Source organism: Hippocampus bargibanti, linkage group LG13, assembly GCF_051943395.1.
Source record: "Hippocampus bargibanti isolate YZ-2025 linkage group LG13, ASM5194339v1, whole genome shotgun sequence".
NCBI classification, from domain to species: domain Eukaryota; kingdom Metazoa; phylum Chordata; class Actinopteri; order Syngnathiformes; family Syngnathidae; genus Hippocampus; species Hippocampus bargibanti.
In genome coordinates this window covers 14951642-15073194 of record NC_142746.1, presented here as the reverse complement: position 1 = coordinate 15073194, position 121553 = coordinate 14951642, and the positions used below count along the sequence as shown (strand labels likewise).

The 121553-nt window shown below is 40.0% G+C and overlaps 8 protein-coding genes across 17 annotated transcripts; 3 read left to right on the top strand and 5 right to left on the bottom strand.

The window, feature by feature from the left end:
* Positions 1 to 1581: 1581 nt before the first annotated feature.
* On the bottom strand, positions 1582 to 9450 carry slc29a3 (solute carrier family 29 member 3). 2 transcript variants are annotated; one of them, XM_089012517.1, is made up of 7 exons: positions 9308 to 9450; positions 7931 to 8053; positions 7072 to 7393; positions 6237 to 6319; positions 4861 to 5087; positions 4382 to 4544; positions 1582 to 4085 (listed from the first exon to the last, which is right to left on the bottom strand). In XM_089012517.1, the coding sequence occupies exons 3-7, from the start codon at positions 7357 to 7359 to the stop codon at positions 3470 to 3472; spliced, it is 1377 nt and encodes a 458-aa protein (XP_088868643.1). In that variant the 5' UTR covers positions 7360 to 7393; positions 7931 to 8053; positions 9308 to 9450; the 3' UTR covers positions 1582 to 3469. The 2 variants fall into 2 exon arrangements, with proteins under 2 accessions (XP_088868643.1, XP_088868644.1); XM_089012518.1 differs by having other exon boundaries at positions 7931 to 8047; positions 9308 to 9409.
* Positions 9451 to 11110: 1660 nt separating this feature from the next.
* psap (prosaposin) lies at positions 11111 to 19147 on the bottom strand. The gene is made up of 14 exons (XM_089012492.1): positions 18976 to 19147; positions 17123 to 17256; positions 16883 to 16957; positions 16681 to 16806; positions 16168 to 16362; positions 15950 to 16093; positions 14941 to 14997; positions 14245 to 14406; positions 14058 to 14150; positions 13796 to 13979; positions 12913 to 13076; positions 12758 to 12838; positions 12563 to 12670; positions 11111 to 11755 (listed from the first exon to the last, which is right to left on the bottom strand). The coding sequence occupies exons 1-14, from the start codon at positions 19007 to 19009 to the stop codon at positions 11720 to 11722; spliced, it is 1593 nt and encodes a 530-aa protein (XP_088868618.1). The 5' UTR covers positions 19010 to 19147; the 3' UTR covers positions 11111 to 11719.
* nolc1 (nucleolar and coiled-body phosphoprotein 1) lies at positions 19058 to 32547 on the top strand. 5 transcript variants are annotated; one of them, XM_089012490.1, is made up of 16 exons: positions 19058 to 19197; positions 20437 to 20505; positions 20711 to 20758; positions 23072 to 23127; positions 23396 to 23556; positions 23632 to 23756; positions 23823 to 23931; positions 24014 to 24126; positions 25091 to 25199; positions 25732 to 25854; positions 25935 to 26024; positions 26093 to 26203; positions 26365 to 29079; positions 29159 to 29241; positions 30307 to 30390; positions 30485 to 32547. In XM_089012490.1, the coding sequence occupies exons 3-16, from the start codon at positions 20717 to 20719 to the stop codon at positions 30641 to 30643; spliced, it is 4080 nt and encodes a 1359-aa protein (XP_088868616.1). In that variant the 5' UTR covers positions 19058 to 19197; positions 20437 to 20505; positions 20711 to 20716; the 3' UTR covers positions 30644 to 32547. The 5 variants fall into 5 exon arrangements, with proteins under 5 accessions (XP_088868616.1, XP_088868614.1, XP_088868617.1 ...); XM_089012488.1 differs by having other exon boundaries at positions 20437 to 20758; XM_089012491.1 differs by lacking the exon at positions 19058 to 19197 and having other exon boundaries at positions 19225 to 20505.
* Positions 21209 to 22408, bottom strand: mrps6 (mitochondrial ribosomal protein S6). Its single transcript, XM_089012494.1, has 2 exons — positions 21972 to 22408; positions 21209 to 21334 (listed from the first exon to the last, which is right to left on the bottom strand). The coding sequence occupies exon 1, from the start codon at positions 22308 to 22310 to the stop codon at positions 21978 to 21980; it is 333 nt and encodes a 110-aa protein (XP_088868620.1). The 5' UTR covers positions 22311 to 22408; the 3' UTR covers positions 21209 to 21334; positions 21972 to 21977.
* A 142-nt stretch (positions 32548 to 32689) lies between the features above and the next one.
* micu1 (mitochondrial calcium uptake 1) lies at positions 32690 to 53366 on the bottom strand. Its single transcript, XM_089012493.1, has 12 exons — positions 53209 to 53366; positions 50725 to 50889; positions 48579 to 48753; positions 47243 to 47405; positions 46648 to 46691; positions 40860 to 40974; positions 40310 to 40392; positions 39811 to 40011; positions 38285 to 38422; positions 36716 to 36824; positions 33302 to 33391; positions 32690 to 33216 (listed from the first exon to the last, which is right to left on the bottom strand). The coding sequence occupies exons 2-12, from the start codon at positions 50886 to 50888 to the stop codon at positions 33056 to 33058; spliced, it is 1443 nt and encodes a 480-aa protein (XP_088868619.1). The 5' UTR covers position 50889; positions 53209 to 53366; the 3' UTR covers positions 32690 to 33055.
* A 1882-nt stretch (positions 53367 to 55248) lies between these two features.
* mcu (mitochondrial calcium uniporter) lies at positions 55249 to 99945 on the top strand. 4 transcript variants are annotated; one of them, XM_089012068.1, is made up of 10 exons: positions 77266 to 77379; positions 78352 to 78472; positions 79724 to 79745; positions 90253 to 90316; positions 92039 to 92209; positions 92608 to 92712; positions 92882 to 93042; positions 94045 to 94248; positions 96426 to 96542; positions 96844 to 99945. In XM_089012068.1, the coding sequence occupies exons 3-10, from the start codon at positions 79740 to 79742 to the stop codon at positions 96922 to 96924; spliced, it is 909 nt and encodes a 302-aa protein (XP_088868194.1). In that variant the 5' UTR covers positions 77266 to 77379; positions 78352 to 78472; positions 79724 to 79739; the 3' UTR covers positions 96925 to 99945. The 4 variants fall into 4 exon arrangements, with proteins under 4 accessions (XP_088868193.1, XP_088868192.1, XP_088868194.1 ...); XM_089012067.1 differs by lacking the exons at positions 78352 to 78472; positions 79724 to 79745 and adding an exon at positions 55249 to 55434 and having other exon boundaries at positions 77269 to 77379; XM_089012066.1 differs by lacking the exons at positions 78352 to 78472; positions 79724 to 79745 and adding an exon at positions 55250 to 55434.
* A 2510-nt stretch (positions 99946 to 102455) lies between these two features.
* oit3 (oncoprotein induced transcript 3) lies at positions 102456 to 109835 on the top strand. Its single transcript, XM_089012609.1, is given in 10 exon segments — positions 102456 to 102567; positions 104507 to 104881; positions 104953 to 105063; positions 105518 to 105692; positions 105694 to 105719; positions 106241 to 106401; positions 106467 to 106879; positions 107342 to 107345; positions 109672 to 109795; positions 109798 to 109835. Coding segments are annotated over 10 exon segments (1539 nt in total).
* Positions 109836 to 110337: 502 nt separating this feature from the next.
* pla2g12b (phospholipase A2, group XIIB) lies at positions 110338 to 114542 on the bottom strand. 2 transcript variants are annotated; one of them, XM_089012423.1, is made up of 4 exons: positions 113574 to 114542; positions 112455 to 112519; positions 112207 to 112372; positions 110338 to 112112 (listed from the first exon to the last, which is right to left on the bottom strand). In XM_089012423.1, the coding sequence occupies exons 1-4, from the start codon at positions 114022 to 114024 to the stop codon at positions 111994 to 111996; spliced, it is 801 nt and encodes a 266-aa protein (XP_088868549.1). In that variant the 5' UTR covers positions 114025 to 114542; the 3' UTR covers positions 110338 to 111993. The 2 variants fall into 2 exon arrangements, with proteins under 2 accessions (XP_088868549.1, XP_088868547.1); XM_089012421.1 differs by having other exon boundaries at positions 110342 to 112112; positions 112443 to 112519; positions 113574 to 114533.
* Between the last annotated feature and the right edge of the window lie 7011 nt (positions 114543 to 121553).

Genomic DNA, 121553 nt, shown 5'->3' with positions numbered 1-121553 from the left:
CATTGTTTTGATTCACTAGCAGTGCAAGACGTCTTGGCGTGATGTCACGAACTGGGGGCGGGACTTTCTGAAAATGCCCAATTCGCAGCTCATTTTTATTGGTGTTTTGCATTTGACTAAAAATATACTGCGTGTTTTGGGTATTTTAGATGCTATAAAACGTTTTTCTGATGTCAGTTAAAAAACAAAAAAGTAACGTCGGTTGTCCTTTAAGATTAGTCAATTACAAATACAACAAAAAGTTCAACAAAACCATACGAAAGAAACAGCTACTTGTTTAGCGCACACGGAGTGGCATAGAACAATACCGATGATGGCATATATGTTTTCTCTTTTCTGTGGCTACAAGCTCTGTAATGAACCGACATAATTGGGGACCTTTTCTGCCTCTTTTTCTTCTTAATTATGCTTCTTAATGTGACGTTCATTTGCAAATGTCTATGGTCATTTTAATGCTATTCATTTGCCATTTTAACTTTGAGCTTGCAACCTGCCTCGTCCCGTTTTCTAAACTGTCCGTTTTATGGTCAGGGCCCTCAAGCTATTTTTATCATCAGTGTTAACGCCCATCCAGGTTTTCAGCAATCACAAGTAGGGAAAACCCGATGATGTCTGTTACATCTGGAATTGTAACAATGTTCGCAAAAAAAGTGTTTATATCTTTGAAATTTCAAAACCAAAACACCGGAAGTATCCCTTCTGCAGTGAATCATGTCAATGATTGAATGATTTGGTGTGCGTACGTTTGTATGCTGTTTTATTTGTGCGCAAAAACCCTTCACACCTCATCTTTGCTATGAATACATTTATTTGTGTGGACATTTCATCTGGCCTGTCAAATGCTCAAATGCTAGCGCGCGCACGTGTGTGTGTGTGTGTGTGTGTGTGTGTGTGTGTGTGTGTGTGTGTGTGTGTGTGTGTGTGTGTGTGTGTGTGTGTGTGTGTGTGTGTGTGTGTGTGTGTGTGTGTGTGTGTGTGTGCGCGCAGCGGTTAGGCGGGGTGTACATTTTTAAGTGCTATGCAGGCGCAAAAGAAATGCATCTTGACTTCTCTTGCCTCCTGACAGAATATATCTATTTTTTCAAAAATGAGAATAACACAAGACAGGGTTTTGATTTTGTATTAAACAAAAGTGGTGCAGGAATGTGTGTGCAACTTTCTGGATTGGTTAATTAGATCATGGTCATGGATGCCATTACTGGCTTTGTTGTTCCAAGACTTTCTGATGAAGACCAGTACAGTGTTTGTTTTCCGATTTTTTTGGATTGTTCAATGTAGCTCTGATAAATATTGCTGCAAATGGACTAAACACCTTTTTGTTTCTGTTCAAAAGTACTTTATTTAAAAAAAAAGAATAAAAATGTTTTTTTTTTTACAAAAACAAATGTTTAAAAAAATGTATTTCCGTGACATTTTATCGCTGTAAAGTACCAATTGTAAATGAACATCTAGCCTTCTTACCTGTAACTAAAGATAATTTTTATGCAATAAATTATATTTCTTAGCTTAAAAGAAGCCTGTGTGGTTTGATATTATTGTGAAACCTGATATGGCATCACATGTGTCAAAAGTCATCAAGGGTTACTATCTTGCATTGTTTACTGAAAATGTTTTCCTCTTCCAACGCACATGATTCAAATGATTACAATCATTACTGGGCTCTTGCAGACTTTGCTGATGAGGATACATCATAGTTTGAGTGTGTATACACACAAACGCACACTCGAGTGGTTTTCACGAAAAGCACTGCTAATTTTACAATGCCAAAGGCAGTGACTGTCTGAAATGCTGTTAAACAATCACATCAAATCAGCCTACTTGTCTTCCCCAAACAGGCACCGCCACGGATGTTATGATGAAGTTCACATTACAACAATTAAGTGCAGCAATATTGAGGAAAACTCGTAGAGGTGTAGCCACGTCTATTTGTTGATTCACATTTTAAACTCCAATTTCCACCGAGGCAGTTGCTTGTTGACGTGCGAATTAATAATCAGATACACACTAACGATGTTGCTGTTGTACGGCTGAAATAGTCATTAGTATCGATCATTTTGTTGACAAAAGTACTTTTTTATAAATAATACACAACGATTGTCAGGAGTTGCGTAAGTATGTGTTTCAGTATTTTCTTGGAGGGGAAGTTTACATACCGTATTTTGAATGGTTCCCTGACATGTGCTCCCAATGTTGCCCTTTGCTGCCTTCCTTTGGCAATTGCCGGAAGTGAACGCCACTTTTCAAAAGCACTCAAACTTTAGGCGTACTGGATAATTTATACGAAGCAAAGTAATAAAATAAAGACAATCAGCAACGTGAAAAATAATATAAATGGGAATATTAAATACAAACAACGAAAACATGGCAGGTTAATCTAAATTTGAAAATTGTAAATGTTGATTTCACCAGTTCAATTAAAAATATATACGTATACGTGTATATAACATCGGACCAAGCCATTTAAGTTGATTGTTTCTTACGTATTATTCATTAATTTTATTTTTTAATCACTGAAATTTTTTGGTTAAACTCATTTTTTCTCAAAAGAATCTAATATTTTTAGCCCCACTATTATATACGCATTTAGAAATGTAGCACAATGGCAAAATGGCACAAAACCCCACCAATTGCTCTCAATCAGTTCAGTGTGTAAAAAAAAAAAATAAAGAAAACATCATTTGTCACAGTATGTAGCCATGTTGGATTCATACCAGTTTTCCAAATTGAAAACACCTTTAACAGCGTGCCACCCCCAACATTATATAAATGCAGCAAACAACATGACCTGACATCCATAATGAGAACGCAATCAAATCCTGTGCTGTTCTTTTTTTCCAACTGATAATTTGAGGTACACGTTTGTCTTTAGTATTATTGTGGTTTTGGCTTAGGTTTGTGCATAACTAACTGTACGGCATCATAATGAGGCCTGCGTCTGCTCATGAGGTTACTTCATCTGGTTGCATGAAAGAGTCAAACATGCGATAAGCAACTGTCAGCATGACATGGTACCCTCGTGCATTAATGTACATTACAACCCACGATGCTAGAGATAGTTTAATTTCTTCAATGTCGTCCCTTAAAAAAAGATACAGCAAAAATGAGAGCGGTGGGCAGTTAACTATTTGTGTGTTGCCGTTCACAAATATTTTAAACTTATCCCAAGACATTTGCTGATCTATTTGCTGTTTTTGCTCTCAGGCGAAAGCAATGTGTATTGCTTTGCCACCACCTTTTGGCATTTGGGTCCCAGTGAACTATGCGAAAAGCCCTTCATTTGGTGTTAGCATGATATATTTTGACATTTAAAGGCAACTGTAACTCTTTCTTTGGCCGGGGTCAATTATTAATGTAATTTAATTATTTAAAGCAGGGCCTGGTCCCATAAAGGGTTTATGGTGTTCACTTTTGTGACATAGTGTATATTGCAACGTCCTTTCAGAGCTGTAATGATGCATAATGTACATAATCAGATAATATACACAAGAATGAGAGAAAGAGCAGATCCAATAGTGAGTCCCAAAGCTAGGAAGAAGGACATAATCACTCCAGTGGCCTCTGCCAGCTCCCGGGGCACAACCTTGGGTCCGTAGATCATCGGTAGTGTTCCTAGATAGCCGTTGGAGAAGCCCAACAGGGAATTGAAGACAATGGGATACACGTCATGAGTGAAGAGCACAACGCGGAGGTGGTCCCTGGGCTGGTAGTTGCAGAAGATGATGAGTGGTACCAAGACAGAACGGCATACAACGAGCGCCGGAAGAAGTCGGCTGGTGGGGCCCGGTACCTGCAGCCAGGCGGTGGACTGCCTGCCGCAGAAGTCTGCAACGTTATATAGGAGGAAGCCGGCAAGGGGAACAAAGTAGGTGTTGGTCCATGGGCTGCCGCTATCTTTGTCGACGGACTGGATGCCGGACAACACCGCGGGGAACACCATGATAGTCACACAAAACACGCAAAAGACACTCATTCCCAGAACCCACATCTTCTGGAGAATGGGCTTCAGTGGAGGTGTTTGGGAGGGTGTTTCTTCTTCAGTGCTGCTCTCTCCCAGAATGGCGATTGAGCCAGCCATCATGTAGTATCTACATGAAGAAGGAAGGAAAAAAATATTGGTTCTCTTCCCAACGTCAAATCCCATGTCAAGACCCACCTATTTAAAATCACATTCTGAGTTTAAATGAATATCCTGTTTTTATTGTTTATCTGTGGTTTTATTGCTCATTTTTGACTGTAAAGTGTCCTTGAGTATCTTGAACGGCGCTTGTAAATAAAATATATTATTCTTTTTATTATTATTCATACCCACATTTCCTCTTCATAAAATATATGTTTATTTAAGGAAACGGGAGATTAAGCTAGTGTATGAACCTTTGTGTACCTTGAGAAGGCCAGCTTGGGCAGCATGAGGTAAGCAAAGATGCTGAGCAGGATGAAGATGTCTGCAGTGAGGAAGTAAGCCAGGGCGCTTTCGGTCATGTCCTTTGCCAGTGCAATGTCTGCAATTGATGCAACAGCACTTAGTGTTCCTCCCATCGCCTGACCTATGTGACAAAATGATTACATGGTCAGCCACTGAAACCATTTTGCAAATTAAACAGACAATGAAATAAGACAATCAATTGAAAAGTGTGCATTAAATGGTATTAACCAGTAGAAGAAGGTCTCAGTTTAAAACATTTCCAAAATCATATTGCCCATTTGATACATACAATCCTGGGCGCACAGGCTTCCACATCTGTAAGTGAGAAATCGTCTTTGTGCCTGTTTTTACATGCATAATTTCCCCATTGTGGGACTATGAAAGGCTTTCTTATCTTATCTTATCAAAGATTTGTAAATCAGGCCTCAAGTCTGTACCTGATATGAGAGCTTGAGAAATCCTCATAGGGAAGTGCCCACTAATGCCAAACAAACTACCACAGAAGATGTTAGAAGCCCCACTAACAACAGCCACGCTGGCCAGTGTGCCAGCAAAGAATTCCTCCCTCCAGCCGGACACGTCCACCTTGACCAGTATGGTGGTCACGACAAACACTACCAGTATGATGGAAAGAGATGACAGGATGCGCACATTTGAAGACAGCCTGCAGAGCACAAGGGAGCACAACATTATGAGTTGCCAGCACCACAAATATATAGGGCACAACATGTCATCAGATATTTGACAGAAACAAAGCTGTTTGGAGCCACAAAAAAATGTAATTCATAATGAAGGCAATGTAACTATATTAGCTATATTGGCCTACTATCAAAATGAAAATTACTAAATTGTTAATAATGAGATGCTGCCTCAATATTAACTCATTCATTGCCATTCACAAATTTATTTGGGAATTGAAAACATGACGTAGAGCGCCATACCCGAACCTGTTCAGGTTTTGTTTTTTCTAGGTTTTTTGCTGATGAAGCACTGGCCATGGCCTCTAGCAATGTTTTTTTCTTTTCCACAAGGGACCAAATTTCCCTTTTTTCCACGTTAGCACTTTGTTGCAGCTTCAGCTGTTGTTAAAGCGCGATACAAACCATTATGTATGTATTGCATTGCATTTGGGAAAGCCACCCCGATTTCAAGCTTATATAATATATATATATAGTCTAAGGTTTATAACACTGTATTGAATGTTTATGTAGTCCTAAAACTCAATATTCTGTGGGTCCTGGAATTCGAGTGACAATCACAAAACCCCTGGCACTGGAGTGGGCATACTTTTGCACATCTGGCTGTGAATGAGTTAACTTCATTACGATATGAATGAATTACATTATGTTTCATTGATTTGATGCCATTACAGAAATGCTATCAAGAAATCTAATTTTTAATGTCATTTTTATTTTGAGGATTTGAGAAAAAAAAATGCAACATGCATAATGTGCCCCTTACCTGGGCAACAAACAGCGTGCAATAAAATACAGCATGCATTTATAAAAGTAAAACATGCAAATGCTTTGGTCCAAGAAACATTGAATCCTCTGTTCTCCTCATTGGAAAACCTTTAGAATTTTTGTGTTGCGTCTGTCCTACTACAGATACCATATAAAACGAAAAATATATTTTCCTCCCCGATCTCCCACTTGCAACTCAAGAGCTGCATCTTACTGACCACTGAGTTAATACATACAGTGTGATCTTGAGTGAGTCCCCAGAAGTGCAGTTATGGCTTATATATGCTTATATGTTTTATCAAAAGATTTTATTTGTTGCTAATTCATGTAATGATGTAGAAGCAAGTGACCTGTTCACAAGAAAGTAGTTGAGAATCAAGCACAGGACTGAAGGCACCGTAGAAGCAAATGTCAGGTAACTTTCAAAGTAGTCCTGTGAATAAGTGGAGAATAACAACACATAAGTACGAGGAGTTGTTGGCAGTATGCACACAGAAATAAAGATAGCACATTGGAAAACATTACCGTGCAAAAAATGGTGGTTGATGGACAAAGGAGAAATTATCCAGTTTTTAAGAGGCTGTTATTTTATGTCGGACATGCCCATATATGATATCATGCTAATTTTAACTTTTATTAAGGGAAAATCTGAAAGGAAAAGAAGAAGCCAATAGGCAATAGATAACTTTCTCAGGAAAGGTTTCATAGCTGCAAATATTTATTTCACAGACATTCACGACACAGAACACCAATAACTGAATCTCATCGCAGAGATGATGGACATGCCAAACATATGTACCAATGCTCATGTGGACCTTGGTGCAGCCATTTTTGTCACTTTTTGCCGTGTACATAATGGATGCTTTCAGGATCTTCTGTTGAAGATTGTGTAAGTTTCTTGTAAAACTGAACAATTAACTAATCGAATGAGCAATTATTTAGTTCATCAGCATTTATTACATCGGGACTCTTGTCACTTTTTGAACTCTTGTCACTTTGAACAAACTATTCTGAGTAAATTTCTGAGGTTCCTCTAGTGACATTAATGTGTTACCAGCCACCAATCCACAAGTCACATGCTTCAATGTGACACAAACACACATGTGCACACACACACACACCAGTTCTATTGTGCATATGTCAGTACATAGACTAAATGTAGAATCCCTCATATGTCATACTCACACCGAGGCCGGACCGCTGCTCCTCCTCTGTTCTGTTGCTCAATTTGTAAAGCCAGTAGCCTTTGGCCGTAACGAAAAAGTTCCATGGTAGCATAGAGCCGGTGCCCATGAGAAAGAAGATGATGTAAACCAAAGAGTAGCGGTCGTCGGGGGTGTAACATACAGCCAGAGACGCTGATGAAGGAGTCTGATCCTCACGCTCCTCATCCTCTGATGAAAGAGAGTTGTCAAAGGCAACAGGCATATACGAAGAATTGACGCTCGGGTGCGCAGGTGCTCTTCTGGCCATTTGCAAGTTGTAGTGTGCAGCGGTACATAGAAATCTGAGAATTAAATGAAAGGTGTGTTGAAGACAAAAAGATCTTTGTAAGTGAGCAATCTTACATTAAATAATTATTTCCCTGAAACAGTATTTCAAAATTTTATGACATGTTTTTATTCATTTCAAACCTTTTTTATTTAACAGCAGAACAAATGTAGAACAGTATGAAATAACAGAGTGACTGAAAATGTAATAATTTATTCATCGTCATTAGAATTTACAGGGAAAAAAAGACATGATGGCTTGGTGCTTTTGTCTCGTGGCTGCTGACTAGTTACAACTGCGAGCCTGCGAACGGGTATGTGGGCAGGCTGTGTGCACCCTACAGAATCAGAATCCGAAAGCCTTTAATCGTCCCACAATGGGAAAATTTTCAGTCCACAGCTGCAATTTGAAAGGGTGGGGGGGGGGGGGTGAAAAGATAAAAAAACAAGATATTCTAAGCATAATAAATAAATTATCCATGGTTTCCACTTCATAACTTAGTTGCTACATCTTCAAATAATTCAACACATTTGTTGCATTGCCTCGTTTTTACCTTGCACAACGGTTTCCACCACGTCTCTCTGGAGATACCGCAGGAACGTCTGTGTCAAGATAGCTTCATCTTCAGGAATTGGTGCCAAGTCATGCTGCCCGTCAGCTGCTCAATTAGCTGCACCTTTGCAAATTGATACTATTAGTTTCATTTTCTCTTGATTGTTTGTAGTCGCTCACATTTCCTCCATATCTTATTTTCCTTTCGGCTTTTCCCTTCAAGGGGTCGCCACAGCAAATCAGTGTCCTCCATCTTGAGAGGTTTGATCCGCATGTTTGTTTTGGCCAAGCTTTTACATCGGATGCCCTTCCTGACACAACCCTCTGTATTTATTCGGGCTTGGAGTAAATATATATGCTCACAGCGGTAAATGTAATATCACAAATTTCAATCACATAATCGCCCAGCCCTACTTATGTGGCACCTCATAATGTAATCGACATATTTTATTTTATTTTTTTCATTTTAACTCAATGAATCATGGTGGGTTCCTATGTCTAGGAAATGCATTACATACAAAGGGTGGTGCCACCACAGAGGGGTATAAATATGATCACAATTGAGCCACAAAATGAAAGGGTTGGCCAAGTTGCTCAATGTGATGTGCACAATGACATAATCAAGGATACACAATTTTCACCAGAGTGGTGCTAACATGATTTTTTTAAAATTGTAGCCCAAATGGTACACAATTGTTGTCACTCTCGGACCCGCAGCTTCATGTTGTTGCAAGGTTCTGATCCACTTTTATGGAAGAAAAATACGTCTTTGTGTGTGTTTGTTTGTTTGTTTGCTTGTTTATATGTTTGTCTAAAACACAGCTTTTGAGCATACGTGTATAGTTTGTTTCAGCCCTAACATTAACCAGTAACCAAGAAGAAGCTCACAATTCCAAAAACGTTTGTTACCCCTGATGTACAGTGTATGGCCAACACGTCTGCAAGGGCGCTGGAAACACTACAGAAAGGATAGAAGAAGCTTTCTACGTTCGTACTATACTGTACGCCAATACTCAATGGAAAGCAGAAAGTCAGCACAGATGAAGCCCTTTGTCTTATTTGGCATATGGAAAGCTATGAGGAACCGTTCACATGTCACTACCCTAGGAAATGCAGTGACACGCTTAACCCGAGACTGCAGACTCGGCACATTCAAGTTTGGAAGTAACATAACCGCGTATACGTTTCAGGCAACAAAAAAGTCATTCCCTTTTCTAAATAATGACAGAATGTCAACACAGTACTAGTTGTTAAAATTAACCAGCCATTCAACTGTTTGTTTGACGCAATCCACTAAAGATTCTGTGTACAGTACACAAATTGGCAATAAGTATCACAAAATGACTCTCACGGTGATAATACAAATATGACACCATACCTCACTGTTGTTAGGTCACAATCTGTTTCTCGGCTATTTTCCTGTTACAGGTAAACAGCAACATATCGTTCGCCTCACGTCTCCTCTGGTCTCGAGTGCGTTATACATCATGAACATACTAACATATTGACTAGGAATAACGACAACATTTCCGCTTTATCCGGTACTATTTTTTCAAAAGAATGGATTTTCCGAAAAACACATTATGCTATACAGTCATTTATAAAACGCAAGAATTGTGAAATCACTAACATAAGCTTATATGTAGTTAAAATAATTACTTTAGAGGCGTGGAAAGTAAAATGCATGTTTTTTTCATGAATAAATGACTGTAATTCTGAAAACATGCTGGATATCGCGTTTGTGAATGAGATCCGGTGGTGATTTACAAAATAAAGTTACCTGCTGAAAAGGGAGTTCGCGTCAAAATTATGAAACAATTTATATTGGTCTTCCCACTCTGTACCTGGTAATGATTTCAGTTCCGTGGTGGAGGTTCCAGACAAACTGTTTTGGATTGGATTGGATTGGATTTGCCTTTATTAGTCTCGCAGTAGAGAAATTTACATTTCACAGCAGCAAAGTGATAAAAGGAATGAAAGTAGAAAAACAAAATACATGAGCTGCTGGAAAGGCAGCCACTCTCGCGGCGCCGTCTTGAAGTCAAAAGAACAAAAAAAAAAAAACAAATATGACAACACAAAGACAATATAACACACAAAGACACAGAGTCATTCATTCTTTAGCACTTTCTGTACCCTCTTTGTTACATAAAGCAGTTCTAGATGAAAGAGGAGAGGATCATGCATCTTTTCATCAGTGGATCAGGGACATCATGGTGGAATACGCACGTCGACTACAAGCTAAATGTTGAAAGCAAACATGCAGCTGTAGCATCCATTGACAAAAAGAGATTGTCTTATATTTCCTGTCCCACATAAATCTGCTTCAACTCCAAGCCGCGACAGTTCCACATCCGCATCGGCGCTCTGCGCTGACGCTCCTTTCTTCTTATCGCGGGCTCCTCAAGCCATGCATCCATCCAGCCGCAGACTGTCCAACAGCACCGACCTTTCCATTGAACAAAGCGGGGCTGTGAAGATGCTGCCCATTACAGGCGCAAAAAAAAAGCACAGTGGCCCCAGAGCTGTCCAGCGAAGCCAGTCGAATAGCACCAACATTCCTCCCATTCAAAAACAGTACTGGCATATTCATGCTGCCGAAAAGGCGCAACCGCTCAGCACAGTCTCCTCCTTGATGAATGTCGTGGCCAAAAATGCTGAAAAACAATCCATATCCATTCCACACAACGCACAACAGCACAAGGTGACCAAAAAAAAAAAAAACACAAAAAGACAAAAACAACAACAAAAAAAGCAAGGCTCATCAGAGCACCTGCTGACGGCTGCCTACTCGGGCGCCATCTTGGACTTCATTCATGTACTTTTGTGTTTTGTTTTTTGTGGTTAAAAATGACGCACTATGGCGTCTCACGCGACACACAACGTCCAGTTTTCACTGGACTTATGTAATTGTTTCCGAGTGTATGTGCGTGTCGAAGCCGCCGCACTTTATAGTGGTACTGCTGGTGCTTATTTGTCAATTCACCCTCTTCGTTTATGGGGGATTCTGTTCTTGCAAATCCAAGGTAATAGGGAACTCTTTCACTGGCTATCTAAACCTGGTGGAGTATTAGGGCAAGGGCTGACATTTGTAGGACAGTTTGAAACATACTGATTTCAAAATAAAAGTAAAGGTTTTCCTCAAAGTTGGATACATTTATGTAACAAATGACAAATTCAGTTCCAGGGATTTGGATCATTTTAATAGTTAAAATTATCTGATCAATTTACAGCTGGCACATGGTATTAATGCAGAAGAAAAGATGCTTGGTGTAAAAACTACCTGTTACAAACAACTGTGAAAGTGCTACTGATGAAAGAAACACGGTGGGCCACATTTTCTAAAAAAAACATCACAATAAAACATGACTGACTCAACACAGATTTTCTTTCGAATTTGACATGCTGCTAAAAGTTTAGTCATTTTCCTACCTACTGGTAATCTGTTTGCTCTTGCAAGAATAAAAAGCCATAATGACCTCTTCCTCTTGACAGGCTACCAAATGTGAAACCTTCATTACTACATATCAGATTCAGCAGGCACACAAATAGAACTCAATTATGTCAAAAAAAAATATTATGATAATTCAGCTGTGTACATGTAATTCACTGTAATTCACCCACACCAGACCCCAAAGGGGGAAAATACAAAGTCCTGTCCCTTTCCATAAATCATATCAAATTATACAGTCAACTTATACAATCGAGTAGAGAAACTAATAAACAGTTGAAGTAGGAAGCAGCAATGCAGTTATTTCCCGAAAACATGCCAGTAGGCGCTCATCCGCTTCTATGCCCACATGTGCCGCTTGCAGTGAGCCACCGCCTGAAAGACAACAAATGAGACCCCCGAAAATTAGGATCAGTGCAGTTTGTAATTCAAATGCATTGAAAGAGTAACACTAATTATAACAAATCTATTCACAAAAAGTTATGTACATTTGTCTCTCAGGTGAGATTTTTGAATCCCATAAAAATTCACAATTAATTTTACAGGTGAACTTAATTTGTTCATTGCAAAACATGTCCAAATGTTGCATGCTTCAATAATGTTTTGAAAAAAATGATGTTTCCCAACAAACTATACGGAAAAATTAAACAACAGGTGTTTGATCCATGAATTGACCAACACATTTTCAAATACAGTAAAGTCTCGTTATATCGATATTCAAGGGAGTCCGAAAAAATATCGATATAACCGGGACTATCGATATATCCGACCCTGTTTGCATGTAATTTTCTCCGTGCGTGCATAGAAATAGTATCGATATAACCGGGACTATCGATATATCGAGACTTTACTGTATGTCCATTTCACTGACGTCCATATCCCTAAGATAGTTGCCGCTTTCCTCAAGAGAAGATCCTTTATAGATCCAACTTAAACTCGTCCTATCAATCCTGCTGGAAGCCTCACAGTAGTAGCAAGACATTGTTCTTCAGTTGTAGGAAGCACTCTCATGATGCAATCACAGTGAAATGCTAATTCTAACTCAACCAGAAAATGTATTGTTCAATGCACCAATCAAACACCTGTTAGAATGTTGCCATTGACCTCCTTACTATAAAACTGAAAGTTGTGAAACAATAACTGAGAGAAAAATAAATTCTACTCTATGTGCAAATGACGTACATCACATTGGATAGCTGTCACCATGTTCTTGCACCAGAATGAAGGTCCCAAGGTGCACTGCTCTCTTCCCATTTGTCTGCGGAGAGTCTCCGGACATGCGCCAATTTTCTTTGAACACATGCAACACATACAAAAGCACTATTTCACACCAATCTTTCCCGACCGAGATAACAGTGAAAATGACAATATACTCACCAGGCACACAAAGTCTGGGTCGAGCACCTGAAGAAGTATCTGCACAAGCATGGGCTCGTACTGTTCGACCAGCTGGTCACACTGTTGGCAAACAAGACTTAACATGACAGTCAGAATAAGAGATGTTTCACATAGTTTGATTCAAATCTTGTCACCTCTGTCTGGATGGAAGCGGGCAAGAAATTGCAAACTTTCCTCACTGCCTCTTCAATTTCTTCCCCAGTGGCATTCTTTTCAAGTATTTCACCTAGGTAGGTGACAGTCAGCTTGCACACCTTGCAGTAGCCACCGTTTTTGAAGGTCGTCCTCTCAAGGGGAGCTGGAATGTTTGATTCTTGGCTTTAGATCACGAGTACAGTACAAATGGGTGCATTTTCAAGTTTTAATTCCAAGTAGTTCATAAAATATAATCACAAACATAGCTAAATTAGGGGTGTACGGATTAAAGCCTTTTTGTCTACATGAGCAACGGTTAAGAATGTAAAACTTCTGAAAGCATTTTTTTCGGATGTGCAACATCAAAAGGTTTAGGGGTTGGTCTGACATTTTTAAATCAGTAAGTAAAATATGTATATTTCCACTTAATGTACATTTGCTTGTGGACATATGTTTTACCCTCTAATATATATTACAAAAACATAACCAGAAAATGAAACATTTACAACTAATTAAAAATAAACGTCATGGTATGTTCTAAGTAAGAAAACACATTGCAACTCGACATTTAAACAATGGATATCTAATTATGAACATTTGAAAATGTTCATTAAACCCAATTTAAGATTAACCAACATCATGGAGAAGATTGTAGTGTTGGATGGGATTTTTGAATTCATTTTATAGAATGACGGTTGCCGACGGTGCAGTGGTAGATGCAGCCAACTAGTACAGGCAGTGTGGAATCAGTTCCCACTCAGTGACTGTGTGAATGTGAATGTTCATCTGCCTGGAGTCTGCCGGGATTTTCCCTGTGACCATGTACAGAATAATCTGTGTTGAAAATGGATTGGCGGATGGATGGACAGAACGAACACTTACAAATATATACACTTCTGCCGTTATTGCAGAGTGCCAGGATGGTGCAAACAGTTTTTGGGTCAGCCTGCTGCACCAATAGCTCAATGATGGCCTTGCCATAGGTGCTGATCAGATCCTTGCACTGAGCACTCAAGGAGCTGGGCAAATAAACACAAACCTTCTCCAAGGCTTCAACCACCTCTTCCTGGAACAAACATAGAGGATTAATGTGTAAAATAAACTTCATAAATAACCATTTTAGCTCTATGTGCACACATCCTACCTCAGTTGACTGATTTTTCAAAATATTTTCCAACTGCTCCATCACAGCCTCACAGATAACACACAAAGGGGGATCCCGAATTCGCACCATAGGCTGGAACACAGAACACGAACATTTTTGAATTGTATTGTACAACTGAGTTTTCTTTCAGCAAATTAAAAATTGAACATCTAGCCTGAGTACCTACTTGAGTCAACTTGGCAGATTCCACCTTGGTGGCAGGAACAAGATTCAGAGCAGGCACAGTCTTGGAGGCAGGTAAAATTTCAGCAGCCTGTAGCTTCAACATAGGAGTGGAATCTTTGCCTGCACTACAGAAGCCAGCACCAGAACAGACAAGCTTGGGATCCTGTGGACAGAAAAACCAATTTGCAAATTGCCATGGATAGCCCTTATGCTACATGAGAGAGTGAGCGAGTTTTGGCTCTTTGCAACACAGTAAAAAGAATTGGCCACCTTTGCTCTCGCGAGTCACAAGACTTTAGAACCCATCACACACTTACTTAATGTGGGCAAACAAGCAATCCTGGTGAAGTTTGTTAAAAGCAGCAAAAGGTTATGGTCTGTTAAGACAGTGCAACTAGATGCTTGATATTAACCGCAACAGTGTTGGATAAGTCACACTAGCACAGGTCACTCTGTGCAGCAAAAGCTAAGAGGTAAAAATTCTCCGATTTGATCGTACCTGTTCCTGAAGAGCAGGACAAAGCCAAAAGAGAAAATAAAGGACATGAATGAACGTATGAATGCGTATGGAAGGGTGGAAAACATATCTGAGCAGCTCAACCAAGCCACAACAATTTGAAAATACTCATCTTATTTTTTATGGGTAGACATATTTTCTATGTCACTTTTTGGTATGTCATGAGACAGAGGGACTCACCACAGAAAAGATCTTCTGAAGAACATCGCCACCATACATGCTAATATACTGCTTGCACTACAAGAGGAACAGCGACAAGTCAAGTCAGTAAAACCTGTGCTTCCAAGGTCATATTTGTTAAAAAAAAAAAGTTACAAACATTGACATTGGCATAATGCATAAGACTTCGGCGTAAACGTTTTCAAATCACAGCAGTGAAGTGATTTTTTTTTTAACACTTCTGGGCTAAGAATAGATGTGAACAATTCGATGATACTTTCACTCCAAGACAACCAGAACAATCCAAGTGCCTACTATTCAATGCCCTGAGAATGAAATGAGGTGGATGAAGGAGACTCTTCACAAGCACCTTTCATTAGCCTGGTGGGTTATTGCATAGAAGTACTGTTTCTGTTAAAACTTATGTTGACTTCAGTTGCCAGTTTGATCACAGTACGTTGATACTTCCTGATTTCTTGTTCCTCTTCCCGTTTACTTGTTAAGACTGCTATTCACCACTTGGGAACAAATAACTGATTTCCTCTTCCAGGTATCATTTGAGTGACCAGTTTTGTCCCAAAAGGAAAAAAATGCACATGTTGACGTATGCAAGCTCTCCACGCTAGCTGACAAATAGCTTGTGCCCATCTGCTGGTCACTTGTGATGATAGTTTGGTGTGTTGCATCATAACACCAGTGGTTGAATTCATGCTCTGCTTGCTACATAGGGTTTGATTTGTATGACGACCATTATTGTTGAAATGTGTTTTAAGACATTGCATTGAGTGATTTTTTTTCATAATTGCACAGATATTACATGTGTATTCTTACTGGAAAATTTTCAACAAATCAGAGGTTGAGTATCATTAAAATGAACCTCGATAAAGCTAAGAGGTTTCACTATAATATCCTGTTATGATGACTGTTCTAAAATAAAATAAAAAAGATTTTGTCCTGTAACCCCATACTGTTGTATCAATATTTTATGTAGGTGGTCAGACACAGAAAACTACAAGTGTGTTGCGCTCACCATATCTGACAAACCAGGTCCCATCTGGTCGCAATTCTCTTCAAATTTCGCAATAAGAGAGTTTACAAATGAGGGATTGTCCTTTTGCTCCAATTGTGCATCAGTCATGAACTTGATGCAGTCCTGGCATACATTGCTACTTCCCTAAGGAGTGAAAGGAGGCATTTTTTAATGTACAGTCCTGAACGTACTAATTGATATCACTGCAGAGAGCATACTTTGACTGGAGTTTCTGGTTTGGGAGTTTTCTGTGGGTACAACAGCCCAGGCACATTCAGGAGGAAAGGTGAGGCTGACTTGGAGAGGTCAACCTGTGGGATCTCATTGGACATCAACTGGTCATGAAATTCAGCCAGGGACATCTGCTGGGATAAACACAAGCCAATGGCTCCACAAGCCACACCGGGATTCTCCTAAAAACAAAACAATCAAACAAAAATTAATAACATTAAAAAAATTACAATAGTTAAACACATCCTCTGTGAAACAATAAAGGATGTGTGGAAACAATGTTGCGCCTGTTCCGAGATTATGTCTTGCATAATAGCTTCTCCATTTCCACTTCAGGTTAAACTTCAACTTGAAATCACTTCCCTATCAAGAGCATCGGGTCAGCTCTTGGCACTTTGTTGACAAGACATTTTTTTAACAGTCATACTGGCAGAGGCATCATTTATCTCTGGTTACAGACAAAGCAATATGCACTCAAAAAGCGAGAGAAGTCCATTCACCAGTTCTCCAATGATGATTGACACGATGATGGGATAGTAATTGTCAACCAACTCCTTGCACTCGGCACTCAAACCTTGGTCAGGAATGAGCTGGCAGGCTTTCTCCAGGTAACCAAGAACCTCAGCCTGCAATCACAACAGGAACTCAACATTTTGGGAGAATATATGAATAAAGCCATAGAAATTTTATTTAAATTAATACCTCTGTGGCATTGTCCTTCAAAATCTGCAAAACTACCATGATCACTTCCTTACACAAGTCACATGGCACGCTTTTCTGGAACAAGATAACAAAATAAATAAAAAATAAGTGTCATTTAAATAATAATAATCATTCAAGGATGTCAGAAATGTGTTATTTTCATAGGAAAAATACAAAATACAATCAGTGGTTGAGATAAAACGAAAACAGAAGTAATTATGCACAGAAGAGGAGTCTCACCATCTGGGGTTTGTTCCAGACATTTTGCTGGCAGTGAGTCACAGCTCCACACAGAGAAGCGGTCTTCACATTCTGACACCAGTAGGAGGATCCACGAGCACACTGCTCTGTGCCCAGCAGAGGGGTGGCTGCAACTGCAAAATAGTCAAAGAATAACCAATTATAGACTACCACATCCATTGAAGCACAAGAAAACCCATTCCAACTTGTTTGGCTTTTATTTATCACACATTTGTAATGAAGCAGTTATCTGTGTTTCCACATTTTGCTAAAATTAATCGCTAAAAGTACCACCAAACGGATATTTCAGAAGAGGCTCCGAACAGAGCCGTTTAAGATGGTTCCGGCTCAATTTGCATGTGTGGAATTGGGCACTTTACTCCATTTTGCAATTGCTAGCACTTACATTTACATAGCACCGCCCAGCCCATCTTGACGCCGCTTTTTGCAACAGCCACGAGTATTCTCAGCAACAATATTTATATTATATCTTGAAAGACTCCTTGTTGAGTCAGTCGACGGCGCAGCCTTTTTGGATGTGACAAAGTGGAGCAAATTGTGAATATGCTTCCTTCTTGGAAATGTATCAAACAAAAAAATTCTGAAAACATTTTGACATTGTCAAAGAAAAGAAACCACAGTTGTTCACTCAGAGAAGGCACTGTGTTCGGTCAATGTGTTTTACAAGAAAATGGAAAGAAAATGTATACAGGACCAGAAAGGTATCAGCAAGCGGCTGCATAGTGACTTAGCAAAACATGAAAGCGCACTCCACCTTTACTTCAGTCATTTGACCATACAGCAAAAACAACTGATTTTATTCTGGGAAGAGCCTCACTAAATAATGATGAAAGAGTTATAAAAATAACCCAGGTAGATCCTCATGAGATAACCCTGAAAGAATTATTTTTGTAAAAAAATGAAGTGAAAAGTGGGGTGGTAGGTGGGGTGCGACTGTCCAAAAACAAAATAAGCCTGTTCTCTTTATAAGGTTTATGATTAAGCCAATAATCAGGATTTTGTACAATGTGGGTATAGGCTTCTAGACTAAGCCATGTGCGAATATCCTTACAGAAAATGCAAAAAGGAACGTTCAAAGTCTACAGAAGAAATACAATAAGTGTTCACTCTCAGACAGAATGGGGAGAAGGGATAAGCACTTAACAAATTAACCAACATATCCGTGTATATCTGGATAAGCAATAAAAGTGAATTTTTCATGGACGGTTTGTCAAAGGGCAACAGTACAACAGTGTATGTCAAAATGTGTGTCATATGACATCTTTATTTCGTAGTGTGCTGCAAGTCTTATCTTGATGGCCCGCTGAAAATGTACTCATAACGGTGCAGCATACATCAGGAACAAGCAAAATGAAAACACAACAGGGGTTCAGCCCATTTAAATGTGGAATTAAAAGTTTGTGGCAGGTAACCTTTCAGCACCGTGAGAGTATGATATATAAATCAACAAATGATCTAAACGAGTAGTAACCGTCTTAATGTCTTATTTCTGCGGTGGAAAAACAATTACAAAATACGATTTAACCGCTAGCTTCGACGCTAACAACGCTCGTTGAACAGGAAGCAACAATGCATATTTAACATCGATAAATAATACTCATACAATTCACACAGTTGGAGTATTATACGACGACAAGGTTATTATACGAAAATGATCCCAGTAGCTGCTGCAGTCGATCGTTTGTGTTCTATTTGTGTTTATTATTTTTCAAAGCTCGTGCCGTGTCGCTTCCGCTTTTCAATAAATAGCTACACAACCAAAGGTTCTTCACGACTACTTCCGTATATGATTAATATCAAGGTTCTTTTTTTCTTCAGAGTTTGGACATTACCTGAGGACACGAAAAGGAGAGTGAGAAGAAGCATGACTCCGCTGTTTTCTTGCTAGTCAGAATGACCCCGTTCGTGGTAGAAGAGCAGTGCAAAACGCGACTTCCTTTTCAAGCCTTTATGGCTGCCAGTCAGCTGACGACTCAGCATAAACATGTGACTGATCAATGTCACACTCGTGACCTCCGCCAAGCAAGCGCGCTGTCTGCGAGCAAGAAGGCTACGTAAGTACAAACTACAAAGTACCGTTTTCGATTCCTTCATTTCGGATGGGCGTGCACTTTCAATCTTGCGTTTTGAAAGTTGTATTTTACTTTTTTCTTCATTTTTCTTTTAACTGATTACACATTGCCCAAGCATTCATTAATTAGAGTTTTTCCACATTTGTTCGCATTGCGTTTTAAATTATTTTGATATTTTCAGTAATCCTTCATTGAAAGAGCATTAACGAATATAGCTGCTGAAAAAATAACTGGCAACGCCTTGATGTAGTCGCTAGCACGTCGACATAACAGCTCTGATGTTTGGGCTTTGAAAATCTTTGCTTTGTGAAACTGGTATCGCGGGTTTCACTTCATGTGGAAAATTGCACAAGATTTATATAACAAACACAGGTTTAATTGTTATTAATATTTTTATTATTTTCAAGGCAACAATTGTTTTGGTTTATTTTTTGTCAAGACAATGTTTAGAAATTAAATATTAAAATTCTGGAAATTAAATACAGTAAAATGGGCGGCCCTGTAGTCAAGTGGTTCAAGCCTTGACTTCACAGTACAAAGGTACCGGGTTCTATCTCAGCCCTGACCTTCTTGTTTATTTTGCATGTTCTCTCTGTACTACTTGTAGGGTTTCACTTGGTCCTCCAGTTTCATGTCACACCCCCGCCCCCTCACCTCCCAAAAAAAAACAACAACATGCACCAACACGATGAGTAATAGGGTACGAGTCACGGTATAACGAAAAGGTTTGGGGTTACATAAGCCAAAATGTTGCGAACCACAAGTTAGTTAATTTGCTGAGATCATATGAGTAGAACAATCAGCTGTGGCATTTACAGATTGACCTTTAATTTATCCATCATCCGTTATTTCTTTGCAAGTGCTTGACAAACTTTGCTGTTTGTTAAAACCACAGCAAATATGGCTTGGTGAATTCTTAAATATCACTATACAGTATATTGCAAATTTCCCCATTGTAGGACGATTAAAGGCTTTCTGATTCTGATATAGCATTTAAACAGTGGCTCACAGTATTTTGTTTTCCCACTTGGAGCACTGTGCATCGAAGCCTGTCCTCTCCAGCCCATCTCAATTGCAGAGTGCTCCAAGGCTTAATGGTTGAACTTGCTCCCTCTGCCAATTTGATCAAACATGGCATTCCCTTCCAATTTTTGTGATGTTATTAGTTACATTTACAAATTTACATGTGCTTAAAGCGAAATAAGTTTGGTCCTTATTCAGGATGAAGCTGGGGAAAGACAAGGTTTTCACAGTAGCACCTCGAAAGCTGTGAAACAAACTATCTCTGAGGTAAGTCCTGACTGCAGGTTATAAAATCACATCTTTACTCTTTGGCCTTGAAACCTGAAGGAGTGATTGTCCGTCTTCCCATTCAACACCATGTATGTTTCATGTGTATTTTTTACATGCTATTAGACGTTTTGTGTTTTTGAGAAGGAGAGATGAAGTCCAGCCTCGATTACTACTCATCTTCAAAATAATTGGTATTTTACAGCCTTCAATGAACACGTGGAAGGATGCTGGAGCGCACAAACAAAACCTTGTAAGCATGAGAGAACATCCAAACTCCATGAAGAACTGCATGTTCCTTCACAATGATAAGATAAAAATGCTGATACATATAATATTGAAATTAATTAGAACAAACCTAGTCTTTGGAAATGTAATTGTTTTCCAAGGGTTAACCTGCTGAGCTCGTGTACAATTAAACAGATTGACCTTTTTCTTTGTCCTTCTGAGATTTGTCAAGGAGGCTGGCCAACTTTGCTGTATTTGCTTTTAAACATACAGCTAATGGAGCTTGATGATAGATTGAAACAGTATTTAATGTGACTATATGCACACGCAACTTTAATGAGAGTCAGTCAATTATTACAGTTGTCAATTCACACACCTATTGTAGCAACATGGACAACGGCGCTACAATAGAAGTATTGCGTTTTGGAAAAAAATATATTTTGGAATGCCTGATGGTAAAAAGTTGCACAAATAATAAGAATGACAGATGTTTATTATAGTTGTTTTCATTATTACCACATCACAGCTAAGTTCAGTTCAACAGCAATGGAAGAGGTCAAAGCGGTACCCAGAACATCCTCTGGATCTGAACTGCAAATACCTGTTTAAAAAAGCAAGTATAATGTTAAGTTGCATACCTAATCATCATAAAACAATCCCCATAAGAATGGATATCGACCTAAACTCTCCCTCCAATTTACACACTACAAAACGTGAAAACTTTATTCAATTATGTCTCGCGACCCAGTGAGGAATAAGCTGTCTGAATGAATGAATGAATGAATGAATAATAAACGTTTTCATTTGTGTAATTTAAAAATAAGCAATAATTGTACGACAACATAAAAACATGGACATGTTACATTGTTAATTTTGTGAAAACGCAATTACCGTCCAGCCACAACAAAATTGAGTCAATTGGAAAAAAATAACCAGGTGGATCTTGATTTTCATGATATTAATTATGATGGAACAAAACAAAATCTAAATATGCAATGTTATATTATGCCATTACCGTAATCAAGTTTAATTGAAATCAAAATCAGTTTGGTTAAACCCAATGGTGATTTGGCATCACCAATGATAAGCTACAATAAAAAAAAAACAAGACATTCAACTTTTGCCCATCAGACACACCTCTCAGGACATACCATTGTGTATATGGTCCATAATCTTAAGTATAATTAAATACAATAATTTCAATCGCACCGTGAGCATATTATTATAATTGTACGTACGTCCCATCACTCCTGAGAACCACAACATGTTTGTTTCGAACTCTGCGGTTCCTTCTTCAGCACAGTGGGCCTCACCACGTCGACGTCACGATGTAAGTGATCGACAAGGTCCGTGAGAATGCTGGGAGCCGCGTAGAAGTCAATCAAAAAGTATGATCCTCGGCGGTGTCTCTGGTTGTGTTTAGTCATCACATAAGGCAAGAGTCTCTCTCCAAGATTTTCCATGTCTCTCACCACAGCACCCCGCGCCATTAGAGTCTCCACTGTCCGCCGGACAGCCGCGACCGTCTCCGGCCGTTGCATCGCCTTGAGGATAAGAGCCAGTTCGTAGCGTGGCATTGTTTCAGGGGACAAGATGTAAAGATTTAACGCGAATGGGTGGACTGAGAGTCAACCGGTAGCTGGCATTTCCAGAATCCTTTCAAAGTCAACCATGATAGGACAAGAGGCGGGCGGAGACGTTCATTGTGACGTATAATTCGTGCGCCTGAATGTGGAGTTTCAGTCAAAATTTAAGACGTCCATGCACATATCTGCTATATATTATTTTGGGGGATAAAATATCATCAAATAACTATTTTAATGCCTTTTATTAGAACCAAAGAGTGCTGGTTATGCGCGGGATCACACAGACTGGTCGTTTGCGCATGCGCAAGTCAAATTCTCTCCTAGCCATCTAAAACGTCTTCACATCGCGTGAGCGCATGTGCTGAAGCGTCTGAGGTCACTTCCCTCCATTTCCAGCGTGGTAAAGATGGCGACGCACAAGTCGGTTCCGAGCGATTTGTACAAATGTGTTTATTCGTTTCTATTGGAAAACAAGTTCACCAAGGCGGCCCAACAGTTTGTCAAACAGATCAAAGTAGTAAGTATATCACGGTGTCAGATAGGCGAGCTGTGGCATATTATGCGAAACTAGGCAGATCCGATTGCTGATGTGGGAAGTTAGCACGTGGATTACCGGGTCCCAACCCACCATTTAGACGTCGCTCGTGTAGTCGAGATTGTTCAACTAATCTGATGCAAAACTTAATTTGTCCAGCGTGCTCAGTTCAGGAAACTAACTTTGTTTGTGTTTGTGCGTGTGTTTGTATTACTAGAGTCCACAAGATCCAAATGAAGAGCGTCTTCTCAACATTTACGATTTTTGGGTGAAGTGAGTTGTTCATTTTTGGTTCATTTTTGGAATCTTGCTATTTTAAATGTGATGTGATGTACATTTTAGTTTTCAAACATTTCTAGCGTGCACGATTTAACATCCAAACTTGACTGAAGTAAGGCACATAGTTTACATCTAAAGTTGAAATAGCTACATTTCGATCAATTCCTCAGCCCCATAATATATTGTGTATATTTTGTGGAATTATATCTCTGGCATAAACCTGTGAAATTTTGTTTGAAACTTTATAATTTTATGGATTTAGATCTCCCCAAACTCGGAAACGCAAAGTAATTACTGACAAGACTGACGCCGCTAGCTCAGTAGCCAAGAAGGCAAAAACTAGTAAAGAAAGTTCCAGCAGTGAGGCATCAAGCACTGAGGAGGATGAAGCCAGTGCAAAAGTAAAGAAGACCGCGCCTGCTGGTAATATAGCGGTACTATTTGAATTGTTAATTGATTTATTTTGGAACCATGATAAGACTGTTTCCCTCTCAAAAGCCAAGGCAGTACCCGGGAAGGCAGTGGCTACGAAAGCAGCGCCCACTAAACCAGTGCCCTCAAAAGCTGACTCCAGCAGCAGTGAAGAATCAAGTGACCCTGAAGATGAGAAGGCTCCAGCAAAGGCAGGAGCCATTTATTGCAGAACTAATCGTTTAAAAAAATAATAACTATTTTTTTTCTTCACCTAGGCTCCTGTAAAGCCCGCAACAACTGTAAATGGAACAAGGAAAAAAGACAGTAGTTCGAGCAGTGAGGAATCAGACTCTGAAGTGGAGCAACCTACAAAAACTCCATCAAGTGAGTGCCATTGTCACATTTTCATGCAATATTACGTGTTCTTATGAATGCATAACATACCATATTTCATTCTGAATGACAGAGACAGTGACCACCCCCAAGGCCAAAGGGCCCATTCCCGCTACTGGTGCATCTAAGAAAAAACAAGAGAGCAGCAGTGAAGATAGTTCCTCGGAGGATGAAGAACCTGCCAAGGTAAACAAGCGGGCCTTTATTAACCAGCACTCATGCTGCAGCTCAAAGTTATGGTAGATTCATTAGCTATATCATATCTGGTATCAGAGATGTAAGTCCTCTGGGTTTTCCCAGAATTGCAGATTTTTAAAATTTTCATGAAAGTTCCTCTGGGAAATTGAGATATTGGTTGATAACATTGAAGAAACACGCGTTTGGTTTCGTTGTTTTGCTTGTAGGGATTCCACTTGAGCAAAGCGTGTCTCAGCTCGATAGTCTGGCTGTGCCTATATCAGCGTGAACATGTACACATGGGCCTTTTGTTTTCAATAAATCAGTGCCAATGCTAACTGTGTCAAAGATCGAATAAGCGTTGAAGTATGACAACAGCTAAGCTACGGGAGACGACACGACGCTTGAGGTTGGACGGGCACGTTTTTTCTGCTAATCTGTGTTTCACGCTAGCACATACAACTCAAGTGCTGGTAAATAAAACCTGGAGGACGTGCCATGACCACAATTGATGTGGACCACTGCAAAGTAATTAGGTCATGAGCTCCTGTATTTTGTTTTTCTACTTTCATTCCTTTCACCTTCCTTTCAAAACTTTGCTGCTGTGAAATATAAATTTCTCCACCGCGAGACTAATAAAGGTAAATCCAATCCAATTAAATATACCGGGTGTGTTTAGTTTTCTAATAAACTCCCAATGAGTGTCATGAAACAATTGAAAGCACACACAGGGAGGGCAGCATCAGTTAGATATATGACACACACTTGTTGCACAAATAACACCAAGAGTTTACCATTCAGGGTACTGTCACGATGCTGGAAGACGGTCACTGCTGTTAACGCATCTATAGTGACACGTGGGAAAGGCCACCCCTTCTTCCCCCACGCCCATTTGAAGCCTTTTGTGCAAATCCAGCCTTTATGTTGTCAGGGATCAAGATCATTTATCTTTTATGATGCATTTCCACACTAGGTTCAGGTCAAACCTGCCCAAGGGAAAGCTGTTGCTGCAGCTGCTGATTCGAGCAGCGAGGACTCATCCTCAGAAGATGAGGCGCCACCCGTCAAGAAACCCAAATCAGGTTTGTTTTCATTGTTAAAATAATGTCACGTTCACAACTAAACGGTGTAGATTTTTTTACTAAAACCCAATCTGCCCTCAGCAAATGCAACAGACCTACCACCATTACGAATGCCAAGTCCAAATAAATGGCAGAAGTTGTAAAATTATGGCAACAAGAGCCCAGCAATACTTGTTAACAGTTAGTCCGAGGACTTAACTAAAATTACCTTTGATTTCACAAGTGGTTTTTTTTAATTTGCTACTGATTCTTACAAATACTGGAACCACATCAGGGAGAAAAGACAACTGGTTAATCATAAAGTAGAGATGATGTGGAAATCACTGATGTGATAACTTGATTCTTTGTTTAATGTATTAGACTTAAGATACCTAGTGTTTGGTGGACAAAATGTTATATCGTGATTATTTCTGTTGGTCGCTATGGGGTTAGTGAAAACACTTAACACTCAACACCACATTTTCCTCCCCGTCTTTGCCTGGTTTCTATGTCAGTGTTGTTTTCGTAATTCTTTTAACTTTTATCTCTGTAGGAATGTACACTGCAGTCCCACCTCCTGCTGCAGTCCAGAAAGCGGCTGCTCCTGCAGCAGCCAATAAGGCCAAGGCTGACAATTCAGACAGCAGTGATGAGGATGAAGGGAAGAAAGCAGCTGGTAAGACATTTCCATTTTACATTAACTTGGCATTTAAAGTTTTGTTACCTCGTGTCCCAACAACATCATGTCTCATGCAGCTAAACCAGTACCACTAAAGAAGACTGCACATCCAAAACCTGGTTTGAAGAAACCTGCTGCCAAGAAAGAATCCAGTTCCGACAGCTCAGGTAGCAAACATTGTCCTTCATCCTCTCAAGAAAACAAATTATTTGTGTTTAACTGTGTGTCTTTCTAGATTCAAGTTCAGATGAAGAGGAGACCAAAAAGCCTGCAGCTAAGGTCAAGCCAGGAAAAGCGGCTCCAGCCAAACAGGCGCCAGCAAAAAAAGATGATTCTTCAAGCTCAGGCAAGTGACAGCTGATTTTGGCTTTCTTTTTTTCTTTGTGAAACCCCTTGGATCTCACCATGGACTTGATGTGATAGAATGAGTAGTTTTACCAGTCACTGGTGAAAGTGTGTTTGTCCATGCAGTATTTGTAATAATATTGTTTGTCATCATACATTTAGACAGCAGCTCAGACGATGAAGCTCCCGCAAAGTCTGCCACTAAAACTGCTGCACCATCAAAACCAGCTGCTACTTCAAAAGCGAAAGCTGAAGCAGCCAAGCCCGTTGCAGCGAAGGCAGAAAGCAGCTCGGACAAACCATTGAAAGCAAAGTCAGCACCGGCTAAACCTGCCACCCCAGCTTCCAAGCCCACAACTTCAGCCAAAAAGTCGACTGTAGCAGCTAAAAGCAGTTCAGACTCTGACTCCTCATCTGAAGAGGAGAAACCCGTAAAAACAAAGCCGACAACCACAAAACCTGCAGTGCCCGCTTCAAAAGCTGCTACTCCTGTTGCAAAAGGTGCAAAAGGAAAAACGGCACCAAAAAGCAGTTCTGAGTCAGACTCCTCATCTGAAGAGGAAAAACCTGCAAAAGCCAAGGCACCTACAAGTAAACCATCCACCCCTGCCGCCAAGGCCGCAACCCCCTCAAAGGCTGCAGCGGCAGAAAGCAGCTCTGATTCAGACTCCTCATCAGAAGACGAAGAGCCTGCAAAATCTAAGGCACCAAAAAGTAAACCTTCCACCCCTGCCGCCAAGGCAGCAACCCCCTCAAAGGCTGCAGCGGCAGAAAGCAGCTCTGATTCAGACTCCTCATCAGAAGACGAAGAGCCTGCAAAATCTAAGGTACCAAAAAGTAAGCCTTCCACCCCTGCCGCCAAGGCAGCAACCCCCTCAAAGGCAGCAACCCCCTCAAAGGCTGCAGCGGCAGAAAGCAGCTCTGATTCAGACTCCTCATCAGAAGACGAAGAGCCTGCAAAATCTAAGGCACCAAAAAGTAAACCTTCCACCCCTGCCGCCAAGGCAGCAACCCCCTCAAAGGCTGCAGCGGCAGAAAGCAGCTCTGATTCAGACTCCTCATCAGAAGACGAAGAGCCTGCAAAATCTAAGGTGCCAAAAAGTAAACCTTCCACCCCTGCCGCCAAGGCAGCAACCCCCGCAAAGGCAGTAACCCCCTCAAAGGCAGCAACCCCCTCAAAGGCTGCAGCGGCAGAAAGCAGCTCTGATTCAGACTCCTCATCAGAAGATGAAGAGCCTGCAAAATCTAAGGTGCCAAAAAGTAAACCTTCCACCCCTGCCGCCAAGGCAGCAACCCCCGCAAAGGCAGTAACCCCCTCAAAGGCAGCAACCCCCTCAAAGGCTGCAGCGGCAGAAAGCAGCTCTGATTCAGACTCCTCATCAGAAGATGAAGAGCCTACAAAATCTAAGGTGCCAAAAAGTAAACCTTCCACCCCTGCCGCCAAGGCAGCAACCCCCTCAAAGGCAGCAACCCCCTCAAAGGCTGCAGCGGCAGTAAGCAGCTCTGATTCAGACTCCTCATCAGAAGACGAAGAGCCTGCAAAATCTAAGGCACCAAAAAGTAAACCTTCCACCCCTGCCGCCAAGGCAGCAACCCCCTCAAAGGTAGCAACCCCCTCAAAGGCTGCAGCGGCAGAAAGCAGCTCTGATTCAGACTCCTCATCAGAAGACGAAGAGCCTGCAAAATCTAAGGTGCCAAAAAGTAAACCTTCCACCCCTGCCGCCAAGGCAGCAACCCCCTCAAAGGCTGCAGCGGCAGAAAGCAGCTCTGAATCAGACTCCTCATCTGATGACAAAGAGCCTGCAAAAGCCAAGGCACCAAAAAGTAAACCTTCCACCCCTGCTGCGAAGGCTGCAACCCCCTCAAAGGCGGCAGAAAGCAGCTCTGATTCAGACTCCTCGTCAGAAGACGAAGAGCCTGCAAAAGCCAAGGCACCAAAAAGTAAACCTTCCACCCCTGCCGCAAAAGCTGCAACCCCCTCAAAGGCTGCAGCGGCAGAAAGCAGCTCCGATTCCTCAACTGAAGATGAAGAACCAGTCAAAGCAAAGTCAACACCCGCAAAAGTTGCCACCCCAGCTTCAAAGGCTGCCACCTCTGTAAGAAAAGCTGTCCCTCCACCGAAGGGCAGCTCTGAGTCAGACTCTTCGTCTGAGGAGGAAGAACCTGCTAAAGCTAAGCCAGCTACAAGTAAACCTGCCGTTCCTACCTCGAAGGCCGCTCTTGCTGCTGCAAAGGCTGCAGAAAGTAGTTCAGACTCTGGTTCCTCATCCGAAGATGAGACAGAGAAAGCGAAGCCAGCGAAGGGTAAACCTGCCACCCCTGCTTCAAAGGCTCCTGCCACTCCAGCTTCTAAGGCTGCCACCCCTGCAGCAGAAAGCAGCTCAGAGTCAGACTCTTCGTCCGAGGAAGAGGATGAACCTCCTAAAGCCAAGTCCGCTGCAACTAAAGCAGCTGCTCCAGCAAAGGCTGCAGCAGCCAAAGCAGAGAGCAGTTCAGATGATGACTCTTCTGAAGAGGAAGCCCAAGCAAAGGCAAAACCTGTGGCCAAGAAAGCAGCCGCGGTCGCGAAATCCGCTCCTTCGAAAAAAGCTCCAGCAAAGGCCGAGGAGAGTAGCTCCGACTCGGATGACAGCTCAGACTCTGAGATGGAGACCAAGAACCCCCCTGCCAAGGCTGCTGTCACCAACGGCAAAGCTCCCAAAGCCGCATCGACGAAACCCGCAAAGTCATCATCCAGTGATAGCAGTTCGAAGGAGGAGAAGGCCACTTCTACCCCTGCTCGATCAAACAAGGTGATTAAGGTTAAAAACAGCAGCAGTTCCTCGGACAGCTCAGATGATGAAGATGAGGCGCCGGCAGAAGCCGCCAAGGCCAACGGTAAGTGAGGATAGATCTTATATAACTGTTGGAGAAGTTGTGAAATGACACGAAACGGTTTCCTTTTGAATTGACGCAGGCACCAACGGCAAGCAAGAGACAAAGACTCCAAAATCTAAAAAAGCAACTACGACACCACAAACCTTTCCCAAAGCCAACAAGGTAAAGAACCAACCCACACACGCACATACATTTAGACATGCACAGATCATTAGTTTTGCAGAACCTCTGTCTATTATTGACTTTAAGATGGCACAGTTGGAGTTGCTGCCTCTATACTTTTGGTTCTTCTAATTGATTGCTTTCATAACTTTGCCGCTGTCAATTGAGAATTTCTCTATTGTGAGAGGACTAAAAGACTGTCATTCTTAACTAATTTAAAGATCTACTGTTATTCTTAACATTCTTAATTACAGTGATACTTCAGTTTACAAACTTAATTGATTCCCAGAAAGTGTGTGTAAGGCAAAAAGTGTATTCCAAACATTAATTTCCCATAGGAAACCATTAAAATAAGAATAATCCGTTCCCAGGTCCACATAAAACATAATTTTCTACTAAATAAGCCTTAAAACTACACAAAATATACCCGATTTTATGTATAATAAATGTGCTATTGGATTGTAATTAAAGAAATAAACTGTACTCTATAATGAAGTCGTTTTATTTACCTTTGTGATGGTCGTTGATGTAGTTGCCTCTTGATGATATCTCGTTGAAGTTGCCGTGCTTTCTCTGTGATAATATCCTCACTAACACGGTCCCCTGCTAGCTGCTTTTTGTTAATCCGAATCCACAGAAGTGTTTCAACCTCTTCTATTGGCTTAAGACCGTTGCTTAGACAACACTGAAAGACCCTTAGCCACACGTAGCAATGGTCGACTTAGCATACTGATACTGGGAATTCACACTAATGCACATCGCGTTTGTGTTTCTCGATTATCTACTTCTTCTGCGCAACCATAATTTTGTTTTGTGTCCTCTTTGGCTGAACACTAGCCTGTGGTGGGGTCTTTTTCTGTCCCAAAAATGCATAAGTATCCACTCGATAGAAAATAACGTATGCACTTAGAGAAAGGGTGTGTGGAAAAGTAGTCTGGCAGCCACGGTGGCGTTATTTGCGTCCTCTCACTTTAAAGTGTTGTCATGGACTGTCCAATGAGAACACACATTTTTCACTTTGCACAAAACTGTAATGGAGTCCTAAAATGAGTCATGTGTTTGCAGTCTTCAAACATCCCATTCCGAAGAATAAAGGAGGAAGATGTCGCTGTGGACCCCCGCCTTGCAGACAACTCTTTTGACGCCAAGGTAAGAATAAGAGAAAGGATTAGCCAAAGCTCATTGACATGTGACCCAGTCCTTTGGCGTTTGTTGGTAATACGGCATACATTCTCATTTTCAGAAGGGTTCCAATGGCGACTGGGGGCAGAAAGCTAACGAAACTCTCCGCTTCACCAAAGGCAAATCGTTTCGCCACGAAAAGACAAAGAAGAAGCGAGGAAGCTACCAAGGTGGCATCATCAGCACCTCAGTCAACTCGATCAAGTTTGACAGTGAATGAGGAGTTTTCCCTGCCTCGATCTCATTTGAACTCAACATCACCTGTGTGACTCCATAAACAGTAACTTCTTTGACCGATGAAGTTCTACTTTCAAACTAAACGTTAAGGGGGTTCACTGTGAAAGACACAAGGATACCTAATGACCGCTTATAGCCACAAGGTGGCTTAAGGCCGTCAGTCCATACTCAAAAGGAAACCACATTACCAAATAATGACCTGTAAGTTTTTCCATGTATGCATTGCAGCCACCAGATTAATCATCCGTCAGGCAATGGGAACATCGGCGAGGGGTTTTTCTTATTTTTTTCCTGTGACATGTCACTGAGGACATCAGTATGTTTAATGGTGTGTATTTATTGTGTATTAGTCCATTTCATTAATTAGGACCACGTGTTTTCATTGTCCCTTTTAAGCCATTTTGCATTGCATTGTCGTTTAAATTGATCGTTCCAATTCTCCCGTTAGGTAGAAATGTTGTCAAACGTTTTTTTTTCTGTTGCCATTTACTGCACACATTATTTTACTTTTTTTGTCACGAACCCAACATAAATGACAAGATTAACAAAATTGTCAAGTCCTATCATGTTGTGTATTCGGTTTCCACCATGTGGCATACTAAACCTTTATCTGACAATCCATCAATTTAACAGTTTAAAAATCCTCACAGGGGTTGCAGGCGTGCTGGAGCCTATTTTAGCAGTTGATACAATTATTGCCAACAGGAGTTTCACTTTTCTTGTGATATTTCAAGATTGTCAATTTCCTTCTGTGGACAATAACATTGAGTAAATTCACAACACAAATGGTCATTCTGTTTTGAAGGACGAATTTATACATTAGAATGCTCTGTTATGTCGTTACCTGTGTCATATATTAAATTTCCCCCAAAAAATCGACAGCTGTTTTTGTCTTTTGAAAACAGGACTTCATACTAAGTAGAGATTATTTTTTTTGGGAGGGATTCATTGCAAGCAAACAATGTACATCAACTGCATCTTATGTGAGCATGCAGACACTGGGCAATAATTAACGTTTTTTTAGCAAACTTTTTTTATGAATGAATGGTGAAGCTTCAAAACATGATTCAAGTGACTGAAAAAAGAAAAAAGACTAGGAACTCACTAATGAAAGCACTAAAAAAAGTCAATGTAAATAAGACAACATGAGAGAACTTTTTTCCAGCCTTGTAGGTTAATCTTAAAGGACAACCGACGTCACTTTTTTGTTTCTTAACTGACATCAGAAAAACGTTTTATAGCATCTAAAATACCCAAAACATGCAGTATGATATTTTTATTCAAATGCAAAGCAATAAAATGACTTAAAGTGTCAAATCTGCAAAAAATTGAGCTGCAAATTGGGCATTTTCAGAAAGTCCCGCCCCCAGTGTGTGACGTCGCGCCAAGACGTCTTGCATTGCTTGAGAATAAAAACAATGGCTTCAGATTCGGAGAATATGCTTTCTTGTTACACCTCCAGTGATGAATATGATTCAAATAGTTCTGAAGAGGAAAGCATACATGTTTGCAATCGATTAAAGAATTTATTCCATGCCATTTTGACATTGGGGAGAAACGATCACCAGAAAAGAGGCACAAAATGGCGACCTCCTGTGGTCACCTCCGTTTCCACAGGCTGATAAATTCCTTATATGGAGCTTGGACACCCTCTTCTGGCGGCTTTTGGGTGCAAGACGGTTTTTCAGACCAAACAATACAGCAAAATACATTGACGTAATGGACGGACTGCTACAATGTCTTTCGGTCAGGGGGCGTTCCTTTAGTGACATCACGTACGGACTCGACACCAACTCAAAAACAAGACTTTCTGAATATTCAGCGCCAGTCTTAAAACGTAAAATATAGCTACATGCGGTGGAATCTTTTTCAAATACGCTCAGTAGAAGTCATTTGAAGCCATTTAACAAATTATGGACACAACTTGTCCAGAGACGTCGGTTGTCCTTTAAGTGGTAGTAATAAGTGCAATAACACAGTAAACAAACAACAGTCCCACCCATGTATATGCAAGCATCCAAGTCATCAATATAGTACAAATCTTTAATTTGCATAACAAGTGTTTCAGTAAGCAATATATTAATTGGAAGATGGTATAGATCTTGGAGTGACATGAAGAAAAAAAATTCAAATGGTAAAACGAGCTTGGGACGAAGTCTGTACATCGGGTATTTCTTTTTTAACAAAAGGTCGTATTCCGTCTAATTATGCACTATGTAACCACAATATCTATTTTTGTATATTTCACAATGATACAAAAGTGTGATGCAACCCGAAGTGTCACACTGCATGCTTGGTGACATCCCCTTGAGGCTGCAGTCCTTGAAACTGTTGGAAAAAAAGAATGTCTCTAATGGCATAGTAAATCCCACTCGTACCCTTCTGTCTCCAATTATTATGTCTTTGGCATGGCAAAGTCCCAGGCGGTATCCTGAGCACACTTCCACATGGCGCGCACCAACCGAGTGAAGCCCATGTCTTTTGGTTTTTCCAGTCCACGCATAAGCCGCTGCTTCATAATGGCGATGAACTCCTTATTGCTGAGCTCACCGTTCCCTGAAGAAGAGTGAAGTGGGGGGTGGGCTGACTTGAGAGGAAGAAGAAAAATAACAAGACAACTGCTTACACAAGAGTTACGTACCATCGCAGTCGAACAGGGCGAAGACCACATCGCACACGTGATCTGACAATTCCACCTTGGCAACAGTGCGGGCCACCTGTTTCATGGTAACTGGAAGAGGGAGTTCACAGACCAGGAAACTCATTAGTGGAGAAGCGTAGCAGCGTGTGGTGGACACATAATTTGTATGAGACTACAAGTCTTTGCCTTTGGATCAGTCGCAGTGGAGTGCCAATAGCAGTGAGCACAGTCCAATACATATGGAAATGAGCAAGAAAGGCTGACAGCATCAGCGGGTCGAACTGAGAACCACTCTGAGAGGATGACTGGGGGGGGGGGGCAGAGAAGCCCCAGGCAGAAAAATGTTGAAAATCTTCTTAAACTCCGGAATAGTAGTTTGCTGTCAAATTAATAAAAAAAATATTTTTTCCAATGGCTGTGTCAGGAATCACTGCCAATCCACTCCGATACAGTGCTCCATATAGCGAGTATCCCATTTTTAGGCCAGTTCAAAAGTGTGGTCAGTATCAATTATAGCCGTTGTAACACATCTCAAAAAGTAGTCCATAACTGACAATGCTGACAAAAAAAAGCAATCCTCTATTGAATGATGTACTGTGCCAAAAGAAAAAGTATGCGTTTCTTTATTGTAAGCACAGCAACACATTGCAACGCAGATGGCTTTGTTTGTATTCATTATTTAACTTAACACTCAAATAATGAAATAATGTATTATAATTTCAGTATTAGTTTTATATATATATATATATATATATATATATATATATATATATATATATATATATATATATATATATATATATATATATATATATATATATATACAGTAAAGTCTCGTTATATCGATATTTAAGGGAGTCCGAAAAAATATCGATATAACCGGGACTATCGATATATCCGACCCTGTTTGCATGTAATTTTCTCCGTGCCTGCATAGAAATAGTATCGATATAACCGGGACTATCGATATATCCGATATCGATATAACGAGACTTTACTGTGTATATATATATATATATATATATATATATATATATATATATATATATATATATATATATATATATATATATATATATATATATATATATATATAATATTACAAAATTTATTTTTGTTTGTAGTTACCAAAGTGAATGGCAGCCAATAAAAAGAAATGCGTACAAAACTACACGGTGAAGATGTTGACTCATTTATATTCTGTGATAGATTTGTTTTTGGTACACTTTGAAAACAGTAGGTGTATATGTGAATAAAAAGATTAAAGTTTGACTTTTTAACTCATTACTGCCAGACATGTGCAAAAAATGCCTTTCATCTTCCTTTCATAACTTTGTTGCTGTGAAATGTAAATTTCTCCACTGCGAGACTAATAAAGGTAAATCCAATCCAATCCAAAATGTGTCCACTCCAGTGCCAGGGTTTTTGTCATTGTCACTCGAATTCCAGGACCCACAGAATATTGAGTTTTAGGACTACATAAACATTCAATGCAGCGTAAGAAACCTTCGACCCTCTTCTTTCATCAGAAAATAGGGCTAATTCCTAAATTATACGAGTATGGAGTTACAGTAAAGTCTCGTTATATCGATATCGGTTATATCGGTAGTACTGCTTATTACGATACTATTTCTATGAACGCAAGGAGAAAATTTACATGCTGCAGGATCGGATATATCGATAGTCCAGTTATATCGATATTTTTTTCCGACTCCCGAGAATATTGATATAACGAGACTTTACTGTATATGAGCTTGAAATGAGAGTGGCTGTCGAAAATACAGTGTGATACATACATATTGGTTTATATAGCGCTTTAACAACAGCTGAAGCTGGAATAAAGCACTAACATGGAAAAAGGGTAATGCTGCCCCCTGGTGGAATGGGAAAACATTGCCAGAGGCCATGGCCAGCGCTTCATCTGCACCCAAACAAGAAGAAAATAAAACCAGAACAAATTTGGGAATGGCGTTCTCTGTCAAATTCTCAATTTCCGAACAAATTTGTGAATGGCAGTGAATGAGTTAAAGAGTGATTGACCAATCAAAATGTTTAAGCTGATATGTGTTTTTATTTGAGCACATTTGCAAAGGCTAAGATACAGATTTAGCCATTAGCAGGATTGTGATCATTCAGATCTGCTGGAAAAAAAAAAATCACAAATAATGAGGAGAAAGAAGTTGGTAATGACACATTATTAAAAAGAAAAAATAATCACCACCACCCCAAAAACTGTGCCGCAATTACTTGTGTACATGCTCATAGATTACTCTTAACAATTTTGCGCAGAGCGATTTGAAAATGTAGGTGTTAATGATGTTGCACTAATCACAGTTTACAAGAAAAACTGCCAACCCCCCCCCATCCCTGCCAGCCCATTTTAAATTTAATGACCCATTACTGACTTGCCACAGACTTGGGTTTGTGTTTCAGCTGCCATATCAGGTCAGAAGTGTGTAATGAGTTGCCATCAGATATTCCTTTATCAATCCCCAGAAGGGAAATGCAGATGTTTCAAATCCATAAAATAATAATAAAAATTATCGCTGACCAACTAACAGTGCCAAAGTGCATACAGAAAAAAACACCTTGCTTGTGAGGCAAAATAACCCTATTTGTGTGTCTATGCGAGTATACCCCCAGGCCACAATACAATTGAATGAACGGCAACACAAGGCTGTATAAAAATCCTATCTTTGCAATGATAGGAACACTCGGTTATTAGTTTAACGATGTTTAATATGGTGTCACACTGATAGCCCGTTTCCAATATTTTGACACTCTCATCAATGAGCAAACTAAAGTTTTTAACTCATTCACTGGCATTCTCGAATTTATTCAGGAATTGAAAATATGACATACAGCGCCATTCCCTAATTTGTTTTTTTTTTTTTTTTCATGCTTGGATGCCGATAAGGCGCTGGCAAAGGCCTCTGGCAATGTTTTTTTGTTCTCCACAAGAGGGCAGCATTTCCCTTCTTTCAATGTTAGCGCTTTGTTCAAGCTTCAGCGCTATACTGTATAAACCAATATATATGTATTGCATTGAATTTTGGACAGCCGCCCTCATTTCAAGCTCATATAACTCCAGACCAATATAATTTAGGAATTAACCTTTTTTCTGATGAAAGAAGAGAGTCGAATGTTTCTAACACTGCATTGAATGTTTATGTAGTCCTAAAACTCAAGATTCTGTGGGTCCTGGAATTCAAATGACAATGACAAAAACCCTGGCACTGGAGCGGACACATTTTTGCACATCTGGCAGTGAATGAGTTCATGAATAGTTTTCCAAATTGTCAGTTAAAACTGAGCATTGTTTTCACAAAAGCAGATTTTAGAAACAACTCTTATTGAGGAGTCTTGCATTGTGCCGGAGGATATACGGCTCTTTTGGAGGGAAAATGGCATTACCTTTATCTATGGATGCTCCGGCCATGTGGTAGAAACTCAGCGCAGTGTCCACATCATTGACATTCTTGAGAAAGGTAAAGAAATTCTCCACCTCCTCAAACGTGATGCCCTGCACCGAGGACGAAAAACAAAGATGAACAAAAAAAAAAAAACAATTGAAAAACCTAGAGAATGCATAAACGCTCATGAATGGGTCATTCATGAGCTTATCAAGGTTATCCAAATATTGCGGAAATGCTGCGAGCCCGATGCAGTTCAGCAGTGTGACACAAATGGGCAGAGGCATTGGGCATGCATGGATGAACGCAATGCTGTGGAGTGTCAGCAGAACAGGCCCACATGCATAATACAACATGACTGCCATACCGCAGAACTGCCCAGGCTTTTTCAAATAATTTTTTGATTGCTCCTTTGCAATGAAAACCTTTTTTTTAATGGACATAAGACAGGTCAAGCTTATTGACCAATCGCACATTGCTCAGCTTATCTGGAGTACAAAAGCTGAAAGTTAATCACGTGATGTATGCCATCTTGAAAGAGGAGGTGATGGGAAACATTTGATTGCAAAACCAGCGAGGGTGTGAAATCCTTAAGCACAGCCCTCCATAGCCTGACTTACAGAGCTCATTACTGTGAAGTGCAACCAGCATGAAACCACAGTAGCGTACACGGAACATGGTGGGAAAGGGGAGCTGAGTGCGCACGTTCAGAATTTGCTTTCAATGCTTAGAATATTTTCGATCTTGTCCCTCTTCTCTCAGTAAATTCAATTCAGGCATTCTAAACGTCAAAGTCCGAATTGTGTTTTAGAATGGATCATGGAAGTCAAGTTAAATGCCCCTTTTACAGGGTGACCCAAAAAGATGCGGACCCATGAAAATGTCAATTGTCGCTTTGATTAAAACGCTATTTATTTCAAATTACAACCACACATTATTCAGTTTATGGAAGACCATTCACCAGAGTTTCAGCTATTTCTGTCAATTTTTAGTCAATTTATGGCTTTCCCAAGATATGTTCAAAATGTCCACCATTTCGTTGCAAGCAAACCTGTACTCGTCTGACAAAGTTGTCAATCACTTTTACACACTCCTCTTTCGGAAGAAAACATTGCTGCAGTGAGGGACTCGGTAGGACGCATCTTTTTGGGTCACCCTCCCGCAAGATGTGTGTCAAAGTGATTGACAACAGGTTAGCTTGCAAAAAAATGGTGGACATGAATATGGTGAAATAAATAGCTTTTTAATCAAAGCCACAATTGAAATTTTAATGTGCACGCATCTTTTGGGTCACCCTGTATTAAAACCCTCAAGCCAGTCCGACATTCAGGGTGGAATAGAATAAAGACATGGAAAAAATGGGAGTGGGCGACAAAGATGTCAACTAGCTCTTGCACTTTTGCTGAGTACCCATGTTCTGCGTGTGCTCAGAAGACAGAGATGAAGTGGATGACAAAAATGAGGAATGGGAGGGTAAACTGGCCAAATGGATAACCTTGGTGTGTATGAGATCCCCAAAATGATCTCCAGTTCACACACATAACCCCCCCCCCCCCCCACACCGTTCTACCTGTGCATCCTTAAACATCTTCTTCAATCCCTTCTGCATCTGCTTGAGTTTACGGGACTGAACGCCGCTGTAAGCAAGCAGCATACCGCCAAACTGTCTCTCTGAGATTCGGCCATCCACGGGATCATTGCGCTCAAACTGCAAGGGAGAAGTTAATAAACAAATTAATAAACAAGTGCAGAATGATGGGAAGCTGTAAATTCTAGTGTGAGACATCAGATTGACTCGTGCCTGGGATAGGAAAGGATTTAAATCTCGCTGTGGGTTTTTCCTCAGCTTTCCAGCATAGCGTGTCTACACGGAAGCAGACCTTGGCCCTGTCAGGTCACTCCGGGTGATTTATATCTGCGGCAGCTTGACAGCTACACGGCAGCCTTCTTTCTTCGCCTCTAAATATGCCGACCTCTCAAAATGCTAATTCGTACCACAAGGGGCAGCTTGTTACTATGCAAATGATAAACCCGACAGGAGCTCTCGACGATGATCATTGATATCCCAATGAAGCATTTACCTTGACTCCCTGACGAGAAGTAATGAACTAAGATGCCTTATTAGAAAGTAGATTACCCAAGCCCTTATTTTTCATGTTTTCACCAAATGCAAGGCGGTGTGTTTAACTCATTCACTGCCAGACGTGCAAAAATATGTCCACTCCAGTGCCAGAGTTTTTGTCATTGTCACTTGAATTCCAGGACCCACAGAATATTGAGTTTTAGGACTACATAAACATTCAATACAGCATTAGAAACCTTAGCCTCTCTTCTTTCATCGGAAAAAAAGGTAATTCCTAAATTATATGGGTCTGGAGTTATGTGAGCTTGAAATGAGGGTAGCTGTCCAAAATACAATGCAATACATACTACGTATTGGTTTCTACAGCACTTTAACTGTGCGTGCGTGTGCACCCGCATGTGTGCGTGTGTGTGTGTGTGTGTGTGTGTGTGTGTGTGTGTTAGTTATTTTCAGGTTGAGTGAATGCTGGAGCATCTCACTGCTGATGCTCACCCACAGGAAAGCATTTTTGTTCTTATTCTGTGACTGTAAAGTGACCTTGAGAGCTTTAAAAGGCACCTAGAAATTGAATGTATTATTATTATTATTATTATTATTATTATTATTATTATTATTATTATTATTATCATCAATAACAACAGCTGAAGCTGGAACAAAGCGCTAACCTGGAAAAAAGGGAAATGCCGCCCCCTTGTGGAAAAGAAAAACGTTGCCAAAGGGCATGGCCAACGCTTTATCGGCAACAGAGCATGAAAAAACAAAGCCCAAAGAAATTCAGGAATGGCGCTCTATGTCATATTTTCAATTCCCAAATAAATTTGTGAATGGCAGTGAATGAGTTACGATGCAGCGAATGCTTTCATGGCGGATAGTTGAGTTGATCATTTCAACAAAACCCATGCTGATATCACCATACTATGAAAGGTGAAGTATGCCTTTGGCTATATGGCCAACAATCTTTTCCCATGAACCCATTGGCTAAATGACCCCAAGGTATAATCAAGTTATAGTACCTCCAGCTTAAGCACATCATGCTGCAGCTTCCTTTGAAACTCCAAGAAGCTGCTGATGGTAAGCTTTCCCTTCAGATCTGCTCCAAAGAAATAGGTGGTGAGTGCTGAGCTGCAGCCGGCTGTCTTGAGAGTGTTGCCTGTGGTGGAGCGATCGCGGTGTCTCATGCCCATGCTCGTTTGAGAGCGAATAATGCTCTGGACCTAAATGGAGATAGTGGATGAATCATGACAAATCACACACAAATACATCGCTATCAAGAAATGTTATGTAAATATAAGAATGTGTAGACACCTATATTTTGTTCTCTTAAATGCAGAGCAATTTCTGTTGGAAACCATTTCTTCTATGAACAGCTTAAATGAGCTTGTTACTTTTACAGGAGACAAATGTCTAAGTAAGCCTGCGAGGAGATCTTTCCTCTTTGAGTTCTCTTGACTTTGGTGTGCTAGCATGCAACAAGCTTTTTCACTTCATTTATATTGTTGATCCCAGGCAAACCTGCTCGAACTCCTCCAGGTCGACTTCTCCATCACCGTTGAGATCAAACATCTTAAAAGCGATCTCGAAGTTCCTCTGGGGGGCTGGAGACCATAAGCAAGGACACAAAAAATGCATTCTGGAATCAATAAAGAAATATGGAAATGACACATCACACTTGAATGATTCACAAGATGGCTAAAAAGTTCAATATAGGCTCATATCATATTATATACGAACTGCTCCGTTTAATGAACAATGCTGCTCTTATAATGAAATCCTCAAGACTCAACACACAAGCAGAATCACAAGGCTCACTGATTTATTAAAGTGGAATAACAGTGTTTGTTTTCATAGATGATAAAGAATACACGCCTTTGAGTGTTGTTATATTGTCTGTCTATAAGGATTGCTCCACCATTTGTTATACCATCACAACCACCACCACACGGTCAATGCTAATTGTTTGGCGATCAATGGCTTTTTGCATTATATGTTTGATTCAAGACAGCAGGGCCTCTCTATGCAGGGTTTGAGTAATGTCGGGTGGGAAGAACAAATCTGCACTTACTGGACAGCACAGTGGTGAGGAAGATGTAATCGGAGAAGGAGATGAGGCCACATTCCCCCAGAGTGTAAAATATGCTGTCTTCATCTGCAAACTTTTCCCTCTCTTGGGCAATCTTCTGCTCATATCACCCCAGGCAAACAAAAGAAAACACATGAAAAGAGCAGACTTTAATTGTAATAGCCCTCATTAGCTTTTCATCGTGATTCTATGAGTTTTATATCCATAGCAGACTATCCTCAAAGACACCCCCCAACCCAAAATGAAAATAAGAAATGAGAAAATACAAGAGAACCAGTGTGCATTGGAGTGAATAGGTTCCAATGATCGAGTGAAATATTAGTCATGCAAGAGCTGCATACACATGAGTCTCTACAGGAAGGTGAGTTTGCTTGGTGATGACAAATAGTTAGTGGGTGTACAAACATTACATACCAGAGGCTGTACTCACAGTGTGATATTGACACAACAAGAGAGGAAACATCACAAGACCGCAGCACAAACATACACACTATTGATAAAACATCTGGAACACAAACCAAAGGGTATTATTACTTATAATAGGATTTCAGTTTCGCACACACATTATACTGGGGTACAACACACGCGCACACACACGCAAAGAGGTAATATATGTTTTTTTTTCTCTTTTCCATTAGCATGTGTATAATTACAGCCTTGCATGATAGTCTGAACTAATCACATGCACACTTGGTGAAGAAACGTCTAAGTAGACAGTTTCCCATTATTTGACCGCTCCACAATAAGAGTGGACATGCCTTTTTTTGGGTGGGGTGAGGGGTAGGAGTTGCACACTAAGCCTAGGTGGAGTTACCTCCGTCTGTAAGAGGTCCATTTCAGAGGAGAGGATGAGAAAGAACTGTTAGAGAACAGGCATGGATGATGCTGTTTTAAGCAGGGTCTTGAACGATAAACACACACACACACGTATATTTATTCTGGGCTTTCTTACACATAGACAAATGAACACACACCTCAACAAAGAAAATAATTGGATGAAAAATAAAGTGATAATCACGGTAATAAATTACTGCCAAAATCATTTGGTCAAGTCCAGTGCAGCTTGAGAAGCGCGACAGGATAATGACACTGTCCGATGTACAATGGAACCTCAATATCATAATTTGATCTTTGAGATTCCGCTGTCGAGCGTGACATTTCGAATTTCTAACAATTTGACAAAGATGCATGAATAGAAACATTTTGAAGCATCCCCTTTGGATAGGATAACAAAACTAATGTACACATAGACACACACACAGACACTCTGAATTTACGTGTTAGCTAAAATGACTGATCCCAACTGACTATCACGCTCATTACTAGTAATCAAGTAAATTAACAAACTGCGCATTCATTTGACAGTGCGTGCCTACTAATTGGTGTCAACATCACAGCTGTCAGAGTAAATCTGATCTTGCTTCCTGATTAAATAGCTCTCCTGAACCAGCTTGTATTCATATAAATCCGTACACATCAACCTAAGCTTATGGCTGCAGAACAATTAGGAGAGCAACTGACTAGTCAAGGCACAAAATACACTTACAGGAGGAGGTTAAGTGTTTGGTCAAGGCCAATCTTGTTTCCAAGCACCCAGAGCGATATGCTGGACACATTTTAACTTCAAAAGTCAAACAAATAGCATAATCTGAACACATCCAATAAATATGTGCTTGAAAGTCTGCTTCAAAATTTTACTATGCTATATATCAGTGGCGGACCATCAGGGCCTGCGAGGCTTTCTCTTGTGGCCTAAAAATATCTGAATCACAGACTGATGTTAATTATATTTTGTCCATGAATTCTTATTAAATATTTACAAATTGTCTTTCGGCTTCCTTTCATTTTTTTCCCCGGTTGCGCTGCTTCCATACATGTGTTTTCGTATTTAAGTATTTAATCAATCACATTGCAGCCATCATGTTACCAGGGTCAGAAATCTACTTTGGACACCTTCACAATCAGTTCTGCGGGCCCTGGAGCATCAAATGTGTCGCTCAAACTGTTGCACTAACCAACCAGAGTTCTAATTGGCTACCCAAAAAGGGTTCCGAAGCCTTCTTGAAGGCGCTAGTCAATGTCAGAGTTTTCACAAACTGATTGGCTAGCCACTACCCAATCTTAGTTTGCAAAAACTGCTCTGATTACAAGCCGCCAGTGACAAGAGCATACTGGCAAGAGCTAGCACACTGTATCGGTTGTGAGCTGTATAAGCAAATATATTGTGTTGATTTAATAGCAGTTTTGTCAATCCACAATGGCTTAAGGAGGAGAAGAAATTGATTTGGTTGGAGATTTACTGTTAAAGCCATTTTCAACACGAAGTTTTCAAGAAAACATGGACATCATTAAGAAATATCGTTATTTTTCCTGGCTAATGGTACCCTCTGACCGAACAGGTGTGCAGTTAATAGCTGATTATTATTCTGGGAACACAACTGATGGGGGATTCTAATGCAGAACGCTCAAACAACACATTTCGGTTGCTGGGAAATGGCACATGACTCACAGGAGAAAGCCAAACCCTGTGATGACCATGTGACCCAAGACCTTTTGTAGATCGGGACAGCTGATAGCGATGAAGAGAAAAATAGTATGTATCTGTTTTTATGTGCTATTAATTGACAGACATGGCTCACAGGGAGTTAGAAACAGTGAAAAGGTTATGCAACATAGCCATTAAAATTGAGTCCAAACAGAGGCCGGCTGAAACTTCCTGTGAAATCAAAACGAGTGAATAAGATAACAACTTGGATCATAAATTTCATGACACACCCACGCACATACAACCCCAGTAGCAGGTGTCAACTGATAGATGATGTGGCTTTTTATTCCAAAGGCCACAGTGTATCGGGAACAGTTTAAAGCCATTTTAAAACACAATTCCTGCCTTCAGTGACTTTATAACCATGCTCTTCAGGCACCATGCAGGAGTGACATCTGAACAATCCAAAAGATGAATTGGTGAAGGCGACCAAGCACATTCACACAGCCTCCATGCTAGCTAACAGAGCCATTAACTTGCACCCCAAAAGCCCCTGTGTTGCTCCCATGCGGAGAAAGAGGGCGGCCCCACCGGCTACTTTCTGAGGAAGACAGTGGTAAAAGGGCATGCTGAGGAAATGGGCATGGGTGCCAAACCAAAGCATGTAGAAAGCTTGAGCTCATAACTCTTTGAAGAGAAATAAAAGGAGATGAGGGAGAAAATTATTTAGAACGAAGAAGAGAGGGACATTGAGTGCAGGGGAACAGCAACGTTACAAATTGTAAAAGGCTGACAAATTGAAAACATGTTCAGTTGTTTATAGCATCTATCTTAAAAGTAGTCGCCGTGGTTTTTTTTTGAGGGTCACATTTGAGTTGCGCCTCTATTCTGTGGCAGAAGTCTTCAGTAATTCCAAAAGGAATAACATCGAAAGTTTAAGTTTAAATAATTTAGTGAGGTCGGAATAGCAGACAGCTGCAAACAACGGGTTTATACAAAGAGCACTGGGGAGATCTTTAATACAATGGCCAACACAAAGACCTTGAGGTAATATAATACATAAACAGACATGAACAATAGCGGCAATGGCTTGTGTGTCACCATCAGTGACTGACACCTCCCAATCAATGATATACTTTAACGTGACTGACCTGCTCCAGGCCAAACGTTGATATTTACCGCACCCACATTTGGCAATATGAAGCTTAATCTCACACGATTTAGTGATAACCAAAAGCACATTGGTGAAAAAAAAAAACAATTATGTTCTGAACAACAGCCAGTAGCAAATTACAGTAGTAACTTGACACACCATAATAAAAAGAATTTCTGCCAAGTCCAGTGATAGTGTTAGTATTGAAATTGCAAAATTGCTATTAACATGGAAACCAATGCAAAGATTTAGAAATGTTCTTTGAATTTAAAAATGATGGTTTTGAATAGAAGATTTCAATAGCATAGCTTCTTTTTTTCATTTAACAAAGAAATTGTAACGATCCCTAAAAAATGCTGTTATTTTAGCAATCAACCACCATTTGATTAATAGTAATCATTAAGGTTCCTCTAAAACATTTATCTGGGACCCAGCATCTGATTTTCAACACTTCCAATCGAATTTTCACAGGCTATGATTCGTGGGAAATTACTACTTGTGCTGTTTTTATAATAATAATAATAATAATAATAATAATAATACATTTAATTTCTAAGCACCTTTCAAAACTCTCAAGGACACTTTACAGTCACGGGATAAGAACTTTTTTTGTGTGGGTGAGCAGTGGCAGCCATCACCTCTATGCTGTGCGCAAAAGGGAAATGAGGATGTTACTTTTTTAGACTGAACATACACAGTCCTGCCGTGTACAGGAATAAGATTCGTGGATTCACCCTTGCTGAAATTGCAATAGGGAAATATTGAATGTAAATCATGAGGAGAGCTGTTCCACTGCACAAACAACACCGAGTATATAGGAGAGTGAGTAATAAAAAGAGTATAAAAAAGAGGGAGAGGCACATGTGGACTAAAAGAACCAACAGTATCAAGTATTGACTACAATGTGCAGCATTTCATTCAGGTACACACATGCCGCTGAGCACACACCCCATACCTGCCAGAAGTCCTGAAGAGGGGGAGGGGGCGGAAGCGGGGTTGAGGCGGGGCAAGGGCAATAGAAGAAGCAAGGAATGGGGGGTAGGGGGGTTTGAGCAGAGCATCGGGGGCAGCAGATGGAATTATTGGGGGGCGGGATGGGGGGGGGGGGTAAAGACAGACAAGGTGGAAATGTTGGTTTTGAGGAAGATGGTTATTCACAAGGGGAGGAGAGAAAATGGAAGGATTATTTGTTATGAGAAGGAGACAAAAGCATGACTGAATCAACAATCGTTTAAAAAAATGGTTGAATTGTTGTGGGGGAAAAAAAAAAAAAAAAATCACACCCACATCAACACATTGGGTGGAGAAAACTCAATGATGGACACAATGACAAACCACGTTCAGCACAAAAATAAAATCCTGTTAATACTTTTAGAAAGAGGTCTTTACGTTGAGCAGCAAAATAAAACACACAGTGACTCAGATTACAAATGCAAATGAGTTGTTTAGTCACAGTCAAACAGGGTGTGTTGCGTTTGCCTTCAATGTAAAGTGAACCTGCACATCAGCAAAAACCAGAGAGGGACGCATTGACGTACACACAACAGTTGTCAACTCTTCCACATATGGTTGGCAAAATAGTACCTGCAAATCTTGTAATTGTTTTAATGTTTTTTTTTCACTCATCCACTGCCAGACGTGTAAAAATGTGTCCACTCGTGCGCAGGGATTTTTGTCATTTTCACTCAAATTCCAGGACGTACAGAATATTGACTTTAAGGACTACAGTACATAAAGATTCAATGCAGTGTAAGAAACCTTAGACCCTCTTCTTTCATCAGAAAAAAAGAGTTAATTCCTGAGATATATGGGTTTGGAGTAATATGAGGTGCAATTGGGGCCGGCTGTACAAAAGACATTCTGCCCCCTCATGGGAGGATAAATATTGCCAGAGGTCTGACCAGCGCTTTATCGGCACCCCCGCAAGAAAAAAAAAACAAAACCGGAACAAATTCGGGAATGTCACTCACCATTATATTTTCAATTCCAAAATAAATTCGGAAAGGGCAGTGAATGAGTTAATATTGAATGGCAACCGAGACAAAGCTGGTAGTTTTAGCGCAATATTTTATTTATTAGTCAATGACAATAGCCTATTGCTATTCTTTATCACAAAGAAATCTAAATCTTACCTTTCCATCATAGCGTTTCACCGCAAATTGATCAAGCCCAAGATCTGAAGAGTAAACCAAAACAGTCTTGCATGAGAAATTTGAACGATTACACACACACAAAAAAATAACTAAATAAATAAGAGCTCAATCAAATTTCAAATCTGAGCCTGAATGAAACAATAATCAGTTAGGACAATGTTGTCTGGTTTTCATTGGGGTTTTATGATGTAATATTTTTTGCATACGTATGATTTTTTTTTATTCACTTTTTTTTAAGAGAAGAGCAGCTGTTTACCAGACGAATTGCCCCCCAAAAAATATGAGGTACTGACATGACATTTGCATTGCATGTTTTACTTCACAACAAATGACAGGCATTTTCCACTTGCTTTTTTATTCTGATCATGAACTCTGCACTCAACTAGAAACTTTTATAGCCTTTTTTACTGGAAAGGGGGACTAAAAATTACACACCTTCATGACAATCTACAGAGCCAATCCCATTGAGAGGGGAAATGAGCGGGCACAACAGATAATAGGGCATAAAAGGTCATTAAAAGGGCTAATTTCTGTGATAACATTCAGCTGAGTGGATGTCTGAAAAGTAACTCACTCTCTGGCTGCTTCTCATTTGGTGTGATGGAGCGTATGAAGTCCTGGGGCGTCATGTAGACCTCAGTATCTCCATGCTCACCGATAATCTTCAAGGTGGCAAAGTAGCGAAAAATCTTGTCTGGGGTCGAGTAAGCCCGTATTCTATTTTCGTACTCCATCACCTACCAAACACAGGAACTGGTTGTCATTCAATAGAGGAAACACCGTGATACTTATATTTTTTTGTAATTTAAAACAGGTTTGAAAAAGAAATCTCAATAAGAGCCTCTGTAGAGTAAAATTCAGCAAAAATGCTGAAAAAATAGACACAAACAAATCTCAATTACAACAGAATGTAGCAGTTGGTGAAAAACAACAGGTCAGTGTTAAGCGGTCATTAGCTCCGTTAATGTTCGTCTTAAAATAGCCACCCCGTTTCTGCAAAATGCAGCAACTGTTCAGGGCCACAGGCAGTTTATGTATTCTATGTGACCGCATGACTGACTTTCTCAAGTTGCAACACTCTCCCAGCGTAATAATTGATATTCACTAATATACAGTTGGAAAAAATGTATTCATGATTCAGTGTTTGTTCAGACTATTTATCAGGCATTATTACATTGGGAATTAGGAAGATTTCCACTTGTTGAAATGAGATTTGTTCTCTGGAGGGCTGATTCTTTTTGCTTCGCATGCCATTATGTAGCATGGGAGGTCCAAGTCAATTCAGTTATTTCCATGAGGATTTGCACCCTTGAAAAATAGTAAACCAAAAGAAAAATGGTGTGAAAATCCAACATATACAATAAACTCATTCATGAGTTGGTTAAATGTCTTGACAACATGAGCAATGTGTCAATGTTATTTGACATAATTGTAGCTGTTGTGAAAATGCTATTTATTTGTTGTTTTGTATTTTAAGAAGCACTTTGGGACAGGACCATTTGTGCAAGAACTATTTTGCAATCTGCTGGTAAAAGAATATGGCGGAGTGAATCCAAAACTTTCGGATCCTCGACCATTTCAGCACAATATCAGACGTTTTGCATAATTTAACCATTTTACCAATAAATCCATATTCTATTCAGTGATGTGATCAACAATCAACAAGCTGGAAACAGAAGACGGCGACTTAATAATTTTCTGTGTTGTCCCCCGCTCCCTAATTAACAGCCCTGTTGTTTATGACGACAGAAATATAAGCTGATTACCTCTGTAACATATTCTGTCAAAACATCCCAATATCGCATACTGAATATTGATTGCTGCAGGGGCTTTTGATGAACCATTTTGTAAAGGTATCAAACAGGAGAGGGAGAATGGCTGATTGTTGGGAATGGCCGGTTATTGATTACCTTGCGGTCACGGAAGCCAGAGCGTTGCTTCTTTTTTTTCCCTTCGCCACTTTCATTCTTGGCCTCGTCATCACTATTGCTCGCCTCCACCGATTTCTCCGACTCGGAGTCTGAAACCTCTTCTCCATTTTGTGGCTGGGAATTTCGGACCGATGGCCCTGCATCGGCATAAGCTCTAGTTTTCAACAACAGAGATTTGAATCAAATTAGAACTTGTGGGAAATGAATGTGTCAGTGGGTAATTAAATACAATATCTATGTGTATTTTATAAATACAGCTGCATTTGTCGGGTATATGATGGATTATGTACATTCGGATGCATTAGTGTTCAATACAGCAGTAATGAAAACGTGCTACACTGTACTGTATTGTGTTTTGAAATGGTAAACTATTTAACACAGACAACTTCTAGAACACCACCATTTTTTACTTGACAAATAATGCTAAACTGAGACCGTACATGGTGTATTGAATTTGATTGGATTTGCCTTTATTAGTCTCACAGTGGAGAAATTTATATTTCACAGCAGCAAAGTGATGCTTTTCACAACTTAAAACACAAAAATACGTCTAATCGCCAAAAAAAAAACATTGTTGCCAAGTATAAAGGGTTTTTTACAATTAAGGAACTACCTACCACAAATGGTACAAAAATTGACAAACGAACGTTCGTTTGGCAATTTATGTATACGCGCCACCGGCAGCCAATCAGAAGCCTGTTTCGTGCTTCGGACTACACCCTGACTGAAAAGTGTACTTGAAAGTTTTGAAAGCTGCTGAGAAAGAGGAGTCCGCATGACTTGTAGCGTTTTGTTTGAGGCTTTTGCTTTATTGAATAAAACAAACGTTTGATTTGAAAAAAATGCTTCTTTTTTTCTTGAAGAAGTTTGTTGGCCATCCGGGCTGAGACGTTTTGAAAGTTGTCTGCCCGACGTAAAAGTTGTACGCCCCGGGCCACCGGGCAGATGCTATTTCAAACACTGGTTATAAACAGAACAGTGGCTCAGCTGTCAAACATCCCATGGCATCATCCATCACGCTCTTGCAACACAGTTATAGTATTACCATTGGGATCTTGAGTAAGCAATTGAATATCCTTTTGACCATTTTGTCTTGAACACCAGCCTTCTTAGCAAGGGAGAAAAATCTAAATACTGACACCTGCTACATGAGATTAATCAAGGGCACAAGATGCCATATGTCAGTAACTCGTCATTGCTATTCACCTACCTTAGCATAGTCTACCATTTGTAATCATGCGTTCACATACTGACATTATTGTATGCATTTGTCTATTCAATAAGTAAAAAAGTCTCCATTTATTGAAATACATACAAAAACACGACTATTCCATTTGATTGCCAATCGCTAAACTTAATATGTGGGACATAGACAAATGAGTTATGTTGATATAATAGTGAGAGAAAACAGTTTGATCAAGGACCCTCACTTTTAATAAAAAGAGACTGAAGTACCGGTCGACCACCGACTGAAGTACCGGTCGCCCACCATGTGTTGCTAGGTAACAGAGGGAATCCCGCATTGTAAATTCTGTTCAAAATCAAGGTCACGGTGGCAGTCATCTTTCCATAGTTCATTGTAACAAAGGCCCTTTCACTAGTTTGGGAAAAAATCTTGTTCTTAAAATGAAGTTTAGGTGAAGGCTTTTTTTTAATCAAAATCGGCAAATGGAAAATACACTACGTGAAATCGGGATATTGAAATGTCAAAGTTATACAGTTATATAAAGTTATATATTAAGTTCATCCTGTCTACTTGATATCTAATTTAAAACAGATTATTTCCTTACAGACAGTGTATTGTAGGTGTTCAAATACCTGACATGTTTCGCCGTATAGAGTACGCCGAAACATGTCAGGTATTTGAACACCTACAATACACTGTCTGTAAGAAAAGAATCTGTTTTAAATTAAACCTTTATATATATAATCATATATTATATTTGGAAAACTGTTTTCATTCATTGAGGTGCGCCTTATAGTCCGGTGCGCCTTACATATGGAAAAAGTTTGAAAATACACCATTCATTGGGGGTGCGCCTTATACACATCATTTTTTTGTTTTTTGTTTTTAATATTGTGATAGTCTTGACCTTGACATAATTCGGTCTGAACTCAGCTATACCTTTTCCAGAGCAGTCCAGTACTAGCAGAGACACTAGTTACCCCAACCAGAGCTGCCAACATCACCCTCCTTCGACCAGACCCTTTGACCGCACCACTGTGGTAGCGCCGGGACAAGTTTGAAACGCCAACCCACACAGCAGACAGTGCCCGCAAGCGGAACATTCTGCAAAGAAGAAGAGTGTGAAGGTGAAACACTGATTAAAGGAAAATTTCATTCCAACTTGGGATATGTTATCCTAAAAAGTAATTACATGTGCAGAAAAAATGCATTCATTAAAAAAGCATGAATAAACAACACTTACACCAACCTGCTAATTTTCGTCCAAAAAAAGTGTCGAACTTGAGGTCTAATGTTACCATATAAAGCTATATCTGAAGCGGGCTGAATTAATCAACGTCAAAAGATGATTTGACAATTGAAAATTTGAAGACCCCTTGTGGAGACGTTTCCATGTATAAATCAGAGTGGAGTATTGTCATGAAGCATCGTGCCAAATGTCAATATAGCCTCGCAATGACTGTCATACCGAAGATGTGATTTATAAAAGGAATCTGAAAAATGTGCAGACTTTGGATGGAACTGTTCAAGACAAAGTGGAACTGATGAACTGTACATTAGAGTTAAACCATCTAAATAAAAGTTGCTGACCTCAAAGGATTTATTTCACACTGCATGAGCTTAAAATGCTTGAAGCTTAAAATGCTTGAACCTTTTTTGCATCCCTGTACTGAAAAATGCCAACCATGAAGCAAATTGGCAAATTGGTCAGGCGTGTGTAAAATAGTAGAGTTATGGGGGAAATAAATAAATAAATAAATAAATAAATAAACAAACAAACATTTAAAAGAACCATTTTCCTTGAATTGTATCGTTTGACTGAAAAACCAACTTTGCGACTTTGACAAGGGTCTACTGAACTTGAAAGTAATTGATTTCGTAAAGCCATATGAGTTGTGAAATGATTTGTCAGGGTGTGTTTCTATTTTTTTAAGACCTGAGGAAAAAAAATAATTCTCAAGACATTGCCAAACCAGCACCAAGTAAGTCGTCAGCCACACCTACTTTTGGGCAGGCGCAGTGAAGCACAAACAGCTTACGGGCTTGTCTTCTAGCACTGCTAAATACAGCGATTTGATTTTCGAAAAATTGTTTCCAACACTTTTTATTAAATCAAGTTCAAAGCCCATGGCAATAAATGTGCATTTGCAAAGTGTGCAGTTGGCCAATTAATAATATCTTTTTAGGGGGTGTGAATATAATAAAACTTGGCATGGATATTAATAATACTCCAAAGCCTAATAATAATCATCAATTTTACTTCTGGTGTTCTGATGATGGTTTGAACATAATACAGAGGAACCTGCGATGTTAAACATATTCTGTATGGTCAAACCTCTTTCAGACCTGACAGTAAGAAACTGAGTTATAATAATAATAATAATAATAATAATAATACATTTAATTTACAAGCACCTTTCTGAACACCAAAGGACGCTTTACAATAAAAAACAATACATAAAACAATAAAATCATTAATAAAACAATAAATAATAAAACAGCAGATTAAACTAGGCCATGAAAGCAAGTTTAAACAGGTGGGTTTTGAGGTGAGATTTGAAAGTAGGAAGGGAGTCAATGTTACGGATGTTGGGTGGAAGTGAGTTCCAGAGTTTGGGAGCGGAGCGGCTGAAAGCTCTGCATCCCATCATGGTGAGAGGAAGAGGATATGAGGGACGGTGAGGGAACAGAGATTTGAAGTAGGTCAGACAGATACGGGGGGCAAGGTTATGGACGACACGACAACAATATTTCTGAATTGGTGGGTGAGTAATACAAAGGAAAAATAATTTTTAAAAAGGACACTAAGTCTACGTTATTTGGAACATCTGCTTGAGGCTCATGGCTGTAATAAAGACTAGAAATGTTAAACATAAGGATCTGAATAAAAATGGTATTAAATGTATACTGCACATAAATATCCCAAATTCAAATACTCAATCTCAGTTGTGTGAGACAGAATTTATTTTAATTCTTCCAAAGAAATTTGACTTTTGTTGCACACCACACATGCAGTTGTCATGATTCTTATATTGCAGTTATTTTATTTTAGGATTTATAACAAGACAAGTAAGAATCACATTATACAGAAAACTGTCGTGCCGAAAGAATGCAAGTGGACACAATGTTTGACCACAGCATGCCTAAATTAAAACGTATGAGCATCATCGACATGAAAGGATTGCTAACATGTAGGAAATCGAACCCAGCTCGGTCTTCCTGTTATTTGGGCATTCTCGGACATCCGTAGGCATTGCAAAACTTCATTTGATCGTGAGAACTGTGTTTCGATTCTCTCGTAGCACGCACGTATAGCTCGGTAACGCCTGCTCGCTACAGTGCAATGGCGTTATAAATCGAGATGTCGTTTCACTCTCCCCGTTAGCGAGAGACCTCGAGCGAGGAATATCAGAGGGTACTCACGTGATTGGAAACACAAACACCACTTGGGCAGGAATAAAACAATACCCTTAACGTTCCAGATTACGTTGTAAAAATGCAGAAAAAAATAGATGAGCTGCAAAGAAAGTGGCAGACTTCCGTATTCCCATCGATCGCTGAGAGACGGGGCGGGTCTTCATGACGCCACAGACAGAATATAATCTCATCCAGTCATCCATCCAATTTAAAGTATCCATCTATTTTCTGATCCGCAGGCCCATTTAGATTGTTAAATCAGCCATCCGTGTTTTTGGAATGTAGGACAACGGAATACTGAGAGAATACTGAGCAATGGGAGAACTTAAAAACTTCTCACAAGGAGCTGGAATCGAACCCGATACCTCTCCAGTTCGGTCGATGCGTTAACCGCTTGAACAACGGGCTACCAATTTGAGTTTTATTTTCCACACGTTGCAAAATCACTTAAACTCTATGCCTATAAAAAGTAGAGATGTGGGTACTCAGGTAAGATACAAATTAATTCATGAAATTTTATTTTTTTCCCCTTCTTTCGGCTTTTCCCTTTCAGTTTTGCCACAGTGAATCAGTGTCCTCAATCTTCAGAGATTTGATTCACACGTTTGTTTTGGCCAAGCTTTTACGTCCGATGCCCTTCCTGACACAACCCTCTGTATTTATCCGGGTTTAGGACTGGCACAAGAAGACACTAGCTTGTGTCCCCTTGTGGCTACAGAACAAGCAACTCTATGAACTAAATAAAAATGAAGATACTCTGTAAAAGGCTGATCGTCAGCACAGCGGCATTCAAATGCAGACATCTAGTAAATGTAGAATTACATATTAAATTACAAATTAATTCATTTTCGGAACCCCCGGCGGGCCTTGAGTTTCACACCTGTTTTGTTCACAACAGTTTTGTTGTTGCTATCCTTACTGACAGACCTTTTTTTATCTTGAATGCTGCACCCTTCATCTTTTTGGGTGTGTTGGCTTTAGGCAGCAGGAGCTTATCTGTAAAGACTTCAGCTTTCGAACTAAAGTGTCATGTTCCTGCCCTGCTGTAGACAGAGGGGAAAGGCACTTCCAGTAATATTTTTTGAAAGAGATGTCAGCCTGCTTCCCAGCTACCAATGAAGTATATTTTCGTTAGGCACCACAAACACCTTAGCCACCTTAGCTCATGAGGCATAGTATTATTTGGATGCTCTCTGACATCTTTCCTGTGTCCATGACTGTGTATGGACTATTTATCAGAGTTGTGTTCTACAGGAAATATACAGCGGAGCGTAAAGGATTGTAATCACATTGAAGGATTGTAATCGGTATTTTAATACATTTTAATACAAATTAGCACCAAGGATGTTTGGCTGCGACAGGTCTTATCTGGGCTTCCTTTTTGTAGAAACACAACGATGAAACTTGACCCATGCAGTTTCCCTGTGCACTGATGACAGATGGTTTATCTATAAGGCCGCTGCTGAAAAGCAGGTTCCAATTTCAATTGATACATTTCCATGTTATGAGCATCAGTCTGTGTGCACAAGCAGACAAAAAGCAAACATTGCTTTTATGTGGCCAAAACAACATGCATGAAATTTGTGACGTGCAGTGAGGCCATGGGTACAGTATTGAAAATATTTAGAGTCCTCTATGTTAAAAGTACAAGAACAGTTTACATCCTAACTTTTATCACCAAACATTATTTATAGTTTTATCTATCTATCTATCTATCTATCTATCTATCTATCTATCTATCTATCTATCTATCTATCTATCTATCTATCTATCTATCTATCTATCTATCTATCTATCTATCTATCTATCTATCTATCTATCTATCTATCTATCTATCTATCTATCTATCTATCTATCCAAAGACACGTAGATATATAGATTCATATAATTTTCAAAGTATTACAAATTAGAACTGCGTTTCTGCTTTCAAGGTTCATGCAAATCATTTCGCCGTGTTCGTCGACCGGCCCCACAATCCAAGCATACACGCCCACCACTACCACCACCACCCTCCTCTTCCTCCTCCACCCAACCCTCCCTCCCTCCCTCTTCCCCTTTTGCGCGTCTCGGTCCGCCCGCAGCAGTCTCCTTCTCCGGCGAGCTTTCACTTCAGAGATGGCTGCGAAAGTGTGCAGATCAGTCTTGCTGTTGTCCCGGAGCGGCGGAGCAGCGATCGACACCCTCCCAGCACTCGTCGCCCCTTCTCCGCGGCACCAGCAGCACCTCAAACCCGTAAGTCCCAGGACGTGCCTAGAGAGCGAGAATGGAGGGAGGGAGTGGTTGGGTAAGAGGGACGCCTTGGAACTGGCTGTCCGGAGTGGGGCGCACGGTAACGGCCGGTTGGGCTTGCTACGGAAGTAACAGCTAACTAGCCTCAAGGTTTCCCCGCACAGCTCGTTTTGAGATTGCGTAAACGTTGGGGCTCATTGTGAATCAGGAAATGCGTCTCAATCTTGTGTCGCTTTTGAGTTACTGTGTTTCCACGCGGAATGGGACGTGAAGCTTTGACAGGTTGGCACTGCAGTTGTTTGAAGCGCCTGCTGATCAAGACCATCATCTGGCATTGTCCCGGCTGCTCACTCCTAAACTAGCAGACGTTTCTCCTTTTATCTATCATCGTGCACTTTAACTTTGTAGATTTCATTTGCTGGCGTCTCAGTGTTTGTGAACACGTGTCATTTCTTTACGCGTCGGCTATAAATGTTGAGCGTGTGTTCCCGCCTACACCTACAGTATGTCTGATGTTCAGTGGGGCAACCTCGTTCTCTCTTCTGCATGCCGTGAAACTGCAGCGTCTGAGTGGTATGAGAGTGTAGTTTTTGCTGCAGTACCATCAATGCTTGCACACATCTTAAAACGCCGTGGATGTACGTGTGTCCCCAGAATTGACACGAACACAGACTTTAAACATGATACCTCACAGTAACATCCTGACGTGGATGATGTCAGACGGCATGCCTGCTGGCAAGCTCCCCTCCCTGCGGGTGTTTTCCCATTCATGTGGGAGATCCATGTGTTTTCCTGCAGTCGGCTGCAGATTTTTATTTAAGCCGTTGGGCTAAAATGCAGTTGTTGCTCATATTGTTCCTACCCTATATGCCGAAACTCCCCTTGAAGCTTTTACAACTGCAGTAACCCAATGAGAGAGCAGATGTGAAGAATGAGGAAGTGCATGCAGTCCTTACTCTCTTCCACTGGCTGCCTTAGATCTGTTTTCACTTGAATTCCAGGACCCACAGAATATTGAGTTTTAGGACTACATAAACATTCAATACAGTGTTAGAAACTTTAGACTCTCTTCTTTCATCAGAAAAAAAACAAATTCCTAAATGATATGGATATGGATCTGGAGTTATATGAGCTTGAAATAAGGGTGGATGTCCAAAATACAATGCAATACATACATATTGGTTTATATAGTGCTTGAACAACAGCTGAAGCTGGAACAAAGTGCTAACATGGGAAAAAAAAGGCAATGCCGCCCCATTGTGGAAAAGAAAACACATAGCCAGAGGTCATGGCCAGCGCTTTATCGGCACCCATGCATGAAAAAAACAAAACCCGAACAAATTCCCGAATAAATCTGTGAATGGCAGTCCCACTTACAGAATGAGTTAATACTAAATATGTAAGCGGGACCTTCACTTGTAAGTATTGCGTACAATACCTTGATCCGTGACCACAATAAATTTGAATTAACTCTCATATGAAATCAGTTTTACTCGTTGAAATGTACTGACTAGGAATTAATCAGTTTCACTCCCCTGGAAATCTGGAAACCTAAAAAGCATTCTACCGTAAAACTAACATGAAAATATAATGAAACCTAATTCAAGCAAATATAAAGGAATGAGCTATTTGCCAATGTACACACATTGTGGACTACATTTGTGTATTAATGAGCACAACCTCGTCAGTCGGTTTGCTCTTTACGCATGTTTTCATTTCATTTATGTGTTTGACTCTTTGTCAAATGATTTCTGTCATATCCAATTAACATCAGCAACTAAGTGCATTAGCAACTGATTAGATTTTTTTTTACTGAACAAGGGCTCTAGACTGAGACCAATATTGGCGCCTAGGCAAATAAATTTCTCAATGAGGTTGCACCGGTGCAATCAGCCTTTTGAGGGGTGGGGGAGGATGATATTAGTGAATCACTATCTTGTACCTTTGTACCAAATGTTTGCTTGACTGCAGGTTTTGTGAACCGAGCCAAGTCTGTTATACTTTATATTTTTATCTGCAATATTTTATTTGTTTTACTACATTATAATGTCAGTGTGTCTGAAGTTCAGTTGTAATTCATTTAGGCTTTCAACGTAAAGCACAAAATGGACTGAGCAATGACTTGTAACAAAAAAAAACCCTCTAAATTTGCACACCCGTTCACCAAGGTAGTACTGTGTACATTTATTGCTAGGTTTGATGGGTACATGCATGCATGCTTACTGCAAACACTGTGATTTTGAAAGGCAAATAATAATAATAATGATAATAATAATAATAATAATAATTATTATTATTATTATTATTATTATTATTAATTATATAATAATAATAATAAGCGCCTTTCAAAACTCTCACGTCACTATACAGTCACAGGATATTTTTTCTGCGGGTGAGCAGCGGCTGCCACACGACACGCGCCAGCGTTCACTCAACCCGGAAGTAACATAAAGTTGTGTTGTGATCTACTGTTACACATCTAATAGATGCCAAGTCTCTGAACCCAAGACGCTCATGAGTACCCTCCACTAGATTATGATTCAGTCTGCTGTCATATGAAATACATCTCCCCTCAAATGTGTCTTACTCGTTCAATTATTATGTGTTAACCATCAACCTATCCATCCATTTTCAAATCCACTTATCCTCATGAGGGTCGCGGGCATGCTGGAACCTTATTTCAGCTGGCCTGGGACATTAGGCAGGTTATACCCGGAACTGTGTGTACCGAAAACGCTGTAAATTGGGTTTGAAAAGATGTGTGACTGTATTTCTCCTCCAGCATAGTGGTGGAAAGGTTTGCATATCTGGTGGTGCAGGGGTTCGATTATGCTATCAAAGCTTATGTGTTCATCATTAAAGCTCAGCATCTTGTGCTTTGGGCCAGCAGGTCAATTCCCTTCTCCCTTCTAATCCGATAAATGTAGGCGTAAACTCATTTATCCATGCTACCTTCACTGACTTAGTGCTGAAGTTATCAAGATGAGTGTGATAAGCGAGTGGCTGTCATCTGGGAGAAGACAATTCACTTAAATGACTGAATAAGCTGTTTTCAGAAGCTCTCGCTTTATTGTGATCTTGTCCTTGATGGTCAGTGTGGCGTTAAAGGTATGATTCCATGTTCACATCAATGACTGAGTCAATGTATGAGTACCTTGCATTTTTTTAAGATAAACACTGGCCTGAGGTTGTGGGAGGTTACAAAGAATCTAATGGACTGGATTGTTGTTGTGTGTCATTACCCACAGCAAATCCTAATTTATTCGTAATTGTAATTGGATATCTTGGAAGACCAAAGTGCTCCGTGTCATTTGCATGGAATAATTAACGTATCTCGTAATTCCAAAGCCCAAAAAATCCTACAATTTGGAAACCAAGCATCATTAGGAATAATGTATGCCCATGATGGGTGGTTGAATCATGTAAATGTCACAGTTCATTGATCCACGAAAGGAGTAACTGCACAATGTAATTAATTTATTTTGTTTAAAATTTTGAATTTGGTCATACCAGCACACAGTAGGATTTGGGGTTAGGATAACCATGATTGCTAACAAGTCATGCGAAATGATGACTGCAGTCTCAGAAAGAGAATTATATGGCTAATCTGCTTCGCTAATGTCAGGACATCTAGCTGTAAATGCCTGAAACTGCAGGCTTTTACTATGCGTATATGGTATGTCATGACCTATTGCAATGTGGGATTTATTTAGAATAATTGTGGTGATTGAAAATAAATTAGTATGCATGCCGTTTACAGACACTGCATTTAATGATGTTATGACAGTACCAGTCTTATAGTGTAGAATTAATTTGATTTCTGGATTTTTATTATTTATCTATGTTTATTTCAATGTCTCTTTTTTTTTAATTTGATGAAGAATTATTGTCAATCACTGTGAAGTTAAAATGGCATGCAGAGAGTGAGAGTTCCTTCCCTTGATACAGAATTTATCTGAGTCTTCACGGAGACTCATATTAATTCACTAGAGGGTCATGAATGTGGCTTGTGATGTGGCTGACTGACTATACCATATACATCTTTCCAGCTTCTCTCTGAGAGGTTTTCTACATTTCCATACAATGCACTGCTGTTAGCACTCCAGCAGAATCTTGACCAATGTGGGCCAACGTAACTGAAAGATGAAGGAAAACGAATATGGAATATAATGGTGAACATACAAAAAAAAATGAGGACTGATATCTTCAGGTTTATGGAAATGATGGTGATTAATGATAGCCTTTGGAGAGAAGTTTTCACAGTGGGCTGTGATAAGTCAGATGCAGGAAGTAGAGAGGAGACAGCTATTGTGTCTCCAGCCAGCCATGTCAGTTCACTCTGCAGCTGTTAGCCTTGTTTCTCGGCACACAAGCATTTAATTTTAATTGACAGGTTTCTTGAGGATACTGCCGAGCGATAAAATGATACGTTTGTCAAGCGCAATGAGCCCTGTGTGTTTTTTTTGTGCATCATGGCAGCAGCCTTTCATAAATAAGGCATTGTGGCAGCAACTTTGTATACTTCATTTTAACAAGAGCACATGTACTGTTACAGGCTAATGTTTACAATTCAATACTGATCAAAATTGTAGCTGTGCCAATGTAATCTTAAAGTGAGTCACATGTCACCCCAGAGGACTTGCTTCATAATTTTTATGTATTTATTTTTTGCTCTACTACAGCTATGAACTTAATTGCACGACTACTACATGGTAGATGGAAGTGTCACTCTTATTACAAGCACGTGTGCAGGGAAGTAGAGCTCCACATGTGCACGATTGAATTACGACTGATTGACTGTACATTTGTTTACGCAGGCAGGATAGCAGTGGAAGCAGGTGAAGGATTTACAATGTAAAACAGTGATCCATTTTGTATTTTTGAGGCACCATCGCATCCATTTGAATTCAAGTTTCTTTTTGACTAAAATACAATGAGAGTGCAATTTGAACAGATTGGATATTACAACTACAACCACCAGGAGAGGTTGTAACACTTATTGCAATTGCAGATTGGGAGAACTGCAATGGTGAGTCCTTGTGATCATATAAAGGCTTGTTCTAAAGTTATACATTTTCTTATTTGATTTTGTATTCCAGTGTCATCAATACAGCCAATATGTTGCATGTATACCTTTTGTCACGATCATCAGCTGTTTTCCTGTCGTTTGGCAGTCCTGCCCTGGGTGTGTTCATTGATAAGCACTTGAAGAAATGAAGAAAGTGATTTTGCTCCTGCTGCTGCCTCATCGGTATGCACAGTGCAATATTATTCATTCTCCAACTCTTTGTCATGCGGATTCTGCAGTGACTGCATGGCCTCTTGCCACTAAAAACTACTCTTCATAGTGCAGAGGCTGGAGTTGTAATGGATTAGACTACTGTGATTGGCTGGGTCCTCGTTAACTCATTCACTGCCAGACGTGCACAAATGTCTGCACTAGCAGACCTTTTCCCTCCATCCAGTCCACTTCTAAAAGCGTGCAAGTAGGATCTTGTCATAAACGTATTCTCACAGCCTTTTAACTCATTCACTGCCAGACGCTATGCAAATACAGTATGTGTCCACTCCAGTGCCAAGGTGTTTATCATTGTCAGTCAAATTCCAGAGCCCACAGAATATTGAGTTTTAGAGTACATAAACATTCAATGCAGCATAAGAAACCTTAGACACTCTTCATTCATCAGAAAAAAAAGAGTTAATTCCTAAATTATGTGTGTTGGGAGTTATATGAGTATGAAATGAGGGCAGCTGTCTAAAATACATTGCTATACATAAATATTGGCTTATATAGCGCTTTAACAACAGCTGAAACTGGAACAAAGCGCTAACATGAAAAAAAATGGAAATGCCTCCCCCTTGTGGAAGGGAAAAAACAGGCCAAGGCCAGCACTTTATCGGCACCCAAATAAGTAAAAAACAAAACCCGAACAAATTCGGGAATGGCGCTGTATGTCATATTTTCATTTCCCGAATAAATTCATGATTGGCAGTGAATGAGTTAAGATACTACAAGGCATTACTGTACACCCATGAGGTGGGAAAGGACAGGTGAACCTCAGCTCTATTAGGCATAGACTAATTAGTTGCCCCATGTTTCTGGATGGCCCCGTTTTGCCCTACTCAAGTCTGCAAAGGACATTAAATTCAGCCGGTGTGTGTAATGTGGTGATGGATGGAAGCGCCGCTCGGTTACCCCGTATCTCGAGGACAGCAGGGCCGGCCGGTGCTGTGTCTGCTGCCAGGAAGAACGGTGAGGGTGTTGTTTAGAAATAATGGTCATCACCTTCTCTCACCTTCAAGTTGTCACATATTAAGAAGCTCATATTTCAGCAGTCCGCATATCCAGAATGTGATGATCTGCTGTCAGTTTTTACATTTATATCCTCGAAATTGCAGCATATAGCTAAAATCACTTTCTTGTCAAATCATTTTCTTGTTAGCGGTTTTGGAAAACCTTTGCTGTTTCCACTTCACTCTATAAGATATTTCCGTCCCCAAGTAAGTCTAAGTGGAACACACAGCAAACAAATAAAATGTAATTTATTATAAATGGTGACTGGTCAAGCGCACCATTTGTACTTTCTTGTTACCACATTCTTCCACCTTGTTTGCTTCCTATGTGTCGCATTGACAGAGCGTTGCCCTCCAAAAATATAACGAGTTGTCTAATTTATGCAGCTAATTATGGAAAGACAGGGTAGACTTGACCCCTGTTCTGTAGAATATTGATTGTTTGTACCCTTGTTTATGCAAGTTCACCGCCACAAATTAATGCAGGCAAATGGTGTGGAAAAAAACAGACACTGGGAACTACGAGGTTTAACTCTTGTATGATACTAAGCATTATTGCATCTTGAATCAATGACTACAACCACCAGAGACACTTTCTCAATCTGTGAAATCGAGCTAAATTTAACCGAGATCTATCTCCTAGGAGACAATGAGTGCACGATGCAGAACACAGGTCTGTTTAATTTGCCTCGTTTTGTGTGTGTGTGTGCGTGTGTGCGTGCGTGTGTGTGTGTGTGTGTGTGTGTGTGTGTGTGTACATTTTCTGAAAGTACTTTTGATCTCAAGGTGGTCCAAAGTTCAACCTTTAGTTCACTTAAATACTGATATTAGCGCTGACATTGTATTCTTTTAGCTGAAACAAATTGGACAACCAGTTTTACAACAGTGCTTCAGTGTACTTTCTTTTCCACAATCTTATTGCGAAACGAAGCCTATTGTTTCTCTCATAAGTTCCATTAAAACATCTGAGCTGTAATATAAAAATGCATTAACCCAATTTTAGATGTAATATATTCTCAGAAAATCAATTCAATCGTATCATGTTACATTGCTTCAACCCTTTCTGTGAATCTTTTCCTCTCAGTTATCGGCCTTCTCTAATTTCCAACAATTTACTGAATTGAAAACAATATGGTGGCTGTTGAAAAAGGCAGATAAATAATTACCACTCTTTACAAAACATTACAATAGTGAAAAACTCATACAATGCACTGCTGTTAGCACTCCAGCAGAATCTTGACCAATGTGGGCCAACGTAACTGAAAGATGAAGGAAAAAACAGAAAATCATCATCCTGCCAACAGTGAGGCACTCCTTAATTGTTTGCTGCTATTTACGAAAACGTATTTTTAATGAGAGAGGATTCCCTCGCCCTCAAACTCACCTCATTCTCTCTGGAGGAAATAGAAATAGGCTTCCAGCACTACTGCAACATGAATGTAAGATCCAACACGGAAAATCAGTTTTACATAGTACAGCTGGCCAGTGCATGAAACTTTAATGTGAAAGCTTTCTCTGCTTTCAGATGTATACAATGGGACAATAAACCACTACATTGATTGAGTTTCTGTCCGGACATTCTCGCCAATGCCTCTCTTGTGCAGCATGCAATAAAAATGTCCCATAGAAATTTTGGGGTGTAATGACTCTGTTGTTATAGTTTATAAAAATATAACACAGCACATTTGAGACAAAACCTGAAAGGTATTCAAGATATATAAATGACTTTATGATTCACTATCAAATGGGGATCCGTGCCCAAAAAGGTTAACGACACCAATTTTCTCACTATACACTACAGGTTCAGCTCAGCTTTGCTCCACTTGTCTTGGTCTGGTACGGTCAGTTTTTCCACTTGAAAGTGATACTTTGTGAGACGTGACTGGAACGATGTGAATTCTGCCAGCCAGTATTGCGTTTTCATGCTCTCCTCATAGTAAGTTGTCTAGTATCTTTTAATCTGAAAAGTTGGTGTGTCTATTTGTTTGCCTGATGCCCACCCCCCATGAAGTGATTGTCACTGGCTAGAATTAACTTGAACACTCTCTTAATTTTCAATGTTTAATATCTTAAATGTCCACATCTGGGACACATTATGTAATCGTGACATATTGTCCAGCATGCTCCAGATGTACGGGAAAGAAACACAGTAAGACAGTGATGGTCTTTTTATTTAGTCAGTCAGTTAGTTAGTTAGTTAGTTGGTTAGTTAGTTAGTTAGTTAGTTTTCAGAATCAGAAAACCTTTAATCGTCCCACAATGGGGAAATTTGCAGTCCCCAGCAGCAATTTGAAGGGGTATAGGACTTGGGGGTGAAAGGATAAAAAACACGATCTTCTAAGCATCATAAAAAATGTCAGAAGACTGAAGTGTATACTGTGCAAAAATGTTTCGTAAAAATATTTTATGTTTATTTATGTGTGTATTTATTTGTATTTGTTTTTTGTTTATTTATTTGCTAGTTTGTTTCTTTATTCTCCTACTTAACTTCAGATTTTATCTTATTTCATGTGATAAAATGACATCAGGATCACTTTAGTGTCGGCTTTGGACCCTGGCTGACAGAGTGAAACAATCATATGCTTTTGTCAATAAAACAATAAGTATAGACATGTCGTATGAAACGTGGCCCAACTTTGTTGTTGTTTTTTTTTAACCCCCCTTTCCCCTTTTTCGCTGTTATGAACAGCATGCACCATTATTGTAGGATTTTTTTGAACAGAAGATCGGGTGTGTCCTCCAATTCGCATGACACTGTTCAGCATTAAGACTTTCCCTGCTGGGTGAAGCCTACAGTGGTCTGTTGCCATGTAAATGAGAACTTTGCTGGTCCGAGTTAAACTGGATGAATGTGACACCACTCTTGTGTTCAGGGCGTCACGGTTAATGGGAGCGCATGTTTGTTTCCACTTGAGTAGATGCTTTCTCCACAGTGGCTTTGAAATGTAAGTTGCGAGGCAAGCTGCTGTTTGTTCGTTGGTTGCTTCCTTTTAGCATGGCCTTCCCATTCACTGAGTAGTTGGCACATGTTTGGTGGAGCTATCACTTGGGAGCTTTATTGCCACTCTATACTTGTGCCTGGAGCAATTAAATGAGGGTGACCATTAAACCTGGCTATTGAAATAGAATTTAAGCAGACGAATAGTCGTCATGAATCTCTAATCAATGCAAATTAAGCAGCTCAAGATATAGACCCGAGAGAGAACAATATGACAATATTTTATAGTGTTACTTCACTAACTTTTAGAAATGTCATGTCAATGTGCTTTTTATCCCTTCCGTCTATGGTTGAATAAGATTGTTGAGTGTAGACTTTGAACAATGACTGTTTTGGATGAGGCAGCACAATGAGGTTATCATCGCGCTCTCCCACCCCCCCCCTCCCCCCCACCATGTGTACGTTTATGTGCACATGGTGCACATAAACGTATTTTTTTCGTATTTTTTCATGGGTTGTCTTCTAAATTTGTGTGCTCGATTAATAGAAGACTTTAAATTCCCCATAGGTGTGAACTGCGACGAATCTCGCTCTGGCGACATTCGGTGACTCCATGAGCCAAAGAGTACTAGACTTGCATTGCCTGGCTTGTTTACACTGTAATTACAGGTACCGGAGTCTTGCCATGGAAGGCAGACACAGGAGATTCACTTTGCATGTGAATAATATTTTTTTCAACCAATTTATAATAATAATAATAATAATAATAATAATAATAATAATACATTACATTTTAAGCACCTTTCAAAGCTCTCAAGGACACTTTACAGTCACAGACAAGCATAGGTACTATAATAAATAAAATACAATCACAAATAGAATCCAATAAATAAAATACAATTATAAATAGAAACAAGAGAGAGAGCTACATAGAAAATGCAATTTTAAATAGGTGGGTTTTGAGATGGGACTTGAAGGTGGGAAGAGAATCAATGTTACGAATGTTGGGAGGAAGTGAGTTCCAAAGTTTGGGGGCAGAGCAGCTGAAGGCTCTGTCACCCATCGTGCTGAGACGGGCAGGGGGGCACACAGAGGCGGAGGGAGGAAGAGGATCTGAGGGAACAAAAGGGAATAAAAATTTGAAGAGGGTCAGATAGGTATAGGGGGGCAAGGTTATGGATAGCTTTAAATATATAAAGAAGAATTTTAAAGTTGATTCTATATTTGACCGGGAGCCTGTGGAGCTCTTGGAAGACAGGGGTGATGTGGTGAAAGGATGAGGTTCTGGTGATGATCCGGGCTGAAGAATTCTGGACGAGTTGACGTTTCTGGAGACATTTCTGAGGGACACTAAAGAGAAGTGAATTGCAATAGTCAATCCGGGAGGTGACAAGACTATGAACGAGGATAGCAGTTGTGTGAGGAGTGAGAGACGGGCGAAGACGATTGATATTGCGTAGGTGAAAGTACGCAGACCGGATTAAGTTATTTATATGGGAGTGGAAAGATAGTGTGCTGTCAAGAATGAATTTACGGTAGCAGAACGTCAAGGAATTAGCTTCAGCACAACAAGTACAATACTGTGATAACTTGGCAATACAGGATCTGTGAACCTCGATTGCACATGATCAGCGTTATGTAATCACTAACGCGAAATCAAATTTGACACCAACAATATCTGTGGTATTATTTTTCTCTTCAAAATAAAAAACAAGCGGACACTGAATTTCGGTAATTAGTAGAGTCGGGTGAATCCCAATGAAAGTATTTGATAGTTGTCTTATAAGAATTTTGTTTTTTGCCTGTTTAAAATCCATCCATCCATCCATCCATCCATTTTCCGTACCGCTTATTCCTCATTAGGGTTGCGGGGACGGGGGGGTTGCTGGAGCCTATCTCAGCTGTCTTCGGGCACGAGGCCGGGGACACCCTGAACTGGTTGCCAGCCAATCACAGGGCACACAAAGACATACAACTGTCACTCTCACATTCACACCTAGGGACAATTTGGAGTGGTCAATCTGCCTGCTATGCATGTTTTTGGAGCGTGTGAGGAAACCGGAGAGCCTGGAGAAAACCCACGCAGGCCCGGGAGAACGTGCAAACTCCACACAGGGATGCCGGACCGGGACGTGAACCGGCGACCTCTGCACTGTGAAGCCGGTGTGCTAACCACTCGACTACTCGGCGATGAATTTCTCGACTATGGTTGTTCGTCATTAAAAATACCACTAATAGGTCGTGTCTTCTCCCACGACCATGAATGCAGGCCTGTCACGCTTCAGACACAATGAACCTGCTATTTGTACGAAACTTAGATGACTCTTTTCTATGTTGTCTTTTGTTAGAAGGCCAAGATGCAAAGACAAACGGCACGCAGGGTTACAGACACGTTTCCAATTCTCACGACAGTGTTACTCATCCTCTGCCAGATAACCAGTCATCCACTCGTCTATAAATAGGATAGTTGAGAAATTGGAGGACATTTCTGCTACAGAATTACCATGGACACAGTGTTTAGCATTGGATTTAATATTTCATTGTATGCAATATTTTTACAAGATGTAAAATGTAACACAAATTATAATTTGTGTTACTTTTGGTTAAAAAAACACTTTGCAAAGGTATGAGTCACCCTAGTTCTTGGAGTCTAGAATAAATACCACTGTGATTTTGGAGTCTTGCAAATAATACACAAATAAAAACCCTTTGGATTATGTGTTTAAGTTTATTACTCACACTAAAATTAATTTGAGTCTAATTCTTCCTTTTGACTAGTCAGCACATCTCGGTTTTTTGGTTGTGTTATTTTTTTGCTTGGTTTGCGCTATATTCTGTTCGAATTCAGATGTTGTGTTGATGGGGGGTCAGTAGCCTAAATTTCTGTGTCCTTTTTGCTTGCCATTTTTCTCTTCCTGTAACCACTCCTGCTTCTGAGACTATGCAGACGTCCTCATTGTGGGATGAATAAAACATTTTCAATGTAAAATAATTATCATACAATATCCCACTCTTTGTTCCTTACTAGGTTAAGGGGATTCGAGACTGAACGCAATTGGTCTGTCTAGAATCATCAGTTACATTTGCGTTTTTTGTGCCACCCTCGACACATGCTTTAAGAATTTAAAATAGCTTTGGTGGAGTGGGGACTATTTTTGGAGATGGAAAAATTATGCTGATGTATTTGTGGATTATGTGGGCCAATCCTACATTAACAGAGAATACAGGCCCTCTTCATATTCATAAAATCTTTCAGTTTTCTCCATTTATGAGATTTAAACGTTGAACATTTATTGAAAACATAAATAGCAGTTGGTTAGCAGAATGTGCTTTATGTTGGAAACCAATCAAAGAAGTCTAGTGAAGTTGCAGTTTCAAATTGCACTGCTCGAGCGAGCCCTTATCAGCTTTGTTTGTTAGGGGAGTAACCCTGGGGATAACCCAACCTGCAAGTGAACTTGATGAACAAGGCGGGAGGCAATGGGAGGATTAAATAGAAGGGCATGGACTCTAATTCCAACACCAGTTCGTTGCTTTTGCTTTGACAGCCTGAGGCCATATTTGTAATGTAGCCTGCCAAGATTTTCATGAATGGCTTTACTACTGCGCCTTTTTGCCTGACAAAAAAAAGGATTTCTGATTGTCTTAAGCCTTTCAATTTGCTGTGCTGCTGTTCCCACGGAAACTGTCAACACTGCTGTCGCTGTATGAGTGGTTATCCAAGTCACATGCGGATCAAACCTCTAAAGATGGAGGACACTGATTTTCTGTGGCGACCCCTTGAAGGGAAAAGCCGAAAGGAAAAGAAGAAGATCTTCTTTCTCCACAATTTCTACACATATCTTTTTCAATATCCACAGTAGACGTGCAAATGTGAAGTGATTATAGCCACTGTAATTTACAGTATGTCTTTTCACTTCAAGCATTGCGATCTAGGTCGTAATTGTTCGACTATTATCTGTTATCTAAATGTAAAAAGTGCATGCAAGTCTGGTCAAAGTATTGTAATGCGGTGTTGTAGACTGGTTCATTACCATCATACAGTGGTTTTGATTGTACGTTCAGTGAGCGTGAACATTAGTAGATGTCTTCTAAATTGAATCTTGTCCTGAGGCGAGCCATAGAACATAATATGTCAGCTCAGCAGAGAAAAAGCCATAAAAATGAGATTGATGTTGTGAATTTCATTTTGAACGCGGACTCGTTGGTGTCGTATTTACGGCTACTCCACCGGCCCATAGAGCAGATGGCTACCAAATCCAATGATGTAACTAAAGTTTAATTTATAATTTGAGCAGGGGACAAAAGTTGCACAAATAATAACCTGAAAAAATAAAAGACTATTCTTTACAAATGTCCTGTTGTCTGGCTGATTAGTGATAATAACCCCACTTTCTGTGGGGTTATTGTCCTGTTCTCGCATCAATTCAAAAACATGCATGTTACGTTAATTGAATGCTCTCAAATAGGACTGCAAATGAACAATTGTTCTAATCATAAAAGAATAGGGTGATTATTTTATTGATAAATAAATTAAATTATTTAAAAAGTGAAAATGTCCATTCACAATGAGGATTTTTTTTTTCAAGATTGACAGTGCACAAACATAAATTATTATTCACTCACTGGATTGTTTAGTAATACAGTATGTCCGAAAACGTCTGTGTAAGCTCTCAGTCGTACAGGAGTGGTCCATCGATGAGAAGGTTTCTTCAACCGTCATCTGTACAATTTTGAAGGTTTCGGACGTTTCGCCTCCTATCCAAGAGGCTTCGTCAGCGAACTAAAGTCTGACTGGTCGTATCGGCCCTATTTATATATCCCTAATGTCCAGGCATGGCGGCGCCGGACACAGCTATGATAGGTCACTACTCTCAGGTTGGGGGGAGGAGATTGTTCCACTGATTGTTCCTACATTCCTACATTCCTGACTAACGACTGGCCTATTTCCCCCACTCCCACCGGTATCACCTCATCAGCATAACGAATGTTGCCTAACCTGTTTTGCCTAAGCAGGCTATTGTATGAACGATCCAAATTGAACCTCACCCCACCAGACCGGTTTAAAGAAGGATTTTGTTGTTTTATAAGAATAGCTTCTTTTACCCCCCTTTCAAACCATCTATGTTCTTTCGCTAAGATTTTAACCTCATTGTCGTCAAATGAGTGGTTGCTAGCTTTTAGGTGCAAATGTACTGCCGATTGAGGCCCACTTGTATTATCCCTGCAATGTTGATAAAGTCTTTTTTTGAGAATTTGTTGAGTGTCCCCAATGTACTGCTCTTTACAATTTTCATTCTTACAATGTATGGAATAAACTACATTACTTTGTTTTTCATTTGGTACCCTATCTTTTGGATGCACTAATTTTTGCCTTAACGTGTTTATCGGTTTGAAATAAGTTGGAATTTTATGTTGCCAAAGGACTCTTTGTAATTTTTCAGAAACTCCTGCAATGTAAGGGACTGCTACTCCTCTCCTTTTTATCTCCTTATATTATTATTATTAATAATAATAATAATAATAATAATAATAATAATAATAAATCGGCCCGGTAGTTGAGTGGTTAGCACAACGGCTGCACAGTGCAGAGGTCGCCGGTTCGCGTTCCGGTCCGGCCTCCCTGTGTGGAGTTTGCATGTTCTGCCCGGACCCGAGTGGGTTTTCTCCGGGTCCTCCGGTTTCCTCCCACACTCCAAAAACATGCATAGCAGGCAGATTGACCACTCCAAATTGTCCCTAGGTGTGAGTGTGAGAGTGATTGTTTGACATCTTTGTGTGCCCTGCGATTGGCTGGCAACCAATTCAGGGTGTCCCCCGCCTCATGCCCGTAGACAGACTAAAAATATCAGCCTGCCTGATTTGGGTATTTTAGATGCTATAAAACGTTTTTCTGATGTCAGTGGGAAACAAATAAAATGGTGCCGGTTGTCCTTCAAATGTAGTGTGTACAAACCTCATAGCACAGTAAGAATACTACAACTCAATTTAGTAACTGTCTTTCAAATGTGAAAAATATCCCTGATCAGTTAATAAATTTGCCTCAAGGAATATGGCGTTTACATACTATTTCGCAGATACTTGGAGGAGGAAATGGAAATAGATTAAAATAACATATGCACTGTGATTTATCAAGATTGCGTCTGTTTTTAATAAATTTTCATTGAAGGGGCAAAGTTAAAGAAATCAATATTTATTGAAAAATGGAATCACTTTCAACATTCAAAACACATTATTACATAACGAAATATTCAAGCTCAATAATACCTACTTGTGTTAAATTCCGCCAAATCATAGATGGTTTGTCCTGATGCGCGCTCAACAAACTCTCGACTGACGGCTGAGATAGGCTCCAGCACCCCCCTGCGGCCCTAATGAGGAATAATCGGTATGGAAAATGGATGGATGGATGGATGGATAATAATAAATCTGCCTTGTGTTTGCCGATGATTATTGCATGGTGTACCCCGGTAGTCGCCTGGAGGCAATCGGGATGTACTTCAGCATGACTGCCTCCCTGGTGATTATGAGTGGTATAGAAAATAGATTAATGGATGCTTTATTTTTTTTCAACGGGCTAGGAAACTTAATCAGCCGCTTCTCTGTTGGTCTTATACGGATCTCATGCAGTGCAGTTCGGGGACCACTGATTCAAGTATTGAGAGATACTGTAGATATCCGGATTATAAATAGGACATGTCTATATGATTATTGATTTCATGTATGCAGACGCCCATGAAGTATTGCTTACATGTTTGTCACAAGCTAAGTCAACAAGCAAAGGCCTAATTGGATATGTAAAATCAGATCCATTAAGATTGAGGGAGTGTTGAATGCGGATTTTATCCACTGTCCTTTTGTTGTATAAATGACATTGGCGATAAACCGTGACGGCATCAGTGGGTAATTGATGTTCAGGATGAGTGGTTTGTGCAAACATGTACCAAGCTGAAATTTTCTAGTTTACAGACCTCCTTCATCGCTGTGATAGAGTCCCCCCCCAGCCCAATCCCTCCTATTTTCCTCATTTGTGTGCCTCTCCCCCAAAGCCACACTTCTGCTTTTATTACTGCTGATCGTCATCTTTAATCAGTTGGCCAGAGGGGTTGTTGTTTGTGCCTTTTTTGTATGAAGTTAAACAAACTCCAGATTCCATGCAATGCTTTGAGATGTCCCGAGGTCTTTTCTAAATGGTTGCTGTCTTACCCCGTCTTCTTCATGTTGTGTTGATCTTAGGAGCGCTTGAAAGCATCATTTAAAAATCAACATCGAGCATCAAGAATTAAATTGCGTAAAAATCAATAAATAAAACATGGAAGCGGATTATATGGCTGCACCAAGTTAATTTTTTTGGTTTATTATTATTACAGCTAATTATAAAATGATTTAATGGCACATGGTCTGTTTTCATGAGATGTTCTTTTTGTTCTCCACACACCTGGGGATAAAGCCTTTTAAATTTATGTTTTCCATTCTGAATGAAAGCTCTCTGGAGCCTGCCCATTCATCGGCACCGTTGCGAGTGATGCAAAGCTGACAGCCTCCTCCGTACGCTCGTCTCCATGACCCCGATTGTATGTGCGCATGCATGAAAGATGTAATTACATTACACATCTGCGTGGGTGGGTGTTTGCATGTTTTTTCGGCAGTAACTTGTGAAGTCAGATTCTCATGATGTACCCATTTCCCCTTCTGTCCAGTTCATTTTGTTCTCACAGCTATGTGGTATTTCTTCCCTATTGTAACTTCCCAAGCATTGTCTGATTTTTACATGAAGAATAAATAAAATATCTCGCTGTACATCGTAAATAGTGGCCATTGTTGTACATCAGGCAGTAGCCAGTTAAATGATGTGTACTTTGTCCTCTTGAACAGATATACAACCTACCAACGTCTTAAAGATTCTTTTTTTTTTTCTGTCAGGAAAAAAAAACCTCGTAAAACCACTCTGTATATGTATATATATATGTATATGTATACTCTCTCTACTATAATACTCAGCAGAAAAGTTGTGGCACCTGTAAATCCGTCTTTTGCAGAGTTTTATGCTTTGATAAATGGAGCTGAGAGCAAAACCTGCTCAATATTTCAACAATGATTCCTTAACAATTCTGAATTTAAAAAACAAAGCAAAAGAGCGATCCGAGGGTCTTTTGAACTTAATTGTCTCTGTGTGCAAAAATGCACGCAAACTTGATTTGTGCAGTCATACCTATGTTGGATATGCCTTTATTAGTCTCACAGTGGAGAAATTTACATTTCACAGCAGCGAAGTGATGAAAGGAATGAAAGTAGAAAAACAAAATACATGAGCTGCTGGAAAGGCAGCCACTCTCGTGGCGCCGTCTTTAGGGTCAAAAGACAAAAAAAACTAAATAACAAATAATATGACAGCATGGAGACAATATGACAAAACAAAAACACAGAGAGACATTCATTATTCAGGACTTACTGTACCCTCTTTGTGATGACATGAAGCAGTTCTAGTACCCTCTTTGTTAAATAAAGCAGTTCCAGATGAAAGAGGAGAGGATCAAAGCGTCTCTTCACCAGTGGATCAGGGACATCATGGTGGAATGTGCACGTCGACTACAAGCTAAATGTTGAAAGCAAACACGCAGCTGTAGTGCTATGTGTAAACTAATCTTTTCTGAGCGTAACCAAAATTCCACCTGCAAATTGCTAAACATGTCTTTTTGCGATGTGGGAGTTTTTGGATTTTGTGTCACAACGTGAGAGCCTAATGAGCAATTTGCTGCTGTGAAATGTAAATTTCTCCACTGTGAGACTAATAAAGGCATATCCAATATCCAATCCAATATCCAATACCGTTACCATATTACTGATTCTCAATGAACTAATACAGGGCTGTCAAACTAATTTATGGAAGTTTCACCTTTCCTTGAAAGGCCGTTATGGCAGTGAAATTAAATTCACGTTTAATGGTTTCATCCTATTGTTGTACCCAACAAATTGATGAATTACTAGTTGTGAAGTCAGACATCTCATCTCATCTCATTTTCCGTACCGCTTATTCCTCATTAGGGTCGCGTCAGACATGTCAACTGTAATTTTTATTCAGTTGATCAAGTCAATATAAACAGGGTATAAATCTTATTGCATAATCTTAACATTATGTATACCACAAGACAAACAAAAGGATCGTGGATGTTGACACACATAATTTGCTTTCACGAGCCACATAAAATCATGTTTCGGTTTGGATCTGGCCCCCAGGCCTTGAATTTCACACCTGCGATCCAAAGATAGTCACAACAAGGAATCATGCCAACCCACCCTTGTCATCACCCCTATTTATGAGGGCCCAACACGACCTTTTGAGATGGACTTTTGAAATTCACACCGTACCCTAATCAATGCCTGGTACTCATTGAATTTGAACAAAGAAACAGACCAGAAGAGTAATAAAGTAAGTAGGGTATGTTGTGCTTGCTGAGAGAGTGACAAATTACATTACAAAGGCTTCCTGTCTCATTTAAAGTTAATGCACTTAATTAGAAGGCCAATGTGACTGATCAGCTGTTTTTCTTCCTAAAGAGCAAGAGGTCTTTTTGCTGTTGAGGCTGTAAAAACTTTGAACGAGAGAAAACAAAGTAGCCAACTATGCTCAATAAGTAAAAGTTTTGCCAGATCTTCACAAGAGGCTCTGCAAATGCAAATGTGAATAAAATGCTTGCTTTTCGAAAAGATTGGTTAATTACTTTTCATTTGAATGGAAATTCGACTTATCGCGAACGAGTTGAGTCTTTCAAAGCCCTTTGGCTTCCTCTCCTGGAGCTCCTGCTTGTCATTAGTGAACTTCCAGGGAAGCCCCCCATGATTAGATCAATTCTCCTCTGCTCCAAATGTCTTCATTGGCTCGGGGTCACTCAGCAGCCTCACGGGCTCTTTAATGTGCATGGATAGCCATTGTATTTTTCTGGACTCTGTGCTTAATGTGTCGGAAATGTAATTTTTCTGCTCCTTTCCCAACTCTTTCCTGTCTTTGTTTGCCCCTCTATAGCCAGGGAATGTCTTACCCCCTGCCATCTTTCCCCTTCTTCAGCAAGCTAACTGCTTTTACCTTTCAAGTGAGAAGATAGCGAATGATCAACTAAAAGATAAGAGCGTGACAGATGGCTGCATAAAAAGCACATAATTTATTGCGCAAGTAATCATTCTACTTTGTTCATTGTCACTAGGACCTTTTGTAATAATGTTGAAATATAAAGCTGCACACGAATAGCAAACAATTTTCAGAATTTAATATTGGACATTCTACCCAAATATGGAGAAGAGGACATGAAATGGTTAAAAATAGCGATCTTGCACTCTTGTCTCATGAGCCATCCTTTTACCAGATGTTTGGTTGCTCTTTGTGATCACTTAACTTGGAAATGTTTTTATTCTTGTTCATTTTTCTGCAAAGACCCTCAGCAGCTTCTACAACGACTGGACTGATATGATCTATAATAGATGTTGCGCTCCGTTATTTGTTTGACACTTATGGCGTGTTCTCTGGAACCCCTTTTCCATTGTGTGGCACGGTTAAGTTCAACTCACCGCTGTTAGGAATGGTAAATCTTGATCTGGTTTCCATCCCGACATTCCATGCCCATTCACATTGGAATGTTAGTGTTTATTTGTAATGAGACAAACTGCGTGTGTGGTTCTGCGCATGCATGCGTTTGTGTGTGAGTTTGTGCGTGTATTTTACATGTCATAGTTTTCTCTTGTCACGAGACAGAGACATGTTTTGTGCGTGTATGGATTGCTGTATGATTCCACTTGTTCTGTTATAGCGCAGGTAGGTATCCCGAGAGAACAGCTGCTGTCTTCTGTGACAATAAAATCTCCGGAAATAGATTGGGCCTCCCTTTCATGGTCCACACGCCTGATGGTACATATGGGTCACAGTTGATTCTGCACCTCTGAAGAAAGCAGGCAATTTTGTTTGATTGCACTGCTTGAATCACAGTGACATTCTTGTTAACGAGTTGTCCATTCACCGGAATACAGTGCAAGATAATCGTATGTCTTGTTCATAGACATTGTTAGTAGTCTGTCTATCATTTTGATTGTCGGTTAACTTTTAAGACAATTTTGTAACCCAAGTAACCCAAATAGAACTGCACGGTGCCTCAATTTTTTTATGATAGTAGTGCAGCGTGTTCTACCGGAGATAAATTCCTTGTATGTTCGACATACTTGGCAATAATGATGATTCTGATTCAGATTTTTTAGAAGTAACCTCTGATTTTTATTACTTTGCTTGAATCGCAGTGACATTCTTATGTTAATAGTAATGCCCTGCAAGAGATTCTCATGTTCGCAGACACTGTTTTCAGTCCCCAGAAGTTTGAAGAACACAGTTTGAAAACACACCCTGCCTGAGGGTTGAACCGGTATGCCTGACCTAAAATAGATAAGCAAGAGGCAATAATCCTGGAGCAACAGTCGATCATAGTACCAAGGTCCGCTGCTTATCTTAATGGTAAATTCTTGTCCTGTATTGTCTTTGGAACTGGGAGTGTGATCAAGCATTGAATTGCCTCACCCAAGCCAAACAAAGTTGCTGTAGTTCACTTTGCAAATTCTGCTACACATTTGTGATGAATAATAAAAAGTATTTCATTAACCGGCTATTACATAGTTCTTGCTTGCAGTTGATGGAAAGGTAAACGGTCATCGATTCTCAATTCTGAATTTGTAAGGCTAGGTTTCTTGTTCAGTATTAATGGTAAATGTATGCCGTAGATTCAAATGTATGTGTCTACTTTTATTTTTCTGCGGAGCTCTGCAACTATTAATTATTTCCGCCAAGTCTTACTCTACTCACTCCTGCCTACATTTTTGCAGTTTCTATTGATATGGATTTTCTTTGTAAATGCCCTTCTATTTAGTTTTAAAATGTAGTTTTGTTTGGCATCTTGTAATTTTCATTATTTTAATAAAGCTTAAAGGACAACCGACATCAGTTTTTTGTTTCCTAACTGACGTCAGAAAAACGTTTCATAGCATCTAAAATACCCAAAACACGCAGTATATTTTTAGTCAAATGCAAAACACCAATAAAAAGGACTTAAAGTGTCCAAAATCAAGAAAAAAAATGAACCCGGAAGTGGCCAGTTTCAGAAGGTCCTGCCTCCTTGTTCGAGATGTCACCCCAAGACGTCTTCCCTTGCTGGAGAATCAAAACAATGGCTTCAGATTCAGAGAATACGCTTTCTTGTTACTCATCCTGTTATGAATATGATTCAAATAGTTAATGCTGTGTCTTTCATTGAGTTTGGTAACTAAGAGTGTTCCATGTGATAACTGACCCATCTTAATTCTAAGAATGAATAATGGGAATACACACAAATGGGTTGTTGGATAAAATCAGACTTGTGCAACTACATGATGTGGGAGCAAATCATTGCAGTTTGTGAAGAAGACGAAATCAAACAGCATCCACTTTCCCCAATTCATTATTTCAATCCTCTTTTTAAGACGCTATTGGAAACCCTTTTGGTGTTTAACTATGCTACGTCACAATCACTTTATTTTCAGTTTGAACTGCCGATGACATTCCCTCATTTATTTTGTTGTCGTCTCTTTAGCAGGAGATACTGTCTGCGCCATTCACGCACCAGACTGTCAGGAGAGCACATGGCCTCCGGTCAGCAGCCCACTCCACACTCTTCACTCAGCCTACCACTGCCCTGTCCCCACAGGTTAGTATTTTGTGTTTTATTTATCTGAATTTTAATACCAAAAATTGGAAATATAACAATTCACAGAGTATCGATATTACCAACCCTCTTCTGAGCCACATCGTGTAGGACACCAATTCCTACAGTTGTATCAATATTTTCAAATACTTGAACTAGATTTCCTTTTTCGAGGAATGTTTCTTCCTGCTGTACCTTAAACAATCTTTTGTAAAAAGTGTCTGTTTTGACAACTTTTGAATCATTGTTTCTATAATCCCTTCGGTTTACAAGTGCCACTTAGCACTCCAGCTCTTTTGATTAATCTCAAAGATGTACCTGTAGGTTTCATTTGAGGCCGATTTCATAAGGAGGCATGAAACAGGTCAAAATGTCTTTGTGACAAGAAAAAACTTTCTTTATGACTGTTTGCGACCTTGAATGAACCTTACGTTCGCAAACACTCCATCTTTTAATATTTACTGTGATGTGGTCGAACTGCATCCATGTTAATACTCTCAAATGTCCATTAAGATACAATTTGTTTGCGTTGCTGCCAAAATGTATGTTTACTTGCTACATCATTTTTATTTGCCAACTCAGTTTGGTTGGGTACTTTATCCATTATGGTATTTCATGCTTATAACTCATTCATAACTCTCCCATCAACATTGCAAGAGCTTGGAAGGAGAAAAAAAAACAGGCCCAGAGGCATCCATTTCCTATGCTGCTCCGAAAGCTCTTGCCAGTGCCTGGAGCCTGGTGCGGTTGGCAAAAAGTGGTCAGCTTGTCAGTCAATCGTAGGGTAATTGGGTGTGGGACATGGAGTAAGAATTGATTCCATATTTTTGGAAGCAATGGCATAGCTACTATTCGCTTCCATGAAAACTGTCGACTGATAAATTATTGTGTCTTATTTGTTCTGTCCGTCTTGCTCAGTGGTTGTGTTTTCAAATCATGTCATTCTCATTTGATTTTTCTTTTTATATTTTTCAGTTCGGAATGTTTGCCTTGCTATGGCTTGTTGTAGAAGGTGGACCAATCAGCAAAGCTGAAATATCTAACCTGTATTTGAAGGTCATTTCACTTTGCCGTCCTCAGTTCCGAGCTCAGCCAGGTATACAAGTTGAGCTCTATTGTTTTCACCTTTTATGCCCCCATTCCTCCCGCTCTATTCCATCATCATCATTCTTCTCCATCACTCACTCCATTCCTGCAGCATCGGCACTTCTCTTCCCTTGGCAAAGGCCGAGCCTACCAATCCATCCATGTGTTGCTGCTTGACGTGCATCAATTTTGCTGCAGCTTCTTAGGAGACTTACCAGTTGATGGTTCTATGCACACGCATGTACCGAATGAATCATATGCCAACCTCTTGACCTCCCCAGTTCTGGGGTGGATGAAGTGAAAGCTAAACGAGGAAGTATTTTTCTCCAGCAAAGCTAATTCTCTTTTTGTGTCCTAATTCCAACTCGAGATGTCATTGAAAAAAGAAATGCTATTTTAGAAGTCATAAAAGATGGTGCATGGATTGGGCGGTGGTGGTGCTGCGGCACACATAGCTCTTGTCTAGGGGGTCTTTAAGTATTTCATATTATTAGGAAATAGACACATATGTTCCCCAAACTTTGTCAGGGGTGTATCATTGTTCAGAGTTCAAACTTGAAGCGATAAATTGCACAGAGGAACATGGGAATCGATGATTCACGAGAGAAATTAAGATAACTTAATCCATGGTTGAGTAAGCAGGAAAACACTTGATGGCTTAGAAGTCGACAGTGGCCTGTAAAGCTGAGATGCCCTTATGGCATCTTCTTCTTGTGTGTGTATATACGTGTGTGCTTGTGTGTACCTTTGTGTATGTTACTAATTTCATTCGTATCTGCTGAGCTCTGTTTACATTTTCCAGCCGTGGGTTGCAATGTGAACACATTAGGTGTGAATACTGTACAAGACTTGACTCTATTTAGAGAAAAAAAAAGTATTAAAAACCAGTTCCACGGAGCTTGAATGCATCTTAGTCAAAGAAATATCCTGTCACTTTTACTTTGTAAAAAAAGAAAAAAAGATCTCAAATCCTATATTCATTGTTTTGTTTTGTTTTCTTGTTTTTGTTAAATCATTTCCTTGGATGGGCCTCCTCATAATTTTCATCTCTGTTTAATAAGGATTCTACGTGTAACTTGTCATTTTTGTGTAATGTGTTTTGCATATTGCTGGCCTGTGCTGTTGTGACTTGATCTTTTGAGAAATTGCAACCTTCATTGAAAAAAAAGCAAACCCCCCAAAAAATGAACAAAACATATTTTCTTTGAACGTTAAATCACCCATTTCTGCCTTTGATACCTTTCTATTTTTCCCTCCCTAGATTTTGCAAATTGACCATGTTGGTAAGTTAAGTTATTTTAGATCTTAACTTGTTGTTCGCATCTTTAGATTCTCTAGTTTAACCCATTTTCACTGCTGTTTTCAATTTAATCCCTCTTTCATGTACCAATGGATTAAGTAACCACATGCATTATTGGCTAAATTGCTTTTATTTAACATAGATACACGATTTAATCCATAACACGAATTCAACACTTTCTTGACATTATGAACGCAAATTATTTATAGGCAAGTCTAGGTACAGTAATTGCTGTAACCACTTTTTAGCAGTGTGTTTTTGACGGACAAGTCAGGCTCCCAGGTGCTCTGAAAGTTAATTGCGAATGTGATCCGGTGGCTAAAAATTATATTGTGTACAAAAATGGCGGCCAAGATTATGGACAGTAAACCTCAGCATGACATGACATCGGTGGCATAGCATTGCTACAAAGTATTTTTTCAGCTGCAGAACAACATTCTGAATGCTTAATTTCTAATTTGTTTCATGTCAATTTTTTTGTGGTAAATGCTGAAGCAAAAAGTATTTAAATATATCACAGGCACTCCAGGTCCACTCACTGACTCACATAGATTTAAGTGAAAGTGGGACAGTGTCTATAAATGTATAATTTCTGCTACCTGCAGGGCTTCAAGAATGGATGCAGCAGTCAAATAAGCAGACGGTTAAATTTTCAGACCGCAAAAGTGTCTCGGGCGGTATCTCATTGTACCTTTGTCTATGAGTGTGACACATTGGTTCTACCTCTGTCAGCTGTCAAAACAGGGACAAACACAGCACACAGACCGCACAAGGGGACGCAAGGAGGATTGATAATACGAATAAAGTCAACTGAGATTAGTGCTGGATCCAATTCCATAGCTCAAGGAAGACTATTATTAAATTTGTCCTTTTCCTCTAATCTCAATTCAGTGTGTCCTCCATTGTTGCCTTTTGATGTGCCCGAAATGACACCGTGCCCTCAAATTTAGCAAGTAAATCTCCATAATCCGCAGAACATAGTCATTGTCGTCATATCTCACTGCCCAAGTATTTCCATTGACTATATTATTATGCAGCGCCACATTTCCTCCTGACTCGTCTTTTTGATTCTTGGCTTCCATGAGCAATCAAGCCTTAGATGCCATTTTTCTTTGCTCAGCTTTGGGAACCGACACCGTACAGTTCCCCCCCCCCCCCCCTTATTTTACGCCCCACCCATGAGCAAGCAGCTTAAATTGTATCCATTCTTAATTTGAGTGAATCATATTTCTTTGTTGGCACTGTATCAAAAAGTCAATAACATTGGCCTGAATGATGGATCACTGCCATGCGTGTATCTTTTAAAATAAATGAGACATGCACAGCCATCTCCTCAGTATCTGGTCAAGCACATGTCACTTAATGAGAGCACTTCATGCTGCTCTCATTAATGCAATGCCACGTCCATGTGAAATGGTGCAAAGTATAGCTCGGACCCACTTACTGACACAGCCGAGAAGACAGAGTACAGCAATTCCACGGAGTCCGATTTTGAGGTGTCGCTCACTCTCTTGCTCTCTCTCTCTCTCTCTCTCTCTCTCTCTCTCTCTCTCTCTCTCTCTCTCTCTCTCTCTCTCTCTCTCTGTCTCTGTCTCTCTGTATCTCTCTCTGTCTCTGTCTCTGTCTCTCTCTGTCTCTTCATTGAGCACAGGGTGATGATGTAATCAGGCATCTACTGAAGCTGATTGTTTGCTAAACTTTCGAGTTGCCTTATCTTGCATGAAGGATCTGTGCAATAACAGAAAGGCCTTCTTCAGTGAGTCTGAGTCATTGCTAAGGCATTCTGTGTCATAGGAACACGTCTGTCATGAGGACGAATACAGTCAACATTCCTCAAAAGGAATACTCCCATGCTCCACTTCATAAATAGCCGCTGCGGCCTCTTGAGAAATTCATTGCCTTAACTGGGATGCTGTAGTCTGCCCAATCACCCTTACACATACAACACATGTAGGCACATTGCCCCACACGCAGTTACGCTACAAAAGTTTGATTGGTGAAATTTACAACACCATGTTAAGATAATGTAATTTATTCAAAAATAAACTTGGAAGAAATGTGGGTCATACTTCTCTTTCCATAGTGTTGTTCAAACATGTACCATATACATTTGCTTCAAAATGTCAAACGATTCCCAGTTCTCCGAATAGCATCTGTTTCATGCTTTTGTCAGAATCCTCTCTTTTTTTTGGGTGGATCTCATGCCCTATGGCCAAATCATGCTCCACAGACTAGGGGGCCAACCACTAGCCCGACTTGATTTAGAGTGGCAAGATCTTGGTGGCATACTCCTGTTGTCATTTGGTCATCCACTCTTCTGCCTCACTTGGTTTCATGAGTGATCACAGTGGCCGGCTGCTAATTTCTGTTTGTGGCAGCAGCGCTTTGAGTGTGGTAAGCAAGCCAAGCGCATTTGATCACCAATTTTTTTTTCTGGTGCACATGGACACATCTAGCCCCCGCCCTTCCGCATCTGACACAGAAAAAAATGACGATAAACTAATGCTAATGTGGATTTTAATAACAGCCATTATGTTATGGACTCCCCCCCCCCAAATCCCAAAATGAATAATTTACAGTTGTATTTTTTTCATGCCTGCTCCCTCACACCCAGAGGGGGACCAGATTTGGGAGACTATCCAAAATCTTACCCTTTTTGTACCCCCCCCCCCCCCCCCGAAAGTCTTTATGTGTTGCCTCAAGATGCTCCATTCGAATAATTCGGTGTTCACAGAAGCATTCTGCTCCAAGCAGGGAACGGTCAACATGAAGTGTTTGAGCAGTACTCAACATCTGACGATTCAGTTAGTCACAATCCAGGTCAAAACGTATAGATTACATTTTAGTACAATGACCATATTATAGTCCTGAATAAATCAAGTGAGCAGAAAAGTTAGAAGTGTTCTCTTCTTATGCTCCTGTTAATGGCGAGATGGAGGAATTAAGGATGCAGAGTAGGACTGAAATAGTGCTTACTCAGCGGCATTGATCGTGATTCAAGGTGGTTTCTGTGCAAACTCGGCGGGTCTTTTAGAAATTAGGAACCCAGTTTATGGATTAGCAAGCGTATGCAATGTCTTTGGCCAGACAGGGTTGCGTATGTCTTTGAAAAATCAGCCATGTTTGAAGGAAGGCAAAGAAAGGTAAAAGAGGGGGAGTGGCTACTTCGTCCACGCTTTATAGTTGCTTGGAAAAGGGCTGAGTATTGCGTGACTCGCAATTATCACGGACGCGAGCAGCAAATGCCATCTGCTATATGAATGATCAAAAAGGGTCATACCATGCCTATAAAATGAACACCTGCTCCCACACACTTCCATATTGTGTAAGCGCATCCTTCAGGCAAGCACGGTTTTCCATTCCTAGGCTGCTCTGCTCTCGGAAAGTGCTGCCTCGCAATTGGTACAAATTCTTGAAAGAGTATCCCACAACAGCGCGGCAGTTTCAATGTTTAGGCACGGAAACCTGCTTGTCGTTCAATATTGCAACAGATTCTCATGTTGTCAGTCCCAGAACGTTGTAGAGAAGTCACGTGAGGTGGGTGGCTAAATGTTAAGGTGGATTATGCAAAGCATGAGCAAGCATTAATTATTCGAATGTACCCAAGGTCAGAAAGATAGAATAAAAAAAAAATGAATTATATATATCAAACCTCTAAAGATGGAGGACACTGATTTGCTGTGGCGACCCCTTGAAGGGAAAAGCCGAAAGGAAAAGAAGATATATCATTCATAGTCATATCTTCATTGCAGTGGGAAAATTATATTGTTATCAGTTTTACCTCTTTGACCTGCTGTGCTTTGTAACAGTTTTTGCAGCGTCTGAGTGGAGATTATGAAATACGGTGGTGTTCAGGAACTCGACCGGATTGTATCATTATCGGTCAATTGGCTCTCAGTGCTATTTCCAGTGATGCCGAAAATAAGTGCTGTGTTCTTTACTAACATTCTATCGATAGGAAATAACAGGGGCGGTTACATACTGTATAACACATGAAATATTTCATGAATGACTTTGGGAAATCATCCACATTATCTGGGTTGTAACTGCACACATGGATGGATGCAGCCATTGTGCAGATAAATGACAGAGTGCTGCACATTCCTGGAAGGGCATCATGAAATGGAAATTATGTCAGCAGCATAATTCTTCCATGCTGCTGTATCACCTTCACTCAATTCACCCAATGTTTATTTTTTTTTGCTGCCTGGGGTGTTCTGGGGGGAAAAGATGTTGAACTGCTTTTTCATTTTGTATTCAGTTCAGCCCAAATAACGCCAAAACCTTTGGTCACAATATACATCATTTTTCAGGTGCGTGGTGGGTTCATTGTGAAAAGGGCTCCCCCAAGAATTATAATTGCATGATGGACATTTCCCCACAACGTACACTCATTTGATACAACATATCATAATAAGAATCAGAAAGCCTTTAATAGTCCCACAATCTACAGCAGCAAAATTGAAAGGGGTAGAGGGGTCAAAAGATAAAACAAAGTATTCTATGAACACAAGAAAATGTCAGGAGACTAAAATGTACAACTGCACAAAACAATCATAAAAAGAATTATACATAGTGCAAATTATATAAATACAGTATAAAAAGCATATTTGATATAGGTAACTTTATTGACTTGACATAATGTGAGTGTGCTATTTAAAATGTGTGCGTCCAGGGTTTTTGTTTTTTTTACATACTGCAAAATTGTAATCGACTAAGGTCTGACAGTCTGATACCAGGCATATGTCAGGATTATGTCTTTAATAAATGTTTATTATTCGTCATATTTATATGTTCAAATGGGATGTTTTCAAATGTTGCTGAAAATGAAAACAGCACTTTGGTCTCACATCAGTCTAATACTAATGGTTCACATAATTATTCATTCATTCGAACAGGGGTCGGGAATCTTTTTGACTAAGAGAGCCATAAAATTAAAATACTATTTAGAAATATTTTTTTCAGTGACAGCCACACGCGTACACACACGCACGTGATTTCAACAAAATGATATATTATTTAAAATAACTTTGTGATAATACTCACCATTAATATGAATAGTTTTCCGTTCCTCATGATTGGTAAAAAGAATCGAGCCAAACGATCAGAATGAAAGTTAACTTGCCAGATCCATTGGCGAAGCTACTGCTAGCTAGCCTGCACACTGCTCATTAGCTTGCACGCTTGCTTTCTGCTGTCTCTCACAGAAGTATATTGATGCTAACGTTAGCATGGGGCTTATCAAAGTGCCACTGATATTCAACTGTTTCATTCATGGTATTGTTTCATTGAAAATTAGAATCACAGCAGAACTTTGTCTCTCCACAAAGGCGAATCCTCCATTTTATCATCCATATTTAAAAGGGGGCGTTTACCTGTTTCGTCATCAATCAAAATCGCGTTTTCCGCCAGCTGCCGTCCAAACAGGAAATGAACAGAGAAAAAGTGAGAATATGTATTTAGTATTATCGGCGAGCCAGATGCAATTATCAAAAGAGCCATATATGGCTCGCTAGCCATAGGTTCCTGACACCTGAACTACAATTTACCTAGATAACCGACTTAGGAAAAAAATATGAAACTCCTCAAATATTTCAGTTGTTTTTCCTCCTGTTATTGCACATTAATCAAAGTGGAAACTGTACACTAAAAATTACATTTGCAATGATTGCGCAGAATGTATTCTGATGACCTACAATTTCACAACAGCTGGAGAGGACACCGTAATGCAGTGTGAGGTAAAATGCTGTGCAGATGAGCAGGGAGAAATGTTGAGACCAGCATATCAGGATCAGTGAAAGCGAGACAGGGAGAGGAGGGGGACAACGAGGGGCAACCCCCAGTTTCAAGACGAGGAATTCCGTTACTGCAGTGATCAGCAACCTACGCCATCCCTCTCCCCTCCTCCCTGCCCGTTTCGATTGCTGATGCTTCCTCTTACACTACTCCTCCAAACCCACCAAGCCTCCACACGCAAAGTAAAGAGGAGTCACATTTGAGACGCAGTTGGTGTGTGTGTGTGTGATGATGATGTGTGTGTGTGTCTGCTGCAGGGCACTATGTATGCAGCAGCACATGGCTTAAAACGCGAGCACACTAGTGACTCTCACCGTTTTACTCCAGCTATCAACTCCCATCTATCACTCCCCTGCCACTGCTCCATTTATCTTCTCATATTCCATCCATGCCTTTCAGATCATCTGTCAATCCTCATGCTTGTGCTCAGTGACTGTCTTTATCCCGCTCTTTTATTCGCATGACATTGATTCCAAGGTTGTTGTGCTATTGACTGCAGCTGCTCTCTTGAATATTTCACGCAACATCTCAGTGGCTGCATGCCGGGGGAGTGCAAGGGCCAGTGGGAGGGGGGTGTGTGCTGAGAATGGTAAGGGGGTGGTGGTGGTTGGTTTGCTTTGCTCAAACGTCCTGCAATCGCTGCTGTCAAACAGGCTGGTGAACAGACGGATGGACAAACACACACGCCACCTGCAAATACACATGGATATGTCACCACAGATGGGCGCACACGCACACCCGCTTGCACACACGTCGGAATTATATTTGCGTATGTTCGGGATGCCATCCATCCATCCATCCATCCATCCATCCATCCATCTTCTGCCGCTTATCCGGGGTCGGGTTGCGGGGGCAGCAGCTTCAGTTCGGGATGCCACTCTGTTTCATTCTTTCCTTGGAGCTTTAAAGTCGGTAAATGAGCACACACACCACTGCGTGCAGCAATTGAAAACCTTCTCCAATGCCCCTCAGTTTGTCATGTTATCAGCAGCCTAATCACTGTTTGGGCTCCCATGATCCCATGGGACAGCAATCAGTGCAGGATACACATTGTGTATGTGCTTGCTTGTGTGTGGCCTTTCAGCTGTCTCAATCTTCTTCTTTTCCTTTCGGCTTTTCCCTTCAAGGGGTCGCCACAGCAAATCAGTGTCCTCCATAAATAAATAAATAATAAATACATAAATAAAAGCAGGTTTAAATATGTACTTTAAAAATGAGCAGGCCATGCAGTTCATATTGCCAAAAGTCGATTTTTTGGGGGGCCTTTTTGGAGGTCATAAACAGAGAGGTGACAATGTGAAGAGACAAATGGTGCTGAGAGAGTAAGCCTGCCATCATCAAGGTGTGTTTGCTTGCCTAGAATTAGACCGATTACCCATTTTAATGACATTAGATCCCTAACAATATACATCTCAGCTGTCTGTTTACACCGCAATCACGATTTCAGAGCATATCTGATACCGTGCGGGTTTCTTTTTTTAATTGTATTTATTTGTTTATTTTGTGATATCAACTGGGACATATGGAGGTAGGAAGTGTGGAATTGTATCTCTCAAACAAGATGGCATATGATTGGCTATTTGTGTGTGTGTGTGTGTGTGTGTGTGTGTGTGTGTGTGTGTGTGTGTGTGTGTGTGTGTGTGTGTGTGTGTGTGTGTGTGTGTGTGTGTGTGTGTGTGTGTGTGTGTGTGTGTGTGTGTGTGTGGTTGACTGGCAACCAGTTCAGGCCGCACCCTGTCACTCGCTCAGAAGTCAGCTGGGAAGGACTCCCTCTCCCCTGTGTCACTGAATGAGTGATAGAAAATAGACAAGAGTTCAGATGGGACTTAGCCACCTTGGTTCATCTGCTCCACTCACGACTGTCAGTGCCTTTACAGTTCTTAGTTGGGTTTGTGTCAACGAACTGACTAAAAAGCTCAGTTTCTCTTTGGATTAAGCAACCGTGGGGAGGACATGATTGACAATCAGACACGCACGTATAAAAACGAGATATTTAATCAGCAACAGCTCGCTGCCTTGCATAAGTGTGGGTACAGCAGGTAGTGCCATCTCCAGTTGTTTGTAATCTGACAATTAAGAGAAACAACCAGCAAATTCACATTTTATGCAACGACTTGAATAGGTTCACTAAGCATCTATATCTGTACTATGTTGTTGTTGTTGTTTTTGTTGAGAAATCCACATCCCAGAACTGTCAGTGTACGGTCATGAATATAATCTTTCATTCTTGTTATTTTTGTTCAGTATGATTCAAGAAGCACATTTGACATCTCTACCCTTCGAGGTCCACTGGATACTGTGCACAATATTCATAGCTTGTTCGAACTAAAATACTCTCATGGCACAGCGGTTTTGTTATTGCGTGAACATTGTACAGATTGTTCCTAGATCCATTGTATATGCAACCGTATGACTGATTATGTTTACAGATTGTGGCTTCAGGAGCACAATTTAGCAGTTGTGGTGCTGCGATTGTTCGTGCAGGATTTGAAACATTTGAAAAATGTACCACCCCTGCCGTTGTTAGCTATAAATTCACTGCTTCATCATCACCCGGCTCGACATGGATAGAAGAAGGTGTAACAGCTCATTTAATGCCTTAAAAGGCTTGATTGCTGCTCAGCAGAAAAGAGCGTGAGCTGTGCTGAGGGAAAAAAGAGGGGGATAAAGGGGTTTCCCCAAGCTGTGTTCAACTGCAGCCCCCTCCTCCCTCCAGTTTCTGAGCAGCATGTTGAGACTGCCTTCTTTGTCACCCGCTGCAGTGTTTTTCTCTCTGTAGTATTATAGACACTGGTTTATGTAAAAAATGTGAGACAATGGATTAAAAACTCAATAAAATGAATGATGTAATTCATTGGTTATGTTCTGATATGATGGACATTCATAGAAATTCACTTGCAAATGCATTTGCATTTGCATTCTCTAAAGTGGTCAATAGTACATATGGAAGATATACAATTAAATCAACCATCCGTGCAATCTATACCCTGCTTGCCCTTATTTGGGTTGCAGGCAAATTGGAGTTTTTCGCAGCTGAGCCCGGTCAAGAGACGGACGGGGTACACCGTCACCAATCAATTGCAGAGCAGAGTCGCAAATTGTACTAACACCATATAACAAGTATTTTTGCTTTTTATGAAGCAAATGTTTATTATACAGTGATACCTCAGTTTACGAACTTAATTGGTTCCCAGAAAGTGTGTGTAAGGCGAAAAGTTCATCTGCCAAACATTTATTTCCCATAAGAAATCATTAAAAAATGAGAATAATCCGATCCCAGGTCCCCATAAAACATAATTTTCTAGTACATAAGTCTTAAAACTACTTAAAATATACAGTAAAGTCTCGTTATATCGATATCGGATATATCGATAGTCCCGGTTATATCGATACTATTTCTATGCACGCACGGAGAAAATTACATGCAAACAGGGTCGGATATATCGATAGTCCCGGTTATATCGATATTTTTTCGGACTCCCTTGAATATCGATATAACGAGACTTTACTGTACATTATATTATGTATAATAAACGTGCTATTGGATTGTAATTAAATAAATAAACTGTACAGTATAATAAAGTTGTTTTATTTACCTTTGTGATGGCCGTTGATGTAGTTGCCTCTTGATGATATCTGAGTGAAGTTGCTGTGCTTTCTCGGCGATAATGCCCTCACTCACACCGTCCCCTGCTAACTGCTTTTCATTAATGCATATCAACAGATGTTTTTCAACCTCTTCTATTGACTGAGACCGTTGCTGAGACAACACAGAAGCACCCTTAGCCACACGTAGCAATGGTCGTCTACGCATACTGGTATTGGGACGCCAAGTCACACAAACGCACACCTCGTTCGTGTTTTTCAGTGATCTCCTTCTTCTGCTCGACCGTAATTTTCTTTTGTGTCCTCTTCGGCTTAACACTAGCCTGTGCTGGGGTCTTTTTCGCTCCCATAAAGGCAAAAGTACTCCACTTGATAGCAAACCACGTCTGCACTCAAGGGGGGTGTGGAAAACTAGTCCGCCAGCTGTGTGGTTTGGTTCGTCCGCCGAAAACTAGTTCGTATGCCAAGATTATATTCTCGCAAATTTAATGTTCGTAAGGCGAAATGTTCGTTAGCTAAAGTGTTCGTAATCCGAGGTATCACTGCATTTATACCAGCCCAAATTAACAAGACGTTGCTATAGTAACTTGCCATCTGCTCTAATCAGAGCCCTGATTCGCACCAAACAAGCACACTGAGACCGCTCATTCAAGTGGGGCTCTTGGTTTGGTTTATTTCTGTCTCTTAGCTGCATGTCTCTGTCTGTGTGTAAAATGGAGGTACTGGTACTCCTTTGTCTACCTGCCCCCACAGCCTCCTTTATACATTTTGAAATTATTTGAGACATCTCAACCAAATGTCTGTGACCTCACCTACAACATTTATTGGTATTATCAGGGGCATAATGGGATCGACGTTGAATGCGCTGATACATAATCATCTGCAGGGTTGTGGGTTTTATCCCAACACAAATATTGTCCAGGTAGGTTTTCGTCATGTGCTTTTTACTGGGCAACTTTTTGTCAATTGCTGAAGATGCTACTGTGAACTATTTCTGTTTCCGTGTCAAGCAGACAACCAAAGGGTTATCCTCAATGTGAAGTTGCAGCAAGTAGCCTAACATGCCACTTTTTTCTCCTTTCCTGTAGATTTGGAGGGCCTCCCCTTCATGGCATGGCCAGAGAATGTTATGTACCCCGGCTTCCTCAGAGGGTAAGTTCCCCTACTCTGTTTTCATTCTCCTTTGTGTCTCATACGCTGTTTATTGTCGCACATACGGTCTGAGGATGAACCCAGAGGTGCGGCAAAAAGCTTCTTTTTGGTAGAGTGTAATCCACATGTCATTTTAGATGCTGCCTTTAACTAAATTGAGCAATGATTCCCACATAGCAGCTCACTCTCGTGATGGAATCTCTTAGGATAGCTTCTTCTCTGTGTTCGGGGCAATTGTATGGAGAAATAGGAGCATTGAAAAGTTAGATGATGAGAATCTATTGATTTTATATGAAAGCAAGAGCTGTGGGATTGTGGGATGGGAGATACCCTCGATTATGATGGCTGCACAGGGGAAGATAAAGTCAGCCACCGGAAGTGGAGAGAAGGGGGAAAATGTGTGGGCACAGCTCTGTGTATTTAGTGACGATCCTGATTAGCTCGATCCACCCGGTGTCGCGTGTGCCAGACGATGATATGCTGATTCACTGCAGTGGTCTCGAGCAGGAGGCAGAGGTTACTGTGGCAGCTTGGATTTGCTCCCCTGTGGAATTCCTTTGGATTCATTGCTTCTGTTAAGACCCACTCATGAGTTAAGTGGCTCCTACAGGATCAAGAAGACATACTGGTGATGTTACCATGATCAAAATTTGAGAAATGATTAACCTTGCAACCGCAAGGTTAAGATTTTCCCTTTTCAATGTGGAAATTTGAAATAAATGATGCATCATTTTTAGCTTCATGCAATTGTTAGTCCAGTCATGCGGGCATTATTGAGAGGTCTTTCAGCCGATCCATGGGAATACAAAATCTCAATAGTTGGCATCAGTAAATTGACATAACTGCTCTGAAAGGCCATGGTCAGCGTTATTACAATATATTGATCTTCCAGGCTTGGCATTTCAAGGGGGGCTTAGTTGGATAAAAACATCTTTTTGACTGAACTGATGCCTATTCTTTAATTTTGACATTTTTTTGTTCAGATTTCTTTGTCACCATGAGTCATGTTTTATTTATCTTATGCAATATTTGTGTAACTCACCCCCTAAATGCCTTCCCGAAAGTTAATGTCAGGATGAGCAAATGTGGGACTCTGCTATGATAGGTCCCTGCTCTCAGGTTGGGGGAGCAGAGGATTATTCCCTGAGGATACACTGATTACTTTTATTGTCCTGGCTTATTGTGGGGTCTACGACAGGCCTGATTGCCCTATTTGCTCTGGTATCACCTCAACAGCATAATTATGTGGCCTAAGAAGTCTGTTGTAAGAACGGTCCAAATTAAACCTCACCCCCCATGGCAATTTAGTGAAGGATTTTGCTGTTTTATGAAAATAGCTTATTTTACTCCCTTTTCAAACCATCTGTTTTCTTTCGCAATGATTTTAACCTCACGGTCACATATAGGTGAGTCTGGCGTGCAATATACCCTAAAATAGGAAGTATCGGAAATGCAGGTTTTTCCATTTTACTTTGATGACAGTTACAGGTCAAAATCAATCTTGCAAGTGATTGTCAAAATTTAATTTTAAGCAGATTCCTTACTTACAGACAGTGTAGGTGTACCAGACATGTTTCGGACACCTACCTTGCGAGAAATCTCTTAACATTTTTCAATTCATTTAAATTGGTCAGTTAGCTACAGCGAAACCCAGTGAATGCTTGGGAATGTCTTGAATCTTAAAAAATATATGCTTGTCTTTGTCCCCCAACCTCCACACAGAGGTGACGGTAGTGTACCAGAATGGGCTGCCAGTCATCTCGGTCAGTTTGCCATCCAGGCGAGAACGCTGTCAGTTCACCCTAAAGCCTTTGAGTGATTGTGTGGGAGTTTTCCTACAACAACTGCAAGCAGAGGACAGAGGCATCGATCGAGTAGCCATCTACTCCACGGGTACTCTTTACTACTTTTTTGCTCTCTTACACGCGCACACGCACACTCACACTGTATGCACCCCTTCTCGTTGATTACACTTATACTTGGCCTTTCATGCTTTTAAGTGTATTTTGGATGCCGTTAAGTGTTCCTGCTACTGCGGCTTAGCAACAGGATTTAATCCTTTCATATGTGCCACGAAGTGATTTTGCACCACTTGGATTCTTCATTATACCAGAACAATTGGCGCTCGGAGTCTTCTCTGAGCACGGGAGTGCTTCTGATCTCCCAGTCGTGATAATCAGAGTGAAAAGAGGCCGATGGTCAAGAGTGCTGGAGGGGGTGTGGAGTGGTTTACCAGCATCACTCGCATTGCTTCATTTTACACCATGTTTCTCTTTTGTATTCTTCCACAGATGGAGCCAGGGTTGCCTCCTCTACAGGCATTGACATCCTGTTATTGGATGATTTCAAGCTGGTCATCAACGACACCGCCCACCTTGTCCGGCCACCGAGAAGAGGTGCGGCCGTCCATTTCATGATTATTTTTGTTACAGCTTCAACTGTTGTTAAAGCGCGATATACATCAATATGTATTGTATTGTATTGTATTGTATTGTATTGTATTGTATTAATTCCTATGAGTTAAAGAAGAAACAATTGATTGTTATTTATTCATCTTATCGTCAGAGTTGCTGCCCCATGAAGAAACAGAAAGGCTGAATGACGTCAAGTTCTTGGTGCAGCAGCTTTATACCACTCTGCGCATTGAGGAGCATCAACTCAGCAAAGAGCGCGAGCTTATTGGACGACTTGAGGACCTCAATTCTCAGCTCCGTCCACTTGAAAAGGTCAGACCTTCTTTACATGAACAATTGGAGAGGGGTGTAGCGGGAAGCATCTCAAGTTGAGCCCCAGAGCCTAAAAAAAAATCTGTGTTCGTTACGTGGCGAATGCAACGGACATCTCAACAAAAACACAAAACACATGATCCTTAGCTTTTTAATTCATGTATTATCGTCAACTAATTCTGAGAGAGCACAGTTGCTCATTATTATTTTTTTTAGTTGTTTAAAACCCTTTTGATACTGACTGTACAAAGGACTACCGCCATCAATGTTTACTTGTAGAAAATAAAGGAGAGTATGTTTCTTCCCAAATTTGCTGTCGGTACATGTTAGTACCCAATTCTTCCAATATCTAGTGACATTTTTCGTTTGTCAACAAAAGATTGCCTCAAAATTACTCCAGGTCAGTGCAAATTACTTTACTAGGTTTTATATTGTTTATTTGTTCCTAACTATCCATAAAAATGGTTTCCTATGTTTGTATTCTGATGTATAAACTCTTCCTCGATGGTTTTATCTATAAAACATTTAGAAATGCGAGATTTTCAGATTTTATTTACGATCAATATTTTTCAATATTGTAAAAAATAACCATTATTTCAGCATTTGTTGATTGATATACCTTCTTTAGAAGGCAGTAAAATGATTCAGCCTAACATTTCTTCCAAAAATCAAAATTTCAAATTATGGTATCGAAAGGGTTAAAATAATTGTTTCCCTGGGAATGCGTATGTCAGCAGTTCCTGCATGTGTTGAGTGCTTGATTAATGATGAACCGTCCTGTTCATTATTATGTGAACCAGGCTCTACGGTGAATGTGAATATTCGCAGAATATCTGAGAAAGTTAGGGTCGACTGATGGCCAAATTGTCGTGAAATTGTCTAATATGCATTTTTGCCGGCTGGCGGGGTTACATACTGATCATGTGATTAATCCTGAGATTCTCTTTAAATGTTGACCTGTTGGACCCATTGTGTTTCTCCTACCACTTGTTTCACATTTAGGTGAAGCATGAGCTTAGTCGGAAAGCGGAGCGACGCACTACCTGGGTGCTGTGGGGCGGCATGGCCTACATGGCCACCCAGTTTGGCATCCTGGCCAGACTGACCTGGTGGGAGTACTCCTGGGATATCATGGAGCCTGTCACCTATTTCATCACATATGGCACAGCCATGGCCATGTATGCATATTTTGTACTCACACGCCAGGTAAGAAAATTGACGAACGGGTTCCAAATTGAAGTGAACATCTGGGTTTTGAACTGGAAAACTGATTATATCTCATTCAGAGGACACAAGGGCTCTTGAATTCTTTGATGAACATAAAACCAATGTGAATCATCTCTGGCCTTTGCCATGACTTGTTGTCTTCCCGTAATTACATCCATTTTAGGCTCTATAATCAGTTGGAAGTTTAGATTGCAGTCGAAAAACGTATCCTGTGACATTGCGAGTTTTGAAAGGCGCTTATAAATGAAATGTATTATTAATAGTATTATTATTAGTATTATTATTATCATTTGCTATCTATTAACTCCGGCTGGCTAGCTGTCTATCTGGCTGGCTAGCTAGATAGCTATCTATCTATCTATCTATCTATCTATCTATCTATCTATCACTATCTAGCTGGCTGGCTATCTAGCTAGGTATCTGTTGGCTAACAATTGCTTAGCTAGCAAGCTTTCTCTCTATTTGAGTTACTTCCAGGTTGAGTGAACGCTGGCGCATGTGGCTGCCGCTGCTCACCTGCAGAAAAACTTGAGTGACCTTGAGAGATTTGAAATGCGCTTATGAATGCAATTTATTATTATTATTATTATTATTATTATTATTATTATTATTATTATTATTATTATTATTATTATTATTATTATCAGTTGGAAGAATGACTTAAATTGCTTTTTTAATCGATTTCAAACATTTATGCTTTCCTCTTCAGAACTATTTGAAACATATTCATAACTCGATGAGTAACAAGAAAGCATCTTCGAATCTGAACTCTCTGAAGCCATTGTTTTGATTCTGGAGCAAGGCAGTTTGTGAAGGAGTATCCTGGTGTGATGTCACGAACAAGGGGGCGGGACTTTCTGAATCTCCCCAGTTTCTAGCTCATTTGTGGCAGTTTTGGGACACTTCAAGTCATTTTTATTGGTGCTTTGCATTTGACAGCCTGCATGTTTTGGGTATTTAAATGCTATAAAACGTTTTTCTGATGTCCGTTAGGAAACAAAAAAATGGTGTCGGTTGTCCTTTAAAACAGGTGTTGTCACTAATATATCAGAACAAATAGGTACATTTGACTTCCATTGAGTTGGTGATTTCTGTCATATATCCATAAATATTGGCTGAGATATTTTCTTTAACTTCTAATATTTTTTTCTTAATATAGCACCAACATTACACAAAAAAGGAAAATCCAACCTTTAATTCACATGCATTTCTTCAATGAGAAAACACCACATTAACAACTGATTCATACCGTCAACATATAAGTTTTCCCATATTTTATACACTTTTTTAAAATATTTTCAAATAATGTACAGGGTACCACAACTTTTATACAGGATTTTTTAAATTATTATTATTATTATTGTGAACCGATCTTACAAATGACCATTTTGGCTCAAATCCAGTTCGTCTCAAATACTGGCAGCCAAAGACAATGCTGCCGCTGATCACTACTATTGTCACGGCAAACCAGCAAAAGTAATCCACAATCGTATATATCCTTACGGTCGGATAGATAAAAGCATAACCTACACATATGCGGTAACCTGTCTGCATTTCCACCTGTGGTGGCAATTTTTTATCATTTAAAAAAATGTACGCCGTACTACAACTTTTATACAAGAATTGTAATCATTTATAAGGGCAGCTATGAGCCAAGGTTGACAGGTATGCTGATTACTTGACAACAAATCATATGTTCCACAGCTATCTTTAATGTTCATACTAAAACTCCTTTTGGCAACAAAACGGCACATAATCTTATTTACTTTCATCTTGTCTCATTATATGTTTGCATATAATTGCAATGCAAATCCTCTGTGCCAGGGTCATACTATTCATTCATTTTCATTAATTATACTGACACTTGGAAAATGTTTGTCTTGTTTACCTATCACATGCAAAAATAACCACTTCATAAAACTGGTAAATAAAGTACCAAATAAACATTAACTTTGAAGGTTCAGCATTCTTGGTCACATTGGACAAAATGTCCCTTTTGCTGATGAAATTAAATTTCTAAACGTGTTGCGTGTTGCGTTCAACTCACTTCAGGCTATTTCGATAACCGTAATCTGAACTGGCACGGATAGGATCACAAACAAAGTCTGCTGAACTGGTGCTTACAAAATGTGGTTGTGTCTCTTTGTCACCTGCAGGAGTACGTGTACCCCGACGCCAGGGACCGACAGTATCTACTCTTCCTCCACAAGGGGGTGAAAAGAACACACTTTGACATTGAGAAGTATAACAAGCTCAAAGAGGATATTTATGAGGTATGATTAGTCATCAAAATCTTTTCATGCTAGTATTTGCTACACATAACAGAGGATATAAAAAGTATAGACACCCCTGATAGATTATTTCTCAACTTTTTTCCAGTGTTATTGAAACCTGTGTATGTGTAGCAATGCGTGGTATAATGGAATATTTGGGTTGGGCATCCAGTCATTTTTAGTTGCATAACCACCTGCTTCCTCTTTCCAAGCTGAACATCAAGTGAGATTAGCCCATCAGTGGCAGCAACATGTGTACACTCATTTCCAGTTTTTGTCTTACCTCTGAATTGTCGTCCAGGTGGAGTTGGATCTGAAACGTCTTAGAGACCCACTGCAGCTTCAACTCCCAGTTCAACAGATCAATTCTGGAAAAGATTGATGGGAAGCGTAATACCTCCCTCTTTTGCCGGCATTCACTTTTTCTATTGTGGCTAAGTACCACAACCCTCCCGCCGTCCCAGACAACCTCCCGCCCCCGCTGTAATGAAACCTTTCCTCATCTAAATCTCTCCTGCATCCCCCTCTTCAAGTTGGGAGTTTCCACCTAGTTTTTCCCCCTCTTTTTACTTCCCTGACTGAAGCAACAGTTTGGAATTACAAAAGAAAATCACAAGAGAGAGTGATGATGAGCTGAAAAAAACTCAGTGATAGTGGAGTGAATGGACATCCTGCGGTGAACCTGAGAGGCAAACAGGAAATACCAAAACCTGACCCTCCAGCTCAGGGGAAGTCATATCTGTGTTCTATTTGTGTGTATATGTGTATGTTGCCGGCATGACCTACATTTGCCATTCAGGAAGTTGGTACAACAGCACACATATACACACACGTGAGCACACGAGCAAGGAGGCAGGTTCTTGGGCGCGTCTCCAATCCCACCCATGAAACAAGTTTACAAGCAAGACTCAAAAGAGACGCTGTCTTCCTGTGGCTGAACTCTGCTGCCTCTTCACACTCTGGCCACGCCTTCTCCAGGTTGACGGACCGCCATCCTTCCTCAACGCGGCCTTTGATAGGAATCTGTTTAGAACCCTGTTTCCTCTTCTCAGCCAGCCCAGCCTGCGCACGTATGAGAGTACTACAGACAACAACATCACTGTGTGTTCTTTTATTCCCCCCCCCCAAAAAAAGAATTTTGGCACTTTTTATTTTGAAAGCCATAGTATATTTGTTATGAAATGAATATAAAATAAATCTATATGTATACAATCAAATAAACTAAATGACCAGATGCTAGTTGTTACCCAGTGGGGGGAGGACCTCATGTTAAAATATTCTCACTGCGTCTGCCACGCCGGGTAAGATTCATCATGTTGTCATGTAGATACCAAAAGCATTAAATATGTTTCTTCAACTCCCAATATTCCACAAGAACACAGACTCCTGTAAGCACTCCAACGGGGGATTTCACTCCTAAATGTTTGCTTTTTCAAGCAAAACGTCACCTCCTCCACTCTGTTTTGAGCCCACATGAATTTCCACTCATGAGGTGAACTAATATAAAAGCCTCATTGTGAGTATTCTCTCCCCACTGCTGCTGTCCCACCTCCCTGCTCCCTCCATGACAAGGCAGGGTAGACTGCATGCTGTGGTACGCCGTCAGTTGAAATTTGTGAATGTGTACGCACGCCATAGTCATGTTCTACTCAAATGGAGACTGTCCCTTATGTCATATAGCTAGTTGTGTATAAGGCACTCTGTCATCCCTTGATTGGTTAATTCTGTCTATAGAAGCCATAATGTAAGTTTAGCACAAAAACACCATTGTCTGTGTGGTGTACCTGAAAGGGGGGATCGACGACTCTCCCTTTGGCCGGTTTGTCATTTTGTCAATGCCTGCAAAAATACAAGGGAATACATCAGAACCGCACAGAAACCACAATTTTATTCAGACAGCGAAAGACATAATGATAATTTATGACATCTAGGGTCTCAAGACTGCTCGTGTCTCATATCTGTGGAATTTTGATATTTCCTCAATTGCAACATTGCCTTGTAACGTCTGTTTTACATTTTTCTCATGTTTCCTTTTTACTTTTCTCGCTCTGGCTGCAATACTCCTTTGGACAGAAAGGTCTACTGTCATTCATTTTTTTCCCTCTCTGTGAACAAATATTATTCATTTGAGTTGAAGTGCAGTGCAGTGTCATGCCGTCACATCCTCTGTGTGTATATGTATGTGTGTGTGTGTGTTTGTGTGTGTGCATGCGAGCCGACATTTGACTTTGACCTACAAGCATATCCTGTTGTTTACCTCAACATTTACCATGAAGATTCTTGTTGAAATCCAATTAAAGTTAACCGTACAGATTTGGTCCAATCTGTTTATCGTGTGCGCACACACACACACGCGTACTTTCTCTCTCGGGGATAAGTTGCCTTTTGGGATGATTAAGGATTGCAGCACTGTTGGCAAGGAAGCACATTGGTAAACAGTCTTTGATGGCCTTTTCCTAAGCGTGTCTGATTTTAAGTGAAAAGATATTTGATGAATGGGTGTCATTTATGGTTGAGTGAACCATCAGATTAGCACTGACGTGAATCCTTTGCCCCCCATTGCGACTTGTCAATAGTCATAAGTCCTTTCCACCTTCATCCCATTCATATCCGTCACTGGAATAAAATGATTTTTTTCCTGTTGCACACACAGTGAAGTTGTTTCCTTGTTGGAGATGATCCTGGTTCTCACTTTGCTGGTTCCCTCTATGTTTTGAAAACCTGAAAAAAAGTCTAATATGGTGACCTTTATAGCAAGGCGGTGTTGCATAAATGTAAGTTTACATGGGAAATTATATGAAAACAAAAAAAAAGATTTAAGCAAAGGGAAATTATTGAAGAAAGTTGTCAATAGAAATTGCTAGCAATTGACCGGCCTGAGTGTTTAGATTAGTTCTGCTCAACGTGAGAGATCAGTGCCAGATCAGACGCCCTCCATCAATATCATATCAAATTTTTTACTGCGTTGGGAAAAAAAATGTCCAACCTCAATGCCCCTGTCGAGAGGCCATTTGACTGCTGACCTCACTTGACTGCTTCTGATTCAAAACGAAAATGTCAGGTGTCACGTGGTAGCCTTTGGAGGGAAACACATCCCACTCCTGTCATCCTTACTCCCACTTTTGTTATCCAAATTACTCTTCTGTCTTGAATGTTTTTGTTTGTATTTTTTGCACTTACAATATGATTGAGAGTGAAGCATATATGAGTGAAAGGAACGTGTACTCCATTCTGACCTCCTATTTTGTATTTCTTTCTGGATATTATATTTCTGTTAACATTATGCTGTAATATTGGCAAAAAAGAATGTGTAAAATCCTGTATCATTTATGAAATATGTATGAAAGAAAAATGTAATTCAATTATCAATAAAATCCATATCCAGGTTTTGGAGCTTTCGGTCCGTTGGCCCTTTTGTCTTGTTTTGTTTCTGTCTGCTATATTAAAAATTTTTTTCTGGTGTATAAGGTGTACTGGAGTATCAGGCGGTTCCCAGACAGAGTGTGTAAGGCGAAAAGTGTGTATCTAAAAAAAAATTCCCATAGGAAACCATTAAAATGGGAATAATCCGTTCCTGGGTTTCCATAAAATATACTTTTCAACTAAATAAGCCTTAAAACTACACACAACATACCTTATTCTATGTATAATAAATATGATAAAAGAAATACACTGCATTGTATCATAAAGTCACTTTATTTACATTTGTGATGGTCATTTATGGCTTGATGGAATGGAATGTTGGAGGTCAAAGGGAATTGCTGTTTGGAAAGAGTTGCATTACACGAGGACTGTAATTAAAGAAATAAACTGCTGTAAAATAAAGTTTTATTTACCTTTTTGATGGTTGTTGATGGCTTATGGAAGGAGAGTCACCTTCCATAAGGACTGTTGGTAACTTAACCTCTGGTGCTGTTTGGTCGTGTGCTTCCGCCGAAGATCACTCCGCCAGCCGTGGTGGGTGTGTATTATGAAAATAGTGCTTATTATAAGGTTTAATTTTCATAAATTTGACATTTGTAAGACGAAAGCTTTGTAAGATAAGGTGTTTGTAAGTTGAGGTCTCACTGTACTTCTTGTATGGGGGAAATGGAGTCGGTCGCTGCTGACAGTAGTTGCGAGTCCTGTTGTGGCTCAATATTACCTTAGATATAAGGCGCACCTGCGAATAAGGCGCAGGGTCTTCCTTGGAAGAAAATCAAGGCTTTTGGGTGCACCTTATACACTGGAAAATACGGTAGACTTTCCAGTGTAAAACTCAAGTGAATAGGTAACAACTCTGTTATCAGGGTTTGAAATAACGTCTGCCCGGGGCGTACAAATTTTACGTCGGGCATACAACTTTCAAAACGTCTCTGCCCAGGTTGCTGACAACTTCTTCGAGGAAAAAAAAAGTTTTTTTTCAAATCAAACGTTTGTTTTAATGAATAAAGCAAAAGCTACAAACAAACCGCTAATAGCCACGTGGGCTCCTCTTTCTAAGTGCCTTTCAAAACTTTCAAGTTGCCAAACGAACGTTCGTTTGGCAATTTGCATACTCGGCACGGCAGCCAATCAGAAGTCTGTTTCGTGCTTCGCACTATACCGTGACTAAAGTGTACTTTAGAGATTTGAAAGCCGCTTAGAAAGTGGAGTCCATGTGGCTTTGAGCAGACAACGCAATGCAAACATTGCATTGTGCACCATGACGGCAAACAACGACTGGAGCAAACTCTTCAACAAGGGATATTTACCATAAATTAAGCAAGGGAGCATTTGTGGTAGGTACTTGTTTTTTTTACTATGTTTTTTTTTTTTTTTTGCGATTAGTCGTCTTATTGTGTTTCAAGTTGTGAAAAATGGGGCAGGCAACTTTTCAGAGTTGTCTGTCCGGGTGTCCGCTATATTTTTCAGACACTGCTGTTATACATACAGTACATGCAAATATACTGAGCTATTGTAACTGAATATTTTTTGAATGGATCATACAGCTCTCTACTGTCTTTCATTAGATTGTGTATTTGTACCAGTTGTTTCTTGAGTTGATTAGGCTGCAGAGCATTTTTCCTCTATAGTAAAGTGTACAAAGCCTCTTAAACTTGCCTGAGCCAAGGAGGAAATCTCCTCTTCTTCTTCTTCTTCTTTTCCTTTCGGCTTTTCCCTTCAGGGGTCGCCACAGCGAATCAATGACGCCAGGAGTAGTCACAAAAGAAAAGCATGGTATTTTCCACTTCATTAACCTTAAAGAGCAATTAGAATCGATGTCTTCATTGATTTAACTACATATCAGGAACTGAAAACGCAAACCCCAAGTAACCACAGATTGCTCCCAAAGAAGTGTTTCGGAAGCAGCTGGTTTCTTCTGGTTGTCTATTTCAGAGACCTGTATGACAAAGTAGAATGTGTCTGGCCTTTTTTTCTTCTTGCATGCTCACTAATACTTAATTTAATAATTGGTGAATATAAAACTGTCAAGCCTGTTCTATGACGTAATTACAACTGAATTAAAAAAGTCAAAGCAAAAAACTAACAATAAAGCAAAGTCCATGTGTCAGTTTCTGTGAACGGCACATGTGTTGAAAGTATCACAGTATATGTCTCTGGTAGCCGCTCATTTAAAACAGTTTTTTTTTTTGTCTTTAAGTGTAAGCTACTGCTTAGGCCTCAGTCCAAACCACAATAATACATGTTCAAATCCTCAAGCTGCTTTAACACAACACTGACTAGATAAGTCTATATGTGACTACACTGTAGGACAAATTACTTTTATTTACAGCTAAAGGAAATTGGGGTTGCAAGTGCTGGGAGGGACATGCAGTGTGAAACAATGGGAATGTGTTTTCTGTGATTTGTTAAATTGGAGGTCAAGGTAAGTCATGACTGTCACACAGAAACAGATAAGAGGTGTCTATTAAAAGCAGATGTTGCCAGAGGATGAACAATGTGATACGACATAGTGACCTGTTAGTGCAATCTCATTTTACCTACATCATGCTTTTTTGCATTACTGTTCTACTACATGAAGTCTTCCAAGTCACTGCAGCCAGTGAGTATCAACATTTATATACTGTATAGGCATTATTTGAATGTATGTGCCTGGCCTTTAACAGATTATCATGATTTTGCTCACATAGTGTACACTCTGCGACATCCGCCATCTTAAAATATGCAAGAAGAAGAGTATGTAGAAGAGCATTTTAACTCAACGAGATCAGACAATATCAGCATCATAGGATGCTGTGTAATCCTGATACAATGAAAATTACAGACGGGTTAGATGAATAAATCACTGACATGGTAAATACAGCTAAGCATGGCCATCTGTGTGAATGAATTTTCTATGATCGAACCTGATGATGGGTATTTTTGTCATTCAAAATCTCATAAGTGTAAATAATGTTGACTTCAGTGCAGTCTGTTGTTAATGTTACCATGTTTTTTTTATTTATCAATTGAACTAAATGGAAAGCCAGAAGCAATGTAATAAATGCCGTCACATCCATCTGGTATTTCCCCTTTTGCGTTGTAATTACACAGGAACAGCATGATCATCAATTGCTCATTTTGTTGATTGTCCACAAATGACTTTTGTTCCTTCCCGGTTAAGGATATTTATTTAGTTAAGTTTCCTGTGTTGGGCGGCCCGGTAGTCAAGTGGTTAGCACACCGGCTTCACAGTGCAGAGGTTGCCGGTTCACGTCCCTGTCCGGCCTCCCTGTGTGGAGTTTGCTTGTTCTCCCCAGGCCCGTGTGGGTTTCCTCCGGGTCCTCCGGTTTCCTCCCACATTCCAAAAACATGCATGGCAGGCAGATTGAAGACTCCAAATTGTCCATTGTGAGAGTGACTGTTGTTTGTCCTTGTGTGCCCTGCGATTGGCTGGCAACCAATTCAGGGTGTCCCCCGCCTCGTGCCCGAAGACAGCTGAGATAGGCTCCAGCACCCCCCGCGACCCTAATGAGCAATAAGCGGGACGGAAAATGGATGGATGGTTTCCAGTGTTAATATCACCAGAATTATTGTCAATATCCACCTGATAACACGGCATGACTGTTGCATACCTTTGCTGCTTTGGTGATGTGCAATAATATCCTTCCTATCCCCCTGATTCTGTGTCTGTAGTTCAACCCAACTGTTTGAGGCAGATGGTGCTCCATAACCCCCCATGGAGTCATGGTTGTGTTCTGTTCGGTGGCAGGCAATTTCGCCTTGAGATAACTTCTGTTGTGATTTGGCCACACATAAATACGGAATGAATCACACCTTAAATCAACTACAATGGATATTCAAAGTTTTATGATCAATGTCAGAAAAAAATTTGAACGATTACCTATCGAATGTGCTTTGTGATATTCAAACTACTTTTTTGATTCTGGTGCGGACTATCCATTCACAGCTAGCAAATACATCCAATAATAAATAACGTTGCAAAAGTTGTGAGAAGTGACTTATCAAGAACAATAACACAAGAAAACCCAGTGAAAACTCATTTTTGTCACAGGGCCACAATGACATGACTATTTTCCTTTTAAGGTCATTAGACCTCTAATGGAATTTAAACAAGTGAAAAATAATGATTGATTCAACGATGAAGTTACTGGAATTGGGGGTTTGGTAATAAGAAAATGCTTCTATATCCCTCTTATTTATTACCAGTATATATGAGAAGTTCAAAATTTGGTCCAGATTTCAGAAATCATAATATAGGTAACATGTTTGATTTGCTTTCATGGGCGGCATAAAATAATGGGACAGGAAAGATCTGGACCCATAGTCATGAGTTTGAGACTTGTGGTATGAAGAATGAAAGACTCTTGAGTCTGTCCTCTTGGGGCATAGCACTAAGAACTGCAAACTGCGATCCCAGCCCTGTACTCCATAATAAAGTCATCATTTAAATCACTCGGACCTAATATTACCAAGGGTTGCCGAAAAGGTACCACATAAATCCAACAAGTTATTATTTTACAATTATTGTTTGCCCTCAGCCCTGGACCCATATTCTGCGTACATCAGTCTCAATGAACCATGGAGGAACACAGAGTATCACGTCAACCAATCCTCCCAGAGTCCATTCTGCGATAGCCCCATGTCCGGGGAGTGGTATCGCTTTACAGGAATGGCGGAGGACGCCATGCCTACCTTCTGCATCTCAGAGAACCATTGCGGCACCCACGCTCCCGTCTGGCTCAATGGCAGCCACCCTCAGCTCCAGGAAGGCATCATCACTCTGCCAGTGTGTGCCAGCTTTGGAGGAGATTGTTGCAGATGGAACACCAGCGTGGACGTGAAAGCCTGCACTGGGGGTTACTTTGTGTACCGCCTGCCCAGACCTTCCGTTTGCTTCCATGTCTACTGTGGTCGTGAGTCCAACCTTCACTGCATCCCTTCACCGACCTTTCCGCTTATGAATTGTCGCATTTATGTGCCGTAGATTTCTATGACATCTGTGATGACGTTCCATGCGCTGGTCCAAGCTGTCCTGATTTGGAATGTCGCTGTGTTCCTGGAACCGTTGTGGGACCAGACAAGCAAACATGCCTGGGTGAGATTAACCTACAGGAAGGAAGAATGGAGTCAGAGAGATTTGGTCCAAATGACAATATACAGGAAGACACGAGACAAGAGTATCAAGAAGAATAACGCTAGAACAAACACAAATGATCTATCCCTCCCAGTTTTTATGTTATTTCATATATTAAATACAGTTTTTGAAAACTCTGGTTTAGGCCTGGAGTAGTAATTGTTCATCTATGACTCAGCTTGGATGTACATACACACACATAATTCAAAGACAGATGTCAGTGCCCTCATTCTACTCTTGACATATCCCTTGTTTCATCCCTCTTTATTATTACTTGTCCCTTCAGTATTACGAAGTCTGCCTTGAAAGGAATGTGTCCTCCTCATCCATGCAGGCGACTCATGTGCTTCCAGCACTCAAGTCAATGAAAAGCAGTGTCCTGTATGACACACGTGTGCTTGTGTGTTATGTTCAGACATAAATGAGTGCAAGAAGGCCAACGGTGGCTGCGCAGAGGTCTGCGTCAACACCAAAGGATCCAGACAGTGTGAATGTGGTCCAGGCCGAGGGCTGGATGAGGCTGGGCTGAGCTGTCGGGGTATTGTACAAGACTGTGGATATTCTGCACTGGCCGCTTTGAAATACTCTTATGAGCCATGATAAACGCACATGTCTGGGTAGGGGTATATAATAATAATAATAATACTTTTAATATTAATACATTTAACAATAATTTTAATAATAATTTTAGTAATAATTTTAGTACTAATTTTAATAATATATCTATAATAATACAAAAATATATATTTATACCTGTAAATCACAAGAACATACTACTACTAGTACTACTATGACTACTACTACTACAACAACAAATAATAATAATAATAATAAATAATAATAATAATAATAATGCAGCTCAGTAGTCGAGTGGTTAGCACATCAACTTCACAGAGCATAGGTAGCGGGTTCAATGTCCCTGTCCGGAGTTAGCATGTTTTGCCCAGGCCTGCGTGGGTTTTCGAGTCGTCCGGTTTCCTCCATCATTACAAAAACATGCATGCCAGGCTCATTGAACACTCCAAATTGTAAATTTCTCCACTGCGAGACTAATAAAGGCAAATCCAAAATCCAAATTCTTAGTAAGCATTTCTGTGTGGTGGTTTAGTTCCCTTCTAATCCCAGGCTTTCTTTACAGTACCAGTGGAGTGCAATGCCAGTTCCATTACGGTGTCAGTACCAAAGGACATTATTGGAGGATTGGACCTCTTTCTTTCCAACTCGTCATGTCGTGGTATCTCCAATGGCACACACATCAACCTCAACTTCAGCCTCAAAACTTGTGGCACTACCGTAGAGGTCAGTTACAATTGCGAGGATCAGCATTTTGCTTAATCATGACAATCTTAATACCTCTATCACAGGTGACAGAAGAAAAGATCGTCGCAACCAACCTGGTGACAGGCCTCCCCCGCGTCCGTCCAGGTAGTGGCGGCGACCTTATCGTACGCACCAATAAATTAGTAGTGCCGGTCACCTGTGAGTTCCCCAGGGAGTACCAAGTGTCCGACGGATACCAGGCAAGTCAGCACGGCTCAGCCCTGGAGCTGGCCGGCCACAGCGAGGGGGTCTTCCCCTTCTCGCTGGAGCTCTTCAAGAACGCTGAGTTCTCAGAGATTTACCGTGCGCCACCTCATCTGCAACTTCACGAATCGCTGTTCTTCGGGGTGGAGCCCAAAGAGCGAGTGGAGGGCCTTTCTGCCCTGGTAGAGAGCTGCTTTGCAACGCCAGGCCCCAAAGCTGACCAGGTCTTCAAATATTACCTGATAAAAGACGGGTGAGTTGTCTCAGAGTCCAATCATTTTTCACAGCACAACATCAGAACAAAGTCTATGACCAGTTAGAGTTTCTAAACTAGAACAAACCACTTTTTACCTTAAATTTTCCAGAATTTCAAGAAAAAATGGAAATTACTTTTTGCATCATTATAATTTAGAATTACCGTAATTGTAAGGTTATACATGTAATCGTTGTCTGTAAAACTTGATGGGGGAAAAAAAACTAATTTCGCATACTAACTTCAAGTGCGTCAGTTTGTTTGCAGCAATATATTTATATATTTTTACTGTTTCTAGAATGTGAGAAAAAAGGGAGTTGAAAAAAAAATATTGAACACCCTTCTCCCACTTTTTGTGATCTTGCACCTTTCTTTTTAGAATAAAACGTGAGTATATAAAACACACAAATACATACAGAAACGCAACAATGGGACAATAATCGTTGTTTGCAACTGTGTCAGCCCAGTAATTGACTCACCGCTGGAGCTCAGATATGCTGAATAAGTCATGAATACAAAGACTGAAAAAAGCATCTTCCATCTGTATATCCATCAGGCCATCTGGGAATGTTTATTTGTTTATTTATCATAAATAAAAATACTTAGAGTACATGCCATAGACTCAGATAACCTTTAAACCAACCTGACTGCGACATTCATTCAACTCCTTCATTTATTTTTTCTATTTGTGAAAGAAATTCATTTGATACTGCCGCATTGTGTTTTCCGATATGACTCATCTGCTGCCGTGGGAATCAAATGATTGACAGTAATGGGTCAGTGAACTTCATGTGTCGCATCAAATGTCAAACACTCCTGACTTTGGCTGCTGATATGTGGCGAAAAAGAAAAAAAAACACATTGCAGTGCCAGCTCAAGTTTTGAAAGCTGGGCAGGTTTCAAGGCGATTTTAACTCATTCACTGCCAGACATCTGTAAAAATGTGTCCACTCCAGTGCCAGGGTTTTTGTCATTTTCACTCAAATTTGAATATTGAGTTTTAGGACTACATAAACATTCAATGCAGCGTAAGAAACTTTAGACTGTTCTTTTATCATAAAAAAGGCTGATTCCTAAATTATATGGGTCTGGAGTTATATGAGTTTGAAATGAGTGCGGCTGTCCTAAATTCATTGTAATACCTACATATTGATTTATATAGCACTTTAACAAAAGCTGAAGCTGGAACAAAGCTATCATGGGGAAAAAAAGAAATGCTGCCCCCTCGTGGAAGGGAAAAAATTTTGCCAGACTTCTGACCAGCGCTTTATCGGCAGTCCCCACAAGAAAAAAAAACCTGAACAAACTCGGGAAGGGCGCTCCACGTCCTATTTTCAATTTCTGAATAAATTCGGGAATTGCAGTGAATAAGTTAATGTCTCAAGCACAATTTGTGCACAAAGCTATTGACAGTATTTTACAACCACATAAAATTACAAGAATGCAAGTGAAACCATTTCACAAAGCATACAAGTAGTCAACACTTTCAAAAAAATTAAAGTGACAAATACTCATTAAAAAAAGATACAGTGACCCTTGCACTTCCAAAGTCCGCTGGGATAGGTGACAACAGGTTTGCTTGACTGTATGGAATATTGACTGTAAGTACAGTGAGACCTCAATTTACGAACTTAATTGGTTCCCAGACAGAGTGTGTAAGGAGAAAAATCCCATAGAAAACCATTAAAATGGGAATAATCCGTTCCCGGGTTTCCATAAAATATACTTTTCAACTAAATAAGCCTTAAAACTACACACAACATACCTTATTCTATGTATAATAAATGTGCTAGTGTATTGTAATGAAAGACTCACTTTTTTTTTTTTTTTTGTGTGATGGTTATTTATGGCTTGATGGAATGGCGTTGAAGGTCGAAGGTCAAAGGGAATTGCAGTTTGGAAAGAGAGGCGCATTACATGAGGACTGTAATTAAAGAAATAAACTGTGCTGTAAAATAAAGTTGTATTTACCTTTTTGATGGTCGTTGATGGCTTATGGAAGGAGAGTCATCTTCCATAAGGACTGTTGGTAACTTAACCTCTGGTGCTGTTCGGTCGTGTGCTTCCGCCGAAGATCACTCCGCCAGCCGAGGTGGGTGTGTATCATGAAAATAGTGCTTATTATAAGGTTTAATTTTCAGAAATTTGACGTTTGTAAGACGAAAAGTTTGTAAGTTAAGGTGTTTGTAAGTTGAGGTCTCACTGTATTAGGCAGCTTGATTGTATCTCATTTCTTCTATTTAATTTTTAAATTGCTTCTCGGTAGCATTTTGAGATCAGTGAATGCGCAATACAAGTATAGATATTTAGGTTATACAGTACATGTCCAAATTACAGCATTTGTGGCCCACCATCAAATTTTCAATGGCCCGTGGCATGTATTAAAAGTGGCATTTGACACAGCTCACAACGCGAGTTGAAAAAAATACCATAAAAATGGGGGTGGGGGTGCGCAGAGTGAGAAAATGAGGGTGTCAAAAAATAGGGTCCACTACAAATTGCTTCACATTCCCATCATGTTTTATAGATATGTAAAGATACAAACGAACTATTGTATTTACGACTAAAACAATAAATACAATTGTTCTTTAATTCATGAACATTACATTAATCGTTCGCACATTCTGTAATACCAATACATCACCGCTTGCTTAACTGATTTTAGCATGTTTAATAAATCAAAGATGAGAAATGTGAAAGTGGGCCTTGCGTCCTTGCATTTTTATAAACGTGACCCTCACCTTTCATTGGAAGATGTCTGATGACAGCAGGTGTATCCTGTGTGTTTGCAGCAAGTCTCCCTCCACTGTCAGGTGTTGGTGTGTCGCCTGGGAGATTCTCGCTGCAGTCAGCCATGTCGAGGACGTGTCCGTCGTGGTGCCCTATCTGAGCATGAGCGCACACTGAGTGGGGGCCCATTTTCATCCTGCACCAAACCAGCAGCCAGACGGATTGAATCTACACAAATGTTTCAGTCCAAGATATTTAATTGACCAACCAGAGATGTTGGATTTTTTTTTTTTTGTTGGATCCTTGCGCTGTCCAACGTGTCATGTTCAAACTGTGCTGTAGTGCTGCCACTAAAAACATGTTTTTCATGAAGATCCTTGTTTGTGACAATGCGTTTCCACTTCAAATCACACTTGCTCCATTGATATTGTTTTGGAAATAAACACTTTTATGTCAGAAGATACAAGAGTTAACTGCTGATAGTTTGAATGAACCACGTTTTGACCATCTTGGATCATGCGTGTAAAGTTTTAAGCAGCTGATGGTCAACGCGTACCCGATGGCAAAGGCCAAAATGCCTTATGTAAATGCAGGTCAGAGTTAAGCGGCTCAATTGTTCAATTTCACTTTGAACTGTGTAGAAGAAAATATTACGTCCACCATGGGAGTAACAGTAACACTTTGGTGGTATGTAAATTTAGCACATCAAGAGAAAAAAACGAACCACAGACAATCTTGGTTGCTGGCGATCCAATCTCTCATGTTATATTTCATCTAAAACTGCTTCATGTAACAAAGAGGGTACAGCAAGTGCTTAAGAATGAATGACGCTGTGTCTTTGTGTTGTCATATTACTTATTTAATTTGTTTTTCTTTTGTCTTCAAGATGGTGCAGCGAGAGTGGCTGCCTTTCCAGCAACTCCTGTATTTTGTTTTTCTACTTCTTTCTTTCCTTTCTTCTTCCTTTCATTATTTTGTGCTGTGAGACTGATAACGGTAAATCCAAATCAAAGGTTTCCCTGTGTTGTTGTCAATTCGCAAGATGCTCAATTTATCACTCAGTTTGAAGTACAGTAAAGTCTCGTTATATCGATATCTGATATATTGATAGTCCCGGTTATATCGATACTATTTCTATGCACGCACGGAGAAAATTACATGCAAACAGGGTCGGATATATCGATAGTCCCGGTTATATCGATATTTTTTCGGACTCCCTTGAATATCGATATAACGAGACTTTACTGTATTTCAATGAAATTTATACTTGTGTATTTGATCAAAAGTAGAGTGCTGTCAATCTGCTATTGTTCAACCAATTCATAATTTTACCTAACAGCCCATCTGAACGGCACTTACTAATAATCTGAGAATATGCAGATACACAGTACACCATGGTAGTGGACAATGCTTTACGTTAATAAATCTTTCTATGCGTAATGAAGGGATAATTAATCATCGCACTTTAGCGCAAACATCAACTGCAGTGGTGCAGCACCAAGCGTAGAACAAGGCTCGGCGTGGTAGAAAATATAGTTGCTGACATCAGCGTTGCACACTGCGTTTTTACAGTAGGTTTCTCTTTCTTGCTCGATTCATTGGTGGGTATAAGGTCAAACATTTTATTTGACGGCACAGTTATAGCCATCCTTCTTCCACTTGGTGCAATGAAATACAAAACATCGTTTATGGTTGTACCGTGAGCTGAAACGATGACTGCTAGGTAGAAAGTGGATTAAACCCAGTGCATCTGTGTCATTATCCTAAGTGACCTTTACTGTGTATCAAGTCATCACTACGATCATGATGCTTCATCTGAATCAACTGCAATATGAAGAGATGCTTTTTATCATGTTCGGGAATGACTGAGTGGCTTTCATCAAAGGAGAAGGTTTTATTCCGCGCAGTCGCTCAACAAAACGACTGATACATCACTGTACACTGTAACAAACATTAGGTATACATAATGACATGCGGATGAGATAAAATTGCCCTATATTACTTCGTACTTAATGCTGTGTCTGCCGAGTGTACTGTATATGAGTGGGGCAGTTCCTCGTCCGTTCATAAATAGCAAATAACTTAACACTGACTCACATCCTGAGCGTAATTGCCCTACTTCGTGTTTGACTCTCGTGTTTTCTGTCTGGACTCTTTAAAAAAATAATATTAATGGAGTTATAGAATCCTAAGAATTGTCCGAAACATGAAGAGTAGAAACACATTTCATATGCAACCCCCAAATATTGAATGTCATTGAATTTCCTTATTCGGTCCCTTTGTAGGTGCAAGCTAGAATCTGTTATATTGCATCTCTCTTCCATGCTCTGAAATATCATATATGCAAAAGTGTCTTTTTTTCTCCATATCCATGGTGTTCAGGGTCACAGTTCATCCCTCTCGTCTCCATCACACACACATGCTGCCCTCTGGCTGTTCATATAGGGCCGGCATCCAAGTGTCCACACGGTGTTGTACAAGGCATCCGCCATCGACTCACAGGCTAAGAGACAGGAAACCCACAGAGTATTTTGATAAGTGTACAGTCGACTCACGTTAAGCACAGAAATAAAATAAAATGCAACTCTCTATCTGACCTTGTACTTTGGACACAAAGCCAAGACTCCTCTTTAGGTCAGAGCAAATGTTATGAAGACAAGAGCGGAACTTGGTGTCACAGTCATATTTGTTGATACCGCAGTTGTCATAGCACACATCCAGCTGGTTACAGCACTCAGTCATGGCTGGGATGCCAAGATCAAGCTGGCACAGCAGAAAAAAAAGTTACAAGAGAAAATCAGCTGCTTGGTGCCATGAATAGCACAACAACCACCTGGAATCCCACCATGGAAGAGCTGCAGCCATTGGGCTCTTGGTGCTTGTAGTCCGGACGAGGCTGAGGGCGTTCTCCTGAGGAGATATTTACAGCAGACGATCACAACTGCTGACAGAAGTGAAATTAGCCCCAACTGTGAAAAACTCTAAAGTCCAGGTTCCTGATTGTTTTTCTTATTACTTGCACTCTATGTTCTTTGCATAATTTGAGTCATTTCAGTACTGTTCTTTGTTTTCATATTCATTTCAAATATTGGACGTTTAATCATGTCAATCACATTCTGTTGACTCAGTGACTCTCTCTGGGATATCGGCAGTAAAAATAATGCCAACATAGCAATGTTAAATAGATGTGAAACAATTCAGAACCTATTGAGTATGGGAAAATATATCTGAAGTAATAATATGATCATACGAGAACTTAATTAAATGTAAATACTTTACTATTGTCAAATACTTAACGTAAAATAAAATCACATGAAACATGTACTGTATATATTTTTTTCTGTTCCATTTTCAAAACTGAAAAAAAATCTATCATAAAAGTAACACATTCCAGTTATACTGAATGAGGACAAAAAGACCAAGAACAAAATTGCAAAAATATCACATTGTCATAATACAATTCATCTAGAATGAATATAAAGTGTCCAAAAGCATCTCAATAAGAGCCATATGTTGATGATGTTCAAATAAAATGACAGAACGTTTCCCTCCCTCACTATATGAGTGTCACAAGTGCACTGGAGTTTATCCTTGATGATTTTTGGACATAAAAGATGACAAATTGTTTTCTATGACCTTTCACATTACTAAAAAAACAGTTACAGGTATATTACAATAACAAAAAACAAAACCAAGTCAATGTTTCTTGTTTATATTATGAGGATTGAGTCATTCGTATCATCAGCCTCCATGTGATGCCAAATTTGTTCTTATATCTGATAAGATTACAAACTTTGTCACTCTGTTTACGTAACCTGCCACAAACACTCTTTTGTTGGATTGTGTTGTAATAGGAAATTCACATAAGTGATGCACCACATATCATTTCAGTAGGTGTTATGAAAGCAAGATATTAATTTTATTTACCAAACATAAGGATCAAAGTGTAAGACCACCTACTTACCATATCTGCATTGGTACTGACACACGCCATTGTGGCCCCCCACCAATTCCACCAGGGAGTCAAAGTAGCCGTGCATCGTTTGGAAACTGCTTCTAATTGACATGAGGCTCCAGCTACTGCTGTTTTTGTCATCTGAAGTGGAAATGTTCATCTGGACCGGCTCGATCTCGTCACTCTCCCCCATCTCTTCATCATCTTTAGGCTGATGCTGGGCTTCCACATTTTGGCTGGTTTCTCCTGGTCCGTCGACTGCTTCGGGAGTTTTGTTTGGTAAAACTTCAAGGAGTTCGTTGGTCTGGTCTTGGTACCGTTTGGTGTCTGCCACGACGGCATTTTCTTGATTCAGAGTCTCCTCCTCTTCATGTGAGTTGGATTGGTAGTGACCCAGAGTGGCACACACACCAGCGGTCACACTGAGGATCAGCAAAAGAGTAACAATCCGGAGCAGCATGGTTGTAAGAAAGTCAGATGCGTTGTCAATACGGCGAGAGGAGTTTTGCCAGGGAATGACAACAACATGCAGTTTTTACTGGGAACAGACTTTGACCTGTGATTAGACTCCACCAGACAGCGGGGCAATGGCTCCTGGAAGAGAGCAAAAGTCAACTATCATCAATTCTGGAGGCCTCCCTAATCTTTTGCTTCTCTTATTGAAGTTATTGAGCACATTGAAGAGCTGATGTCATCAGGAATATATCGACAAGGTTAATGGGATTTCAGTGATGTGGCAATACTGAAACAAAAACAAAAAAACAGCCAGTATTTTCGGGGGTGGGGGAGGCTAATACAATCATTTAAAGGACAACCGACGTCTCCAGACAAGTTGTGTCCATAATTTGTAAAATGGCTTCAAATGACTTCTACTGAGCGTATTTTACAAAGATTCCACCACATATAGTTATATTTTACGTTTTAAGACTCGCACTGAATATTCAGGAAGTCTTGTTTTTGAGTTGGTGACGAGTCCGTACGTGACGTCACTAAAGGACCGCCCTTGACCGTAAAAAAGACGCATTGTAGCGGTCCTTCCGTCACATCAATGTATTTTGCTGTACCTGTTTGGTCTGGGGACCTCGTGCACCCAAAAGCCGCCAGGAGGCCAGAAGAGGGCGTCCAAGCTCCATATAAGGAATTTATCAGCCTGTATAAACGGAGGTGGCCACAGGATGTCGCCATTTTGTGCCTTTTTTTTGGGTGAGAGATTTTCCCCGATGTTGCCTCAAAATGGCAAAAATAAATCCTTTAATCGATTGCAAACATGTATGCTTTCCTCTTCAGAACTATTTGAATCATATTCATAACTGGATGTGTAAAAACAAAGCATATTCTCCAAATCTGAAGCCATTGTTTTGATTCACTAGCAATGCAAGACGTCTTGGCGTGACGTCACGAACTGGGGGCGGGACTTTCAGAAAATGCCCAATTCGCAGCTCAAATTTGTGCATATTTTGGACACTTTAAGTCATTTTTATTGGTGTTTTGCATTTGACTAAAAATATCATACTGCGTGTTTTGGGTATTTTAGATGCTATAAAACGTTTTGGTGTCAGTTAAAAAACAAAAAAGTGACGTCGGTTGTTCTTTAAGTTCGATACAATCATGAGACTCAATCTGAAACGTTGTTTATTTTTAAAATGGGGGAAAGGCAATTTTTTACAAGATTAATTTGACTTGCCCAACTTCAAATATTACCTAAGGTTATTGTCTTGAGAATTTTGAGTTAATCCACCACTATTTTTTTACAGGATACAGGTTTTACTCACGCTGAATCCTCTATTATTAAATTATGGCAACCCTAAACAAAAGCCATTGCAAGAATGAAAAACATTGCTAATAACATTGTAATAAGATATGTAATAAGATATGATATTACAATTATAGTTTGATGAAAATTAGCAATTGGTAAACTGATGTATTAGAAATCACTGCTGCTGCTTGCACCCAAATAGTCCACACCACTGCAGTTGTAATCAGTTGCTTAATAAATGAATGAGTGTATAAATAAATAACATCAACAATTTGTGACCTTTTAAACAATTTCACTATAGAAAAAGGGAATCATAACAGCACCACGCTATAATGATGGTAAAAATATGAATATTCATTTGGAATTAAATGTGACAAACCGGATGAGAAGTGTGTTAGAAGATAATTTACCGCAATTCTAAATAGCATTTATGTTCAACTCATTGCTGCCCTCTAGCGTTAAAAGGAAACAGTGTGCCGCAGGGACAGTATAGAAAAAAATGTATCATTAACGTGTGTAACGTGTGTGTATGTACGCGTGTGCATGTATGTGTGTGACTGTGTGTGTTCGTACAATTTTAATGTTTGTTTCGCCATTTTAAATTCTACTGTTTATTTTTTACTTGTATTTATTTTACACACACACACACACACACACACACACACACACACACACACACACACACACACACACACACACACACACACACGCACACAAGGTGCACACATTGAATATATCGTGAATACATGTTTTTTCAGAAATTATAAGAAAATATGAATCGAAATTGAGATTCATAGTATAACAGCGTATTTAATTCAGAGTTATTTTTACAAGAAAAAAATGTCTAATCATTCTTAAGGACCAGAATTTTTAATAGTTCTTTTAATAGACCGTATGAAAGATGCATGATGAGAGACGATGGAAAACTGTAGATTGCACAGAAACTTTCTTGTCTCATTAGAGGGGTCGCTACACACGTCATTCTTTTCCAAGAAATCTTCTACATCGTCCTCTCGAATGCCAGTTCCCCTCATGACTAAGCTCACCGCATCCATCAAATTGTGGAGGTCCAGCCGCTCGATTCCTCAACAGTTCCTGCAACACTGGACATTGTCCTCGTTCTTGAAAATGTGAACCTTTTCTTTGATTCCTTTAGGACTTTCATACCCAGTAGAACTCTATCGAACAAATTGGTGAAAAACTCTACAGACACAGCCACTGATGCTTCTATGTCTTCGAATGTACGTCATCAAGACCAACTGCCTTTCCAATTTTCATTCTTCTAACTTTGTTACATTTATTTCCCCAACATTTGTTTATTCTGCTCTTTCATGTTTCTCATTCAACAACTCATCAAAGCATTCTTTCCATCCATCCAGCACACGAGTGGCAATTCTATCAAAGCGCCATACCTTGCTCTTATTCAAAAACGTTCAGATTCCACGGATTTATTTAGAGTGCTTATGTTTTTTTAGTTATTTTTATTGCCAAACTTTCATGAGAACATGCTGCAAAATGGTAGACTGAAGTCTCTTCATGGCTGTTGTGATGACAAAAGGATTATTCACAGAACGGCAAAGACATATGATTTGGATTTAACATGTGCAATCGCCCCATAGGATCTTGTGTTTGAATGTGGTTTTACACGCAGTAAATGAGTAGTGTGGTCAGTGCCTCAAGAGCCATGCTTAAAGTTTCACTCCTCCCGGCCTTTTATGAATAGAACATTCTGTTTTTGAGGGTGTGCGTTACGGAGCCCCTAAGGGGACATCGAAGAAAAAAAAAAAAACTTTGCGAGATCTCGCAAAACTTTGCGTTCCCTCGCAAAACTTTGCGTTCCCTCGCAATACTTTGCGTTCCCTCGCAATACTTTTGCGAGATCTCGCATTCTTTGCGAGATCTCGCATTCTTTGCGAGATCTTGCAAAGAATGCGAGATCTCGCAATCTTTTTTTAAAAAATACGCGTACATGTACTTCCGGTTCATCGTCAGTGTAACCGAAAACAACAAACATGGAGCCTTTTCACCCTTTCGTTCCTTTAATCCAGTTTTACTTTAAAATTGGCTTGAAATACAAAGATATAAAATCCGTTCTTGAGATTAAACACGGCTTACTAATAAGTGAAAGACATTTGAAGCGAGTGGTGAACAAAAGTGGACTATTTCGCCGAAAAACGTTCGATGACTTGGGCGTCTTGGTTGACTTTATTCACAACCAGTTGCAGAATTCCGGACAACTACACGGTTACAGGTGGATGTACAGTAAGTGCAGAGAACATGGGCTTCTTGTCAGGGAAGAGGATGTTCGTCTGGTCCTGAAAGAGTTGGATCCGAGAGGAGTGTCTTTAAGGCAAGCAAGACGTCTGAGACGACGAAACTACTTCTCGAAAGGGCCGAATTTTATTTGGCATATGGATTCATATGACAAACTGAAACCGTTTGGAATTTGCATCAATGGGGCTATTGATGGCTTTTCAAGGAAAATAATGTGGCTCAATGCCTACACAACAAGTAGTGACCCGAAGTTAATTGGAGGTTACTACATTGAAGTTGTGCACCGTTTGGGAGGTTGTCCTCGAATCGTTCGAGCTGATTTGGGGACTGAAAATGGTCATGTTAAAGGCTTCCAGCGTTTCCTGGTGCCCATACCGCCAGGCAGCACCCTTGACAGTTACTTGGATGGAGCCAGCACCGCCAATCAAAGAATTGAATATTGGTGGGGGTTTCTTCGCAGCCAATGCATGGAATTCTGGTTATCACTCTTCAAAGACCTCAGAGACAATGGCTTCTTTGATGGTGGATTTCTGGACAAAAGCATCCTGCAATTTTGTTGCATGGGACTTATTCAGGTGAGTTCATATATTCTGTAGCTCCATTTATGAAATATGTATTTTTGTATTTGAGAGGGTGTTGATGGGACACAAAAGAAGGTAAATAATCGGATAGTGGAAAGAAGATAGTGGTCTGTGTGTGTGGGGACATAGGGTGAAGGTGAAATGATCAAGGAAAAGATGAAGGAAAAGTGGGGATGGGCAGAGTAGTAAACATGAGTGACGAGTTTAAGGTATAAAGGAGGGAGCAGGGAGAGAAAAGCAGTCTAATTCTATAATTTCTTGCTCATAAGAGCTGCTATGACTGTGCAACTCTTCCTAAATCTGTCTGTATATCACACCAAATCCAGCAGGCATTTAAACAACTTCTTCCCTCAAGCAATTAACTCTCTAAAAAGTAACCCCAATAGAACTGTATAGTGCCTCCATTTTTTGATGAGACTAGTGCAGCTACAGGAGACAATTTCCTTGTGTGTACTACATACTTGGCAAAAAAAGATGATTCTGATTCTGATATTATTCTCAACAGGATGAGTTGGATGATACTGCCCGTGTTTGGAACAGCCATCTCATCAGGCCCTCAAAGAACATAAATGTCCCCAGTGGTCGGCCCAACGTGATGTATTCTTTACCTGAACTTTATGGCACAAGGGACTTCCTCTCCACAGTTGACAATGAACAAGTTCAACTATGCAAAAGCCAGTGTGTCTTCCGTTTAACTATGCCTTGTGATCCGGATGTATTTGTATTGTGTGCTTCCTTAATGGCCCAGTCTGGTCTGATGCCACCAAAAGAGCCGTATCAGGCTGTGAACTTGTACTTGCACCTCAGAGAGGCCCTTACTGCAATTCTAAATTAGAAGCATGATGTTTTCAGGGGTCAGAGACATTAACCTTTGGTGAAAGCATTTTTGTTTCCGTATACCAGTCATACTGGAATTATATTACATTAAAATTTAAACATGAATTACTCAAAGCAATAACCATATATTTTTTTGGTGTGTGTTTGGGTGAAACCATTTTATGGCTCCTCAACTGGTTCGAAGTAACATTTAATGAAGGCTGAATCCGACGACCATTGCCATTTCTTCAACCCTTTGTTCATCATTTCTTTTATCACTTCACTTTAAATGGATTATTGGGATACATTTGAGGACGAATAATATATAGCAATCACAATTTAAATAATTTTTTGTCTGCTGTTTTTGTTACTGTATAAGGAAAGCATATTTGATCAATATGAAATGTTCATTTGCCAAATCATTCTGGGTGTCAATAAATATACTGTCTTGGTTGCTGATTTTAACCACAAATACTTAACCAATGTGGATCTGAATAGTATTCCTGCACCCCAGTACACAATCACTTGGCTGTAAATGATAACATAATTGTCACTCTTCAATTTCGTCAGCAGGTGGTGTCTTGTGTTTAAAAAAAACATGAATTATTTGGAACAAATTTTATTAACATTGACAAATTGGTATGAACAGCAATCACAAACATATAAATGGAATACAATATCAAGTACAAAAAGAATTGCTTTTGTTTGAACAGTGCAAATATTTGCAACATTACATGACATATCAACTTCAAACCTTTAGGTCAAACTGAAAGTGGCACCATATCCGAAACCATTAGGAGAATAAGTGATATGGAAAATGGAATGAATGAATAATAACCATGAAATCAATTGTAGACACAAATGGAAAATACAACTGTAGACTGCCCTACGCAAGGTTGACCATGACAGATGTTTTACATCTCAAAGTACAAATAATGAAATGCTCCTAAACTGATGTGTGTGCATGTGTGTGTAGACATAAGAGAGTCAATCAATCAATTGCGCACTTTCTCCCACCATGTTGGTGACAGATGAATGAGCTTCACTGCATTCATCCAAATGAGATGTTGGAGTATTTTCTTTTGTGCCAATGTAAAATCTTAACAGTTTCAATTTGTTTTTTTCATAGAGTCTGCCAATTGTTTCATCTAAAGCAATGTGGTTTCTTTTGAAATCACAGACCTCAAAAGTAAAGTCTTCAACAGGTCCTTTGGTTTAGCTTCCATCTGGGAAAAATAGCCCTTTTCCCAGCTCCAAAATTTGAGCGACAGTTGCTGTTTTTTTCCAGGATGGCATACCTTGTTCCTCCACCTTTGCTTGTCCTCACTTGATGGTAATCGTTGCCATAAATCTTCCTTTGAGTCTTTTCTGCAGAAACATTGTTATGTCTTGCCATCCCATCAACATGGTTTTGGAGTACTCCCGAAGTCTCAGCCAGTACACCTTTTTTCCTTGATCTTATTTTGCCTCTTAATTTTTGGAGGAGCAGTTCATTATCACCACTGGACATTTTCTGATGACAAAAGCAAAGGACAGCTATTCGATCACCATAAGAAGTGATATATTTGCCCATTTGCTCTTCGGTCATCATAGCAATTACTGCCATGTCAACCTGCAAAGATAAATTGTGAGAATAAATACTTGACATGTTTATTTAATTATCAATAACTTTTAATACATTTAACATATTCACATGAGTGATGGGACACTACAGTCATCATTATTTGTATTCAGTATTACACGAGAATAGTATATTAGGTAGCGGCAGCCCAATTACTAACTGTAATATCGATTTTAAATTGTGTTAATAACCTCATTATTAAAATAGAATTAACAGTACAGGTAGAGTAGATAGAAATGTTAGCTTCACTTTCACTTTATTGACCTACTACCAATACTACTTCGAAAAAAATGTCCATGTTTCTCTTGTTTTGCTTATTACATCAGACTTTGTAGCTGTATGCCCACCTTGTCGCTTTTCATACGTGCAATGTCCACGTGAGGGACGTTTCTTGACTGCAAGAAGTGTTCCAAGTCTTCCTCCATGATGCGCCGAGTTGTTACCTTCTCTCAATAAGCAGCGCGCGCGACCGTCTACCTGAGCCAAGCTGACCCGGAAGTACAGGAACGCACATTTTTTTAAAAAAGATTGCGAGATCTCGCAATCTTTGCGAGAGAATGCAAAGTATTGCGAGGGAATGCAAAGTATTGCGAGGGAACGCAAAGTTTTGCGAGGGAACGCAAAGTTTTGCGAGGGAACGCAAACTTTTGCGAGGGAACGCAAACTTTTGCGAGGGAACGCAAAGTTTTGCGAGATCTCGCAAAGTTTTTTTTTTTTTTCTTCGATGTCCCCTTAGGGGCTCCGTAGTGCGTTGTGTTCTTTGACGTCACACTCATTTATCAAGGCTTTTCCCGAAGCCCTTTTCAAAGAGCCATAATTGGCAACTCCCATAAAAATGGCCACCGACCACTTCATTCATCAGACAATTCGCAAAAAAAAGCCTTGTAATGAACTTTGTATAAAGAGGGTTTAACATTTCAAAATAATATTTAAAAAATGTC

Excerpts from the sequence above, each read along its gene's own strand:
- nolc1 (XM_089012488.1), top strand. The coding sequence starts at position 20,600 with ATGTTTCATGTGTATTTTTTACATGCTATTAGACGTTTTGTGTTTTTG. Across the intron at positions 23,757-23,822 it reads ATGAGAAGGCTCCAGCAAAG|GCTCCTGTAAAGCCCGCAAC; the intron begins GCAGGAGCCATT and ends TTCTTCACCTAG. Across the intron at positions 30,391-30,484 it reads ACAACTCTTTTGACGCCAAG|AAGGGTTCCAATGGCGACTG; the intron begins GTAAGAATAAGA and ends TCTCATTTTCAG.
- mrps6 (XM_089012494.1), bottom strand. The coding sequence starts at position 22,310 with ATGCCACGCTACGAACTGGCTCTTATCCTCAAGGCGATGCAACGGCCG.
- mcu (XM_089012066.1), top strand. The coding sequence starts at position 55,318 with ATGGCTGCGAAAGTGTGCAGATCAGTCTTGCTGTTGTCCCGGAGCGGC. Across the intron at positions 55,435-77,265 it reads ACCAGCAGCACCTCAAACCC|CAGGAGATACTGTCTGCGCC; the intron begins GTAAGTCCCAGG and ends TCGTCTCTTTAG. Across the intron at positions 92,713-92,881 it reads TGTCCGGCCACCGAGAAGAG|AGTTGCTGCCCCATGAAGAA; the intron begins GTGCGGCCGTCC and ends TCTTATCGTCAG.
- psap (XM_089012492.1), bottom strand. The coding sequence starts at position 19,009 with ATGCTTCTTCTCACTCTCCTTTTCGTGTCCTCAG. Across the intron at positions 14,151-14,244 it reads AATCTGCCAAGTTGACTCAA|CCTATGGTGCGAATTCGGGA; the intron begins GTAGGTACTCAG and ends TCTGTGTTCCAG. Across the intron at positions 12,671-12,757 it reads ACCCAGACTTTGTGTGCCTG|AAAATTGGCGCATGTCCGGA; the intron begins GTGAGTATATTG and ends ATGTGTTCAAAG.
- pla2g12b (XM_089012421.1), bottom strand. The coding sequence starts at position 114,024 with ATGCTGCTCCGGATTGTTACTCTTTTGCTGATCCTCAGTGTGACCGCT. Across the intron at positions 112,520-113,573 it reads TCAGTACCAATGCAGATATG|GAGAACGCCCTCAGCCTCGT; the intron begins GTAAGTAGGTGG and ends ATATCTCCTCAG. Across the intron at positions 112,373-112,442 it reads CTTCCATGGTGGGATTCCAG|CTTGATCTTGGCATCCCAGC; the intron begins GTGGTTGTTGTG and ends CTGCTGTGCCAG.
- slc29a3 (XM_089012517.1), bottom strand. The coding sequence starts at position 7,359 with ATGGCCAGAAGAGCACCTGCGCACCCGAGCGTCAATTCTTCGTATATG. Across the intron at positions 6,320-7,071 it reads AGCAGCGGTCCGGCCTCGGT|GACTACTTTGAAAGTTACCT; the intron begins GTGAGTATGACA and ends ACTTATTCACAG. Across the intron at positions 5,088-6,236 it reads AACTACTTTCTTGTGAACAG|GCTGTCTTCAAATGTGCGCA; the intron begins GTCACTTGCTTC and ends TGTGCTCTGCAG.
- micu1 (XM_089012493.1), bottom strand. The coding sequence starts at position 50,888 with ATGTTCCGCTTGCGGGCACTGTCTGCTGTGTGGGTTGGCGTTTCAAAC. Across the intron at positions 47,406-48,578 it reads CTGGCTTCCGTGACCGCAAG|GTGATGGAGTACGAAAATAG; the intron begins GTAATCAATAAC and ends TGTGTTTGGTAG. Across the intron at positions 46,692-47,242 it reads AAATGAGAAGCAGCCAGAGA|ATCTTGGGCTTGATCAATTT; the intron begins GTGAGTTACTTT and ends TTTACTCTTCAG.